General features: G+C 38.9%; 11 protein-coding genes, 1 long non-coding RNA gene and 1 pseudogene across 19 annotated transcripts in view; 3 read left to right on the top strand and 10 right to left on the bottom strand.

The window, feature by feature from the left end:
* Positions 1 to 30846: 30846 nt before the first annotated feature.
* Positions 30847 to 40829, top strand: LOC108953642 (uncharacterized). 2 transcript variants are annotated; one of them, XR_010475982.1, is made up of 7 exons: positions 30847 to 31055; positions 31124 to 34452; positions 34539 to 34907; positions 34989 to 37868; positions 38762 to 39417; positions 40085 to 40303; positions 40388 to 40829. It is a non-coding gene; the product is annotated as an uncharacterized LOC108953642 (long non-coding RNA). The 2 variants fall into 2 exon arrangements; XR_010475983.1 differs by having other exon boundaries at positions 30847 to 31281; positions 31377 to 34452.
* Positions 33814 to 38162, bottom strand: LOC103994678 (LRR receptor-like serine/threonine-protein kinase GSO1). Its single transcript, XM_009415081.3, has 2 exons — positions 34544 to 38162; positions 33814 to 34463 (listed from the first exon to the last, which is right to left on the bottom strand). Exons 1-2 carry the CDS (start codon positions 37878 to 37880, stop codon positions 34093 to 34095), a joined length of 3708 nt encoding a protein of 1235 aa, XP_009413356.2. The 5' UTR covers positions 37881 to 38162; the 3' UTR covers positions 33814 to 34092.
* Positions 40830 to 41114: 285 nt separating the features above from the next.
* On the bottom strand, positions 41115 to 56761 carry LOC135587845 (protein BLISTER-like). Its single transcript, XM_065079655.1, has 13 exons — positions 56380 to 56761; positions 53697 to 54372; positions 53039 to 53589; positions 52553 to 52672; positions 52398 to 52463; positions 51730 to 51840; positions 48831 to 48907; positions 47389 to 47456; positions 45884 to 45997; positions 45048 to 45262; positions 44839 to 44907; positions 41874 to 42029; positions 41115 to 41550 (listed from the first exon to the last, which is right to left on the bottom strand). Exons 1-13 carry the CDS (start codon positions 56455 to 56457, stop codon positions 41473 to 41475), a joined length of 2379 nt encoding a protein of 792 aa, XP_064935727.1. The 5' UTR covers positions 56458 to 56761; the 3' UTR covers positions 41115 to 41472.
* Positions 56762 to 67013: 10252 nt separating this feature from the next.
* On the bottom strand, positions 67014 to 69945 carry LOC135587840 (protein RICE SALT SENSITIVE 3-like). The gene is made up of 7 exons (XM_065079651.1): positions 69517 to 69945; positions 69344 to 69394; positions 69083 to 69199; positions 68634 to 68739; positions 68444 to 68485; positions 68274 to 68330; positions 67014 to 68167 (listed from the first exon to the last, which is right to left on the bottom strand). The coding sequence occupies exons 1-7, from the start codon at positions 69651 to 69653 to the stop codon at positions 67373 to 67375; spliced, it is 1305 nt and encodes a 434-aa protein (XP_064935723.1). The 5' UTR covers positions 69654 to 69945; the 3' UTR covers positions 67014 to 67372.
* A 3620-nt stretch (positions 69946 to 73565) lies between these two features.
* On the top strand, positions 73566 to 75333 carry LOC135587842 (protein C2-DOMAIN ABA-RELATED 3-like). Of its 2 annotated transcripts, XM_065079653.1 has the most exons (3): positions 73638 to 73862; positions 74319 to 74414; positions 74979 to 75333. In XM_065079653.1, the coding sequence occupies exons 1-3, from the start codon at positions 73752 to 73754 to the stop codon at positions 75267 to 75269; spliced, it is 498 nt and encodes a 165-aa protein (XP_064935725.1). In that variant the 5' UTR covers positions 73638 to 73751; the 3' UTR covers positions 75270 to 75333. The 2 variants fall into 2 exon arrangements, with proteins under 2 accessions (XP_064935726.1, XP_064935725.1); XM_065079654.1 differs by lacking the exon at positions 74319 to 74414 and having other exon boundaries at positions 73566 to 73862.
* A 477-nt stretch (positions 75334 to 75810) lies between these two features.
* On the bottom strand, positions 75811 to 79770 carry LOC135587844 (elongation factor 1-gamma 1-like; annotated as a pseudogene).
* A 148-nt stretch (positions 79771 to 79918) lies between these two features.
* Positions 79919 to 88280, bottom strand: LOC103994683 (glutamate--glyoxylate aminotransferase 2). The gene is made up of 14 exons (XM_009415086.3): positions 88121 to 88280; positions 87856 to 88001; positions 87396 to 87461; positions 87007 to 87124; positions 85730 to 85811; positions 85542 to 85629; positions 85234 to 85392; positions 84299 to 84472; positions 84075 to 84206; positions 83225 to 83290; positions 83066 to 83130; positions 81206 to 81297; positions 80973 to 81129; positions 79919 to 80289 (listed from the first exon to the last, which is right to left on the bottom strand). The coding sequence occupies exons 2-14, from the start codon at positions 87970 to 87972 to the stop codon at positions 80160 to 80162; spliced, it is 1446 nt and encodes a 481-aa protein (XP_009413361.2). The 5' UTR covers positions 87973 to 88001; positions 88121 to 88280; the 3' UTR covers positions 79919 to 80159.
* A 1710-nt stretch (positions 88281 to 89990) lies between these two features.
* Positions 89991 to 91056, top strand: LOC135587841 (ethylene-responsive transcription factor 12-like). Its single transcript, XM_065079652.1, has one exon. It carries the CDS (start codon positions 90448 to 90450, stop codon positions 90955 to 90957), a length of 510 nt encoding a protein of 169 aa, XP_064935724.1. The 5' UTR covers positions 89991 to 90447; the 3' UTR covers positions 90958 to 91056.
* A 2799-nt stretch (positions 91057 to 93855) lies between these two features.
* LOC135587839 (ethylene-responsive transcription factor 4-like) lies at positions 93856 to 94781 on the bottom strand. Its single transcript, XM_065079650.1, has one exon. The coding sequence runs from the start codon at positions 94689 to 94691 to the stop codon at positions 94008 to 94010; it is 684 nt and encodes a 227-aa protein (XP_064935722.1). The 5' UTR covers positions 94692 to 94781; the 3' UTR covers positions 93856 to 94007.
* A 1776-nt stretch (positions 94782 to 96557) lies between these two features.
* LOC135587838 (probable protein phosphatase 2C 62) lies at positions 96558 to 102703 on the bottom strand. Its single transcript, XM_065079649.1, has 5 exons — positions 102519 to 102703; positions 101875 to 102123; positions 101462 to 101738; positions 97420 to 97574; positions 96558 to 96896 (listed from the first exon to the last, which is right to left on the bottom strand). The coding sequence occupies exons 1-5, from the start codon at positions 102549 to 102551 to the stop codon at positions 96759 to 96761; spliced, it is 852 nt and encodes a 283-aa protein (XP_064935721.1). The 5' UTR covers positions 102552 to 102703; the 3' UTR covers positions 96558 to 96758.
* Positions 102704 to 103665: 962 nt separating this feature from the next.
* On the bottom strand, positions 103666 to 110183 carry LOC135587837 (protein TPX2-like). 2 transcript variants are annotated; one of them, XM_065079647.1, is made up of 23 exons: positions 109835 to 110183; positions 109346 to 109428; positions 109176 to 109237; positions 108933 to 109020; positions 108786 to 108835; positions 108603 to 108697; positions 108246 to 108504; positions 108061 to 108163; positions 107849 to 107965; positions 107634 to 107729; positions 106447 to 106623; positions 106304 to 106366; positions 106144 to 106227; positions 105979 to 106055; positions 105813 to 105891; positions 105595 to 105726; positions 105427 to 105513; positions 105223 to 105342; positions 104964 to 105130; positions 104773 to 104881; positions 104165 to 104224; positions 103993 to 104087; positions 103666 to 103907 (listed from the first exon to the last, which is right to left on the bottom strand). In XM_065079647.1, exons 1-23 carry the CDS (start codon positions 109983 to 109985, stop codon positions 103820 to 103822), a joined length of 2442 nt encoding a protein of 813 aa, XP_064935719.1. In that variant the 5' UTR covers positions 109986 to 110183; the 3' UTR covers positions 103666 to 103819. The 2 variants fall into 2 exon arrangements, with proteins under 2 accessions (XP_064935719.1, XP_064935720.1); XM_065079648.1 differs by having other exon boundaries at positions 108603 to 108685.
* A 23648-nt stretch (positions 110184 to 133831) lies between these two features.
* On the bottom strand, positions 133832 to 136889 carry LOC135587836 (dof zinc finger protein DOF1.4-like). Of its 3 annotated transcripts, none has more exons than XM_065079644.1 (3): positions 136290 to 136889; positions 136067 to 136148; positions 133832 to 135804 (listed from the first exon to the last, which is right to left on the bottom strand). In XM_065079644.1, exons 2-3 carry the CDS (start codon positions 136118 to 136120, stop codon positions 134710 to 134712), a joined length of 1149 nt encoding a protein of 382 aa, XP_064935716.1. In that variant the 5' UTR covers positions 136121 to 136148; positions 136290 to 136889; the 3' UTR covers positions 133832 to 134709. The 3 variants fall into 3 exon arrangements, with proteins under 3 accessions (XP_064935716.1, XP_064935718.1, XP_064935717.1); XM_065079646.1 differs by having other exon boundaries at positions 136063 to 136148; positions 136290 to 136887; XM_065079645.1 differs by having other exon boundaries at positions 136063 to 136887.
* A 4628-nt stretch (positions 136890 to 141517) lies between these two features.
* Positions 141518 to 142746, bottom strand: part of LOC103994689 (potassium transporter 7) — an 8579-nt gene continuing 7350 nt past the window's right edge. The window contains exons 10-11 of one of the 3 annotated variants that reach the window (XM_018830800.2): positions 142465 to 142609; positions 142195 to 142375 (exon numbers count right to left, since the gene is read on the bottom strand). In XM_018830800.2, the coding sequence (XP_018686345.2) occupies positions 142346 to 142375; positions 142465 to 142609 (175 nt within the window). In that variant the 3' untranslated portion in view covers positions 142195 to 142345. Of the gene's footprint in view, positions 142610 to 142746 lie in introns of all 3 variants that reach the window. The other 2 variants (XM_065079642.1, XM_009415097.3) reach the window with 2 other exon arrangements.

Below are 142746 nucleotides of genomic sequence, written 5' to 3'. Positions count from 1 at the left end.
TTTCTATTGTATAATTCTCCGTTAGGTTAGACAAAGTATCTCTTGGTAGAATATGTTGAGTTTGCAATTGCATCTTAGATGTAAATGACAAAGAGAAAGCTACTAGTTTTGTGACTGCTTTCTATTGTATAATTCTCCGATAGGTTAGACAAAGTATCTCTCGGTTGAATATGTTGAGTTTGCAATTGCATCTTAGATGTCAAGGACAAAGAGAAAGCTACTAGTTTTGTGACTGTTTTCTATTGTATAATTCTCCGATAAGTTAGACAAAGTATCTCTCGGTAGAATATATTGAGTTTGCAATTGCATCTTAGATGTAAAGGACAAAGAGAAAGCTACTAGTTTTGTGACTGCTTTCTATTGTATAATTCTCCGATAGGTTAGACGAAGTATCTCTCGGTAGAATATGTTGAGTTTGCAATTGCATCTTAGATGTAAAGAACAAAGATAAAGCTACTAGTTTTGTGACTGCTTTCTATTGTATAATTCTCCGATAGGTTAGACAAAGTATCTTTCGGTAGAATATGTTGAGTTTGCAATTGCATCTTAGATGTCAATGACAAAGAGAATGCTACTAGTTTTGTGACTTCTTTCGATTGTATAATTCTCCGATAGGTTAGATAAAGTATCTCTCGGTAGAATATTTTGAGTTTGCAATAGCATCTTAGATGTCAAGGACAAAGAGAAAGCTACTAGTTTTGTGACTGCTTTCTATTGTATAATTCTCCGATAGGTTAGACAAAGTATCTCTCGGTAGAATATGTTGAGTTTGCAATTGCATCTTAGATGTCAAGGACAAAGAGAAAGCTACTAGTTTTGTGACTGTTTTCTATTGTATAATTCTCCGATAGGTTAGACAAAGTATCTCTCGGTAGAATATGTTAAGTTTGCAATTGCTTCTTAGATGTCAAGGACAAAGAGAAAGCTACTAGTTTTGTGACTGCTTTCTATTTGTATAATTCTCCGATATGTTAGACAAAGCATCTCTCGGTAGAATATATTGAGTTTGCAATTGCATCTTAGATGTCAAGGACAAAGAGAAAGCAACTAGTTTTGTGACTGTTTTCTATTGTATAATTCTCCGATATGTTAGACAAAGTATCTCTCGGTAGAATATGTTGAGTTTGCAATTGCATCTTAGATGTCAAGGACAAAGAGAATGCTACTAGTTTTGTGACTGCTTTCTATTGTATAATTTTCCGTTAGGTTAGACAAAGTATCTCTTGGTAGAATATGTTGAGTTTGCAATTGCATCTTAGATGTAAATGACAAAGAGAAAGCTACTAGTTTTGTGACTGCTTTCTATTGTATAATTCTCCGATAGGTTAGACAAAGTATCTCTCGGTAGAATATGTTGAGTTAGCAATTGCATCTTAGATGTAAAGAACACAGATAAAGCTACTAGTTTTGTGACTGCTTTCTATTGTATAATTCTCCGATAGGTTAGACAAAGTATCTTTCGGTAGAATATGTTGAGTTTGCAATTGCATCTTAGATGTCAAGGACAAAGAGAATGCTACTAGTTTTGTGACTTCTCTCTATTGTATAATTCTCCGATAGGTTAGACAAAGCATCTCTCGGTAGAATATTTTGAGTTTGCAATAGCATCTTAGATGTCAAGGACAAAGAGAAAGCTACTAGTTTTGTGACTGCTTTCTATTGTATAATTCTCCGATGGGTTAGACAAAGTATCTCTCGGTAGAATATGTTGAGTTTGCAATTGCATCTTAGATGTCAAGGACAAAGAGAAGGCTACTAGTTTTGTGACTGCTTTCTATTATATAATTCTCCGATAGGTTAGACATAGTATCTCTCGGTAGAATATGTTAAGTTTGCAATTGCATCTTAGATGTCAAGGACAAAGAGAAAGCTACTAGTTTTGTGACTGTTTTCTATTGTATAATTCTCCGATAGGTTAGACAAAGTATCTCTCGGTAGAATATGTTAAGTTTGCAATTGCATCTTAGATGTCAAGGACAAAGAGAAAGCTACTAGTTTTGTGACTGCTTTCTATTGTATAATTCTCCGATAAGTTAGACATAGCATCTATCGGTAGAATATGTTTAGTTTGCAATTGCATCTTAGATGTCAAGGACAAAGAGAAAGCTACTAGTTTTGTGACGGTTTTCTATTGTATAATTCTCTGATAGGTTAGACAAAGTATCTCTCGGTAGAATATATTAAGTTTGCAATTGCATCTTAGATGTCAAGGACAAAGAGAAAGCTACTAGTTTTGTGACTGCTTTCTATTGTATAATTCTCCGATAGGTTAGACAAAGAATCTCTCGGTAGAATATATTGAGTTTGCAATTGCATCTTAGATGTAAAGGACAAAGAAAAAGCTACTAGTTTTGTGACTGCTTTCTATTGTATAATTCTCCGATAGGTTAGACAAAGTATCTCTCGGAAGAATATGTTAAGTTTGCAATTGCATCTTAGATGTAAAGAACAAAGATAAAGCTACTAGTTTTGTGACTGCTTTCTATTGTATAATTCTCCGATAGGTTAGACAAAGTATCTTTCGGTAGAATATGTTGAGTTTGCAATTGCATCTTAGATGTCAAGGACAAAGAGAATGCTACTAGTTTTGTGACTTCTTTCGATTGTATAATTCTCCAATAGGTTAGACAAAGCATCTCTCGGTAGAATATTTTTAGTTTGCAATTGCATCTTAGAGGTCAAGGACAAAGAGAAAGCTACTAGTTTTGTGACTGCTTTCTATTGTATAATTCTCCGATATGTTAGACAAAGCATCTCTCGGTAGAATATGTTGAGTTTGCAATTGCATCTTAGATGTCAAGGACAAAGAGAAAGCTACTAGTTTTGTGACTACTTTCTATTGTATAATTTTCCGATAGGTTAGACAAAGTATCTCTCGGTAGAATATGTTGAGTTTGCAATTGCATCTTAGATGTCAAGGACAAAGAGAAAGCTACTAGTTTTGTGACTGCTTTCTATTGTATAATTCTCCGATATGTTAGACAAAGCATCTCTCGGTAGAATATGTTGAGTTTGCAATTGCATCTTAGATGTCAAGGACAAAGAGAAAGTTACTAGTTTTGTGACTACTTTCTATTGTATAATTCTCCGATAGGTTAGACAAAGTATCTCTCGGTAGAATATATTAAGTTTGCAATTGCATCTTAGATGTCAAGGACAAAGAGAAAGCTACTAGTTTTGTGACTGCTTTCTATTGTATAATTCTCCGATAGGTTAGACAAAGAATCTCTCGGTAGAATATATTAAGTTTGCAATTGCATCTTAGATGTCAAGGACAAAGAGAAAGCTACTAGTTTTGTGACTACTTTCTATTGTATAATTCTCCGATAGGTTAGACAAAGTATCTCTCGGTAGAATATGTTGAGTTTGCAATTGCTTCTTAGATATCAAGGACAAAGAGAAAGCTACTAGTTTTGTGACTGCTTTCTATTGTATAATTCTCCGATAGGTTAGACAAAGTATCTCTCGGTAGAATATATTAAGTTTACAATTGCATCTTAGATGTCAAGGACAAAGAGAAAGCTACTAGTTTTGTGACTGCTTTCTATTGTATAATTCTCCGATAGGTTAGACAAAGTATCTCTCGGTAGAATATATTGAGTTTGCAATTGCATCTTAGATGTAAAGGACAAAGAGAAAGCTACTAGTTTTGTGACTGCTTTCTATTGTATAATTCTCCGATAGGTTAGACAAAGTATCTCTCGGTAGAATATGTTGAGTTTGCAATTGCATCTTAGATGTAAAGAACAAAGATAAAGCTACTAGTTTTGTGACTGCTTTCTATTGTATAATTCTCCGATAGGTTAGACAAAGTATCTTTCGGTAGAATATGTTGAGTTTGCAATTGCATCTTAGATGTCAAGGACTAAGAGAATGCTACTAGTTTTGTGACTTCTTTCGATTGTATAATTCTCCGATAGGTTAGACAAAGCATCTCTCGGTAGAATATTTTGAGTTTGCAATAGCATCTTAGATGTCAAGGACAAAGAGAAAGCTACTAGTTTTGTGACTGCTTTCTATTTATATAATTCTCCGATATGTTAGACAAAGCATCTCTCGGTAGAATATGTTGAGTTTGCAATTGCATCTTAGATGTCAAGGACAAAGAGAAAGCTACTAGTTTTGTGACTGTTTTCTATTGTATAATTCTCCGATAGGTTAGACAAAGTATCTCTCGGTAGAATATGTTGAGTTTGCAATTGCATCTTAGATGTCAAGGACAAAGAGAAAGCTACTAGTTTTGTGACTGTTTTCTATTGTATAATTCTCTGATAGGTTAGACAAAGTATCTCTCGGTAGAATATGTTGAGTTTGCAATTGCATCTTAGATGTAAAGAACACAGATAAAGCTACTAGTTTTGTGACTGCTTTCTATTGTATAATTCTCCGATAGGTTAGACAAAGTATCTTTCGGTAGAATATGTTGAGTTTGCAATTGCATCTTAGATGTCAAGGACAAAGAGAATGCTACTAGTTTTGTGACTTCTCTCTATTGTATAATTCTCCGATAGGTTAGACAAAGCATCTCTCGGTAGAATATTTTGAGTTTGCAATAGCATCTTAGATGTCAAGGACAAAGAGAAAGCTACTAGTTTTGTGACTGCTTTCTATTGTATAATTCTCCGATGGGTTAGACAAAGTATCTCTCGGTAGAATATGTTGAGTTTGCAATTGCATCTTAGATGTCAAGGACAAAGAGAAGGCTACTAGTTTTGTGACTGCTTTCTATTATATAATTCTCCGATAGGTTAGACATAGTATCTCTCGGTAGAATATGTTAAGTTTGCAATTGCATCTTAGATGTCAAGGACAAAGAGAAAGCTACTAGTTTTGTGACTGCTTTCTATTGTATAATTCTCCGATAGGTTAGACAAAGAATCTCTCGGTAGAATATATTAAGTTTGCAATTGCATCTTAGATGTCAAGGACAAAGAGAAAGCTACTAGTTTTGTGACTACTTTCTATTGTATAATTCTCCGATAGGTTAGACAAAGTATCTCTCGGTAGAATATGTTGAGTTTGCAATTGCTTCTTAGATATCAAGGACAAAGAGAAAGCTACTAGTTTTGTGACTGCTTTCTATTGTATAATTCTCCGATATGTTAGACAAAGAATCTCTCGGAAGAATATGTTGAGTTTGCAATTGGATCTTAGATGTCAAGGACAAAGAGAAAGCTACTAGTTTTGTGACTGCTTTCTATTGTATAATTCTCCGAAAGGTTAGACAAAGTTTCTCTCGGTAGAATATGTTGAGTTTGCAATTGCATCTTAGATGTCAAGGACAAAGAGAAAGCTACTAGTTTTGTGACTGCTTTCTATTGTATAATTCTCCGATAGGTTAGACAAAGTATCTCTCGGTAGAATATGTTGAGTTTGTAATTACATCTTAGATGTCAAGGACAAAGAAAAAGCTACTAGTTTTGTGACTGTTTTCTATTGTATAATTCTCCGATAGGTTAGACAAAGTATCTCTCGGTAGAATATATTGAGTTTGCAATTGCATCTTAGATGTCAAAGACAAAGAGAAAGCTACTAGTTTTGTGACTGCTTTCTATTGTATAATTCTCCGAAAGGTTAGACAAAGTTTCTCTCGGTAGAATATGTTGAGTTTGCAATTGCATCTTAGATGTCAAGGACAAAGAGAAAGCTACTAGTTTTGTGACTGCTTTCTATTGTATAATTCTCCGATATGTTAGACAAAGAATCTCTCGGAAGAATATGTTGAGTTTGCAATTGGATCTTAGATGTCAAGGACAAAGAGAAAGCTACTAGTTTTGTGACTGCTTTCTATTGTATAATTCTCCGAAAGGTTAGACAAAGTTTCTCTCGGTAGAATATGTTGAGTTTGCAATTGCATCTTAGATGTCAAGGACAAAGAGAAAGCTACTAGTTTTGTGACTGCTTTCTATTGTATAATTCTCCGATAGGTTAGACAAAGTATCTCTCGGTAGAATATGTTGAGTTTGTAATTACATCTTAGATGTCAAGGACAAAGAAAAAGCTACTAGTTTTGTGACTGTTTTCTATTGTATAATTCTCCGATAGGTTAGACAAAGTATCTCTCGGTAGAATATATTGAGTTTGCAATTGCATCTTAGATGTCAAGGACAAAGAGAAAGCTACTAGTTTTGTGACTGCTTTCTATTTTATAAATCTCCGATAGGTTAGACAAAGTATCTCTCGGTAGAATATGTTGAGTTTGCAATTGTATCTTGGATGTCAAGGACAAAGAGAAAGCTACTAGTTTTGTGACTGTTTTCTATTGTATAATTCTCCGATAGGTTAGACAAAGTATCTCTCGGTAGAATATGTTAAGATTGCAATTGCATCTTAGATGTCAAGGACAAAGAGAAAGCTACTAGTTTTGTGACTGCTTTCTATTGTATAATTCTCCGATATGTTAGACAAAGTATCTCTCGGTAGAATTTGTTGAGTTTGCAATTGCATCTTAGATGACAAGGACAAAGAGAAAGCTATTAGTTTTGTGACTTCTTTCTATTGTATAATTCTCCGATAGGTTAGACAAAGCATCTCTCGGTAGAATATGTTGAGTTTGCAATTGCATCTTAGATGTCAAGGACAAAGAGAAATCTACTAATGTTAGACAAAGTATCTCTCGGTAGAATATGTTAAGTTTGCAATTGCATCTTAGATGTCAAGGACAAAGAGAAAGCTACTAGTTTTGTGACTGCTTTCTATTGTATATTTCTCCGTTAGGTTAGACAAAGTATCTTTCGGTAGAATATGTTGAGTTTGCAATTGCATCTTAGATGTAAAGGACAAAGAGAAAGCTACTTGTTTTGTGACTGCTTTCTATTGTATAATTCTCCGATAGGATAGACAAAGTATCTCTCGGTAGAATATGTTGAGTTTGCAATTGCATCTTAGATGTAAAGAACACAGATAAAGCTACTAGTTTTGTGACTGCTTTCTATTGTATAATTCTCCGATAGGTTAGACAAAGTATCTTTCGGTAGAATATGTTGAGTTTGCAATTGCATCTTAGATGTAAAGAACACAGATAAAGCTACTAGTTTTGTGACTGCTTTCTATTGTATAATTCTCCGATAGGTTAGACATAGTATCTCTCGGTAGAATATGTTAAGTTTGCAATTGCATCTTAGATGTCAAGGACAAAGAGAAAGCTACTAGTTTTGTGACAGTTTTCTATTGTATAATTCTCCGATAGGTTAGACAAAGTATCTCTTGGTAGAATATGTTATGTTTGCAATTGCATCCTAGATGTCAAGGACAATGAGAAAGCTACTAGTTTTGTGACTGCTTTCTATTGTATAATTCTCCGATAAGTTAGACAAAGCATCTCTCGGTAGAATATGTTTAGTTTGCAATTGCATCTTAGATGTCAAGGACAAAGAGAAAGCTACTAGTTTTGTGACTGTTTTCTATTGGATAATTCTCCGATAGGTTTGACAAAGTATCTCTCGGTAGAATATATTAAGTTTGCAATTGTATCTTAGATGTCAAGGACAAAGAGAAAGCTACTAGTTTTGTGACTGCTTTCTATTGTATAATTCTCCGATAGGTTAGACAAAGTATCTCTCGGTAGAATATATTGAGTTTGCAATTACATCTTAGATGTAAAGGACAAAGAGAAAGCTACTAGTTTTGTGACTGCTTTCTATTGTATAATTCTCCGATAGGTTAGACAAAGTATCTCTCGGTAGAATATTTTGAGTTTGCAATTGCATCTTAGATGTAAAGAACAAAAATAAAGCTACTAGTTTTGTGACTGCTTTTTATTGTATAATTCTCCGATAGGTTAGACAAAGTATCTTTCGGTAGAATATGTTGAGTTTGCAATTGAATCTTATATGTCAAGGACAAAGAGAATGCTACTAGTTTTGTGACTTCTTTCGATTGTATAATTCTCCGATAGGTTAGACAAAGCATCTCTCGGTAGAATATTTTGAGTTTGCAATAGCATCTTAGATGTCAAGGACAAAGAGAAAGCTACTATTTTTGTGACTGCTTTCTATTGTATAATTCTCCGATATGTTAGACAAAGTATCTCTCGGTAGAAAATGTTGAGTTTGCAATTGCATCTTAGATGTCAAGGACAAAGAGAAATCTACTAGTTTTGTGACTGCTTTCTATTGTATAATTCTCCGATAGGTTAGACAAAGCATCTCTCGATAGAATATGTTAAGTTTGCAATTGCATCTTAGATGTCAAGGACAAAGAGAAAGCTACTAGTTTTGTGAATGCTTTCTATTGTATAATTCTCCGATAGGTTAGACAAAGTATCTTTCGGTAGAATATGTTGAGTTTGCAATTGAATCTTAGATGTCAAGGACAAAGAGAATGCTACTAGTTTTGTGACTTCTTTCGATTGTATAATTCTCCGATAGGTTAGACAAAGCATCTCTCGGTAGAATATTTTGAGTTTGCAATAGCATCTTAGATGTCAAGGACAAAGAGAAAGCTACTAGTTTTGTGACTGCTTTCTATTGTATAATTCTCCGATATGTTAGACAAAGCATCTCTCGGTAGAATATGTTGAGTTTGCAATTGCATCTCAAATGTCGAGGACAAAAGAAAGCTACTAGTTTTGTGACTGCTTTCTATTATATAATTCTCCGATAGGTTAGACAAAGTATCTCTCGGTAGAATATGTTGAGTTTGCAATTGTATCTTGGATGTCAAGGACAAAGAGAAAGCTACTAGTTTTGTGACTGTTTTCTATTGTATAATTCTCCGATAGGTTAGACAAAGTATCTCTCGGAAGAATATGTTAAGTTTGCAATTGCATCTTAGATGTCAAGGACAAAGAGAAAGCTACTAGTTTTGTCACTGCTTTCTATTGTATAATTCTCCGATATGTTAGACAAAGTATCTCTCGGTAGAATATGTTGAGTTTGCAATTGCATCTTAGATGACAAGGACAAAGAGAAAGCTATTAGTTTTGGGACTTCTTTCTATTGTATAATTCTCCGATAGGTTAGATAAAGCATCTCTCGGTAGAATATGTTGAGTTTGCAATTGCATCTTAGATGTTAAGGACAAAGAGAAATCTACTAGTGTTAGACAAAGTATCTCTCGGTAGAATATCTTAAGTTTGCAATTGCATCTTAGATGTCAAGGACAAAGAGAAAGCTACTAGTTTTGTGACAGCTTTCTATTGTATAATTCTCCGATAAGTTAGACAAAGTATCTCTCGGTAGAATATGTTGAGTTTGCAATTGTATCTTGGATGTCAGGGACAAAGAGAAAGCTACTAGTTTTGTGACTGCTTTCTATTGTATAATTCTCCGATAGGTTAGACAAAGTATCTCTCGGTAGAAAATGTTGAGTTTGCAATTGCATCTTAGATGTCAAGGACAAAGAGAAATCTACTAGTTTTGTGACTGCTTTCTATTGTATAAATCTTCGATAGGTTAGACAAAGCATCTCTCGATAGAATCTGTTAAGTTTGCAATTGCATCTTAGATGTCAAGGACAAAGAGAAAGCTACTAGTTTTGTGACTACTTTCTATTGTATAATTCTCCGATAGGTTAGACAAAGTATCTCTCGGTAGAATATGTTGAGTTTGCAATTGCATCTTAGATGTCAAGGACAATGAGAAAGCTACTGGTTTTGTGACTGCTTTCTATTGTATAATTCTCCGATAGGTTAGACAAAGTATCTCTCGGTAGAATATGTTGAGTTTGCAATTGCATCTTAGATGTCAAGGACAAAGAGAAAGCTACTAGTTTTGTGACTGCTTTCTATTGTATAATTCTCCGATAGGTTAGACAAAGTATCTCTCGGTAGAATATGTTGAGTTTGCAATTGCATCTTAGATGTCAAGGACAAAGAGAAAGCTGCTAGTTTTGTGACTGCTTTCTATTGTATAATTCTCCGAAATGTTAGACAAAGAATCTCTCGGAAGAATATGTTGAGTTTGCAATTGGATCTTAGATGTCAAGGACAAAGAGAAAGCTACTAGTTTTGTGACTGCTTTCTATTGTATAATTCTCCGAAAGGTTAGACAAAGTTTCTCTCGGTAGAATATGTTGAGTTTGCAATTGCATCTTAGATGTCAAGGACAAAGGGAAAGCTACTAGTTTTGTGACTGCTTTCTATTGTATAATTCTCCGATAGGTTAGACAAAGTATCTCTCGGTAGAATATGTTGAGTTTGTAATTACATCTTAGATGTCAAGGACAAAGAAAAAGCTACTAGTTTTGTGACTGTTTTCTATTGTATAATTCTCCGATAGGTTAGACAAAGTATCTCTCGGTAGAATATATTGAGTTTGCAATTGCATCTTAGATGTCAAGGACAAAGAGAAAGCTACTAGTTTTGTGACTGCTTTCTATTTTATAAATCTCCGATAGGTTAGACAAAGTATCTCTCGGTAGAATATGTTGAGTTTGCAATTGTATCTTGGATGTCAAGGATAAAGAGAAAGCTACTAGTTTTGTAACTGTTTTCTATTGTATAATTCTCCGATAGGTTAGACAAAGTATCTCTCGGTAGAATATGTTAAGATTGCAATTGCATCTTAGATGTCAAGGACAAAGAGAAAGCTACTAGTTTTGTGACTGCTTTCTATTGTATAATTCTCCGATATGTTAGACAAAGTATCTCTCGGTAGAATATGTTGAGTTTGCAATTGCATCTTAGATGACAAGGACAAAGAGAAAGCTATTAGTTTTGTGACTTCTTTCTATTGTATAATTCTCCGATAGGTTAGACAAAGCATCTCTCGGTAGAATATGTTGAGTTTGCAATTGCATCTTAGATGTCAAGGACAAAGAGAAATCTACTAGTTTTGTGACTGTTTTCTATTGTATAATTCTCCGATAGGTTAGACAAAGTATCTCTCGGTAGAATATGTTGAGTTTGCAATTGTATCTTGGATGTCAAGGACAAAGAGAAAGCTACTAGTTTTGTGACTGCTTTCTATTGTATAATTCTCCGATAGGTTAGACAAAGTATCTCTCGGTAGAAAATGTTGAGTTTGCAATTGCATCTTAGATGTCAAGGACAAAGAGAAATCTACTAGTTTTGTGACTGCTTTCTATTGTATAATTCTCCGATAGGTTAGACAAAGCATCTCTCGATAGAATATGTTGAGTTTGCAATTGCATCTTAGATGTCAAGGACAAAGAGAAAGCTACTAGTTTTGTGACTACTTTCTATTGTATAATTCTACGATAGGTTAGACAAAGTATCACTCGGTAGAATATGATGAGTTTGCAATTGCATCTTAGATGTTAAGGACAAAGAGAAAGCTACTAGTTTTGTGACTGTTTTCTATTGTATAATTCTCCGATAGGTTAGACAAAGTATCTCTCGGTAGAATATGTTGAGTTTGCAATTGCATCTTAGATGTCAAGGACAAAGAGAAAGCTACTAGTTTTGTGACTGTTTTCTATTGTATAATTCTCCGATAGGTTAGACAAAGTATCTCTTAGTAGAATATGTTAAGTTTGCAATTGCATCTTAGATGTCAAGGACAAAGAGAAAGCTACTAGTTTTGTGACTGCTTTCTATTGTATAATTCTCCGATAAGTTAGACAAAGCATCTCTTGGTAGAATATGTTTAGTTTGCAATTGCATCTTAGATATCAAGGACAAAGAGAAAGCTACTAGTTTTGTGACTGTTTTCTATTGTATAATTCTCCGATAGGTTAGACAAAGTATCTCTCGGTAGAATATATTAAGTTTGCAATTGCATCTTAGATGTCAAGGACAAAGAGAAAGCTACTAGTTTTGTGACTGCTTTCTATTGTATAATTCTCCGATAGTTTAGACAAAGTATCTCTCGGTAGAATATATTGAGTTTGCAATTGCATCTTAGATGTAAAGGACAAAGAGAAAGCTACTAGTTTTGTGACTGCTTTCTATTGTATAATTCTTCGATAGGTTAGACAAAGTATCTCTCGGTAGAATATGTTGAGTTTGCAATTGCATCTTAGATGTAAAGAACAAAGATAAAGCTACTAGTTTTGTGACTTCTTTCTATTGTATAATTCTCCGATAGGTTAGACAAAGCATCTCTCGGTAGAATATGTTGAGTTTGCAATTGCATCTTAGATGTAAAGAACACAGATAAAGCTACTAGTTTTGTGACTGCTTTCTATTGTATAATTCTCCGATAGGTTAGACAAAGTATCTTTCGGTAGAATATGTTGAGTTTGCAATTGCATCTTAGATGTAAAGAACACAGATAAAGCTACTAGTTTTGTGACTGCTTTCTATTGTATAATTCTCCGATAGGTTAGACATAGTATCTCTCGGTAGAATATGTTAAGTTTGCAATTGCATCTTAGATGTCAAGGACAAAGAGAAAGCTACTAGTTTTGTGACTGTTTTCTATTGTATAATTCTCCGATAGGTTAGACAAAGCATCTCTCGGTAGAATATGTTGAGTTTGCAATTGCATCTTAGATGTAAAGAACACAGATAAAGCTACTAGTTTTGTGACTGCTTTCTATTGTATAATTCTCCGATAGGTTAGACAAAGTATCTTTCGGTAGAATATGTTGAGTTTGCAATTGCATCTTAGATGTAAAGAACACAGATAAAGCTACTAGTTTTGTGACTGCTTTCTATTGTATAATTCTCCGATAGGTTAGACATAGTATCTCTCGGTAGAATATGTTAAGTTTGCAATTGCATCTTAGATGTCAAGGACAAAGAGAAAGCTACTAGTTTTGTGACTGTTTTCTATTGTATAATTCTCCGATAGGTTAGACAAAGAATCTCTTGGTAGAATATGTTATGTTTGCAATTGCATCCTAGATGTCAAGGACAAAGAGAAAGCTACTAGTTTTGTGACTGCTTTCTATTGTATAATTCTCCGAAAGGTTAGACAAAGTTTCTCTCGGTAGAATATGTTGAGTTTGCAATTGCATCTTAGATGTCAAGGACAAAGAGAAAGCTACTAGTTTTGTGACTGCTTTCTATTGTATAATTCTCCGATAGGTTAGACAAAGTATCTCTCGGTAGAATATGTTGAGTTTGTAATTACATCTTAGATGTCAAGGACAAAGAAAAAGCTACTAGTTTTGTGACTGTTTTCTATTGTATAATTCTCCGATAGGTTAGACAAAGTATCTCTCGGTAGAATATATTGAGTTTGCAATTGCATCTTAGATGTCAAGGACAAAGAGAAAGCTACTAGTTTTGTGACTGCTTTCTATTTTATAAATCTCCGATAGGTTAGACAAAGTATCTCTCGGTAGAATATGTTGAGTTTGCAATTGTATCTTGGATGTCAAGGATAAAGAGAAAGCTACTAGTTTTGTGACTGTTTTCTATTGTATAATTCTCCGATAGGTTAGACAAAGTATCTCTCGGTAGAATATGTTAAGATTGCAATTGCATCTTAGATGTCAAGGACAAAGAGAAAGCTACTAGTTTTGTGACTGCTTTCTATTGTATAATTCTCCGATATGTTAGACAAAGTATCTCTCGGTAGAATATGTTGAGTTTGCAATTGCATCTTAGATGACAAGGACAAAGAGAAAGCTATTAGTTTTGTGACTTCTTTCTATTGTATAATTCTCCGATAGGTTAGACAAAGCATCTCTCGGTAGAATATGTTGAGTTTGCAATTGCATCTTAGATGTCAAGGACAAAGAGAAATCTACTAGTTTTGTGACTGTTTTCTATTGTATAATTCTCCGATAGGTTAGACAAAGTATCTCTCGGTAGAATATGTTGAGTTTGCAATTGTATCTTGGATGTCAAGGACAAAGAGAAAGCTACTAGTTTTGTGACTGCTTTCTATTGTATAATTCTCCGATAGGTTAGACAAAGTATCTCTCGGTAGAAAATGTTGAGTTTGCAATTGCATCTTAGATGTCAAGGACAAAGAGAAATCTACTAGTTTTGTGACTGCTTTCTATTGTATAATTCTCCGATAGGTTAGACAAAGCATCTCTCGATAGAATATGTTGAGTTTGCAATTGCATCTTAGATGTCAAGGACAAAGAGAAAGCTACTAGTTTTGTGACTACTTTCTATTGTATAATTCTACGATAGGTTAGACAAAGTATCACTCGGTAGAATATGATGAGTTTGCAATTGCATCTTAGATGTTAAGGACAAAGAGAAAGCTACTAGTTTTGTGACTGTTTTCTATTGTATAATTCTCCGATAGGTTAGACAAAGTATCTCTCGGTAGAATATGTTGAGTTTGCAATTGCATCTTAGATGTCAAGGACAAAGAGAAAGCTACTAGTTTTGTGACTGTTTTCTATTGTATAATTCTCCGATAGGTTAGACAAAGTATCTCTTAGTAGAATATGTTAAGTTTGCAATTGCATCTTAGATGTCAAGGACAAAGAGAAAGCTACTAGTTTTGTGACTGCTTTCTATTGTATAATTCTCCGATAAGTTAGACAAAGCATCTCTTGGTAGAATATGTTTAGTTTGCAATTGCATCTTAGATATCAAGGACAAAGAGAAAGCTACTAGTTTTGTGACTGTTTTCTATTGTATAATTCTCCGATAGGTTAGACAAAGTATCTCTCGGTAGAATATATTAAGTTTGCAATTGCATCTTAGATGTCAAGGACAAAGAGAAAGCTACTAGTTTTGTGACTGCTTTCTATTGTATAATTCTCCGATAGTTTAGACAAAGTATCTCTCGGTAGAATATATTGAGTTTGCAATTGCATCTTAGATGTAAAGGACAAAGAGAAAGCTACTAGTTTTGTGACTGCTTTCTATTGTATAATTCTTCGATAGGTTAGACAAAGTATCTCTCGGTAGAATATGTTGAGTTTGCAATTGCATCTTAGATGTAAAGAACAAAGATAAAGCTACTAGTTTTGTGACTTCTTTCTATTGTATAATTCTCCGATAGGTTAGACAAAGCATCTCTCGGTAGAATATGTTGAGTTTGCAATTGCATCTTAGATGTAAAGAACACAGATAAAGCTACTAGTTTTGTGACTGCTTTCTATTGTATAATTCTCCGATAGGTTAGACAAAGTATCTTTCGGTAGAATATGTTGAGTTTGCAATTGCATCTTAGATGTAAAGAACACAGATAAAGCTACTAGTTTTGTGACTGCTTTCTATTGTATAATTCTCCGATAGGTTAGACATAGTATCTCTCGGTAGAATATGTTAAGTTTGCAATTGCATCTTAGATGTCAAGGACAAAGAGAAAGCTACTAGTTTTGTGACTGTTTTCTATTGTATAATTCTCCGATAGGTTAGACAAAGCATCTCTCGGTAGAATATGTTGAGTTTGCAATTGCATCTTAGATGTAAAGAACACAGATAAAGCTACTAGTTTTGTGACTGCTTTCTATTGTATAATTCTCCGATAGGTTAGACAAAGTATCTTTCGGTAGAATATGTTGAGTTTGCAATTGCATCTTAGATGTAAAGAACACAGATAAAGCTACTAGTTTTGTGACTGCTTTCTATTGTATAATTCTCCGATAGGTTAGACATAGTATCTCTCGGTAGAATATGTTAAGTTTGCAATTGCATCTTAGATGTCAAGGACAAAGAGAAAGCTACTAGTTTTGTGACTGTTTTCTATTGTATAATTCTCCGATAGGTTAGACAAAGAATCTCTTGGTAGAATATGTTATGTTTGCAATTGCATCCTAGATGTCAAGGACAATGAGAAAGCTACTAGTTTTGTGACTGCTTTCTATTGTATAATTCTCCGATAAGTTAGACAAAGCCTCTCTCGGTAGAATATGTTTAGTTTGCAATTGCATCTTACATGTCAAGGACAAAGAGAAAGCTACTAGTTTTGTGACTGTTTTCTATTGGATAATTCTCCGATAGGTTAGACAAAGTATCTCTCGGTAGAATATATTAAGTTTGCAATTGTATCTTAGATGTCAAGGACAAAGAGAAAGCTACTAGTTTTGTGACTGCTTTCTATTGTATAATTCTCCGATAGGTTAGACAAAGTATCTCTCGGTAGAATATATTGAGTTTGCAATTGCATCTTAGATGTAAAGGACAAAGAGAAAGCTACTAGTTTTGTGACTGCTTTCTATTGTATAATTCTCCGATAGGTTAGACAAAGTATCTCTCGGTAGAATATTTTGAGTTTGCAATTGCATCTTAGATGTAAAGAACAAAAATAAAGCTACTAGTTTTGTGACTGCTTTCTATTGTATAATTCTCCGATAGGTTAGACAAAGTATCTTTCGGTAGAATATGTTGAGTTTGCAATTGAATCTTAGATGTCAAGGACAAAGAGAATGCTACTAGTTTTGTGACTTCTTTCGATTGTATAATTCTCCGATAGGTTAGACAAAGCATCTCTCGGTAGAATATTTTGAGTTTGCAATAGCATCTTAGATGTCAAGGACAAAGAGAAAGCTACTAGTTTTGTGACTGCTTTCTATTGTATAATTCTCCGATATGTTAGACAAAGCATCTCTCGGTAGAATATGTTGAGTTTGCAATTGCATCTTAGATGTCAAGGACAAAGAGAAAGCTACTAGTTTTGTGACTGCTTTCTATTGTATAATTCTCCGTTAGGTTGGACAAATTATCTCTCGGTAGAATATGTTGAGTTTGCAATTGCATCTTAGATGTCAAGGACAAAGAGAAAGCTACTAGTTTTGTGACTACTTTCTATTGTATAATTCTCCGATAGGTTAGACAAAGCATCTCTCGGTAGAATATGATGCGTTTGCAATTACATCTTAGATGTCAAGGACAAAGAGAAAGCTACTAGTTTTGTGACTGTTTTCTATTGTATAATTCTCCGATAGGTTAGACAAAGTATCTCTCGGTAGAATATGTTAAGTTTGCAATTGCTTCTTAGATGTCAAGGATAAAGAGAAAGCTACTAGTTTTGTGACTACTTTCTATTTGTATAATTCTCCGATATGTTAGACAAAGCATCTCTCGGTAGAATATGTTGAGTTTGCAATTGCATCTTAGATGTCAAGGACAAAGAGAAAGCTACTAGTTTTGTGACTGCTTTCTATTGTATAATTCTCCAATAGGTTAGACAAAGTATCTCTCGGTAGAATATGTTGAGTTTGCAATTGCATCTTAGATGTCAAGGACAAAGAGAAAGCTACTAGTTTTGTGACTGTTTTCTATTGTATAATTCTCCGATAGGTTAGACAAAGTATCTCTCGGTAGAATATGTTGAGTTTGCAATTGTATCTTGGATGTCAAGGACAAAGAGAAAGCTACTAGTTTTGTGACTGCTTTCTATTGTATAATTCTCCGATAGGGTAGACAAAGTATCTCTCGGTAGAAAATGTTGAGTTTGCAATTGCATTTTAGATGTCAAGGACAAAGAGAAATCTACTAGTTTTGTGACTGCTTTCTATTGTATAATTCTCCGATAGGTTAGACAAAGCATCTCTCGATAGAATATGTTGAGTTTGCTATAGCATCTTAGATGTCAAGGACAAAGAGAAAGCTACTAGTTTTGTGACTACTTTCTATTGTATAATTCTCCGATAGGTTAGACAAAGTATCTCTCGGTAGAATATGATGAGTTTGCAATTGCATCTTAGATGTTAAGGACAAAGAGAAAGCTACTAGTTTTGTGACTGTTTTCTATTGTATAATTCTCCGATAGGTTAGACAAAGTATCTCTCGGTAGAATATGTTAAGTTTGCAATTGCTTCTTAGATGTCAAGGACAAAGGGAAAGCTACTAGTTTTGTGACTGCTTTCTATTTGTATAATTCTCCGATATGTTAGACAAAGCATCTCTCGGTAGAATATGTTGAGTTTGCAATTGCATCTTAGATGTCAAGGACAAAGAGAAAGCTACTAGTTTTGTGACTGCTTTCTATTGTATAATTCTCCGATAGGTTAGACAAAGTATCTCTCGGTAGAATATGTTGAGTTTGCAATTGCATCTTAGATGTCAAGGACAAAGAGAAAGCTACTAGTTTTGTGACTATTTTCTATTGTATAATTCTCCGATAGGTTAGACAAAGTATCTCTCGGTAGAATATGTTGAGTTTGCAATTGCATCTTAGATGTCAAGAACAAAGAGAAAGCTACTAGTTTTGTGAGTGCTTTCTATTGTATAATTCTCCGATAGGTTAGACAAAGCATCTCTCGATAGAATATGTTGAGTTTGCAATTGCATCTTAGATGTCAAGGACAAAGAGAAAGCTACTAGTTTTGTGACTGCTTTCTATTGTATAATTCTCCGATAGGTTAGACAAAGTATCTCTCGGTAGAATATATTGAGTTTGCAATTGCATCTTAGATGTCAAGGACAAAGAGAAAGCTACTAGTTTTGTGACTGCTTTCTATTTGTATAATTCTCTGATATGTTAGACAAAACATCTCTCGGTAGAATATGTTGAGTTTGCAATTGTATCTTAGATATCAAGGACAAAGAGAAAGCTACTAGTTTTATGACTGCTTTCTATTGTATAATTCTCCGATAGGTTAGACAAAGTATCTCTCGGGAGAATATGTTGAGTTTGCAATTGTATCTTGGATGTCAAGGACAAAGAGAAAGCTACTAGTTTTGTGACTGTTTTCTATTGTATAATTCTCCGATAGGTTAGACAAAGTATCTCTCGGTAGAATATGTTAAGTTTGCAATTGAATCTTAGATGTCAAGGACAAAGAGAAAGCTACTAGTTTTGTGACTGCTTTCTTTTGTATAATTCTCTGATATGTTAGACAAAGTATCTCTCGGTAGAATATGTTGAGTTTGCAATTGCATCTTAGATGACAAGGACAAAGAGAAAGCTATTAGTTTTGTTACTTCTTTCTATTGTATAATTCTCCGATAGGTTAGACAAAGCATCTCTCGGTAGAATATGTTGAGTTTGCAATTGCATCTTAGATGTCAAGGACAAAGAGAAATCTACTAGTGTTAGACAAAGTATCTCTCGGTAGAATATGTTAAGTTTGCAATTGCATTTTAGATGTCAAGGACAAAGAGAAAGCTACTAGTTTTGTGACTGCTTTCTATTGTATAATTCTCCGTTAGGTTAGACAAAGTATCTCTCAGTAGAATATGTTGAGTTTGCAATTGCATCTTAGATGTAAAGGACAAAGAGAAAGCTACTAGTTTTGTGACTGCTTTCTATTGTATAATTCTCCGATAGATTAGACAAAGTATCTTTCGGTAGAATATGTTGAGTTTGCAATTGCATATTAGATGTAAAGAACACAGATAAAGCTACTAGTTTTATGACTGCTTTCTATTGTATAATTCTCCGATAGGTTAGACAAAGTATCTTTCGGTAGAATATGTTGAGTTTGAATTGCATCTTAGATGTCAAGGACAAAGAGAAAGCTACTAGTTTTGTGACTGCTTTCTATTGTTTAATTCTCCGTTAGGTTAGACAAATTACCTCTCGGTAGAATATGTTGAGTTTGCAATTGCATCTTAGATGTCAAGGACAAAGAGAAAGCTACTAGTTTTGTGACTACTTTCTATTGTATAATTCTCCGATCGGTTAGACAAAGTATCTCTCGGTAGAATATGATGCGTTTGCAATTGCATCTTAGATGTCAAGGACAAAGAGAAAGCTACTAGTTTTGTGACTGTTTTCTATTGTATAATTCTCCGATAGGTTAGACAAAGTATCTCTCGGTAGAATATGTTAAGTTTGCAATTGCTTCTTAGATGTCAAGGACAAAGAGAAAGCTACTAGTTTTGTGACTACTTTCTATTTGTATAATTCTCCGATATGTTAGACAAAGCATCTCTCGGTAGAATATGTTGAGTTTGCAATTGCATCTTAGATGTCAAGGACAAAGTGAAAGCTACAAGTTTTGTGACTGCTTTCTATTGTATAATTCTCCGATAGGTTAGACAAAGTATCTCTCGGTAGAATATGTTGAGTTTGCAATTGCATCTTAGATGTCAAGGACAAAGAGAAAGCTACTAGTTTTGTGACTGTTTTCTATTGTATAATTCTCCGATAGGTTAGACAAAGTATCTCTCGGTAGAATATGTTGAGTTTGCAATTGTATCTTGGATGTCAAGGACAAAGAGAAAGCTACTAGTTTTGTGACTGCTTTCTATTGTATAATTCTCCGATAGGTTAGACAAAGTATCTCTCGGTAGAAAATGTTGAGTTTGCAATTGCATCTTAGATGTCAAGGACAAAGAGAAATCTACTAGTTTTGTGACTGCTTTCTATTGTATAATTCTCCGATAGGTTAGACAAAGCATCTCTCGATAGAATATGTTGAGTTTGCAATTGCATCTTAGATGTCAAGGACAAAGAGAAAGCTACTAGTTTTGTGACTACTTTCTATTGTATAATTCTACGATAGGTTAGACAAAGTATCACTCGGTAGAATATGATGAGTTTGCAATTGCATCTTAGATGTTAAGGACAAAGAGAAAGCTACTAGTTTTGTGACTGTTTTCTATTGTATAATTCTCCGATAGGTTAGACAAAGTATCTCTCGGTAGAATATGTTGAGTTTGCAATTGCATCTTAGATGTCAAGGACAAAGAGAAAGCTACTAGTTTTGTGACTGTTTTCTATTGTATAATTCTCCGATAGGTTAGACAAAGTATCTCTTAGTAGAATATGTTAAGTTTGCAATTGCATCTTAGATGTCAAGGACAAAGAGAAAGCTACTAGTTTTGTGACTGCTTTCTATTGTATAATTCTCCGATAAGTTAGACAAAGCATCTCTTGGTAGAATATGTTTAGTTTGCAATTGCATCTTAGATATCAAGGACAAAGAGAAAGCTACTAGTTTTGTGACTGTTTTCTATTGTATAATTCTCCGATAGGTTAGACAAAGTATCTCTCGGTAGAATATATTAAGTTTGCAATTGCATCTTAGATGTCAAGGACAAAGAGAAAGCTACTAGTTTTGTGACTGCTTTCTATTGTATAATTCTCCGATAGTTTAGACAAAGTATCTCTCGGTAGAATATATTGAGTTTGCAATTGCATCTTAGATGTAAAGGACAAAGAGAAAGCTACTAGTTTTGTGACTGCTTTCTATTGTATAATTCTTCGATAGGTTAGACAAAGTATCTCTCGGTAGAATATGTTGAGTTTGCAATTGCATCTTAGATGTAAAGAACAAAGATAAAGCTACTAGTTTTGTGATTGCTTTCTATTGTATAATTCTCCGATAGGTTAGACAAAGTATCTTTCGGTAGAATATGTTGAGTTTGCAATTGCATCTTAGATGTCAAGGACAAAGAGAATGCTACTAGTTTTGTGACTTCTTTCGATTGTATAATTCTCCGATAGGTTAGACAAAGCATCTCTCGTTGGAATATTTTGAGTTTGCAATAGCATCTTAGATGTCAAGGACAAAGAGAAAGCTACTAGTTTTGTGACTGCTTTCTATTTATATAATTCTCCGATAGGTTAGACAAAGTATCTCTCGGTAGAATATGTTGAGTTTGCAATTGCATCTTAGATTTCAAGGACAAAGAGAAGGCTACTAGTTTTGTGACTGCTTTCTATTGTATAATTCTCCGATAGGTTACACATAGTATCTCTCGGTAGAATATGTTAAGTTTGCAATTGCATCTTAGATGTCAAGGATAAAGAGAAAGCTACTAGTTTTGTGACTGTTTTCTATTGTATAATTCTCCGATAGGTTAGACAAAGTATCTCTCGGTAGAATATGTTAAGTTTGCAATTGCATCCTAGATATCAAGGACAAAGAGAAAGCTACTAGTTTTGTGACTGCTTTCTATTGTATAATTCTCCGATAAGTTAGACAAAGCATCTCTCGGTAGAATATGTTTAGTTTGCAATTGCATCTTAGATGTCAAGGACAAAGAGAAAGCTACTAGTTTTGTGACTGCTTTCTATTGTATAATTCTCCGATAGGTTAGACAAAGTATCTCTCGGTAGAATATGTTGAGTTTGCAATTGCATCTTAGATGTCAAGGACAAAGAGAAAGCTACTAGTTTTGTGACTGCTTTCTATTGTATAATTCTCCGATATGTTAGACAAAGAATCTCTCGGAAGAATATGTTGAGTTTGCAATTGGATCTTAGATGTCAAGGACAAAGAGAAAGCTACTAGTTTTGTGACTGCTTTCTATTGTATAATTCTCCGATAGGTTAGACAAAGTATCTCTCGGTAGAATATGTTGAGTATGCAATTGCATCTTAGATGTCAAGGACAAAGAGAAAGCTACTAGTTTTGTGACTGCTTTCTATTGTATAATTCTCCGATAGGTTAGACAAAGTATCTCTCGGTAGAATATGTTGAGTTTGCAATTGCATCTTAGATGTCAAGGACAAAGAGAAAGCTACTAGTTTTGTGACTGCTTTCTATTGTATAATTCTCCGATATGTTAGACAAAGAATCTCTCGGAAGAATATGTTGAGTTTGCAATTGGATCTTAGATGTCAAGGACAAAGAGAAAGCTACTAGTTTTGTGACTGCTTTCTATTGTATAATTCTCCGATAGGTTAGACAAAGTTTCTCTCGGTAGAATATGTTGAGTTTGCAATTGCATCTTAGATGTCAAGGACAAAGAAAAAGCTACTAGTTTTGTGACTGCTTTCTATTGTATAATTCTCCGATAGGTTAGACAAAGTATCTCTCGGTAGAATATGTTGAGTTTGTAATTACATCTTAGATGTCAAGGACAAAGAAAAAGCTACTAGTTTTGTGACTGTTTTCTATTGTATAATTCTCCGATAGGTTAGACAAAGTATCTCTCGGTAGAATATATTGAGTTTGCAATTGCATCTTAGATGTCAAGGACAAAGAGAAAGCTACTAGTTTTGTGACTGCTTTCTATTTTATAATTCTCCGATAGGTTAGACAAAGTATCTCTCGGTAGAATATGTTGAGTTTGCAATTGTATCTTGGATGTCAAGGACAAAGAGAAAGCTACTAGTTTTGTGACTGTTTTCTATTGTATAATTCTCCGATAGGTTAGACAAAGTATCTCTCGGTAGAATATGTTAAGATTGCAATTGCATCTTAGATGTCAAGGACAAAGAGAAAGCTACTAGTTTTGTGACTGCTTTCTATTGTATAATTCTCCGATATGTTAGACAAAGTATCTCTCGGTAGAATATGTTGAGTTTGCAATTGCATCTTAGATGACAAGGACAAAGAGAAAGCTATTAGTTTTGTGACTTCTTTCTATTGTATAATTCTCCGATAGGTTAGACAAAGCATCTCTCGGTAGAATATGTTGAGTTTGCAATTGCATCTTAGATGTCAAGGACAAAGAGAAATCTACTAATGTTAGACAAAGTATCTCTCGGTAGAATATGTTAAGTTTGCAATTGCATCTTAGATGTCAAGGATAAAGAGAAAGCTACTAGTTTTGTGACTGCTTTCTATTGTATATTTCTCCGTTAGGTTAGACAAAGTATCTCTCGGTAGAATATGTTGAGTTTGCAATTGCATCTTAGATGTAAAGGACAAAGAGAAAGCTACTTGTTTTGTGACTGCTTTCTATTGTATAATTCTCCGATAGGATAGACAAAGTATCTCTCGGTAGAATATGTTGAGTTTGCAATTGCATCTTAGATGTAAAGAACACAGATAAAGCTACTAGTTTTGTGAATGCTTTCTATTGTATAATTCTCCGATAGGTTAGACAAAGTATCTTTCGGTAGAATATGTTGAGTTTGCAATTGCATCTTAGATGTAAAGAACACAGATAAAGCTACTAGTTTTGTGACTGCTTTCTATTGTATAATTCTCCGATAGGTTAGACATAGTATCTCTCGGTAGAATATGTTAAGTTTGCAATTGCATCTTAGATGTCAAGGAAAAAGAGAAAGCTACTAGTTTTGTGATGGTTTTCTATTGTATAATTCTCCGATAGGTTAGACAAAGTATCTCTTGGTAGAATATGTTATGTTTGCAATTGCATCCTAGATGTCAAGGACAATGAGAAAGCTACTAGTTTTGTGACTGCTTTCTATTGTATAATTCTCCGATAAGTTAGACAAAGCATCTCTCGGTAGAATATGTTTAGTTTGCAATTGCATCTTAGATGTCAAGGACAAAGAGAAAGCTACTAGTTTTGTGACTGTTTTCTATTGGATAATTCTCCGATAGGTTAGACAAAGTATCTCTCGGTAGAATATATTAAGTTTGCAATTGTATCTTAGATGTCAAGGACAAAGAGAAAGCTACTAGTTTTGTGACTGCTTTCTATTGTATAATTCTCCGATAGGTTAGACAAAGTATCTCTCGGTAGAATATATTGAGTTTGCAATTGCATCTTAGATGTAAAGGACAAAGAGAAAGCTACTAGTTTTGTGACTGCTTTCTATTGTATAATTCTCCGATAGGTTAGACAAAGTATCTCTCGGTAGAATATTTTGAGTTTGCAATTGCATCTTAGATGTAAAGAACAAAAATAAAGCTACTAGTTTTGTGACTGCTTTCTATTGTATAATTCTCCGATAGGTTAGACAAAGTATCTTTCGGTAGAATATGTTGAGTTTGCAATTGAATCTTAGATGTCAAGGACAAAGAGAATGCTACTAGTTTTGTGACTTCTTTCGATTGTATAATTCTCCGATAGGTTAGACAAAGCATCTCTCGGTAGAATATTTTGAGTTTGAAATAGCATCTTAGATGTCAAGGACAAAGAGAAAGCTACTAGTTTTGTGACTGCTTTCTATTGTATAATTCTCCGATATGTTAGACAAAGCATCTCTCGGTAGAATATGTTGAGTTTGCAATTGCATATTAGATGTCAAGGATAAAGAGAAAGCTACTAGTTTTGTGACTGCTTTCTATTGTATAATTCTCCGTTAGGTTGGACAAATTATCTCTCGGTAGAATATGTTGAGTTTGCAATTGCATCTTAGATGTCAAGGACAAAGAGAAAGCTACTAGTTTTGTGACTACTTTCTATTGTATAATTCTCCGATAGGTTAGACAAAGTATCTCTCGGTAGAATATGATGCGTTTGCAATTGCATCTTAGATGTCAAGGACAAAGAGAAAGCTACTAGTTTTGTGACTGTTTTCTATTGTATAATTCTCCGATAGGTTAGACAAAGTATCTCTCGGTAGAATATGTTAAGTTTGCAATTGCTTCTTAGATGTCAAGGATAAAGAGAAAGCTACTAGTTTTGTGACTACTTTCTATTTGTATAATTCTCCGATATGTTAGACAAAGCATCTCTCGGTAGAATATGTTGAGTTTGCAATTGCATCTTAGATGTCAAGGACAAAGAGAAAGCTACTAGTTTTGTGACTGCTTTCTATTGTATAATTCTCCAATAGGTTAGACAAAGTATCTCTCGGTAGAATATGTTGAGTTTGCAATTGCATCTTAGATGTCAAGGACAAAGAGAAAGCTACTAGTTTTGTGACTGTTTTCTATTGTATAATTCTCCGATAGGTTAGACAAAGTATCTCTCGGTAGAATATGTTGAGTTTGCAATTGTATCTTGGATGTCAAGGACAAAGAGAAAGCTACTAGTTTTGTGACTGCTTTCTATTGTATAATTCTCCGATAGGTTAGACAAAGTATCTCTCGGTAGAAAATGTTGAGTTTGCAATTGCATTTTAGATGTCAAGGACAAAGAGAAATCTACTAGTTTTGTGACTGTTTTCTATTGTATAATTCTCCGATAGGTTAGACAAAGCATCTCTCGATAGAATATGTTGAGTTTGCTATAGCATCTTAGATGTCAAGGACAAAGAGAAAGCTACTAGTTTTGTGACTACTTTCTATTGTATAATTCTCCGATAGGTTAGACAAAGTATCTCTCGGTAGAATATGATGAGTTTGCAATTGCATCTTAGATGTTAAGGACAAAGAGAAAGCTACTAGTTTTGTGACTGTTTTCTATTGTATAATTCTCCGATAGGTTAGACAAAGTATCTCTCGGTAGAATATGTTAAGTTTGCAATTGCTTCTTAGATGTCAAGGACAAAGAGAACGCTACTAGTTTTGTGACTGCTTTCTATTTGTATAATTCTCCGATATGTTAGACAAAGCATCTCTCGGTAGAATATGTTGAGTTTGCAATTGCATCTTAGATGTCATGGACAAAGAGAAAGCTACTAGTTTTGTGACTGCTTTTTATTGTATAATTCTCCGATAGGTTAGACAAAGTATCTCTCGGTAGAATATGTTGAGTTTGCAATTGCATCTTAGATGACAAGGACAAAGAGAAAGCTACTAGTTTTGTGACTGTTTTCTATTGTATAATTCTCCGATAGGTTAGACAAAGTATCTCTCGGTAGAATATGTTGAGTTTGCAATTGCATCTTAGATGTCAAGGACAAAGAGAAAGCTACTAGTTTTGTGAGTGCTTTCTATTGTATAATTCTCCGATAGGTTAGACAAAGCATCTCTCGATAGAATATGTTGAGTTTGCAATTGCATCTTAGATGTCAAGGACAAAGAGAAAGCTACTAGTTTTGTGACTGCTTTCTATTGTATAATTCTCCGATAGGTTAGACAAAGTATCTCTCGGTAGAATATATTGAGTTTGCAATTGCATCTTAGATGTCAAGGACAAAGAGAAAGCTACTAGTTTTGTGACTGCTTTCTATTTGTATAATTCTCTGATATGTTAGACAAAACATCTCTCGGTAGAATATGTTGAGTTTGCAATTGTATCTTAGATATCAAGGACAAAGAGAAAGCTACTAGTTTTGTGACTGCTTTCTATTGTATAATTCTCCGATAGGTTAGACAAAGTATCTCTCGGGAGAATATGTTGAGTTTGCAATTGTATCTTGGATGTCAAGGACAAAGAGAAAGCTACTAGTTTTGTGACTGTTTTCTATTGTATAATTCTCCGATAGGTTAGACAAAGTATCTCTCGGTAGAATATGTTAAGTTTGCAATTGAATCTTAGATGTCAAGGACAAAGAGAAAGCTACTAGTTTTGTGACTGCTTTCTTTTGTATAATTCTCTGATATGTTAGACAAAGTATCTCTCGGTAGAATATGTTGAGTTTACAATTGCATCTTAGATGACAAGGACAAAGAGAAAGCTATTAGTTTTGTTACTTCTTTCTATTGTATAATTCTCCGATAGGTTAGACAAAGCATCTCTCGGTAGAATAAGTTGAGTTTGCAATTGCATCTTAGATGTCAAGGACAAAGAGAAATCTACTAGTGTTAGACAAAGTATCTCTCGGTAGAATATGTTAAGTTTGCAATTGCATTTTAGATGTCAAGGACAAAGAGAAAGCTACTAGTTTTGTGACTGCTTTCTATTGTATAATTCTCCGTTAGGTTAGACAAAGTATCTCTCAGTAGAATATGTTGAGTTTGCAATTGCATCTTAGATTTAAAGGACAAAGAGAAAGCTACTAGTTTTGTGACTGCTTTCTATTGTATAATTCTCCGATAGATTAGACAAAGTATCTTTCGGTAGAATATGTTGAGTTTGCAATTGCATCTTAGATGTAAAGAACACAGATAAAGCTACTAGTTTTATGACTGCTTTCTATTGTATAATTCTCCGATAGGTTAGACAAAGTATCTTTCGGTAGAATATGTTGAGTTTGCAATTGCATCTTAGATGTCAAGGACAAAGAGAAAGCTACTAGTTTTGTGACTGCTTTCTATTGTATAATTCTCCGTTAGGTTAGACAAATTATCTCTCGGTAGAATATGTTTAGTTTGCAATTGCATCTTAGATGTCAAGGACAAAGAGAAAGCTACTAGTTTTGTGACTACTTTCTATTGTATAATTCTCCGATCGGTTAGACAAAGTATCTCTCGGTAGAATATGATGCGTTTGCAATTGCATCTTAGATGTCAAGGACAAAGAGAAAGCTACTAGTTTTGTGACTGTTTTCTATTGTATAATTCTCCGATAGGTTAGACAAAGTATCTCTCGGTAGAATATGTTAAGTTTGCAATTGCTTCTTAGATGTCAAGGACAAAGAGAAAGCTACTAGTTTTGTGACTACTTTCTATTTGTATAATTCTCCGATATGTTAGACAAAGCATCTCTCGGTAGAATATGTTGAGTTTGCAATTGCATCTTAGATGTCAAGGACAAAGTGAAAGCTACTAGTTTTGTGACTGCTTTCTATTGTATAATTCTCCGATAGGTTAGACAAAGTATCTCTCGGTAGAATATGTTGAGTTTGCAATTGCATCTTAGATGTCAAGGACAAAGAGAAAGCTACTAGTTTTGTGACTGTTTTCTATTGTATAATTCTCCGATAGGTTAGACAAAGTATCTCTCGGTAGAATATGTTAAGTTTGCAATTGCTTCTTAGATGTCAAGGACAAAGGGAAAGCTACTAGTTTTGTGACTGCTTTCTATTTGTATAATTCTCCGATATGTTAGACAAAGCATCTCTCGGTAGAATATGTTGAGTTTGCAATTGCATCTTAGATGTCAAGGACAAAGAGAAAGCTACTAGTTTTGTGACTGCTTTCTATTGTATAATTCTCCGATAGGTTAGACAAAGTATCTCTCGGTAGAATATGTTAAGTTTGCAATTGCATCCTAGATGTCAAGGACAAAGAGAAAGCTACTAGTTTTGTGACTGCTTTCTATTGTATAATTCTCCGATAAGTTAGACAAAGCATCTCTCGGTAGAATATGTTTAGTTTGCAATTGCATCTTAGATGTCAAGGACAAAGAGAAAGCTACTAGTTTTGTGACTGCTTTCTATTGGATAATTCTCCGATAGGTTAGACAAAGTATCTCTCTGTAGAATATATTAAGTTTGCAATTGTATCTTAGATGTCAAGGACAAAGAGAAAGCTACTAGTTTTGTGAATGCTTTCTATTGTATAATTCTCCGATAGGTTAGACAAAGTATCTCTCGGTAGAATATATTGAGTTTGCAATTGCATCTTAGATGTAAAGGACAAAGAGAAAGCTACTAGTTTTGTGACTGCTTTCTATTGTATAATTCTCCGATAGGTTAGACAAAGTATCTCTCGGTAGAATATTTTGAATTTGCAATTGCATCTTAGATGTAAAGAACAAAGATAAAGCTACTAGTTTTGTGACTGCTTTCTATTGTATTATTCTCCGATAGGTTAGACAAAGTATCTTTCGGTAGAATATGTTGAGTTTGCAATTGAATCTTAGATGTCAAGGACAAAGAGAATGCTACTAGTTTTGTGACTTCTTTCGATTTTATAATTCTCCGATAGGTTAGACAAAGCATCTCTCGGTAGAATATTTTGAGTTTGCAATTGCATCTTAGATGTCAAGGACAAAGAGAAAGCTACTAGTTTTGTGACTACTTTCTATTGTATAATTCTCCGATAGGTTAGACAAAGTATCTCTCGGTGTAATATGATGAGTTTGCAATTGCATCTTAGATGTCAAGGACAAAGAGAAAGCTACTAGTTTTGTGACTGCTTTCTATTGTATAATTCTCCGATAGGTTAGACAAAGCATCTCTCGGTCGAATATGTTGAGTTTGCAATTGGATCTTAGATGTCAAGGACAAAGAGAAAGCTGCTAGTTTTGTGACTGTTTTCTATTGTATAATTCTCCGATAGGTTAGACAAAGTATCTCTCGGTAGAATATGTTAAGTTTGCAATTGCATCTTAGATATCAAGGATAAAGAGAAAGCTACTAGTTTTATGACTGCTTTCTATTGTATAATTCTCCGATATGTTAGACAAAGCATCTCTCGGTAGAATATGTTGAGTTTGCAATTACATCTTAGATGTCAATGAAAAAGAGAAAGTTACTAGTTTTGTGACTGTTTTCTATTGTATAATTCTCCGATAGGTTAGACAAAGTATCTCTCGATAGAATATGTTCTCGCTAACTTGGGCATTGCTCTACAGGGTTCTTCGCTATCAAGACCTTCTTTTGAGGTTTTGATAGAGGGTTAGGAAGATGTAGAAGCCTTTGGCCTGCACGGATTGGCAACCCGAAATAGGAATGCTGGTGGCTTGATTATGGGCAATAGTGCTTCCTTAGCTTTCTCCTTTGGTTCTCTCGAAAGAGTTGACTCTAGATCTACTAGTGGTTAAGGGATCTTGCGAGGAAGGATCCTTGGTGGTTGGAAAGTAACTCTCTAGAATTCTTTTATTGCAGGGCATTGATGGAAGGAAGATTGTCAGTTTCTCCTTTAAATCTAGCTTCTATGGGTTGACTTTTTTTTTTTCTATCCCTAGAAGATAATGATCTTCTTAAAGATAGAAAGAGAAAAGTATTATTTTATTATATCAAATGTAAATCAATTCGTTTTGTATCAATTGGTGGTTGGAAACGAGTCTAATTCGTTTTGTATATTAATATCATTGTGATTTTCGAATCCGACAACAATGCCCTTATATATCAAATAAATTTTTTTTAAATAACATCGAAAGATAAGTATCATTTTATTATTATTTAATTTTAATTGTGACATTAAATTTGTTTGGTTGGGGCACATCTAAAGAGTACGAATGTGTGGATTGGAAAACTACGCCGAGCATATCACACACATAAAGATTTGTTGAACATAGAGAGTCGTGTTACTTGCGAAGGGCATATTGTGCATGCCACACTTGACTCGGTTGTTGTAGCTCATCCTGCACGAGGAGTTGGGCCACAACGTAGTCTTGTAATTTCTATTTGGTGAAGTCATCAAGAACAGTGCATAGAAATTGGGATCATGAATGCTAACAACAGAGAGAACCTAAAATGTAATTAGTCTCAGATATGAGGGCTTGTATGCAAATAACCCTCTCATGTAGTGTATTGTCCAACTTACAATACAATTAATCCCAAAAACTAGGGCTTATGTGCAAAAAAGTACTCACAAAGCCCGCATTGTCCCACGTACGTATGGTAAGGAAAAAAGAACTATAATGCGATTAGTCTCAAGGAGAAGGGCCTACGTGAAAATAACTACCACAGATGAGAGGAGTAGCAGCTAGTATATAATTAGCCCAGAAGTCGAGGGCTTAAAAGAAAATACCATGTCAATCAAGAAGAGATTAATTTTGTTTAGCTACAATGACGATTACGAACCAATGGTGTTATGGCCCAAAGCCCAAGTGTAAACCCGTCACAGAGATCAAAACCAAGAAACAAACGGGGCTCTCACGTGAATCCATTACCCTCGGAGAGAATAAAGGAGATGCTGCCGGGGCCGACGCCGACGCCGACGCTGACGCTGACGCTGACGCTGGTGGGAACCCTGTTTGGGCCGGGCATCTTAGATGCACTCCGTTGCCCTCTGCAAGCTCCTCTATATCCGGCGTACGCAACTGCCCCTTCCTTCCTCCGGCACCCCAAACCCTAATCTTCTTTGATATCTTCTTCTTTAGTGTTGGATGGGTGGGATCGATCGGTTCTATGTTACCTTGCGTGCTGGGATGAGGCTGAGGGTCGTCTTCATGAATCATTTCGTAGGACGACGACCTCAAGGCGGCGGTTGACAAGATGCTGCACAAGGCAATGGCCGTCAACCAGTACAGAAACTTCTGTCCGTCTTTTTATTTTGCCTGCCCCTTCTTGATTTCTTTATCCTGTTCGATTTGATCACCAGTTGGTGTTCTGAATCTGAAAACCTAATTTTAGGTGTTCAAGAAGCATTCTTTCTGATCCCTCGCGTTGAAGGTTTGCGAGAAATGAGAGTTTGTGGAAGAATTGAGGGGAGAGGATGCCAAGTATCCACATGAGGTGGTACTGTTAGGGACCACTGAAAGATTGAGATGGTCGCGCTATGTAATTGAAGATTGTGGATGTATTTTGATGTTCGAAGGATTCGATAACAAAATAGATATTGCACACCTAAAAATTTGTAACAATGAGCACAGACAGAGAAAATTAAAAGGAAATAACAATGACAATTAGGGAAGGAAGGAAGGATATATACTATATGAAAGAAAAGAATACTGAAATATCCTACATAATTTCCTTTCTCTTTTGTTATTGTATGCCTAAGTTTCAGACAAAATTGTTTTTCACATTGTCTGACTCGGCACAGTTCAATATGGTAATGATTTAGAACTTGTTCGTTTGATTCATAATGCTCATGGGACTTCCTATTTTCTTGGTGGATGCTTGTGTAGCAAACTTGATAGATGCTGATAATGGATAAACAAAATTGGATGCCTGCGCTCATCTTTTTGGTAAATGCTGATAAATCTTGCCAATCAACTTCTATCTTTATGTGTAAGCTTATCCATGTATACTTGCTTCAGTTCTTAAGGAGTCAAATTAATCAACTGTCATGCTCAATCGATACAGATTCAGCATATTAGTCGATCAAGGTCTTCTTAGTCTGTAGTTCTTGCAATTTTCTGGTTCATGTGGGAAACATACTAATAGAACATATTCTTAAGTTGTTTTGGCATACTGGATCTGCAAAATTTTCATTACTTGTTAATCCATGCACCTTCTCCATCACATGGAATAGAAAAATCATCATTATAAAAGGGAAAAAAGATCAATCTGGATCGTGAATAGGGCTCAGTAATTGTTATTTCTGTAGGTTTATTCCATCATGAACTCTCAAGATTAATTGACATCTCTAGTACTTCTAATAAATCATGTTGGTGCCATCTCTTTTCCTTTGTGATAGGACTGAAGTATCTTATAAGAGTACACTGATGATTATTTTGAGCTTTGTAACACTAGCTAATGTTATATACCATCTAAAAAATATATGCAGGTCCCAGACGCTTTTAGTGACATGACATGTGATAATCTAAGATAATGTATACCAAGTTTAAACTAAGCAGAGACAAACACAAAGGGGTATTTCCATTTGGAAAGAAAAAAAAAAAGGATGCACCCAATTTCTGGAAACCTGTGACTATTTTGGGCAGTTATATTAAAATGAATTGTATCTTGCGAATATGCTTATAAATCCAATTTGGGACAACCGTCTTTTACTGGAACTGAAAACTCTTTTTTCCCTTTCTTCTTTATCACCAGCTGAAAATCACCATCATCATTATCCTTTCCCTTAAAAACAGTTGAATGGATGAAGCTGTCAAGTAGGTGTGTACAGTTATGATGATGTTGGTAGCTTTCATATTTTTAATTGAAATTACCTGTATATTGAGGTATTGCATGAAGGGAAGAAATTACCCTGTTTCTGCTCCATAAACTTGTCTTAAAAATATGATTTGCATTGTGAAAAATTCAGCTTCCCTATGTCTATACAGTAATTAACAAAGTTTAGCATCATTCAGAAAATGCTTGTATGCCCCTTCGTAGAACTTTGGTGCATGAAATTGTTCACTAATATGGACTGTCATTGATTATAAAACTGAATAACTCTAAATTTTCCCTCATTTGTCATAGAAAATGGTGGATGGCACTGATATCAACTTTAGAGAAGTATATATGTGAATATACCTATACAGACCACCAGCTAACAAATTATGTGAGATTGTTTGCTTTGTATGGCCTTTTGCCATTATGTTGTAATCCAAAGACAGGCATGTCTCTCAGCGACAGTTGTGCTGCAGGCAGAGTGCAATCTTCATGAAATACTATTTAGATCAAGTAAACTCATCCACTGATTCTTGTAAATATCTTGATTGGTTGGTTTTTGTGAATGAGTTGGTGGTTGTTAATCTGTCTACTTCTGTGCACCATCAACTGCAGATTGGCTTGTAAACATGCTACTTGCCCTTAGGATACAGGGAAACAATGTAATGTTTTACTTAGCTAAATTCAAAGATTTCATAGGTGAAGCAATATTTAATGTGCTTGTAAATTAATGATGTTTTGCTGTTCGACAAGAAGTTTTTCTCATTAGACAAACTTCTATCATTGCTCATTGAGCTTCTCTATTCTTGTTGCTCTTTTTTTATCATGTTGCAGATGATGAAGTTTTGAGTAATACATCAGGTGCTTCATTGGTAATTTTTTGAGCCTTTTATAGGAGTTTATCTTTCCTACAAATTCATGATCACTAGTACCCTAAATTTTTATGCCTACAATCATGAAGAGACGTTATCTTTAACCAGGTGCAGTTCTGCATCATCTTCAGACATTATAATTGGATAGTAAACCTGCAAGGTGAATGTCTGTTCTTAGAAATTTGACTCTTTGAATATAGGACATGTTTTCTCCCAACATGACTCTGCTTTCATGTTAGCATTTGAAAGAACATCTCTTCCATTCTTCACCTCCACTAGACCTGCTACATGGACACGACTGTACTATTATTATCCTTGGTGATAATGTTCTCTGAGCTACCAATTGTGCCTAATGGTGGTTTTGTTCAAGTCAACCAACCAAACTAAGGCTTTGACACAACTAATCTGCCAGAATATGCTTATACTGCAACTTTCTTTCCGGTGCTTACTCTCTGAATCTTCAGGGAAACGTGGAGCAGCATATCAGAGACCTGGCGCGAACTAGGCCGCTCGGAAGGAGCCATCCTGGTGCATTGCAAGGCCACATTGAGCACTTCAAACAGAGAGGACTCCTCACGCGGTGCCACCGGCTTCAGAGCAGGATCCAGCAACTCCTCCCGCTCTGTCACCGTCATCGTCGTCGCAGTCCGAGACTGCACCCAGGTCACCATATTCATGTCTCCTCCGAACCTCCGATCTGTGGGCATTAACCCGCTAACGAGCTCCATGAGAACAATGCCCATGCTGTAGACGTCGCTCTTCTCCGTCGCCTTTGGGGAGTAAGCATATTCTGATAATGTTGCAGCGCTATAAGTTTATTTGATATGACAGTGAACAAACCACGGGTTTGATTACTTGTATGCAGCGTACCTGGAGCCATGTAGCCATAGGATCCGGCGAAGCAGGAGCCAGTCTCCGTGTACCGTGCCGAACCGTCCGGGTAATTCTCGGCGGCGACTGCCTTTGCCAGTCCAAAGTCGCCCAAATGTGCCTCCATGTCACCGTCGAGCAGCACATTGCTCGACTTGATATCCCTGTGAACTATCATTGGCACGCAGTCGTGGTGCAGGTACTCCACTCCTTTGGCAAGGCCGATCGCGATCTTCAACCTGGCCTCCCAGCTCAGCTCTCGCTTCCTCTTCTGGCTCACTGCAGGCTCGTGCAGCCAATTCCACAGGCTTCCATTCTCCATGTACTCGTATACCAGCAGATGCTCCCCCTGATTTCTGCTAAGGTAACCCAGTAGCTTGACCAAATGCCGGTGCCTGATCCGGCCAAGAATTTTCACCTCTCTCACGAAGCTCTTGTCTTGCAGCAAGGATTCCCTTTTGTCATGCAGAATCTTCTTCACGGCCACTGTCTCACCGGACGGCATTTCAACTCTGTAGACGGTGCCCGACCCGCCAGAACCGATGACGAACTCGTCGCTCAGGTTGCACGTCGCTTCCATGATAGCTTCCCATTTGAGTTCTCGCCTCGTGGATCCCTTCACGATCAGTTCTCGATGAATCTTGGAAGAGGAACCCTTGAAGGAGTATGCGCAATTGACCTCGCTTGATCTCTCTGCGCACCGCCTTCTGATCCATAACACAGCGGCTATCAGCAGGAGAATGATCACCAGCGTCACGGTGGCAGAGATCACGGCTACAGCAGCTGAGCTTAAGGTGGAACCTTCGCGGGCGGGCCTGATAATGTTGCACGGCTGGAGGGGACTCCCGCAGAGACCAAGGTTCGCAGCGAAAGACTGCGGTGGCCAGCGGGCGAATCGGCCGTCCAATTGCCCCTCCAAATCGTTGCTCGAGAGATCGAGCACCACCAAGCTACTCATTTCACCTATTTGTCGCGGGACATCTCCGGTCAGAAAATTGTGCGAGAGGTTCAGATATTCGAGCTTCGCAAGCGACGCAAGCGATGACGGAATCTCGCCGCTGAGGTTGTTGAAGCTGAGGTCTAACGCACTCTGTAGTTCCTGCAGTCGTCCAAGCTCGACCAGGACCGGCCCGGTGAACAGATTCCTCGACAACCGGAGCTCATAAAGCTTGCTTAGCTGCGCTATGGAGGCAGGGATTGCTCCAGAAAACTGATTGTGGGCTAAGTCCAGGACATTGACGGATGCAAGTTTGCCAATTTCAGGAGGGAGTGAGCCACTGAGTGAGTTATCTGCGAGAGAGACCTTCAGTAGATTAGAGCAATTGAAGAGCTCAACAGGAAGAGGCCCAAAGAATCTGTTAGAAGAGAGTTTGAGCTCCCCCAGCTGCGGTATGCTCCCAAGCCACGTCGGGACGACTCCAGTTAGCCGATTATTGTTCAGAACAATGTGGGTGAGATTCTTGCATGCCGCCAGTTCCTTCGGTATTACTCCGGTCAGCAAGTTGCTCGACAAGTCCAGAAGCGAGAGAGCCCCGATTTCTCCGAGCATCGGCGGTATCTTGCCGGTCAGACGATTGTTCCCCAGCCGGATCCGCTCGAGCGCCGGTGAGTTTCCGAGTTGCGCTGGAATCTCCAGGTTGAAGGAATTGTTGGTGAGATCGAACGACAGAAGCGAGGTCGAGCCGCACAGCGGAAGGATGCTCCCGTTGAACCGGTTGTTGGACAGGTTCACTCTCGTGATGTTCCGGCAATCAAACATCTCATCGGGGATGCTTCCTTCGAGCGAGTTGTTGTACAGCATGAGCTGTTGGAGCGATTTCAGGAGCCCAAAAGTCGCCGGAATCCCGCCAGGGAGCCGGTTGTCGGCCAAGTCGAGGATCGTGAGCTGCCGGCAATTGCCCAGCGACGCGGGGATCTTGCTGGAGAGGTCGTTCTGCCTCAGATGCAGGAAACTGAGCTGCTCCAGCCTGCCGATAGTCGCCGGAATGCCGCCAGAGAACTGGTTCCCGTAGAAATCGATCATTTTCAAGCTTGAACAGTTCCCGATGGCCGAGGGGATCTCGCCGGACAACTGGTTTTCATAGAGATAAAGGATCTGCAGCTGCTGCAACCTGCCAATCTCCTCCGGCAGCTGCCCTCGCAGCTCATTGTGATAGAGCGTCAGTATCTGAAGATTGCTGAGGTTGCCGAATTCGCGAAGAATCGAACCCGACAAGCTGTTATTGTTGAGCAGGAGATCAGTAAGGTCGACGAGCTCACCGAGTTCGACCGGGATTGCGCCAGTGAAGCTGTTGTTTGCCAAATCCAATTGCGTCAAGGACAGGCATTGGACCAAGCCGGCCGGAATTTGACCGGAGAACCTGTTGGTGGACAGGAACAAGTGCTGCAACCTAGTCGCATTTTGGCAGAGGTCCTCCGGCAGGCCGCCGGAGAGTTTGTTGTTGGACAAGACTAGATAATTGAGTTCACTCAGTTGGCCGAGCTCGGCGGGGAACTCGCCTTCGAGCTCGTTCATCGACAAGTCCAGATTTTGAAGGCCGACGAGCTTGCAGAGAGATCTCGGAATGGTCCCTTCAAGCCGGTTGGACATCATGTTGAGGTAGGTTAATTGGCTCAGCTTGCCGAGTTGACTCGGTATTTCTCCCTGCAGCAAGTTGTTGGCAAGGTTTAGGATCCGGAGATCAGCCAGATTGCCGAGCTCCGAGGGGATATGACCGTCGAGCTGGTTCTGTTGGAGGACTAAGTTCTGGAGATGTGTCAGCCGGCCGAGTCGACGCGGAATGGAGCCGGAGAGGTTGCAGAGGGCCAAGGCGAGAGTGGTCAGGTTCCGGAGGTCGCCGAACGAGTCCGGGATCGGTCCCGACAGGCCTGGGTTGTCGCCCAGCCGGATGACTCGAAGGCTGGAGAGCGAGCCGAGCGAAGAGGGAATCGTTCCCGAGAGACGGTTGGAGTAGAGGAAGAGAGTGGTCAGAGCGGAGAGCCCGGCGAGCTGGCTCGGGATTGTACCCGTGAGCCGGTTGGAGGAGACATCGAGGGTGGCGAGTCGACTCAGCCGGCCGAGGGAGCGGGAGAGGGAGCCAGCCAGGGACGAGGAGGAGAGATTGAGAGCCACCACCGCCGAGTCCAGATCGCAGGTGACTCCATTCCAAGAGCAGTAGTCGGGGTTATCCTTTCTCCAGTCGTCGAGCACTCCTCGGGGGTCCTCCGTGAAAGATTTCCTCACCTCAAAAAGAACTTCCATGTACACCGAGTCCAAGTAGCGACAGAGAGCCGAAGGAGGCAGGAAAGAGATCACCACCAGTAGAACAACCAGCGTGATCCTCCGGTACGTATCCATCTCTGTACTTTATCTGGTGTTGTCTGAAAAGAGGAAGGAGGAGAAGAACAGGATGAAGAGTCGGGTAGAGACGCCTGTTGGTTGCACTAATGCATGCATGGATGTATGAGAGCAGGGCTTTGGGCTGTGTGTGACTTGGGGAAATGGAGGGTTTAAAGAGAGAGAGAGAGAGAGAGAGAGAGAGAAGGGTCTTGTCAGGCAATCTCAGAAACCGCCATTAAATGATACAGCCTCCAGTGCCCTTCTGGGACTTCTCACGAGGGTTGGCAAGCCGGAAGAGAGAGAGAGAGAGAGAGAGAGAGGGAAGATTTGGAGTGATTGCAGGGTATCAGGGCAGATGGGGTTTGGGAGGAGAGGGGATGGTGTCATCAAATCAAAGAGTGTGGGTTGGTTTGGGAAAAGGTTAGCGGTTGGGGCCCCACATTCCCATTCAATTATGGGTGTTAGTTTTGTCCTTGTATGCATGCACCCCTTTTTTGTTTCAGTGACAAGCATCAGAGCGCCCCATCCCAATATCTTTCTCGGCTTCTTCTGGGGCTCACTCACAAGCATGACTTGTATGGGCCCACCACCAGCTGGGGTGGTTTCCACATGGAATGACACAAAAACTCCATCCCCTTCAGCTTTTCAAAGAAACACCTTCATATTGACCCAATCGAATCGAGGCTTTAATATCGCGCACTATAAGAGCGGTTTAGGTTTGGACTTTGAGAGGCCAAAATCATATAATTTCCAAGTGGATAGCATTTATTAGTCAAGTGAGATGGTCATCTATGTGCTGTGAGCATCTTCGAGTAACCTGTAACAGTGCCAAGCCTTCAATCTCGTCATTTCTATCCGTTTTTACTGATAGAAATGTTTCTTCCCTATTGCCTCTACAGGTTGCATTCACAACCCCCCTTCCTTGCGCCACCTGCTTTTCTGGGACAGAAGAGAAAATTGGAGGATGAGAGGGAGAAAGAAAGGGGTGAAAACACCTGCATGTTGACGACATATTTGAGCTTCTATTCTGCATCAAAAGTTTTATCTGTCATCTTCTGTGGAAGTAAATCTTTATGGTAGGAATCCTTCCAATGAGATTACTTGTTCGACAATGGTCAAAGCATGGTCCTACAGAATATGGGCAGCATATCAGAACTGTCTCCATTACTTAATAGCAGCTGTTTCTTCAATTCAACATAAAGGAATTTAGAGTCACGGGTAGATCAAACGACTCACTCCCTCGACTATTCCAACGCATAAAACAAGCTTCCACCAACTTGCTCTTTTGCGTTGCTGTTGTTCTATTGCATGTCTTCTTCTCTTTGTTTTCCTCTCTCACAACATATTTTTTTCTCGTGCAAACTGATAGGCTCTGTGATGAAGGTGAGAGTCACCGAACCCAGCTGTCTTCAAGTGCTATTTCTTTTTGGCAGTGGGGAAGGAGAAGACTGCAGCGAGCGAGACTCGATTGGTGATTTCTGCACATAATATGGAGATGGTTTGTTCTTGATTGCAATAGGATACCCCTCCTCACCATTCTTCAGATGAAATGGAGGTTTGAATTCTTCTTCCGAATGTGCTACACAGCTTTTGAGTTCACTAAGCATACGATTTGGTAAACCACCCCTCTTTGGGTCTCCCTAAATTATATTGACCCACCTCTGTGTTGTGTTCGACACTATCCGTGCACTTATCATGTAGGAATGGTTGAAATTGAAGCCTTGGGCAGAAAGCAAAATGCCTTCTGTGACATGATTAGAACAAGGAATATAGAGATAGGATCAATATGCGGACTAGGTCTTACCATCAGTTTCCATCACCAGCTAAATCCCAACAGTGACACATGGACCAACACTTTTTTTTTTTGTGTGTGTGTATGACATTTGACACCCAAACTGGTTGCATGTTTCTCACCTTGAGGATGAAGCTGCTGAGACTTAAAAGCTCGACACAATCGCATGACCAATCAATCATAGCAGGATGCAACACAAAGACTGAGCTCTGCATGCACAGGTTCAGAATTTGGAATTTTAGCTGATGCTGTAGGCTCACCAAAAAGAGTACCATGCATGTATTATTCATGACTTGCGATGACCAAATGCAGGCCAAGGTCAAAAGAGACCTCACCTTGGATGAGGTTGTTTTGACCAGAATTGCTCATCATTCGTTCCCACTTGGGCAAATTACTTGATGATCTGATAACTATTTATGTATGGAATTAGGTGGCCTCCCATCGGCAGATTTAGGCTAGCAAAGGACATCAAGAAGAGATTCCAGCGCACAAAGATGAAAGAAAGATTGATGTGGTCAATGAGAATTCAAGTGTTGGGATACAATCTGATGAGTGCTAATCTATGATGTGTTGGGCAAAAAAGACAAAACGGCTAAGAAGAAGCATAACCCAGCAGCATTTTGGCCTTACAAGTACTTGAATTGAAGATGTAAGTAGTTCTTGCTTTCCCACTCTGACATCCACATGGATCTGACTGTCAAATTCAGCAGCATTTTGTATGTCGACGCTGCAGGACAAGTGGAGACCAAACTTTTAGATTAAATGATGGCGTGAAAATGAGAAGTTGAGCTGTGTGTATATATACTCGAGCAGGAAGCAGGATTTGTGGTGGTATAATGTTGCCTTATCGGCTTTGGTATGAACACTGACTGACACAGCCTGGTCTCAGCCCCATTGCCAGTCACTCGAAAAGGGCAGGACAAAATCTTGACCTACAGACGCCAAGGTTGACTGTGTTGAAAGGGGACAAACACAAATTTTGGGGTGACTCGTTCCAGCCCCCTTCTCTGCAGAGGTCAGGCAGCAATGGCTTGAAAGATTACCCCCTCCCCCATTTATTTTTTGGCCTCTCTCACTGGTCAAGGTCAGAAACTTGACCTGGGGCTTTGGATCGTGTTAGTGGGAATTCTTCTAGGGTAATACCAGTTCTAGATGCAGAAGATATGACAGTATAATTAATTGTTATGAACAACTCGAGTAAGATTGCGTAGATTGATTCTTTTCATATTAATCCCTGCTGCATTGACGCAAGAACATTAGCAACATCACAAATATAACGTGCAAGTCTGCATCTAATCCGAACCAAAGATTTTAATCCACAACCTCAAAAAGCAAAGGATAACAGGGCGTGGAGGACCAGGCGTTGTCCAGTTCCCACGAATTCTCTTGATGTACAAGTTAATTTCTTATAGTATCAGATACACTAACAATGCAGCCTCGGTTGTGGGTCAAAAGAAGACTCGCCTCAAAACAAAATTCAGAAATTGGAAGAAGATGGAACGACAGCTAATACAACAGTTTCTTCTTACATATATCACCCCCCTCCCAACTCTCAACCACCAAAGAGAGCCCAAACAGAATGCCGAAAAAGAATGTGGGGGGCTTCTACTGTTTATTCTCTCCGTCGACCAATGCACTTTTCCATGCATATAATCTACAGAAGAAGAAACACCTATTTCCTATTTTCTGTGCAAAAAACAGAATGGCTACAACTAACGGCCCATGTACATTTTTGGAGACCTCAATATATAACCAGAAGTAACGTCAGTTTGGAGAGCCAAAAAGACGGTCTTGCAATTTTGCTGTCCTCCCTCCCCATCACAGAAGCTTGCTGTTGCGTCGCTTCGGCCCAGCAGGGAAGAGCTTCATTATCCAACCCAATACTTTTTCAACCACCTGAAAGAACGACAACAATATAAGATATAAAATGTTAACAGAAATAGGGAAGACATAGTTTAGGTTTTAAAGTCACTAAACATCAATTATCAATGAGAAAAGCAATTAGCATGAAATCAAACTGTAATTTATCGAACAATTTGATTTCGATTTGATGTTTATTGACTATATGTTGCCAGCAGATATTAGATTGAGCTTGAAGAGCTACCTTAATAGTTAATAAAGCATGATGGTCATCTTTACCATTAAACTGATGCTAGCACAAACTTCTATATTCTATGAAACCGCTGCATGAAGGAAACAACATCAGGTAACTGTCATACCTCATCACCCTCATCAGCATATTCTGTTGTATCATGCGTGCTACAAGTATCAATTGGTCTTGCCACAACATTCTCATCTGCCATTCTCTGGGTGGTCAAGAGCTCTAACCTCTGGGTTTGACCCTCAAGTTTCTGGGACAAATCTTTGTTCAAATCCTTGAGTAGTCAGGCAAAGAAAGAAGAGAAGTAACATTAATCATTGGAAAGCAAGAAAAAGGGCAACTATTTCATATCAGACTCTCCACATAGTCAATGATGAAATTCATCTTTTCATGATGAATGCAGCTAATCAATAATGCAAGTTTAGAAAATTTTGAAGTTATAGAAGCTTGACAAAGCTGTTCTGGTAGAAATTAACAGAAACAAAAGATCACCGAAGAGGAAACAATAATTGATAGTTATACTCAGATTAGGAAACAAAGCAGACATTGTTGTCTCTCTCAATTTGAGATTGAAAACCATTTTAATTTCTCAAGAGTAAATAATACAACAACAACAACAAAATTGAAGTCCCAACTATTTGAGGTCGGCTACATGAATCTTTTATCGTCATTGAGTTACGTAAAAAACCATATGTTTAGTTAAATACAGAGTATTTAAATCTTTACCTATAGTTTCTATTAAAGTCTTTTTAGGTCTTTCACTACCTCTCATTGTACCATTAATATTAATCATTTCACCTCTTTTGAATACTGCATCCGGAAGTCTCCTAAGCACGAGCTCATACCATCTTGAACAATTTTCTCTCATCTTATCCCCTATCGAAACAATACCTAGTTATTTATGAATAAAAATATTTTTTTCTATCTTTCCTAGAAACTCCACACATCCATCTCAACAGTCTCATCTCGACAACACAAACTTATTGTATATGTAATTTCTTCACTACCCAACACTCAGATCCACAAATTATTATTGGTCTCACAACTGTTTTATTAAAGTTTTCTTTAATATCAAAAATATCCGATGATGATCACATAAGACTCCTAATGCCCCTCACCATTGTAAGCATCCTATTTTTACTCTATGAATAATATATTCATCGATCTCTCTATCTTGCTGAAAAGTTGACCCAAGATACATAAAGCTTTTACTTAAAGGAACTTTTTGTCCATCTAATTTAACTATATTCTTCTATTTATTTCTATAATCACTAAAATTGTATTTTATATATTCTCCTGTCTGGTTTTAGTCCTTAATCTAAAACCTTTAATTTCTAAGGCTTGCCTCCATAGCTCAAGTTTTCAATTAATTCCACGTAGGCTTTCATTTGCTAAATAATATACATCAAGAAAACGTATCATGCAAGTAACTAGTAAGTTCATTCATTATCAATTTAAAAAGGTAGGGACTTAATGCAGATCCTTGATGTAATCGTATGCTAATAAGAAACTCACTAAGCATACTCCTTATAGTTTCAACACTAGTAGCTATAGTACCATGTATCTTTGATAATATCGATATAATTAGTGGATATACTTTTCTTTTCTAAAACCCACCATAATAAATCTCTAGATTTCCTATCATAGGCTTTCTCTAAGTCAATAAAAATTATATAAGTCTTTCTTTTTCCCCTTATACTTTTTCATTAATTGTCTTAATAAATAAATAACATTTATGATTGATCTTCCAGGTATAAAATCAAATTGATTTTTAGAGATATTTGTTTTAAGCCTTATCTTACTTTCGATGACTCTTTCCAAAGTTATATACTATGACCCATGAATTTAATTCCTTTCTAATTTAAAAAATTTTACATATCACCCTTATTTTTATAAATTGATATAAAAAACTCTCATAATTTTGCTAAATAAACTAGTTAAATAAGCTACTCCCTTGTCCCCTAAATTTTTCTAAATCTCAATAGGGATACCATCAGGCCCTATACTCTTAGTTATTTCCTTCTTCTTTAATGTATCTGTTACTTCATTGGCTCTAATTTTACAAACAAATCTATGATTATTAAATCTATCACTATTATTTATCATTAAATCTAAGTCTTGTGTGGAATATTCATTAAATAATTTATAAAAATAAATTTTTTTATCTTTCCTTAATCTTGTTTAACAAGGTTTACCATGCAGCACTTTCTTCCAAAGGCATATGTCTCAAACAACCGCTGACATAAAAGGTGGACAAACTTCAGAAATTCCTTAAAAAGCAAATGTTCCAATTTACAATCCGAAAGCAACTGTCCTGATTTCACCCTATCCAATAAGGCTTTCTTTCTACACTGGTTTCATAAACAGATTATTTAGGGTTAAACAAATTCTCATTTATATTACAGTCTAGTGAATCTGGCAATGATCATCTGGAATTAAGACATCTACAAGCAGTTTTTAGAGATTCTTTTTTTTGAAAATTTAATTTTCATATGAAAAAGATGTCTTAGGTATCCCAAAGAATATAACCATGAATGGATAGATAGGAACAGATTGATATCACTGAGCTAGAAAAATACAAGAAAAGTTACAATCCTAGTAAATGCATTCATTCTTAACCAGCATATCACTTTAAGTTAAACACAAAATAACAATCATCAGTTAACATGTAATGCTGGAAACAAAGGCTTCATATATAACCAACTAAATGCAAACAAGCATGATCAGAATAATCAGATAGTCCAAGGGTTGATGCTTGCTCAAGGAATTATGCTCCTTCCACCAAATGAGTGATCTCCACTGAAAGCCATAAGATAGGATCATTTTGCATGCAGGACCTATCTTCCCACCATTTTCTCATAGCCACCATCATTAGGACCATAGACAAATAGCAATCCAAATACATTTGCATGAGCATGCTTCTAAAGTTCCACGAACAATCACAGCAGCATTGTGAGAATATAAGTTGACAATATTTGTTGTCATACTCAAAACATGCTACCGTACTGTTTCAGTTCAGTACCTTATTGCAAAACTAACTACATTTGTCGTGAATTTTACAAGTCAGAAGTAGTTATCAGTACCTTCAGCTTGGAACAATTAGATGACTCAATTCTCAGTGCTTGTACCAACTCTTCTTTCTCCACTGATAACTGTAATTTTACAATGAACACCACTTAGTATATAAGATAAGAGAATGTTTTGAAGATTACACAGATTTGGGTTTTCACCATTTGCAGTGATTTAAAAACAAAAGTAGAAGGCTTAAGAAGAATAATTTAAAAAGTGCAACCTCAGATATCAAAGCCTTAATGTTCTCAATCATTCTGAGCTGGTCTTCTGGAAGATCACCGTAAGCATCTGGAAGATCCACTCTTCTATCACTAAGAACGAAAGAGGATTGAGATGTGCAATTGGATAGAGCTACAGATGGTCTGACATCTTGCACTGAATTTATGCCACTACGAAGCGCAGTTCCTTCTGCGCTGGTCTCTCCATCTTTGACATCTGGAGGACAAAATCGGATGCTGATGAAGAACATCTATGTGCAACTTATGTGACTGAAAAGCAGAACATAAGTTCATAAAATATCGTAATCAGATCTTGTTTTAGTTTAACACTTCTGATAAGCCACAAAGACTAATTTCACAGGTCATTTCGTTTACTTCACTATATCGAAAATCTGCTTCCAGCATCTGCCACATACACACAAAAAAACCCTTAAACATAATATCTGTGGTTTAAGCATCTTCATGAGAACAGCATATAGCTAGTCCACCTTGAGAAGCAGAGTCATTAAAGTTGTGAAGGTAAAATATGAAAGTCAGAATCAAGTTTGTAAGAAGTAAAAACATATCCATAAATTACACACTGTACTTATTTATTGCTTTGTCATCCTTTAATCAAACATATCCATATCCAATGTAGGAGTATCTACATTTAATCAAAAATTATCCCAGCTAGTTGATTACTGGATTTTACGTTAGATTGAATAGTTCACTGGTCATCCAAGAAACCGAGACGTATTGAGAGCCACACATGTTTTCATGAGACAGATTATATCCCAAGAAATAACCCAATATTTAACCATAGGCAATGGACGACATGGAGAAAGCACAATATACATACCTAAATCATCTGTGGATGTAGATGCATCTTGTTTAATGGAAGAATTTTCTATTACACCCTTGGTTCTTCCATCAGTTGATGTTTTTCGTAGCTTAGACTGCAATGCTTTCTTCTCTGTTTAATGCAAGTAAAATAATAGTAAGATTTCATTTAACATAATGAGTTTGAGTAAGAGATTGCATGAAAACAAGCTACGTAAATTAACAAAACAGCAATAATATAGGCAAAGATCAAAATTAAGGATAACATAAATATGTAACTAATACAATATCTAAAAAAATATGTGGCAACAGACAAGAACCAAATCTCTATATCAACTGTCAAAGAAGGCCCAACTTTTTATATCCTATATTAAGCATGAAGCGATGCACAAGAATAAGACCATGAGAAGCCCAATATTGAATATTAATAATGAAAAAATATATATTAATAATGAAGGTTCATGTTGAAGGGTGAAGATTTGGTGCATAATTTGTTTATTCTTTTATTTATTATGTAACTCCACCATCAAGAGCAACACTGATCAAGAAATGTAAAACCAATCAGTTTGATACGATTCGGCTGGTATTTACTGGTCCAACCACCAAATGGGATGCCCCTGTTTCAGTGGTCCAGTTCGAATATTTATTTTCAATAAAACATAGGGTTTAGGGCTTGCAAGCAGTCACAAGCCCTGCTTGCAAGCCCGTACTGTCACTCGATCAGGTCATCCACACACTACCGCCGCCTGACAGTACCCCGCAGATCATCTTGGATAGGCTACAGTGCATACAGAAAAGGACAGTGATCTCAATGATTTGATTAAAATTCAGATGGGCTACAGTGCATAGAGCAAAGGATAGGGGAGTCAAAGGGCCGATCGAGTTGACATGCAATGGTCGGTAACCATAAGCTGAACCAAACCTAAACTGACCTGCTAATAGGTTGACCCAGACCTCTGACAACAGTAGGGCAGTTAAGGTTGAAAAGGTTAGGTCAGATTGGTTTTACAAGTAAAGACATATTTTATACATCCAAGTTGGTAGGGTCAGTTCAGGTTGAACCTTATTATCAAGAATTCAAGATAACATATGCTTGACCAAACCCAACCCACAGATGGTTTAAAATCCTTGACCATAACCTATCTCATGTACCCGACAGATCATCTTAGATAGGTCAATACAGGCTGGATCAGTCTAGACCATCTGTCTGAATGAACATTGACACCACTAGAAATGAAGGAACTATCCAAAGAAAGTCAGCAGTAAAGCTTCAGACTTATATAGATCAAGGAAATCATACCTTCAAGATAACATATGCTTGACCAAACCCAACCCACAGATGGTTTAAAATCCTTGACCATAACCTATCTCATGTACCCGACAGATCATCTTAGATAGGTAAATACAGGCTGGATCAGTCAAGACCCATCTGTCTGAATGAACATTGACACCACTAGAAATGAAGGAACTATCCAAAGAAAGTCAGCAGTAAACTTCAGACTATATAGATGAAGGAAATCATACCTTCTTGTAGGGCATCAACAGTAGACTGGAAATCTTGGCGCTCTTTCTCTAGAATCGATACTTTACGCCTGTGTAGATTAATGAATACTCAAAAGCCACAAATTGCACCAATATGGTCATGAAAAGTCAATATATCAGGCAGATTCAGAAGTTAAATTAGAAACAATCTTCAATCATCAGTCTTTTTTCTTCTCCTTTTTGGGGAGAAATGTAGCTCATAGTGTCCTGATGTGAAACCAAATGTCCCGATTAACAAGCCAAAAAATTTTGGTTGCTCTTTCATAGATTTAACACACCAAATGCATTAAGAAAAGTATATTATAACTTACATAACTTTCATGCATTCTGCAGAAACACCTTTGACATCTTTTGATTACAGACAAAAGAAATAATGAGTCTTTTATTCAACAATCCTATAAGTTAATAACTTAATATTATGCAAAAGTCCCAAATTAAGTCCAGGGATCAAAGATACAAAAACAAGCACCTAATTTTCTTACATGTGAAACAACTACAAAAAAATACAAGTGCAAACATCAATATATTCATATTGTTTGATGAAATATGTTTTACAATATAGTGAAAAAAAAATTAATTAGCAATCCCAAATTGAAGGTTTAAAAAGAAAATGAAAGATCAAAACTAACACCTCTAAACAGTGCATGAATATCTCCTGTGACTGATTAACTACATTAATTTTATATGAAGGTTGCCCTAAAGTGCTATTAATTATGGTCACAACCAGAATATTGTCAATCTAATATACAAAAACAATTCATGATTTAATTTATTGTTTTACAGATCTTGACTTTGGAATATTAACCATAAGCAAGTTGCTAAACAACGAGTGTTAGTTAATGGAACAAGTGATTTAGCCGTAATTTTGTGAAAACAAATGTTCAGAAAAAATCTTGCAGAAATATTTTATCCAAAATAGTAAAAATTCAAACTAAACAATAATCATTACACAGACTGTACAAAATATGGAAATGACAAAAAAATCAAATAAAATCAATAACACAAAATTCATAGTAGGGGGAAAGATGAACATGAGTTACCATAATTATTGAGCACAACTATAGTGTAAAACAAATGAATATCCATAAACAAGACATGAATTAACTAGTTGCCATAGTAGACCATAATATTTAATTGTCACCTTGCAATGACTATCACTTGAAATGTTTTTAAAGTAGGTATATATTGTGAAGCAACATGTTTGAACAGAAATCACACACCAAATTTTAGATGTCAGGAACCTAATTACACTTGTCCAAACTCATACTTGATTTAGAGGAACACAAGAGATTTAAGCATCAGGAATATAAATATGCCTTTGTAAACTGATTTTTCACATCTATTCCAAGATACTAGTGAATCAAAATTTGATTATGAAATCAATAATCAGCAATAATAAAAAAATAAAAAAATGCTGAACTTACTTATATGATGTCATCTCAGAATTCAGCTTCTCTAGTTGCTTTTCTAGCTTTAGCTCATTTGACCTCAATCGCAGTGCCTGTTTAATGTTTATGTTGATGTAATGAGTTGACATCAATGACTGATAAGTGGAACAAAAGATAAATGGATAAATACCAAAATAATTGTAAGAGAAAAAGGAAAATAGATGACATGGGAAGTTGTGTTAGAATATGAACACTAGGGACAATGGATGTAAAATTTCACAGAAACCAATGTTATAAAACTTTTACATTTGTTCATTAGGAATTGCATCATTCTTGACTAGAGGATGCACAGTTGTGTAATGCCTGTTAAACCCTTTAAAGCTAATTTGTGCAACAAAATTGAATATTTTTAATTTCACCAATGTACAACATACTAGAAATCAAAGCAAATGTAAGTCACTAGGTCATTGATTTTCTAGACTTAAAGCTAAAGAAATATGGTGGAAACCTTAAGCCCATAAATTATAATTGATATGGCTTATTCATGGGACACACATAAAACTAGAAAAAAGTTTTAAAATGTTAGAAGCACATCCTCTCTGTTCCTGCAACAACACAACAGCAGAGAAATGGTGTGTGCTTCTTTCACGCAATAATATATGGCAGAGGAGAAGTAACATGAACTTTATTCCTTTGTGCGACAATGCAGATGTGAAAATTGCACAAATTTATTCCTTTCACATAACAATTGTCATCATAAAAATAAAAGATTTGACTTCTATCAACAACTAATTGATCGAAGTCAAACCAAAATGTAAATTCTAATCTTTAACTTGATTGTTCACTTAACCCTATAGAGCATGAAGTTCACTGTCCAAAAATGTTATCCCCTGTAGACTACCATTACACATGCCTCCTTGAAGGAAGATAGAGAAGACAAGGGTAAAGAAAAGAAACAAAGATGGGAAAAGACGGAGGCATCCTAGTATGAACAAACACCACAAGGAACATGGTTGGCAAGGATGCCATGAGTCCTAATATGTTAGCTCCTTGGATTTGTGAGCAAAGGCCACCAAAAATCCTGCAGGCAAGGAATGTTGTATTAATCGTACAAAAGTCTACTGCATCATGTATGTATCAACAAAAGGTCTCATGCCATGATAAGGGAGTAACAACACACTTGAAAAAATGATTAGCCAAGGTCGATCATCATTGGGCCAATGACATACTGTATTAATTACTATGGACCAAAATGGCTAGAGATTGGTATACTCATGTTTTACTAACCACAGAAACCCCATGTAACAAAGTCATTTTAAGACTTTCTTTCAACCAAGGTTCGTCGTACCGAGGTGTACCACCCAATACGAGCGATATGTACTGATCCGATAAGGGACCTATATGTGGATCGCCCTATACCGGGCGATACATGTAACATGACCCCATATCGAGCAATAGGGGATCTATGTCGATCGATAACAATCAAAATCCAATCATTACCAATCAAGGGCTGAGATTATCCTATTTCAAATGATCAATTTGACTGTTTGAGCCATAAGAAAGGAACTAAAGAGACCCAACCGTCATAGTCGTCTACCTAGCGTGCAAAGGCAAAGGCAAATGGGAAGGCAACCTTGTCGAGTGTTAATTTGCTTAAAAGAGCTGCATAATAACTGCATGTTTCTCTTTATATCCAAATAGCAACATTTCCACAATCAGTGGAGTGAACTTACAACATCATGGATACTCACAAGGGAAAAAGAAAAAATCTATATCATTCCTGACCAATGTTCTAAACTACAGTCAAATACGGCCATACATGCAGCTACATGAACGTATGTCATCATATGATTTATATCGGGCATTTTGCAATCTCAATATTGACATATGCAGGGACATCCATATATATAACAACAACAACAAAACCGTAAAATCCCATTTACTTGGGTCAAAAGTAATCGGCTATATTATGTATCTTTTGCCACCATTTAGGTTTGTAAGAAAACCATATGTAAAGAGTATTTAAATATTTATTTATCGTTTCTATTACAGTCTTTTCAATCTTCCTCTATCTCTCTTCATAATACATGAGAATGCAACCACATATACCAAAGGGAGCACATGTGCAGTTTGCATAGCATGAAATTAAGATCACAAATATGGTTTATGGTTCCTTCTTATTGTTCATGTTTCTACCATTATGTTGTCCTAAATGTACAAAACGTAGTCAATGACAATTTAATGTTGACCTTATAACTTATCACTTAAATAACTTCATAATTAATATAAATACCATGCAATTGGTTTTTTACTTGACTGCATATATTATCTTTTTATCTTTATTTTGTTTGATTTTTGTAATTATACCTTAATATGCCATGCATATTGCACTCCTACATGTCACAAATCCCTTCAAGAAAATTGTTCCTAACAACCACTAAACTAACATTTTGACATTTGTTAACAAAAAATTATATAACCTACAAAAAAAGAAGCACCATATCCTGTTCATGTTAAAAGTTGTTTGAAATTCTTATGATCTTTATTCTTTAGAGCTCTTGTGGAACCTAGTCCAACAAAAAAATCCAAATTACATAGAGGATGTTGATGAATGGATTGTACAGCACCATACATCATATTTTTTAAAAAAATATAGAAAAGAATTCACGTTAGATAAACTAATAGACAAATATACTCAACCATGTCAGTTTGACTCAAAGCAATTACAATCATATATAAATTATATAACCACAATCGCAGCCTACCTTATTTTATTAGGAAAAAAGTTAAAAAGAAACAACTGTAGAAACATAATACACAATAAGACAAGTTACTTTTTCCTGCAAAGATCTAAACAATGTTGTCTTGATTAAGAACTCTCAGATTAATACCATGAACTCTTAAATCATAAATAATGAAGTTAAAAATTAACTACCTTCTCTTCTAAGCTTATCACTTCAGATGCAAGTATTTTGGCTCTTTCATCGGCAGCATTGCAGTTTAGCTGAGCATTTGCATACTCCAACTTAACAGATTCAAGTGCAAGCTGTTAACATTCAAGTAGATAATCATGTGAATGAATAACACATCATAGAACCCATGAAATAGTAAGCAGTCACATGAATGGTTTTTATCAGTGCAGACAACCAAAAATTGGAAATATTGAAATATATACTTATATTTCCAACAGATAGTTCATTTCATGTCATTTATTACCAATATCCCAGTTCCCAAATAATTACATGCTATGCAAAGGTTTGTCACATATTAATAGATGAACTAAAATGTATCCTGTTCACAGCTAGGTTCATTATGGCATCTGGAACTGCAAATAGGTCCAATCTCTCTCAACTCAAACTCATAATTAGGGAGATATACATAAAATGTCTACTCAATTATTCACAATATAACTGACTCTGAGAACAGCCCACTCAAAATCAACTCTTAAATCTAAATCCAAGAAGTTTGTTTAAACTACTAAAAATAAATTGTTTGTCAACAGTAAAAGTATCACATAAGAAATCCACTTGTTAACACTATGCTGAAATGGAAAAGAAAAGGATGCAGCACAGACTTACACCATAGGCCAAAAAAGGAACTAACCATTTGAGCCTTAATCTCCTCCTGCAATCTTTCCATGTCAGATTTTAACTGATTAATAACTTTCCCCTGAGAAAACAAGTGACAGACTTGCAACGATAAATGTCATTTGCATTACATTATCATATAAAGATATTATTCACAGTCAAAGATCACACCTGTTGATTAAAGCTGTCTGTTATTGATGAATTCTCAGAAGCTAAGGACCCTGCTAGACCTTGGGCTGTCTCTAAAGCATGTTGCAATGAAAACTTTTCTGTAGTCAAATCCTCAATATGCTGAAAATTTGACAATACAACTGTTCAGAAAGTGACCCTTAGACAAACTACGAACAGAGAAGTGAAGAAAAATAAATTTCATGATGGTGGCAATTCATCTGTAAATACTAGTAAAAATTTCAAAAGAAAAATAACAGAAGGATCTTAACTGGAAAATCTGCAAGCAACTTGAGTCAGTTAATAAGCCATCACATTGCAAAAGATAAAGTAAGAAGCAGGTAAGGTACACCACAAAAAAATTATTATGTTCAAGTATTACTGCATATGATGAGTTTAAGACCTGCAAAATGTTACTCCAACATGGTACAAAGAAAGCAATAGCAAACATAGTATATCAATTTAAATGAAAAACAAATAACAAATAACCTGCTCCAGAGCAGCAAAATCTGCATCTTTATTCAAATATGGAAACTCATGGTCCCTTGGCATATCTTGTTCTCTTGCTCCCTGCTTCAGATGTTGTTCCTCATTCAAAGAAGCCGAAGTGTTGAGAGATAATTGATTTTCTTTAAAGGAATCAAGAGTTGTTAAGCTGAGAGACTGTTCCGTGAAGCTATCTGCAGATGGCTGCAGCAGAGAAGATGCCAACTGAACCTCTGTTTTCTGGAACTTCGAACTGTCATATGGCACTGGTGTAACAGTGCTATCAGGCTCGCCATGCAGAATGTTAGAAGGAACTCTGGGAAGACCAAGTGAATCAAGAAAAAATGGATGGGATCGACTAAAAGTAGTCTTATAACCTGTAAAATCACTAGAAGAATTTCCAAAACCAGAACTAAAGCCTGCAGACGAAGGTTCTGGTGCAATCCAGGTTGAATTTTCAACATTAAGGTGACGATTAATGGCATCAGCTATCCTCCCTCCCACACCAACGGTACCATGATTTTCTACATTACTGCTTTGAAAAGGTTGCTTCACTGCATGAACAGACACTTGTTTTGTTAAGAACTTAACTCTTGTATATTAAATTCATTAGTAGCAAAATGCTAGTTTAAAAAGCTTGACAGAAGTTGGAAGCTGTTACCATCATATATGTTGGTTGATTTGCTAAGACGACCCAATGTTTTCCTTGCAGAATGACTTTCTGATTTCTCAGGAATAGTTCCCATATTATAAGCACTTGGCACATCCATAATTTGCATGTGACTTCTGGAAGAATTTTTGTTATTGTTGTGCAATTGTAAACCTGAATTGCTGACGTTCCCATCAATACATGGCTTTGTGATATCTGGAACAAAAGCAATATGCTGATCTATACTAAAACCAGCAGCTGATCCAACCTTTGGTTCCTCATTACCACTATGCTCAATTTTCTCTCCCCAGTGATTATGATAACCATTAGCTAATTCTGAAAAAGTTGAGCTTTCGTTTGAGTTGGAGACTCTGCTCTTAAGGGCTTCATGAATTGAATTTTCATGTGACGAATGATTGTCATAGTTCCAGGCAGTTGAGGTAACAGACATCCCAGTTGAGGAATCAACATCACTGTCTTGGGATGAACCACCTTCTTTACCTTCATAGGGCATCATGATCCCGGAAGTTGTTGCAACATCTGTGCCATCTCCACCTGAAGAATACTCATCTCCCTTAAGCTGATTATTTTTAGAAGGATTTTCATATTGGCCTATATCAGATGACTGCTGCAATTGGCCAGCAGATACGACTTGCTTAGCAGCTTTTTTCTTCCGAAACTCCTCTAACTGATAAAAGCAAACCAATGATTCACATGAAACAGTTACTACCATACCCACCCCAACCAAGAAATAGAAAACGAAAAAGACACATCAGAAGAGTAAAACCATATATTCTTAGTGTTCTTAGAAAAATCCAAAGTTTCATATAACAAATTTGTCTTCATGAAGAAACACAATAAAAGATTAATTTCAAATAATGCATAAAATGGCACATGCAATGTTTGTATACATTCAGAAAGATGGTATGTCTGCTAAGCATCAAGTTGTTTGGATATTCATATCTGCAAATGTATAGAAAAAGTTCAGATGAAAAATCCAGGTTCTGAGTTTCCATCTAGTCTAGTCCAGTTAATAGATTTCAATTAACATTCCAATTAATAGATTTCCCATGAGATTCAGTATCACCAGTGATTTAAAAAACGCTAGGCGCCAAAAGGCGCCAAGGTCCACAAACGCCCGAGGCGCTAGGCGCTCGCCCAGGCGCTCGCCCGAGCAAAGCGAGGCGCTAAATTATAAAAATATATAATATAATTATAAAAATATATAATATAATTATTTAAAATTATCTAAATTATAAAAATATATAATATAATTATAACAATAATTTCAAATAAATAAAATAACAAAATTAAAATCAAAATAATATATTATTAATCTATTAACAGAAAATTAATCATTTCAAAATTCAAATAAACTTAATATTAAGAGTATACTGAGCCTGATGGAGAAACGAGGAAGCGAGAGGCGGCGGCGACGGCAGCAGCAACGAGCGGCGGCAGTGGCAGAGGGAAAGGGAGCGGAAGGCGCGAGCAGCGGGAGGCACGAGCAACGGGAAGGCTCGTGGGAGGGCTCGCGGGAGGCGAGAGGGCTCGCGGGAGGCGAGAGGGCTCGCGGGAGGCGCGAGCAGCGAGAGGGCTCGCAGGAGGCGTGAGCAGCGGGAGGGCTCGAGGGAGGCGCGAGCAGCGGGAAGGCTCGCGGGAGGGCTCACGAGAGGCACGAGCAGTGACAGCGACGAGCAACGGGAGCAGCGGCAGCGAGCGACGAGATCGCGATCGCGATCGGGATCGGGATCGGGATCGAGAGCGGCAGCAGGTTAGTGTTAGGTTAGGGTTAGGGTTATATAGGTTAGCGCCTGTTTGAAGCACGCCGCCTGGGACATTAGCGAGGCGCTCGGGCCTCGCCTCGCCTCGCCCGAGCGCCTAGGCGAGCGTCCGAGCGCCTTTTGCAATCACTGAGTATCACTTCTCATGTTATAAGCATTTGACCATCTAACCTAGTCCCCTACGTTAACAATAGGAAATTTAATATACTTGATCTAATAAAAACAAACATCAATAGACAATTGTGGTTAGACTGAGACAAATTAAAAGACGGTCGATGATCACACAGCTGAAAGTTTCACATAATAACAGCAAAGGAATACAACATCATTTTAAATCATTCACTCGTTTACCTATTAGCTACCTCTATTCCACACCTTTGCTCTCAGGGAATTTGATATTACAATATCAAAATGATGCACAATGACATGCATAATTTGCGAGAACATTCAACACATTTAGCAATTATCAAAACAAGCCAAGAGAAATTGACCTCAATCAAGCAAATGACCCCAGTTATCTGCACGGAGTCGTAAGCGAATAACTCATGCTTCCTATCCTTAGCCAAGAAAGGTGCTGTGGTTCTGGAGGGCAACACTGTAGGCCTTATGTTTCTTCCACTAAATCAAAAAGAGTGATCTCGCAAATGAACTTTGAGCCAGCACGGACATGACAATATACTATTCGAAACACCAACTCAGGAAATTAAATTTGCCAAAGTTATCAAGAAAGCCCTAATTTTAATTTAAATACAGAAATTCGGAGGTTTCTTGATACTTAATCATCAAAAAGACCTAAATTATAATACGAATACATCCATTTGGAGGTTTCATGATTGCGGATCTCAAGAATGCCACAAAGAAACACCCAAGACATCGACCGGAAGCTAAAAAAAGATAGATCGAAACCCTACTTTCTTCTTCCCCAATTCGAGGTGCCCTTTCTTGCGCGACGAAGCGACCGAACTGGGCATGACCTTCGCCGAAGCCATAGCGAAAACCCTATCCCCTTCCGGTCCCCTTTAAAATCCCCGACGTCCGCGTCCGCCGCGACCCTTAGGATCCCCGGACCTTGGAGTTCGGGGACCGAAGGAAGGAGCGAGGAGCTTTGGATGAATGGATCTCCAAGAAACCAAACGAATCGAAGAAATGAAATCTTGCAATCGTGGAAGGATCGTAACGGCGGCGAGATCTCCGCGACTGAGAGATGAGAACGGAGGAAAAGAGGCCTTGATCAGGGGAGGGATTTCGGAGGGCGTTTGCAGGTTTCTCCTATCCCCCGTCCCTCTCTCTCTCTCTCCCGCCCTGTTTACTCTTTTATTTCCTCCTTCGTTGTCGGGTTGATGGTCGGGTCCGGAATGGAACACGGTTCGGGACCGACTGGTGCGGCCCGGTTCGGCTTGGATCGCCCTCGGTCCGGTTCGATTGGACCATCTTTTGCGGATCGACTCGGTTAATTTCAGTGGCGAAAAAACACGTACGAGCATGTATCGGAAGGTGAGTGACGTATAAATAAATATTTATACACAGGCATGCATGCATGCATGCAACCGTTGATTTCTGCAGAATGTTGGAAGCACGACGGTGGAAAGTGTTTCCGCATGTTCTCTCTGCTCGATAAGCTGAGCTCCGTCGGTGTTGCAGAGAACAAGATTCAACCATCACCTCCATAGGTTATCTAATACCTCAATTAAAATGGAGCAGGATCCAAAGATTGTGTAGATCTTATACGTATATCGATAGACGAGTAAAGGAAACGGGAGGATCTCATGTTCATGTTGCATTGATGAACACACTGACCAACTATGTTCATAGGATGATAGAATATAAATAATCTTATAGCGTTATTCATTGTTGGTAATTTAACACAATAAATATGGATCAAACATGTTATATGAACCTAAAATTAAATTTTATTTTTTATAAAACTTATTAAATCCACAATAATATAGATGAAATTCTACGATAATTACGAAACATATTAATATGAAAATATACTCGATGAATTGAATTGATTTTCCAATTACAGAGTATCTTTAAGATTTTTTTGATTTCTCTTTAACAAGTAAAAAAGAATCTAAATTTAATTCTACGGATCATAACCCTATTTATATTTATAACTATATCTATAGTTATGCCCTAAGATGTTTAATATTTCTAACTTATCTCGTCACCAAGTTAAAAATATTACTGATGTTATCAACATAATTAATTTTTATAATAATTATGTCCCTTAATCAAATAAATTTATTTTAATTAGATTATTTTTGACTAATTATAATAATAATTTAACATATTTAATTATACATAATGTGACCCTAAAAATTCTAACAATCTCTCCTTGGGTCACATATGTATTCTTATAAATATTTTATACTTTATGAGCTCAAAATTCTAACAATCTCTCATTCGTCACATAGCTATTAAAGTTATTCTTATAAATTCTAACAATCTCTCCATTAGCTATATTAGTATAGGACTAAAGCGATCTTTGTTATATTAATTATAGCTAAACACATCAATGATTACTAATATTAACATAACCAAATGACATAGATCAATTATGAAATATGTAGCATAAAAATTACATAAATGTGATATGTATATATCAATTTTCAATTGATCCAACTTTATCTTTATGAAATCATTAATAACTTTAATAGCTATAATGTATAAAGTATAATAAACTGAAGTTTATTTCCCATCAGAAAATATCTATACAAATATAAAATCCGACATAGAACATACAACAAATATATGATAAACTCCTACTAAACTGAAATTTTCTCAAATTCTAATACACATATGAGCAATATACTCATGAAAGACTTAGGCGGTATACCTTTTGTAGGAGGATCTACTAATATAAAGTTTGTCCCTAAGTGTTCTATGAAAATTTGTTAACTTTACACCATTTCTTTCACAACTAGGAACTTAATGTCAATGTGCTTTGACTTAATCGAGCTCGTTGAAGTATAAAATAGTTAATTTATTGTCATAATATATCTTTAGCGATCTTTCAACCCCTTATATTATTTGCAGCCCTATAACAAATTCCTTAGTCAAATTTCATGATTAGATGCATCAAAATATGCTATAAATTTTGTTGCCATGATGAAAGAATTAATAAGAGATTTCTTAACACTACGCTAAGAAATCGGTCCATCAGCCAACATATAATTGTAGCCTAATAATTTTCTACTATCTTGGCATCCAATAAAATCAGAGTTAGAATGCTCAATGATCTCCAAATGATATGATCTCCTATATGTGAGCATATGACATTTTATTCTCTTTAAATATCTCATGACTCTTTTTGGCTGCCTTCCAAATCTATTCTAAGATTGTTTAAATATCTGTCTAATACTTCAACAATATACACTATATCCAGACACATGTAAACCTGTACATACATTAAACTCACTACAACTGATGCATAGGGAATCTTTTACATTTCTTGAGTTTCTATATTTCCTTTAGAGCACTGATTGAGACTGAATTTGTCTCCCGTTACGATAGAGGTGTCTCCTAATTTATAATCCTGCATGCTAAACATTTTGAGTACCTTATCGATATAGCTCTTTTGTGATAATCCTAGAATACCCGAGATTTATTTCAATGTATTTGGATTCCTAATACAAAAAAATGTTACCAATATCTTTCATTTCAAAATTTCTTGATAGAAATCTCTTAGTTTTATACAATATACTTATATCATTTGTGACAACCGGAATGTTATCCACATACAATATCAGAAAAATGAATTTGCTCTCACTGAACTTGTGATACACATAATCATCAACAGCATTCATCTCAAAACCAAATTAGAGAATTACTTGATGAAATTTGTGATACCATTGATGAGATACCTATTTTAGCCCATAGATGGATTTTGTAAATTTACAAATTATTTTCTTTAGGTCTCCTAACACAAAGTGTTTTATTATATCATATAAATTGTTTCACCAATGTTTCCATTGAGAAATACTGTTTTTACATGTATCTGATGAAACTTCAAATCAAAATGTACAGCTAAAGTCATAATTGTCGTAAAAGTGTCATTCGTTGAAACCGGAGAGAATGTCTCTTTAAAGTCAAATGTCTCTTTAAAGTCAATCTTTTTTTTTTAGTATAACACTTTGCCACAAGACGTATCTTATACCTCTCCACATTACCATTAGAATCCCTATTGATTTTAGAAATCTATTTACAAGTAATGAGTTTCACACCTTCTGGTAATATGATAAGTTCAAACTTTATTATCATGCATAGACTTATACTCCTGATTAATTGCTTCAATCTACTTATCCGAATTGGAATCCTCCATAGCTTCATGAAAGTTGATTGGATCATCTTCCATCATACCACTACTTTCTTCATGTTTTTAGAGAAATACCATATAATCATCTGAAATGACACTCCTCCTTTCTCTAGTGGATCTTCATAAAGGTGCTAACTCTTGTGGCATGGGTTCTTGTGGATGTTGAGTTTGTTCTTCATGAACAATTTTCTTATACTATATGGGAGTTGAAATAACTATATCCTTTTGAGGTACTAAATTTACTACATCAATACCAACTATATGAATTAGATTAGAATGAACCAATTCTTCCTCAAAGGTAAAGTCTTTAACCTTATTTCTCCCCCCAAACTTAATATCCTCAAAGAATGTAATAATTCTCATCTCAAAAATATTTTTTGATTTGAGATCATAAAATTTACACCCCTTAGATCAGTCAGAATAATTAGTAAAGTAACTACTCACTGTTTGGGGTTTCAATTTCTTTTCATTAGGCCTGTAAGGCCTTGCCTCAACTGAATAACCCTATACGTGAAAGTGCCTTCGACTAGGCTTTCTCCCAGTCCAAAACTCATAAGGTGTTTTTGTAGTTGCTTTAGCTGGTACTCTATTAAGAATGTAAGCTGTAATATTTATTGCTTCTCCTTAGAGTAACTCTGGTAAATTAGATAGAGGAATCATACTTCTTACCATATCCTTAAGTGTGTGGTTTCATCTTTCAGTTATACTATTCATGCTAAGTGGCCCTAACATTATATACAGAAGGACAATTCCACACTCCTCTAAGTATAGAGCAAATAGTCTTGGAAGTTGTTTACTTGAGCTATCATTTCTATCGTAATATTCCCCTCCACAGTCAGATCTAATGCTTTTTATCCTTTTGCTGAGTTGGTTTTCAACTTCATCTTTAAATAATTTGAACACATCTAAAGACCGGGACTTTTCATATATTAGATACAAGTATCCACATCTAGAGTAATCGTCTATAAATGATATAAAGTATTGTTGACCATTCTATGAAGGTATAGGAAATGACTCACAAATATCAGTATGTATCAATTCTAAAACATTTGTAGCTCTATATGCACCTGATCTCTTAGGTTTGATTTGTTTACCTTTTATGCATTTAACACAAACATCTAAATATGATAAGTCAATGGGATCAAGATTCCCTTCTGACATAAGTCTTTCAACTCTATATCTAGATATGTGACCTAAACGTTTACGTTATAATACACTCAAATTTTTAATTTTACGTTTAGTACCTCGTAATTCTGCATTCATAGATTCATGATAGAATGCTATAGTATCAAGTAAATATAGATTGTCATAAGTCATAAGTAAACCAATTCTAATCATATTGACAAAGTAAGCTAATTGTTTCCAAATAAATAAGAATAATCAGATTTGTCCAAATAAGAAATAAAAATTAAATTTCATCTAAATGATGGTACAATAAAATTATCTTTTAAATCCAAATAGTATCCAATATACAATAACAATCTAAATGTATCTATAGCTTCCATATTCATCGATTTTTCATCCCCACATAAATGCATCTCTTAACATCATTGGATCTTCGGCAGTTTAGGCAACCCTGCATTGAAACACTAATGTTAGTAGTTGCACCGGAGTCTAACCACCAAGTGTTTCTAGGTACTAAAGTTAAATTGACTTCAGAATAAACCAAAATAAAGAACATATCCTTTTTAGCATGCCAAGCGTGATATTTGACATAGTCCTTCTTCAAATGCCTAGATCTCTTACAGAAGAAACAAGTATCCGCCTTATTTTATTTTTTTTATGTTGGACCCTTATCAGCCTTATTCTTTCAATACTTGTATTTTCTTTTCTTGCCCTTATCTTTTCAGGTGCTAGCCAAGTTAGCACCTTCAATCTCTTCTTGCTTCAACCTTTCCTATTCTTGCACACAATATAAAATGAGCTCATTAAGAGATCATTTGTCATTTTGACAATTATAACTGACCATAAACTAACTAAATTATGCAAGGAGAGATATAAGAATTAAATGGACAAGTAAGTCCTATGATAAGTCAAGCTTTAATGCTTTGAAGCAATATTAAACATCTTCAATGTACTCCTTTATATTTCCTTTGTCATTGTACCTTATGGAAATCAAGCTCTAAAGCATAGTGCTTATTTTCGTCTTATCGTCTTTAAGAAAATATTTTTTTATTTAGGCAAGAAAATCTTTGACCTTGATAATCCCTTTGGATATTGTACTCCTAAAGGCCATCGAAATGTCATGCTTAATGATCATGATACTCATGCGATTAGACCTGTCCCACTTCTTATATAGTCTCCTTTCAACAAGAGTACTAGTTTTCGTAAGAGAAGCGGGTTGGTCTTCCTTTAGTGCAAGGTCCAGATCCATGTAGCCTAGAACAATCAAAATGTTTTCTTTCTAATCCTTAAAGTTGGTTCTATTTCGGTACTAAACTGAGGTTAGCAGATATTATAGCAAGAGAACCTAAACAAAAGAATAATATACAACCATAAATTATACTTAAGTAGATTCAAATAATGATATAACCCATCTCAAAATACCAAGTGCAATATTTATATCTTATCTTTGGACTTCAATATTAATTGCTAGTAATAGTCTTATTATAATGATCAAATATTGATAATAAGACATATCAAATGATAAACCCATCTTTGGATTGATTTATCATTCACATGTATAATTTTATAATTGTTACGTGTTTACCATTACAAGTGTGTATAAAATCTTGTCGGTCATTAATCTTCTTTTGCATCGAGTAATTAGTGCACAAATATAAATCCACACTACATTTAATATATTTTCATGAGAAATGTCACTCATGAGAGGTCACTTTGGTGAATTCATGCATCAAATTACTCAATCTAACATTAAATAACTATATAATCACTAATTGAATTGGAACCATATTAGTCAAATTAGTTTGACCTTAATTTATTGACTCAAACATTTAGTGTATATATACTATTCAATTTATGTCAACAAATAACTTTATAGAACCAATTATTATTAATTAAATTTGTATGAATTTAATTAATGATACAAAATCCAAAGGCGTTGCAGCGAGCAATGTTTTCAGGCGCTGAAGAAACATTTAAAAAAATAAACTAGATGATACACTACAACAAGAAGGTTTATGCATTATAGTGCAAGGCACGATAGACTGTGAAGCACATTGCAATGTAATTACATAAAATCGTCATCTTCCTCGACGATGATAAAACTAAATCATACTAAAATACTACCCAACACCATGAAAATATGTGAAAAATAAGCCTAGATGTTCAGTAATTATTGTAGGATAGCTTTGATACCAATATTATGTTATTCATTGTTGGTAATTTAACACAACAAATATAGATCAAACATACTTTATAGATTCAAAACTGAATTTTAGAATATTTTCATAAAACTTATTAAATCCATAATAATATATATGAAATCCTATAATAATTATGAAACACATTAATACAGAAGCATATTTGATGAATCTATCGAAGTATTTACTGAATTAACCAGTGAATTGGCCTTCTAATTGTAGAATATCCTTAATAACCTTTTAGTTTCTCTTTGACCGGTGAAGAGAATTTGAATTTAATATTACAACTGAGGACCATAACCCTATTTATATGCATAACTGTATCTATAATTATGCCCTAGGATGTTTAATATTTCTAACTTGTCTCATCACTAAGCTAGAAATATTATTGATGGTATCTACACATTTAATTTTTATGATAATTATGCCTCAATCAAATAACTTTATTTTAATTAGATCACTTTATTTTTAGCTAATCAAAATAATAACTTAACACATTTAATTATATATGTATGATCCTAAAAATTCTAACAAATCTAATTAAAGATTAAGTAAGTAAGAAAATAAGCCAAATTTAATGATCTAAAGCCCCCATAAGAGATCATGATAGACTTGTGTGACAACTTCCCTAGCAAATAGAGTGAAAACTCTCTTCTTTATTGAGAGCAAAAACTAACCAAACAATTCTTTCTTGAAAACTCAAGAGTGCCGAATATATAGCATATGCTTAAGACATCAAAGAAATATAAACCTTGTCAACTTGGCAAAATATAATACAGGGGTAGTTATATATTATCCCTTATAGTTAACTATGATTAGCATCTTAATCCATATACTTTGAAAAATAGTATTAGGGTCCCTTACACTTATGAAAGTGAAACATTTAATTCTAATTATTCTTTTGTCATTCACTTCATCAATAGAAAAAGGTGCACATCATGCAAAAGGGGCACGAATGGAAAGAATAAAAAATATAATTTTACTATTTTTACATTATTAATTTTATATAATCTTCCCTACATGGTTATGATCATGAGTTATAGAGTTACAATTATCTATCATAATGATTAAAACCATGAATTAATAAGAGCAAGTATATCCCAATTTAAGGTTTTGATGCTCCCAAAAAAACCTCCAAGAGTGGTGCACTTGAGGCTGTTAATCATAGGTGCTCTGCAAGTCAATTACATGAATGATAGCACGTGTGATATGATACACTCTTTTTTATCATTATTATTATGATATTTTCTCACTTTAAATTATTTTTTGTATATACATATATATATATATATATACATATACATATATATGTATATATATATACATATATATACATATATATGTATATGTATATATATATATATATATATACATATATATGTATATATATACATATATATGTATATATATACATATATATGTAATATACATATGTATATATATATACATATATATACATATATATGTATATATATACATATACATATGTATATATACATATACATATGTATATATACATATACATATGTATATATACATATATAGTGTTATCAATGGATCTATGCAATAGGAATCAGATCATGATGAGATCATGATAATGAGACCGATTCACCTTTAAACATAGACCCTAAAGAATCTCGATTATAAGTTACTTGAGAGGGACATCGAAAATAACTGAACAAATTGGTATACTATATACCCATCCATATGATGAAAGCAGTTAGTCGCATAGTTGGTCTCATTGGAGAATGAGTTCATTAATTGATCCACTCACAAAATGCTAAAAGGTTGATGATATCTCATTGTTAAATAATGATTCCGTCATCCCAATAGTGTATCTGGTCCTTAGACTTGAGACACTAAGGATGTCTTGTATGAGTACTCTACTGTTTGATACCGAACATATAAGTCTAGAAGTTTCAGATTTAGTACAATCGGTTATTGTGAGTGGTAGCCAATCTTACGAGGGTTATTGAGTGTCGATAGAGAATCATCCGCTCTCGGTGTCATGAGAGAAATATCCTATGTGTTCTTACTCAGACAAATCCCTAGTTAGGGTCATTCGGATTGAGAGAAAAAGAGTTCTCCGAGAGAATCCGACTAGAGCGAGACTCTAGTAGAAACCGTATAGGCCTGACAACACAATGCCCAATATACAATCTTTGGGATATTAGATGAATAAGGGACTATAGATATACGGTAACTGAGAACATATAAGTCAAATGGATTGAATTTCCTTATATCGTTTGGGGACTACGGCTTAGTGGCCTAGTATGTCGATGAGTCAAGTGAATTATTATGAAGATAATAATTTAGTGAGCCGGAAGGAATTCTGATAGATATGACTCACGACCTCCTTCATCCTCTCCCACCGATCTATAGGAATTCGGGAATATATGATCTCCCTAGGTAACATAACTATCTTATACGTGATTTTTAGTTCCGTGAGTTTTTGCGCACCAATCTTCGCATGACGATGAAACTTTTTTTATGAAAATCTGGGATTTTTCCTTTTGTTCTTCTGTTGCGCTTGTGATGTCGCCCATAAATTTTCCTATAGAGGCGAGGGGAGTTATCATTTCACCATAGTCAACACTCTTCGAGGCAGCACCTTGATCCAATCTTACAGATGATGAAGTAAAAGTGGAGAGAGGAGGAGGTGATGCTGATCTGGGGCACGCGACCTTGTTGTCGTCGCTATTAGGGGGTGCCCTCCTTGCTAGGCTTTATACGCGGGAGAAGAAGTTATAATCAATCACGGATTGAGTGAACACTACCCACCACCTTCGCGACCCTCGTGGCCTTCCCCTTCTGCTGGTCTTGACGGGATGTCTTCATCAAGATCCACAACATGCGATACCAGTTCCTTCACATCAAGCGCAAGCTCCTCACCCACCTCCACCCCGACCATGCCCTCTACCTTTGGCCAAACTTCCTCCTCTACAAATAGATCATCTTGACCCTCACCTCCACCCATCCTCCAAAACTCTTGCTTCCGACAGTTATCATGAGGATGATGAGAGCCTCAACAAAAAGATTACAAATATGAAAATGATGAAGTTGAGGAGGACGAGGAGCAATTGGTCATCGGTCTCTTTGCCTTCGATCAAGAAGTAGCGAACGATAACAAAAGGAGGCATGACGGGCGAGCAAGATTAACAGTAGGTACGACGAGTGACGGGCAAGGAGGGGAAGAGAAAATTGATCATGACGAGAAATTTATATAAAATTAATAATTTAAAATATAATAAAATTATGTTTTTATCAATTTTCATTCGTATCCTTTTTGCATGTGATAACATATACGTTTTTTTCTGTCGATAAAATTACGACGTAAGAAGAATTGAGGTTAAATGATTTATTTTCATAAGCATAGGAACCCTAATATAACTTTTTAAAATATAGGGATCGGAATACTAATCATAGTTAACTATAGAAAACAATATGTAATTACCCATATAATACATCATATACTGCTCACAGCAAATGCCTATTAAAACAGACAAAATATGCAACCTAGCATAGAGAATTGTGAAAGCCAATTATCTAAGCACCAGCTGACAGATTCTAAACTAAGTCCATTGATGAATCCTCAAAGATCTGGTCAATATTAGTTGTGGACCAAGCTGTACATCATACATTACACAGCAAATGAACTTGAATAAATAGTCATAGCAAAAAAGACTAACATGCATAAACCAATCTTCTAAGCACTTGTTAGACATAGCAAAACTCACTATACTTGTGATCTTTGCAAAAGGGGTGTTTACTTCAACATCCTTTTATATTCTCCAACAAGAGCAAAGATGTCAGAAGCAAAAGAAGTTGCATGTATGGTGGCCATCATCTGTCATCTAATTCAGTATGAGCCTTCTGCTTCTTGTTTGCAGTTAAATCATGGAAATATGAAAGAGGAGGACTCAGCTGCTTTATTTTCCAAACAAAAAGAGCAAGACAACATACTCCTGCTAATTAACTAGACACATTTCTCATTCTCACCAAGAAACCGAGCACAACATTAGCAGAGTTATATTTGCAATCCAATCCTAAAGTCCATCTAAATCACTCTAAAACTACTGCAAACAAAATCCTTCAGAAGATCATCCGCAGCATATCGATACAGGTGAACAAGCAGTTGAAGGCAGACCGGTAGGAGCAAGGATGGAGTAGAGCCAGCCACTGAGAGGAGAGTAAGCCACATGATCACTAGTTCAAACCCTTGTCTTACAACCTCCTCCCACAGACACTAGGCCTGATCTCGGATTAGTCCAAGAAGGTTTCCATGATGTCTTGGTAGATCCCGGCCTCCGAGCCCCTGTAATCCATGGGCTGTGGTGTTGATGCGTGATGATGGTCCAACGAAGACGACGAAGAAGAGGTAGTCATTCTTGCGGGTAATGTGAAGCTCCTCTTGAACTTACTGTTCTCCATCTTCCTAGCCTTGCCGGAATGGCTTTCCAAACTCAAGAGATCCTCGGTGTTACTGGCACTGAGTGCTGCGCCGCAATCGCCTATATTTCCCTGGCCCGGCAAGCCAGAAGCCTCGATGGCCTTCGACTCATCAGCATTGCCACAGATGCTGACCGGAGAGCTTGCAGTCAGATTCTTCCGATCCGTCATGAGAGGATGCTGATGAGGTGGTGGTTGGTGTCCCAACATCTCGGCACCAAACAGTAGCTTGGCATCATCTGTTCTTCCCGTTAAAGCAGTGAAGAAAGACAGTCCATTGGGCCATTTCAGGTCGGATTCCTGCTCCGGGATCATCTCATCCATCTGTGCTTCGGAGGAGGGAGGGAGGAGGTACAGCTGGGTGTCGTCTTTGTTGCTGGGTAGTCCCATTTGAGCCGAAGGGTGGTAAGCAGGGGAAGCGAGTGGAGGGTGGCTCCAGTTGAAGACCGGCGGCGGAGGCCGAGCTGGGATCTGCTTCACCGGGGCAGATGGTGATGGAGAGCTCTTCCTGGAAGAGGAAAACAGCTGGGAAAGGAAGAAGCCAGATTGGTAACCCAGTGACTCAAACATGTGTCTCATCCTCAACACAAAATGCAGGTCTTCAGGTATCTGATACACATCCATACAAACGGATGGAGGAGGAGCATGTCAATATGAAGCACTTGGGGACTGTTCATCTTGGTCCACAAACAGAAAGAAGAACACTGCCACTCACAATGTTGCAGGAACCCAGCTGTAGCAGCCCATGGCCAGCTTGAATCACAGCTATAGTCTGTGCACAGAACATCAATACATCAGAACACAGAATCACTCACCTCAGCACCAGCAACGGAAGGTGAATAAAACAGGATTAAAAAAGAGTGGAAATGGGAGTGTGGGTTTTGCCTGAATGCCAGAAGCAAACTGATCATTCCATTCAGGAGGAAGCTGCAATGACCAGAAAACAACATGAACAGAGAAGCTAGCATATGAATCCACTACTAGTGTTACAGGACCTCTTTCTTTCACTCGCTCAACAAAAGGAAGGAAGAAAACAAAAAAGCAAAACAGTGGCACAGGGGCAAGGGGTACATACAGCATCAAAGGAGCTCTGCCAGTAGTTGGCGATGTTGGGTTCGCATTCAGAAGGTTCCTTGAAGACCCATTTGTGACACTTATCAGAAGCAACCTTACCCATCAGCCTGTTCGAATCAAATCAATCAAACCATATTAAGGTTGAAGCCTGAGCTAGAGCTAGAGAAAAGATGAAGAAGAAGAAGAAGAAGAAGAAGAAGAAGTGAAAAAAAGCAAAAGTTGCAAAACAACTCCCCTCTTTCCCGTCCTAATTTCCCTTTGCTCCTCCTGCTCTTTACCTTTTCCAGACCAATGACAACAAAATAGAGGACACAAAGACTAGCACTAACTTGTACTGGCTAAAGAAACAAATTTGGGCAAAGGATTACACCACAGGCAAAATGAAGAGAAAGATAATAATTATAGTGTCCCTTTCTGTGAAAATAATAACAACACCTACCCAGTACCCACCCTTCTCCATAATTATACAGCTGAATGGACATCTTGCTGAAGGCCTTTCTCACTTGGTCTTCTCCATCGATATCATCCACTCTTGTCCTACAGAACCCATCCTCCCACATCAACATCCTGCAGGCCAAAGGAAGCAATCAAATAGAAGGGAATCAGACATAAACAAAAAATAAATAAATAAAAAATTAAATTAAATTATTTATTCCATCTGCCGAGCAAAAGAGCAACACGAGGTGGTGTGGAGTGAAGAACACGACTCACAGGTTGCCATTGTCGTCCCCAACCTTGCAGCCATTTCCTCCTCTACACCTCCTGCAGCAGCAAGCCACACATCACAAAGAGTTCAAGAAATAGGAGTCGGGGGAAGGAGGAGCCAAGAGATGATGATGATGATGATGAATCGAAGAAGATGGGACAGAGAGCGGAGGGGATACGGGCGAGGTCGGATGGTCCAGAAGACGGAGTAAGTCCAATCCGAGTTGAGGCAGACGTTCCTGAGGGCCTCGTGGAGAGCCAACATGCCCACGGCCTCCTTGCTTCTACTATCTCCTCCCACTCCTGAGCCCACCATCTCTTTCTTCCTTCTATCTCTATCTCTATCTCACTCTTTGTTTGATATATACTTATTTTTCCCTTTCACCCTCCTTGAACTTGCTCCGATGATGCTATCACACCTTCGATCAACAGTGCAACCAAACCCCACACCGAGGTTGGGTAAGTAAAGAGGAGTGGCAGGGCCCCTCGGCTTTCTTTCTCTCTGGTCTCTCTCCAACTCTCTCTTTGCAGCAGGAGGTCTCACATCCCCACCTCAGCTTTCCTACCTTTCTCAGTGGCCTGACCAAGTTTGTTAACAAAAGAGCAGAGAGTGAGAGAGAGAGAGAGAGAGTGAGGGATTTTGGAGCTGTTGGTGTCTGGCTATTACTTTTGGGAGGAGTAGAAAACAGTTCGACATGAGGAGGATACGGGTGAGCTTCTTTCCCTTGCTGCTTTGTCATGTGGCATGCTGGTCCTGTCTCTTTTAACCTCGGGTTACTTTTTAACTCCTATTACAGACCTACCCTCGAGCGCAGTTGACAACACTGTTGCTTGTTCAGGTGACGAGATGAGAGAGGGATGCCAACAGTTGCCCAGCTCACGCTCGCCATGAACCTGCATGCATGGTTCGTTCCCGCTCCACTTGGTCCACAAACCATGGCCATCCCGCAATCCAAGGAAACATGGATGGCGGACGGATCAAACTTCCACCGCCGCAGAGAATTCCAGCAGAACAGCTCGAATTACCCTGGTCATACAATCCGATACCAGATTCAGCCACCACAAATGATCAGATCTCCACCTTACAGCGCACGTGAGTAGACAGTAAAGAGGCAACAGGGAGACCATTGAATAGTCTCTCGGTAGCATCTTCAAACAAGAAATGCTGCCCACATTTTGCATTCTGCCAAACAATATGTCGACTGGTTGGCACATTTCCTCAAGGATCAAGGTGACTGCAGCTGGCAGAACCCCCCTCCCCCCGGTTAATCTTGTCGTCAGTCTCCTCTGCAAGAGGAAGCAAAAGAAAAGAAATCTGCAAAAAAGAAGAGAGAGAACAAAATTGGCACTACCTAAGCAACCTTGGCTGTTGCAGCCTGCAGATGTCAGCTGTTACATTGAGCTCTGTTTCGGTGGTGGGGGGGGAGGATGGTGTTAGTACGCGAAAGCAGGGGCAAATGTGCAGCTCAGCGTCGGCATCCACGGCGAGCCCCTGGCCGCAGGGAAGTATAATATCAGGGGGACTCACGTGCGCACGTGCTGTGGCAGTGGGGCGGTGCCTCGTGAGGCATAAAGAAAGCAAAAGGGAGCAGAGAGAGAGAGGCTTAAGCTCTCATCACTCGCAGAAACAACACACAGTGGCCACCAAACTCTGGTGTGCGTGGCTCAAACCGAGACGGAGCAGTCAACCAAGGAAGAAGAAAGGGGAAGAGGGACGAAGGGAAAGCGAGGGCGCACGAATCGCGGGGCGCTGCGCCCTCTACACGCGACATCCTCAACCTAAACAACCCTCCTCGCTCCACCCCCCGCATTGACCGCCCACCTCTCTCTCTCTCTCTCTCTTCTTCCCTCTGCCCACGCTGATTCCGACTTCTTGTCCCTGTCTCTGGGCCCGGTCCCGGGCCCCACCTAATTATTGTTGACTGGCGGTCCGAATCCGATCCCCGTCAGATTCGCCGGGTTGGGTACGTATCCCGCATAGCTGGTACCCAGAAAAATACCCGTGAGCAAGGAGGAATCTTTTTTTTGCCCCTTTCTTTAGTACTTCAGTTTATTTGTAATTTTAATGATATAATAACTTGACACAATTCTTTCTGTATTTTTCTCAGCCAAAGTTTAGTAATCTGTCAGCATAAATGAATTAACACCATCATTTTATGCTGTTCATTCTGACACACTGGAGTGTAGAGTTAAGATAGTGTATGAGGTGAGGAGGACCATGAGAGACATGAGCTGAGAGATCAGATTTGGACCACTATATTCTTTTTTGTTTGTGATTCAAGCTGGATCATTAATTTTCATTGAAATGTATAATTTACCCATTTTTTCCCTCTTTCTTCCTTGCCTCCAAATAGGCTGTTTACAGAGGAGATGGACTTGATTTGTTCCTGTCAGGCTGGGAGAGGGGAGTCAGCAAGTCCTCTGCTACCAATCTACCAACAACACTCACCCAGTTGGCACTCCACACAAGCCTATATAAATGCTGAGATATGCTATCAAAGATATGCCAATCTCATAAATGCTAGGACAGGAGGGAGGATCCTAACATCATGGTAAAATCATTCTTTTATGGCCTTAAAAAAAGGATAATTTTTCTCTTTACTCAAAATAATCTCTATGCTTGATAAGACTATAAGACATTCCTTGTATGTTACTAAATATATTCTTGAACACTTTGCAAAAGGAGATGATGCTAATATGATACATACAAACAATTGGTTGTGACCTATCAATGCATGCCACATATATATAATCGAGGAACATTAACTATGTAATACAAGTGACTTGGGATCAGCTTGAATAAAACTACTGGTTTTGCATAAACAGACCAATTCCAAAGCTATACTCTGCATTATGGTATATTAAGCCATGCATGTCCACAAGTTGAGGTACTTGTGTTGGGCTGTGTTTTTTTTGCTTCAACCTATTAACCTAACATAATTGCATAAATACATAATACCTAAACATTATAAAGATTGGTTTTGTATTGTAAAAAAGAGTGATGAAGAGGGCCTTTCATGGGCATCAAAGACTGGTGTAGCTCCTTAAAAGTGGAGCCTGTCCATCATGCATGCTTTGTGAAGACCATGTGCCTAAACAAATGAGTTACCACTCGACCAATGCCACCATGAAAGCATAGTGATAATTAATGGTGAAAGAAGAAGATCCCTCAAGAGCTAAAGAACAGTTCAATGCACATAATAATGGCAGCCACTGTCACCTCTCCCACAGCTAGACTCCTCTAACTCAGCTTTTCAGAGATGTCCATTGTTTTCTACTCGTGACTTTTGGTTCAAAGAGAGATTGGAATCTTGTGCGTGTACTATGGTTGATATAGCTGTATTGCTGTCATTTGAGAGGAGATCAAATTGGATATTTGAGCTAGTAGTAAGCACTATGGCACTTGTATTTATTTTAATTTGATTTTTCATGTCTGTGTTGGTTGTGGAGATCCATTCATTGTTGGCATGGCCACTGGGAAAGGCAATTGGAGATGAATTAGGTAATGGGGTGCTTAAAAAGACAGCCATCATCACCCTCTTCATGCAATTAAGTCATTGTGGATTAAACATGCTACACACATAAAACATGTATGCTTTTCGGTATCTACCAGGAGTGCATTAATGGATAAGCCGAAAACTCAATTGGAATGTTACTTGGATCCGAAATAATTAATATTTTCTAACCTGATATATATTCCCGAGTGTATACGTTCAATTCTGAGATGTTGGCAAATAACATGAATTGCAATCCAAAAACAAGATTTAGATTCCACGTGGATCCTACACCAAACCACAAATGTAGTTAAAACAAGGAATATATATACAGAAATTACAGATTAAATTTGATTTGTAAATTTGCTTGTTTGTTACTATTCGGAGATAGATGCATATAAAATATAGTTTTTAGTTGTCTCTACATCTTAATTGCTACACAAAAAAAGCCAAAACGAAACCTAAATTTTCTTATTACTCAATAAATATATAAATGTACAGAAGAAATTAACCTCGTTGCATGATTCCGGGGAGATCGAACGGACCGCATTGTCTTTGACCGGGTGCAAACCAAGTCAACGTCGGCATCGGCTATTAACAAAACCAGGCCGGATATGCAGGCATGCAAACCCTACGCATACAAGTCTTTCAGTATTCCCTCCATCACCGGCCATCCATTCCCTCCTATGATCCCAGCCACTCATCGGTGTCCGAGTCAGACGGACGGACGGTCATTCATGCATAGAATCCGCGTTCAAATTCTAACGAGGGCCCCATAAAAAGAGGCGGAGTCGTCGACTCTTCCTCGGAAGACTTTTGTTTTTCTTTGGTGGGGGTGGTGGTACGCGATCCATCTCCTCCTCCGACGCTTCGTCTTCTTCTTCTTGAAAGAGAAAAGAGAGAGAGAGAGAGAGAGAGAGATGGAGCATATGATGGGGCTTCTCAGGGTGCGGGTGGTGAGAGGGGTGAACCTTGCGTACCGCGATGCCCGAGGCAGCGACCCATACGTGGTCATGCGCATGGGCGGCCAGGTCTATCAGAACCCTTCTCCCCATGCCTGTCATCCCTGTGTTACATTCATTCCTTCATCTCAGATATCTCCGTAAGCTTTGGATGTTTCAGGACTAATATTCCTCCTATTGTCGAGGGCTTATTCCTAGAATTCCTTCTTTAGTTGCATGTCTAATTTTCTGTGATATGATGCACACCAGATAGCATTAGAATCGGTACTAGTTTTCAAATACATGGTAGAATCATGAACAAGACTTTTCATTGGACAAGATAATAATGGCCTCTTCATCTACATCCAACCTGATTTATACAATGTTAGAGATAAGTTTTTGATGGTGGGAAGTTTAGGGCCCCTATGTTCCATTTTTATAACGTTAGCTAAATTTATTGTCCACATATTGATATTTAATCTCACATTATTCAATGATTTCTTGCTTTACCAAATGGTTATTTTTATCTATCATTTTGTTGGGCAGAAACTGAAGACCAGTGTAAAGAAACACAATGTTAATCCAGTTTGGAATGAGGATCTCACTCTTTCTGTTTCGGAGCCTCTCCGACCAATTAAACTTGTATGCGCCTGTCTTTGCTTATATAATCTTTCTACTCTGCTAGCTAAACTCTATAGAGGACATGAAGAGTTTGCTTGCTATGAACAGATTAGGACAAAAAAAAAATAATCCTAACATGTGTCTGCTTTAATGGATACACAAACAAAAACATAACCTACACATAATAAGATGCCATTTATTAATATAAATCTAGTGCTCAATGTTGCTTTGGACAAACATTTTGCTAATATACAGACAGCTAAAAAGAAGCATGAAGGTTGATCGACTATTATCGATATCGGCTATGAGAAAATGGTAATCTTGATGAACTGCTTCTCATGATAATGCACTGAACAAGAAGCATGAACTCGAGTTTGAAAAAGTAGCAGCAAATTGACTACAATGAAATAATGCAATATAAAGTGTTAGCTACTATGATCAACTTCTTAAAGTAGTGCAAGAAACTAGTTAATGGCAAGAAGATGGCTTGTCTAGTCCTATTGCATAAATTAGATCAAAGTCAAAGAGCAAACCTTGAGATAATATCTGTGCCTTGTTGTAACTGCTGTTGATATGATCTTGTAGCAAGTTTATGACAAGGACACATTCAGCAGAGATGATAAGATGGGTGATGCCGAGATCGATATCCAGCCATTTGTGGAGGCAGTCAAAATGAACTTCTCTGGCCTCCCAAATGGTACCATAATCAAAACTTTGACTCCCAACAGGCAGAACTGCTTGGCTGAGGAGAGTGCCATTGTTTGGAAGGATGACATGATTGTGCAAGATGTTGTTCTCAGGCTCAGAAATGTGGAGAGCGGTGAACTGGAGCTGCAACTTAACTGGATTAACATACCTGGTGCATTAGGCTTGTAGGCTTTTATTTGTATACCCAGCAAGATGTGCAATTTACTCATGAAACCTCATATGCACACTGCACTTTAACTCCATTTCCTACAGTTTTGTACCACTTAATACTGTTGCTGGAATGTAGCCTTATCAACATGCAGACTTGCCAAAGTGATAAATATGATGATCTCATGTATAATGAAAAATATTGACACCCAACTATCCATCAGGCAATGATTTCGTGTGCCCACAGAAGTCACCAGATGTGTAACACAGCTGCAATCCAAGAAATTACTGTGTAGACATGGGGATCTATAACCAACTTCATCCACCAGTAATTTCCTGATCTGAGGTAGCCATAATAGCCTTGATAAAATACAGGTTAGTCTCAAAGAGAGCTTCCATGCAAATGATAACTGATACGCTTAGTGAAACTCTAGATGAACATGGTGTTATCACTAATATACACTGTCCAACAGAAAAACCCATAAATCATCAGTGTTTCCAACAAAATTTCATCACTAAGTCGAGATATCTGATGAATTAATGCAGACTCTTCCAAAAATATTTACTTGAAGCGTCTAGCATCTAGTAGGGCCTCACTTTCAAATGACTCCTGGTCCTCAATCATGGCATTCAACCTCTCTTTCTGTGCTTCATCAGAAATGTCAACCTTGGTCCAGTCATACAACTCCATATCGTAGACCTTATCAAGCACAAACTTTGGAATCTCCAGTCCATGGAAAAAAAGCCACAGCCCCTTCGCCTTGAAGGGTGGGTCAGAACCAATCACGAGCATCTTTCCAAATGCATATTTGCGAGCCAAGTCCATGTGCTGCAGGAAGCCGCTGACCTTGTTCAGGGTCACGAATTACACAGTGTTCTCGTCATTGTACCTTGTAGTCACAGAACCAAAGAGTGTAACCCTCAGGATCATACATATCCCAGAAACCTGGAGTCATGCTCCATAATAAAAGGAGTCAGTAAAGCTACCCGAAATATAATCCAAAAACAAAAAGTTTTTTACTGCATTACAAGATAAAGCTAGAACATGGAATATGGTTCATACAACTATTAGAAATAGAATCAATAGAAAAGGTCATTGATTCGCCTACCATTTATTAAATGTACAGAAAAAAAAAACTTATTGCCACCCTTGAATAAAAAACAGTCATCACTGTTTATTATTTCTTATAAAGTCTTCTTAGGCTTCTTCTATCACTTTGCACCGCATTAATTCTTATCCATTATCAATTCTCACTAGAATCTACACCTCCGTTCTTAAATCCTCTACAAATGTTCTGTCATAAGTGCTACCTATATCACAAATAGGTTAAAAAGTACACTATTATAGACTTGTTAAAACCAAAATCCATCATATATTTAAGCATGTCTTGTTTCAAGAATTGCAATGAATTAGGTTTAGCAGATATTGCTACCTATATCATAAAAATAAATGAACAGTGAATTACCAATTAAGTAGCTAAAGACATCATACACATTAAAAAAATCAAAATCTATCATCAGTGATCATACTATCTAGTTCTCCTTCATTGTCAAATTCAATCAGCAACCCAATTCAATCACAACTTAACGATCATCAGAAAAACAAATTCAATCAGGATCCAAAGCTAGAAGAGATACCTTTGATGGCAAGCTCACGAAAGTTAGCTTTTGTATTCGAATAGAGCCTCTTCCACTCATCCAATATCATCTTACTAGGTGGCAATAGGTCTAGAGGATTTTTCGGATTGGGCTTGGGAGCCTCCTCTTCCTCTTCCACAACCTCCTGTACTTTGGGTTTCACAGCCTCCTGATTTGGTTCTTTCTTGACTTCCTTTGGCTTAACTGCCTCTTTAGTTTGAGACTTCTTTTGTGATGGAACAGATGGAACTGAGTCTGCCTGCTTGACCACACCTCACCTTTCTGAAGTTTGGTTGATTAACCATAGTCCAGAAATACCTTTCCACATGAGGGAACTCCGAGGTAAAACTCTTAAGCATGATCAGACTGAACCCGAGGTATAAATTGCATGTCATGATAATATCAACTAAAGTAACAGAATGGCCAACAAGAAATGTGTTCACGGCAAGATGAGGGTTCAGAACATGAAGTTTCCTCTTCAGACAAGATATTGCAGATTCCTCAGCCTAAAAGACAATTTCTACAACTTATATAATGCAATTACAAGTGTCACGCTCACAACAGCAAGGTAAGGCATATGGCCAAGCCATGGATAAAGCCAGCGGGAAGTATTTGCATCAACTTCCATCGAGGCAAAGTCAATTATCTGTTCAATGTGGGCCTGACAACAACATGAATTAACAATTAGGTAAACTGTAAGAGGAGGCCAAAAAAGATAAAGACAGCAAATAACTTACATAATCCATACGTGAACTGCCATAAAGAGGGTTATCAGCCTTCAAGTGAGTAACTGAAGAGACCAAAAGAGCAAAGAAGTACACATCACCTTTGTTATTGGTCAAATGGAAATTTGCACTTTTTAGTGGCATCAGTCATGTGAAAAACAAATCACAATTCTAGTGCATTAAAACTATTTAAATATGAATATTTAATGGAAGAATAATGTGTATGAAATACTCATAATCACTGATGGTGAACAAACCATAATAAATTAAAAACTTGAAAATAAAGTGGTTCTTTCATACCATAACGAGCTACAGCATTGCTCTAAAATATGGGACCATCAGGTGTTTCCAGTACAGGCACCTGAAACTAAAAGTAATTCCAGATTTTACAAAAGATATACAACTTACACAAGCTTGTACTATGGTATGAAAATAAAATAAACATTTGCATATAGAAACATTACCTACCTTTCCTATACGGTTCGTCTTGAGAAACTCGAAGTTTTATTCGAAACACCCATTTCAAAGTTCTTGGTTAACTCAACTTGGACCCCGCTGTAGTCTGCTGCAATGAGTGTCTTAAATGCATTCTTGTTTGTGTTGCTAGCATGCAGAACCTGAGGAACAAAAATCTGAAACATCATGCAGCTGTAAAACCAAAAGATTTTACCAAAGAAGATGAATCTCTTTGGAGAGTTGTGCCAAAACATGGAAAAGTGCACAGTCTGCAGACTCACGAACTGATAAGAACTATACAAAGAGAAAAAAAATAGAAACTTTATTTCACACTAAGACAACCAGGGCCCAAACAATCTAGGAAAATAGAAGGAAGCCACACGAGACGTCAAAAGTAGAGGTTAATAGGGAAGTTGCTTCTAGGCTCCAAGAGATCTTTGTATTTGAATCTCAATATGCCTCGAGCCATTAATAGCTTTGATTGCTATTGGTGTTGCATAATCTAGCTGCAGATATCAAGGCGACAAGAAAACCACATAACATTAAATTCTCTTAAGTTTTACCAGTTACTTATACTTAAAATAGCAGGAAAAAAGTTTGCTGATTAGCAATTTTTCTGAAAACCCTTTTTTCATGGCTCCCAACTGCATGGCCGAGGCCACTATTACCAACTAACATCAGCTTCCTGAACTATCATATAGACTAGCAACGCTTACCCAGTCCACCCGACCACTTGAGCACCGAGTTCTCACACCTTTCTTTCTTGGCTTAATGATAAAAAACAGCAAACCCTTAATCCCAACTATATACGGAGTCAACACGAATCCCCGACTACCCCTGTGAAACTACTATAGTTGAGCCAAACTCTTAAAAAGTCAAACAACAATTGACCCAAGCAAATGGTAATTTGTCACTATCTAATGTCATTTAAGTCGATTAATACTGTTATCCATTAACATACAGCATAAATGGCAAAAGTCAGCAAGCCTTAGTGGTTAGAACAACCAGAGGAGAAGCGACATGAGTGGATTTCTACAAGATCAACCGGACCCCCACAGGTACGGAAAAGGGATAGAATGTAGAAAAAAATGTCCAGCGAGAACGACATTATAACTGCAAATAGAAGCAGGAGCATGTGGATCCAACAGCTAAATCTCTTTTTTGACCTAAATTGATATCATAACATAGATCCATTTGTTGCAAGCACATGTTAGATTACAATTACACAAGGATGGGAGCATATCAAAAGACAGCATGTTCCGATAAAGATCCAACAAAACCAACACGGCCGAAAACCCAAAGATGATTTCTTATGTTCCGAACCCCAGATAACAATTGCGGACAAATCAAAACAAAAGTGACAGCATGACTGGTAATCCAATCACACTTTCAAATGAATAAAGAGACCTAACTCTCGGACGAAGAGGGCCGATCAATAAAAGAAATACAACTACAGGAACAAAAATGGTTACATCGTTCCAAAAACTCACCAGCGCCATCGCATCCGTGACCCGCGACCGCCTCGATGCCGGATCTAATCGACACGAGATAATCAAGTCAAATCAATAATAAATCAGCGAATAGATCAAGAAAGAATGGGGAATCTGTCGTTGGAGAGTACACCAAGAGGGGGAAGAGAGGGCGAGAGCGGACGGGTGGCGTCGAGAAGCGAGTGAGGATTAACCGAGACCCGAAGTAACGGCAGCCCAAACGCTCTGTTTCTTGAATCCTACGGCTCAGATTATACCGTTCGGGCCTCAGTCCGTAGGATTAACCGAGAGCGATAAGGGGTCGGGTTCGGGTCATCTGGTTCGGGTTCGGTCAGCTTCCTCCAAAACAAGCTTTTTAATGTACATAACAAAAGTCATTGATTCACGTAATATTTCTATGCTCCAAGTCATTCAGCCGACTCTTAATCAATTACATGAAACAGGTTTTCCTTGATGAATTTTCCTTGGAACAATTACAAGGTGGACTGAAATATTCTGTAAGGGTTCATGCTGATATGACACAGCAAAGCAACTTCCATAATCAGAGAGAATTCTTCCTTTTCCTTGCGGTTTCAGTATGCTTCAACTTCCATTTAATCGATCTACATCCGGGAGTAACCTCTGTAATCTTCATATTGTTCCATGAACTCATCATTGAATTTCTTGAAACTGTCCATGATTGCTGGCATTTCTTCTTCTGCTGGCAAGATGGTTGTCCTTAGATGGAAAACCCTGTCAAGAACCAAAGGCTTGATTATTATAAGCTTCTTTGAGGTTTTGAGACCTTTGTTTCAGACAGGCTTTGCCTGTCTCAACTTCCACAAGAAAAAAGGAAATCAAATTCCTATTCCATCACATTCAAAGGTTAGCAAAATCTCAAACTTAAAAATTCAATGAAAAGAACTTCTATATTTCAATAGAACTGCAAGACATTTAAGCTGAACTTGATTGAAGAAATTGTCAGTCATTTTAAGTAGAGCTTCTAAAGATCAACTCCTAGCTTTGCCGAGTAGCAGCAAATTTTGTCTCAAGTTTTTCATGTAACCCAAAACAAAAGCGATAATCAGGGCCCATTATTTCTTCCTCGAGAAATATCTATGCTCTATAAACTCAGGTCTTAATCCTTAATGATCATGATTCCTTTGCATAAACTTTCTAAATCAAAATTATTATCAAATTATGTATGTATTGCTCGAAATAACCAATTTACATAGCACAATTAGGACAATGGAATTTTTCTTGCGTCAAAAAACCAGAATGAATGGATTTCCTTAAATTGTTGCATACCCATTTATGTGAATCATACTTCATTTATAGATCATTATATACTTCAATCTCGAGAACTTAGATTCGAGAAACCTGATAAGATGAATTAAAAAAATCTAAAAGCAGTTTACAGAATAACTCATAAGTACCCTTCTTTTTGGCCGAAACCTGAGCCTGGTACTGTTGAAATTCCTGTAGCTTCCACAAGCTTGAGGCAATAGAAAACATCAGGAGCCTTGCCAGCCCTTTTAGCAGCTTCAATTGCTTTTGGTGGTAAGCGTATTTGTGGAAATGAATACATGGCACCTAAAACCAGCCTCAACTTTAGTAGCCAATAATTCGTGCTGACTAATGTTGACACAATATGATTCACATGTATTACCTTCTGTAAAGTTGCAGACAACATTTCTGCAACTATTAAACCCATCAGTCATTATATGGGCTCTTCTCTTCAAGGACTCGAGGATTGCATTACTGCACCATAATTTAACAGCATGACATATTATTATACGCCTAGGTCCAGTTAACTAAAAACGATGTGCATTCAGTATTTGTAATACAGAATTATATAAATAATTATGACATTAAAAACATTTATTTTTAATTAAAATAGATAAAATTAATCCCATAAAAAATTGATTACACAAATCAACTGGCAAGGTGTTGCAAACCAAACAGGTGGGTCAGGCAGTGATTTGAGCATCAATTCTATATCACATCAAATGACATATGACAGATTCACATGATATAAATTCCAATTGCAAAGCATCAACCTGTGTGATAATGAAAAACTGCAATTGATATATTTAAATCCAAATTGACCCAGTCATTCCAATCAATTACTCCAAAACATGTCATTTTCTTTAGTCTATCTGCCTAAACTGTTAGGTTATTCTTTTCTATACTTTCTTATTGATGTAATGCAAACTAGTTGATGTTGGATTATACATGGGAATTCATAGACAGTGAATGTGTAAATCAAGTGTTTAACCTGTTTGTCTAGGATCATGATCTTTGATGTTCCAAAAAATCCTATTTTCCATATTAGGAGGTCATACAGCTTGATCTAGTTATAGTGGTATGGTAGCAAATCTGATGGTTTTCAGTAAAAAGTTGCAAACTTCGATTTTTCCATGTTTAGTCTAACTAAATTATAGGGAAGTTAGTCCACATAATTGACATAAGCAAGATTTAAAAAATCAGTATAAATAATGGTCAACACTATCATAAATGATTTTTCTTCACATTTGGAAAGCTATAATGTCAAACTTGATACAGGGGACCAAGTTTGCTACTAGGATTTTCCAATGCAAGTACAGATATTCGGGCTGCTACAGCATTCATTGTTGTTCTTATACCATTTGTACAAGACAATGTACATAACATTATACAACAGAAACTAAATGAAGACTTCATAGTACATAGGCATTTAGACAAGACAAGTGATAGGTTTCATCAATAATTTTAGGTAACATTGGAAAACATTAATTTGCATCATGAAGATAACATAATCAATGATGTCACATGCATTTTTACCAAAAGAGCTACATATATAAAGCTTGTATGGACTAGGTTAAATATGATACACATCATCAATTCTTGATTGGTACATGTTGATGCATTTGAAAATACGATGACGACGATAACAACAAAGTCATAAGTCCCAACTATTTGGAGTCGGTTATATGAATATTTTAACCCATTGAAATATGTAAAAAATCATATATTTAGTTAAGCTTAGAGTACTTTAATTTTTATTTATGATTTTTATTAGGGTCTTTTTAGGTTTTCTTTTATCTTTCTTCGTATAATTAATCATTTCATCTCTTTTAACTACTGCATCCATAGGTATCCTAAATATATGTTCATACCATCTCAAACAATTTTCTTTCAACGTATACCTAATAACTTTACACATCCATCTTAATATTTTTATCTCGGTAACACAAACTTTTTGTATATTTTGTTTCTTAAATGCCCAATACTCAGATCCATAAAATATTATTGGTCTCACAACTATCTTATAAAATTTTTCTTTTAATCTCAAAGGTATCCGATGATTACACAAAACTCCTAACACCCCTCGCTATTTTAATCATCTTGTTTTCACAGAAGGTAACTGGTGATCACTTTTTGTATACGTTGATGTATTTGAAAACGAGATCTTAAAATGCATATCTCATACTAAAATCTGGAAAAGGAAAGACACTGATCCTGGAAGTTGCTTACTAATTATTCGTACCTCTCTGCGGCAAACCTCAAGTAAGAGATATCTCCTGGTTTGGGGGGGTTAACCATCAGCCCTAACTGAAAAGTAAATCACCTTTTTCATATTATGATATAACAAGCAGTTACAGTTAAAGAGCAACCTGAACCAAGTTAACAAGAAAAATAAACTTACAAAGATCTGTCCAGGAACATTAGGACTGAGTGACACTGATGCAACTTTGTAGATCTCATCTACAGTCTGTAAAAGAATTAAATGTTACGCATAATATTAAAAATCAAGCAGTATCATTAGAATAGGGCATCTGGTTATGAGGAAAGCACTGTAGGACTGCTTTATGATATTGTTGGTTGCATTAACCTTGATAGCTCCAAATACCATAATCTGGTTCCTTTATGAGATCCCTAAAAATTCACTTGTAAACTTAAGGAATATAAATCAATCCTTTGCACAATTTGTTAACAAGTTTTTTTAATTAATTCTAGAGTTGGTGGTAGATGTATCTCATCCCATCTTAACAAATTAATAATTTGCTTTACTATCTAGTTGCTTTATGGACAAACTTGCATTCGTTTATGAAAATTTGAACATTGGCATATCTGATTCCTCTGTGATGCACCAAAAAGAATTACCCATGATCGGATAAAAGCCTTAATCATGTCAAGTGTTATTAATGAAAACATGCTGATAAAACTATTCTGATAATTCTGGAACTGATTAGCATAGAGATATCATCTTATTTTTAGCGCAGACATAAATTTGTCAACATCTAGTTGGTATAGGACATCATTCAGGTACTGATCATATTCAAATTTCCATCAGACATTTATAGGCACGGATGAGCAGATCACATCAAGCACTAGGACAAACGATTTTTCTTTGGACTTTGTAAAAATGTACAAAAGGTATTTTATTTCATGCATCTTCTAGTGTTCGGTGATCATAACAGAAGGATAAACATGCAATGCATCACTAAGATGTAATAGAGTATAAAACACCAGTTAAAAAATTTGAAAAAATGCACCTTAGCAGGTAGGTTAGTCATTTCAAAGTATCCTCCACGCTGACCACATTCTCCCCAATATCCTTTTGACACAGTGTGGAAAGACACAAGTTGGACCTCCGTACTAATAGGTGGCCCCATGTCCAACAATATCTGGAAGTATTGAGTAGATTCTAGATCAAAATACCAGTCATGACAAATCATACAAGAATTTTAGCAATGAAAACACATTTCCACTTCCTTACTTTTCTTGCACTTATGAAGGGTCGTTCATCCTGATATATGTTTTGTTGATAAACTTCATCAGCAAGTAGGACTATGTTTTCTTGAAAACAAAATTTCAACAATTCTCTTAAATTGGCCTCACTCAGACATTGGCCAGTGGGATTTCCTGGGTTTATGATAACTAGAGCTCGAACCTGTGTCCACAACAACATTATTTGTTATGCTAGCTAAGGTGCAGAGCCTCCAGCTGAAGTCGATAAAAATAAAACACAAAATATGTTTTTAATTGTAATCAAGGAAAAGCAAGCACCATAACAGATAGGATATTGATGAGAACTTCTCCAAAGCCAAAAACATATATATACAGACAAAAAATTTCAACTTTTGTCGTTTGATTCAAGCCTAGTGGGACTTGGGAGGAAAGTACATAGTTTAACTGTACTTGATTAATATAAAATACTAGGAATTGGATAGCGATGGCGTACATGGTTATGCCGCACAGAGAATTTTGAGAAGCTAAAAATTTTCATATTTATATCTTTTTAGAATGGTTAAACACTTGATTGCTTTAAAGGTGCAATGAAGATGCATGGAAGGGTCACAATGTTGCTATTTCCATACAGATAACATGCAAGTTGTTATCTGATTATAGTACAAATGACATAAAAGAGTGAAGAGTAATATCATATGAAGAAATTAATTCAGAGGCTGGAATGTTATTAACTGCAATAAAACATAAATGAAAAGTTGAACAGTGACCAAGAATTTGTTTTTTAAACAATACTATAACAACATATTGATACTTGTAGATGTTAGTAGTAAAAGATGCAATGCTGACAAGTAGTGGGAAGTTGGAACTTTGATTTGGTTGTCACCAACATCAACAAAAAGCTAGGTTCTTGAAAATTACTTCAAGAAAAACATAAATGTAAAATTGAAAACAACACTAGCTTACACAAATTCCTTTCATCCGAGCAGCTGCTACAGATTGGCGAATGTGATTGATATCAAGACCCCAATTGGCCTCTTCTTCTAAATAATATGGAACAAGAGATCCACCATACAAGGATATTGTAGCTGAATAAAGAGGGTATTGTGGAACTGGAACCAAAATCTGTCAAGTTACAAGTGTTTAATCCCGACAATCTTAGAAGAAGAAAACTGCAAATTAGAGAAATCAATAATGGCTAACATTATGTATCATGGTTTCTTTCCTTTGAGTTTTGTTTGGGTATATGTTTATATTCTCAAGAAAAATCTTACACCATCGTTCTCATTTCTGATTATAGTATTTAAAATCTGCATCACACCTTTGCTAGCTCCATCAGTGAGATATATTAGCTCTGGGTCACTGCAATTAGTGAGATACAAGATTAATATCCTTACTAAAATTTAGTTACTATGTTCCTTTGTTAGAATATAATCAGTCAGCTTGGTCATAATCTTGTTACCTAGGGTACCCATCACGCCGTCCAATAAACTCAGCAATTTCTTTCCTGATTCCAGGAAGACCTCGGGAATCACTATAGGCACCTGATAGCTCAAAGAAAATTGATGATTCTTGTCAAGAAAACCAAAGCATATCATTCTCTTGGATTTATTGCATAATAATAGCTAATAAAAGAATCAAATCTAAGAAATGAAACTGAAAGATTATGAACACCAAACACTGCACTTGAGAATTAAAAATTTTGATTAACCTGGTAAAATACAAAAAAAATGTTGCAACATTGCATCATCACATTTTACATGAGCTTGGAATAGGCCTAGTATACTAGCATGAACTATAAATATGGGGACTCTGGGTCGTAGGATTAACAATTTTCCTTTCTGACATATGATTAAGATCAGATAATCTGGTAAAACAAATATAGCTTCATTGCTGGTTTATTTGGAAAAAAAATATTAAATGACCAAAATCACATCATATCGTATGTGTCTAATTATATAGTTTTCTAGATCTAATGTTTAATGGATCTTGAAGTGCGTGGACACTGAAGAATAATTACGGGTTATATATCCGAAGGCAAATTTGTCCTGAACTGCTGCACCATTGGGAACAATATGCATCCTAAAATGGTGCAACACATTGAAAACATCAGGTTTCATTTTGTTAAATGCCAGTATGATGTATTTATATGCTAATGCAGCCAATCCAGTCATTATGTAACTCCAAATTATATGCCCCACATTTGGATACCAAAACCTAATCGTAGATTAACTGAAATGGGAAAAAGCAACAAGTAGATGCAACACTTGAGTGATTATGGAGCCATACTTCCACAGGCAAAAAAGATAAGCAAACAGAAACACATGGAAAAGATATTAATAAAGTAACACTGAAACAGTTAGGAATAAGAAATACATAGAATAGAGACAATCAAGATTTATCATTAAAAGTAAAAGACCAAAGTGGGTCTTCGAATGAATTGATATTATCAATTTAAAGTCATATGTGATAAAACTAGACAAAAACAAAGATGGACTATTGGTTGAACCAGAAGTAGCAGACTTTGCACTTATTATTGATCAATGTCTCAAAAGCCCATTAATGAAAAGCATGAACAAGTATGGAGAGATATTTCATCTAATTGCCATCTTAAGGTCAACCGCCAGTGAACAAAAGTGAAAATTTAAGATCTCCAAGCCTGATAAATGAGAAGCATGAACTCTACAGAAAACAGGTTTGACCAAGTTGCCATCTTGAAGCAGGTGACCAATAGAGTACCTAAACCACCCGAGGTCAACGAAAGATAATGTTTAGCTCTATCAATGGCATCTGCTGGGAAGAGAAGCCCAACATTAGGATCATCCAACAAAAATGGAGCCTGGCATAATGCTATCACCTGCAAAAGAATGTACCACATAATGTCAAAATTACACAACCAGAAGCGATATCTAAAAAAAAAAAAAGAAGCTTCATGAAGTCCGAGCAGGAAAATTTGCTCCATATTGAAACAAATATGTCACCTAACGAGACCTATGAACTTTACACTGTCTATAAGTTTCTCAAACAAATATAAAAGTAGAATAAAACATTAAAGAAGAAAGAAATTGATAATGATGCATCAACTAGTTTATTGAAAAAGGATAGTGAAGACAGGGAAGACAAATAACCTGACGGGGGAATGTTAGTGGCTTCTGTCCTAGAGCATGGGGATTCCCAACATTTGTAAAAATAATCTGCAAAAAACAGAAAAATTCAAATTCATAACAAAATTATGTAAACAAGATTCTCATGCATATCAATTTTTACCGGTTAAAGACTTTCCAAGAAGACTAACCCCAAATTGCAACATACTTTTTGAGAGTAAATTGCAACTTGATTTTTTTTTTCATTATAAATCTTGATCTTACACAGGATACGCCAAAGAAATAATAAGAACCTAAAGCAGTAAAATTCTTCAATACTGACATCAATTCTAAAACTAGATATGTTCAATATCAAGGCATTCGACAACACAAGGATCATTCTCTCTTTCCGAAACACGATTCTTAATAAAAGCACAATCAGCAATGTACAACCGAAACCCTGATGCCGCAAAATCAAACATGGTGAAGCGGAAGAAAACAAAACCTTCTTCCCTTCCTTTTGCAGCTCCGAAGCGCGCAGATAAAGCTCGCCTCTCACAGCATACGCGACCTTCTTCACGTTCTCGTTCAGCGACTCGTAATCCAACGGCTTCGGTGCCATTCCCGATGGAGATCCCTCACCTCCTATCCCTGAAATCCAGTCGAAAAAGCCAACTCTTACCCCCAAAACAAAAACCGATTTAATGAGATAAGCCATCCGAAAACGATAAAGAAAAGTTGGATTGCGTCCGATCCGATCGGATTACCACCTGAAAATCTCAAGTGTCAGAGGAGGAGAACAGAGTGAGAGTGCAGACGGAGCCGTTTTAGTGGGTTTCTGACGGCAGAGTTCAAAGCCACTGCACCAACAAAATAAGAAACAAGAAAGGGGGCCGGCAAATAAGAATCTTTGCTCGTCATCGTTTCACGAATATATATATATATATATATATATATATATACCTTAGAAAAATATGTGTTTTTTTTTTTGGATCATTCGTCAGGAGATAATGTACAGAGCAGTCTGTCCTCTCCTTTTATTATTTGTTTATTACTATTTTTATAACACAGAATTTGGGATTGAATCAACGCCACAGAAACTGACAGAAATATATATATTTATTATATATATATATATAATTAATGAATGAGAGAGAGAGAGAGAGAGAGAGAGAGAGAGAGAGAGAGAGAAACTCTGATTGATAGAAAAGAAGAGATAACAAACAGATCTGTAATTGAGGCAAGGCCACAGAAAGAAGAGAGAGAGAGAGAGAGAGAGAGACTGCCAATCCAAAGAGTGCGGTGGGGGATGAATACGAAACTCTTGGTGGAAAAACTTGGAAGAATTGAGAGCTGCAACAAAGGATTCATCAGGATTTTATGCAGAGACTTTACAGAGCTTGTGATTGTGATCTTGAGGAGAATTATTTCAGATTCGGAAACAAAACAATCGCCACTTGAGGAGAATTAATTGATTCGTATAATTTATGCACATTATAATGTATTTTAGTTCTCGTGTTATCATTCATTTAATATAAATCATTGATCAAAATACTTACATAAAATTGATAATAATATATTTACCAAAGACTTCATCCTACTTAAGTATCAAATATAATAATTCGATTTGATTAATTAATTAACTCATCAATTTTATTTGATTTAAATCACTAATTAAAATATTTAGATTAAAATTAATAATAAATATTTTTTATAATTAATTTTAATTATATTTATTTTTAATATGAGACAAATCGAAATATTAGAATTATGCCTAACCACCCTCTATAAAATATTGAACACATGTGATAGTTTCCCATTGTTATGATCCTTAGGATAATAATGATTTTGATGGCTGTCACAATAGATTAAAGAAAAAACCCTTACAATACTTCCCCACCCCCTAATTTACGGATTTGGTGAACTCGAAAGTCCAAACGACCAATTTTCTATCACCTCTCTCTAGTCCACTCCGTCATTTCATTGCATTTCAAACGAAGAACCGAAGGAAGAGCAACACCATGCCTCCGTTTCTCTTCTTCCATCGGCTCCCCCACTCCCAACATAAGCGGCTTACGTTCTCAATCGTCATAGTACGAACAGGAGGCTCTCGGTGTCCTCCGTTCCCGAGGCTCAGCTGCCTAAACTAGCTTGTCGGTGGTGGCGAGCATGCCCATCTTTTCTTCGCCTTTGGGTTTGTTTGATGCGAGCATGCATTTAATGTGGCCCTGTCGGTCCCCAACCACTCGCCAAAGTCGTTCTACCTAGCAGTCCGATCATAATGTTTACATAAAGGCAGTGGAGGCTGAATGAAGTAGGTTTCTTCCCCGTAACAGAGCTCGAGATTCCTGTGGGAATGGTGATCATGTGACGCGTTCAAATACGTTGTTATACTAACCCTAGACGGTAATGTTGTACCGAGGTAAAAGCATTTATAAAGATCCAAGTGGCCGCTCTACCTCTTCATGCAACTCCTCTGAAAACGTTGTACGCAGGACGTAGCTGTTCCCCGTCCCAAGACAGCCCGACGCTGTTCTCTTTCCTCGCCGCAGCCACCCACAGGGAGCTTTTTACCCTTCTTCCTGGACCTCTCTCTCGCTCTCTCTATGTCTATTTGTCTCGTTCTCTTTGGGAAGCCTATTTGCAAAGGAAGCAATACGTGCAGCTACGTAGAAGAAACGAAAAAGTAATTAAGGATGCTGGCAGGCGCCGCTCCGCTCCTCAGTCCGTACGGTCAGTGGGGGACGAGACAGCGAGAGATGGAAGAGCGAGTAGCGCAAGGGGGTGAGAGACCGCACGCCTGTACCCGCTTCTCAAGATGTGGTAGGGCTGACGCGAGGCTCACATGAGGTCACTGCGACACGTCAAATCATGCGGCGGCTCACCTCTCTCTTCCCCTTCCCCTCTTATTGAGTTGTACCTGTCTCTTCGAAGACAGCAGCAGCAGCGGTGTGGGTGAGCAGGAAACATCGGTGGCCAAAACCCATACACATACACGCATCTCTCTGTCGCTCTCTCGGTCGCTGTTTCCTTCTTCTGTTCATGAGGATTGTAGAGGAGTAACGTTGCGGTGGGAACCTGTGAGACGGCAAGGAGAATGGAGGGGACGAGGTCAGGAGGAGAAAGGAAGCAGCAGCAGCAGCAGCACTACAGGGGGGTGAGAAAGAGACCGTGGGGGCGATACGCGGCGGAGATACGGGACCCGTGGAGGAAGGCGCGGGTGTGGCTCGGCACCTTCGACACCCCCGTGGAGGCCGCCCTCGCCTACGACCGCGCGGCTCGGTCTCTGCGGGGAATCAAGGCCAAGACCAACTTCCCCCACCAGTTCGCGCCAGCCCCCCCGCCTCCGCCAAACCCTCCGCCCTCCTTCGCAGCCGCTCTCGACCTCAACCACCCATCCTTGCACCTCTGGCTCGGCCCAACCCCACCCTCGCCATCGCCACGTTCTCCACCGCCGTCAACCAAGCTGGCCTTGGGAGGGTTCGTGCCTCGAGAGCCTCCGGCTGCTGCCACCTCGTTCTACGCCGTCTCTGCCGGGGGCTTACCGTTGGATCTCAACGAGCCACCGCCGCAGCTGGCGCCTGCCTTATCGCCACTCTTCAATTGAGCAGCCTTCCTCTGATATGCTAGCATTAATATGCTCTGCTGATCTGATCCGTGCATGTGATATCTTTCTCTTGTTATTTACGCTTTCTTTCTTCTTCTACTCGTTTTAAGATTCTTGACGTAGGTTTCGGAGAAGAACAGTAGGGAAAGTAGCAAGCATGCCCCTAAAAAATCCATCCAGCTGTATATACTTGATGTTTAAGTGCGTCTTCTCGAATCCTTTTCCTTCAAGGATAGTTTTATGTGGTCGATCCGCACATGTTCTTCTTTGTATTACCATCCTATTCTCCCTCCTTAGTTCCAAGTCCTTCATGCGGACCTTCAGGAAGTCGATCCTTCTGTATATCCTCATATGTTTACAAACCTTCAGCGCATGCATGCTCATGCTTTTCTGTATGCATCATCGAGTTCGGTGGTGGTTCCCACAAAGTTAGGCTTTTTCTTCGTCGTGTTGTGGGATTCATAGGACCATTGTGGCCGTGGATAAAAAAGAAAAAGGAGACAAAGGAGCGGCGGCCGCAGCGCGGTGCACGCACATCTTTTATTTAATGCAGCGACGAGTCCTTGGGCTTTGCTTTTGGACGAAGAATAGTGGCCGAGTCACGTGTCGCCAAAGCAAGAGCGGAAAGCAATGATCTTGCGCTTGGGCAGCTGACGTCGACCCGATTTCATGTTGTCAAGGGAAATTACGGAGGGCGGAACAACCACTGTTTCTGTGGAATAAAGCCATTTCATGTTGGTCTTTAGTAATCGTTGTTTCACATAATCGAATGAACTAGTACGATCATCACCTGTCGAAAGTGGCGACGAATAATATTTGATGAAGAAGGTGCATTGCAAAGCCCAAAATCTGAGTCCCAACCAAATTTGATGAGAGAAGAATCAGGAGCGAAAGAAAGTAGAGATGTAAATTAAGAAGTGAGAATTGCGGCAAACGAAAAAGGAGGACAAAAAGAATAAGAATCATACGTCTGCAACTTGGCATAAGATCGGATAACATCCATGTCTCTATCTATGATTTGGTGACCTCAGGTTGACCCCAGAGTCTTCGCTGGAAACTGTTACTCGGCCGCACCGCTTCCACTATCAGAAGCGGCATCGTGAAAGACTCAGCCAGATAATGCGGTTGTTGGGTGATCTTTTGGTAGCGATCTTCCGTGTTCTGTCGCCATGGATCTGAACCTGTGAAGGTACGAACTTTCCATCAACTTCATCACTGTGGCTGTTGCTGCACAGCAACCAAAGGGGCAGGCGGCCTGGACGGTGGTGCGGAAACGGTTGAGATCGCACCGTTCGCGCTCTAAGATGAGCAGATAGGTGGGGCCGGATTGTGATGGGTGGGGGTCCAGCCGGTGGAGATTGGTCAGTAAGCGTGTACACGTTAAGCATCGAAGCCAACATTTATGGCGTCTTCAAAGCAACGTTGCGTGGTTTTTGCATCGCTGTCACAGATTTCCCCCACCTCTCTCCCTCCTGTTCTGGCCGCCGGTAAATCCAACAACAAAAGAATAAGAGAAAAAAATATTTCGATACCCACCTCACATACCGTCAGGTTGTCCTGCGTGGGCCCACACACTCGAACATATCAACACACAGAATGGACGGACCGGTAAACATTTGGGTGGAGGAAAGCATATCCGAAAGCAAAAGGAGCGCTTGCGGGCCCCCCTTGCTCCCTCCGCGCGTGTTAAAGGGGCGGGATTAGATGCGTTTTAAGTACGGGGCGGCCGCCAGGCAGGTAGACAGCCAAGCGGCACGTGGCTCTAAGCGGCACAGTCCACGTGCGGGGCCCTTCGCTCAACCACCGAACCACGACGCGTCATGCGACGAGAGCGGCTCGACGATGGCAACTAATGACACCATCTGCTGACGTTTCATGTTATCGTTGGCTGGGAATCGGCGGAGCCCTTCGATCAACGAGGAGATTTACGATCCTTCTGGCGAATAGAAGCCCGCCACGTCGTCCAAGGTATTTGTATGCTGTCCGCTAAAGGACAGCCGTGCCCGGCCACCCGCCGCGACCGCCGTTCCTCCTCCTTAACGTCACCCTCTCCCACACGCTTCCCCCTCACTGCCTCCGCTGGGTCCGAGACGTGCCCTCCTCGACCGGACCACTCGAACCCCTCCGTGCGGCCATGCTTAACAACCCACCCCCCCCACCCCCGAAAACAAGAAAACCACACCGCCCTCGAACGAAGGCTCTCCATTTTACCCCCTTCATCATTGGCGAAAAGAATGTGGGGCCCCAGTCCAGAGGTGCGATTAGCGACGCGGGTAACGAATCGCAGGTGGGGAAACAATCGGTGTGATACGAGAGAGCAAGCTTCTGCATAGAACTCGATCACGACCGCGACGGGGGTCCATGTAAAAGCTGCCGCCCCTCCCCGCGCCACCCCACATCCCCAACCACCGCGCCGGACCATTCACGTGCCCGAAACTTCCGCAAGAATATTCTAACCCGAGGAAGGGCCGGTTTCCCCTCGCCGTCAACGAAACCGCTCTAAACCCACCGTTTCTGCAGACGACAGGATCCGTGGGGCCCAGCCGGCCCCCGACAGAGAGAGCTAAAAGTGTGGCGTAGATTTAAACCGGCACACATCAGGCGCGCACACGTGTCCCACCCTGTCCCCTACACCGCGAGTCCGGCTGCCGTCAACACGCTTCTACCCACGCCCAAATAGCACTCGTGATTCGCTCTCTCAGGTCTCATCGATCGCCACGCGTCGACCGGTTCGATCCAGCACCTATTTTAAAGCAATCGTGAGAGAGGAAACACTATCATCATGATGAAAATTAATAATATATTCTGAAAGATAAGAGCACTGAGAGTACACCTCATCTCGGAGCCGACTACATGAGTTCCTTCCCGGAAGGCAAAAGGAAAAAAGGCGAAATAACAGAAGAAAAGCTAAATATTTACAAAATTTGCTTCCTTTTTTCGAACATCGCTTGCATAAGCGGAAAAAGAAGGAAATAAAGAGGATTTTTTTTTTTCTTTTGTTGATGTCAGAGGAGTGGAAGAGTTTGGGGGACGGTCTGACGGTTTCCGAGTCACACGATCTCCTCCGGCGGAGGGAGGTTGAGGTCGAAAGCGAAAGGGAACGTCTTCGCCTGCGGCGGAGGAGAGCGATAGTCCGGGTGGAGATCTACGACGGAGGAGGAGTCGGAGTCGCTCTGCACGGCGACGGCGGGCGGCGGCTGGAAGCAGGCGACGATCATCGGCGGGCAAAGGGCCAGCTGGCGGTTATTCGTGGCCGACTTTGCGTCCAGGAAAAAGAACTGCTGGGCCGACGGGGCGACGGTTGGGTATGACTGAAAGGGGAAGCGACCGCCGGTTCCGCCGCGGTAGAGGAGGCCCAGATCGAGGGAGGGTGGGAGCGGAACAGCGAGTGGAGGCACCGCCGCCGCAGCCACCTCGCGGCCTGAGGATTCCACGGTGCTGCTCTGACTACTGGGGCTGCCAGTGGCAGCCGGGACGGCGCTGGGGCTGCTGCAGGCGTCTGAGAAGGCGAAGTTGGTCTTGGCCTTGGCGCCGCGGAAATCGCGGGCGGCGTTGTCGTAGGCTCTGGCGGCCTCCTCTGCGGTGTCGAAGGTGCCGAGCCAGACTCGGGTCTTCTTGCTGGGGTCGCGTATCTCGGCGGCGTACCGGCCCCACGGCCGCTTCCTCACCCCTCGGAAACGCATCTCCTTCCCTTCACCGTCGGCGACGGTGCTGAGCTTCCCCCTTGGAGCCATGGAAAAGGAACCCAAACTCACGCCTTTCTTTCGACTGTTCGATCCTCTCCCTCTGTTTCGGTTTCCGCGGTGCCTCTGCAGACGACGCAGGGCATTATATATATAGTGGGAGGGGGGTGAGCGGCTTGGATTAGTGTATTAAATAACGATTAGGCTCAGTCAACGAGTGCTTTGACTGTCTCGCCTCGCCCCCCTCGGTGCCGAGCGTGGTCGCATTTAATCGTCCTCTCCGTCCATGCACTTGCTTCGGGAACCCTTTCGGCCACCCTGTAGTGGTACACTAGTGGGCGCCACCCAACGTCCTTACCCAGCCGGCTTCTAGGGGCCCGAAAGAGTTTTGGTTTACCCACCGCGTACGTGGCCGGAAGCAGTCGTGACACGCCCTTCGGGGGCGGCTCCGCTTTTTTGGACATGACGCCGTCACTTGGCGGGCGGGCGGGCGGGCGTCAAGATACGTGGACGCGACGGCTGTTCCACCGGGTCGAGTAAACAGGCACTTCCGTGGCGGAGGGCGTCTGCCGCCTCACCGCTTGCGTGACGCGCGTAGGATTCTTCGAGTGGGCTTAGGCAGTCGGGGGGGTAAACGGCGTGACTCGCGGCGCCTCCGGGTGGCGATGGGGCCCGCACCGCCTGTCGGCATCGCGCCGCGAGTAACTCGGATCACGGATGGGCCACTCGGCACGGAAATCGAAGCGGCTGCGAACCAACGCGTGTCCTCGTTGATTCTGCGCCGGCCTTGTGGGCGGAGGGCTCCCCGCGTGGGTGGGGCGACACGATTGGATGGACTCAGTCACGGGAGGTGGGGCGGGGCGGAGGGCATCGGACGGCTTTGATGGCTCCTCACGGAAACGAACGGCTAGGATGAAACGGTGGAGACTATAATGGACCGACGCTAACGCGGCAGGGTGTCGGCACTGGTACGGGACTCTCCGTACGAGTCGCGTCCACGTGCCGCCTATACTTTTTTCGTGTCGCAAAATGGAATTCCTGCTGTTGTTTACCCCCTCATCGTCGCCATGGGTAATGCTTTAGGGCGACAATCCTATTTCAGAAAAAAAAAATAAAAAGAAGGTTATATTCACAAATAATTTTGATTATACAATGAGAAGAATTTATGAAAAAGAAAAAAAAAAGATTTCCCAATCGGAACCAATTAAATCCGATCTCATTTAAGATTATCATTCTTGATTGCAGCATATATTTCTTTCGTGTGGTTTTTGGTATATAGCTTGGCAGATCCATGATCCTTCTCTCTTCTCGGCTTGACGTGTGACGACGTAACATGTGATGCCGTGGCTTGCCGACATTTGCCTCTGCGTCATGTTACGCTGAGTTGACTTCGTCACCGTCGTTGATTTCGTCTTGATGCTCTGTGCCATGCAATCTACAAAGAGGGTGAGAGTGAAAGAGTTAGATCGAGTAGGTTACATGGAGCACCTGCCTGTAGTCCCATGGATTTGCGTCGGAAGCAACTCTTAACATAAGAGTCTCTCCCCAACAACGATAGGGCTGACTGTGAGAGTATTTATTATCCATATTCACCCGATTTATTTAATTAAAAATTGGAAAAATTAGAAACATCAAGAACGTTACAATTCACTAGTATATCCATCGTGGGTTTCATTTATTCCTCCAATCTAACATGACATTGTCATTCTAGTCACACCTGATGAAGAAACAAAAAGGCCATGAAATCCATCTCAGTATCAAATAATCTGGATTTTATTTTTCATTCTTTTTTTTTTCTTTCTTTTTATCAATATCAGGTTCCGATAAGGATATCAAAAGGATATAATTGCACAAGATAAAATGACCCACCCTCTGAAACCAATGCAACAAAAGTAAAACTACAATATGCTTCTACACTTGCACGAACCAATGGGGAGTTTCATAAAGGAGATAGGAAGACGAACACAATTTTATGGAGACTGCACTTGGAATGTTCATCTACAGTATTCTACACTGCATTATGTATATCCCTTTTAACTTATTTCGAACAATATCAAACCACACTTGGTAGCCAATATAAACTGGTGCTAGGAGTTACGGTAAACTTAAACATCTTACCTAGGTAAACTTAACTACTATGCAAGAAATATCATCTTTGCTCTTCCTTGCAACAGCCTCCTCTGTCAGATGCTTGGCAGCTGCTTGAGGATCTCTCGAATCCTTGATGAGATCCACTGCCTCTTCGTTTGACATTACCTGGTCAAAAACGTAAAGAGAAAAAATATTCTTAGATAAAAGAAAGGAAATGCTTCAATAAATAAGAGCTGTCCGATCTCTTTTAATCTCCTCTTGTGAAGGACATATGATGTACTTGGTTGCAGGAGCATGCAACATTCTCTACACAACAATACAAGTAAACTTCTATTCTACTTTATACTACATTTGTTGGTCATTGCATGTATGCTATGGCAACCAAAATTTTCCTCACAGTCCTGCTTAAGGCTGAGAAATGGTCTCGGTCTTTCTCACCCAGTTAATTTTAACATTTAAGTCTTATGAGAAAATGCTAATCTCAGGAAAGCAAAGGACTACCACGAATCTACATGAATGCGCCTTCTGACATAGGTACACATCCAATGGAAGGAAGCCCCCAGATTAATGGGCAAAATGCATTTCATGTGGTTTGTAATTTCATCACCAAGAATAAGTCAATGAATTTTCAATCTGTAATCAAATTGTTCCATGTGATGATGCTTGCCCTTTTCAATAGAGAGTTTACCTTCCATAATCCATCACTTGCTAGGATCAGTGACTCTGTGTCATCATCGATGACATCATCGGCCACATCAGGTTCAGAACTGAGGTGTGCCTTTAAGCTGCAATCTCCGAATGCCCTTGTCACAGCCAGCTGCCCATCCACACGTGGTACATCTCCTGAAACAAGATATTGCTAATCAGTTTTTAAGGCTCATGCTCAACAGTAAACTCTCAAATTCCAGAATTGCAAATCACATATATAGGTAGCAACAGAATTATTTATCTTGTCTGCTGACACATCCCAAGCATCAGTTGCTTCAAAATGTAACCTGAATAGCAAGCAATTTTGCCTACGTGCAAGGATTTTTACAATGTGATCGATAGACAACCAACCCAAGGCCAATCGTATCTGTAGTCGCAATGGCATTCCAGTTTAAGGTGGACCACACAAATCTTGACGGCACACAAATAAGATAGGAAAACAAAGAAATAGTCGTCATAGTTATTAACTACAAATTACGATTGTCAAAAAAGGCCGCCACCTATCTTGGAGTACCACAATAGAGTTAAATAATTTTTATTGATATTTCAGATGAATTATTGTTGTTACCCTGTTCATCTAACCAATGGTTGACAGTTTTATCTAGGTCAAACCGGTAAATATCAGTCAGCAGACTATGACATGGTCCATGTTGACCGATGCGAGCCAAATCACAATACCAAGGATGTTAAATATATTTTCTGCTTGACACGAAACTCCTGATTAGCATCTTGGTAGTCCAATGGTCCCATTGCTTTAGCAATCCATGGTGCTATGATGCCCCACTTGAGATTTGGTTTTATTTAGAGTAGATAATAGGTCATGAGGATATGAGATTGGGGAATCTTGGAGGTTATGTTATATATAATTTTGTGAAGAGTAATGCAACTGCTAAAATGGAAAGATTCATAATTATGTAAAAGATCTACATAGATTATGGCATCATGTTACCTATGCTACTTTATTACATAAACTATACATAATGACAAGTGTATTATATCAACCTCTAGAGAATGACAAGTATCATATATCCATATCAATTTTATCCACATGTTTAAATAAAATAAATCACACTTCTCATGAGCCAATATAACTTTTAGAAAATCGACTAGATTTGCTATTTGGTTGTTTACCATCTGTGTCACACACCTTCAAAAATATTCACATACACCAACTGCACAACTTTTACCCATAGCCAAGTCGTTTATCACAAACTGCTTTGTTCAGAAGACGTCACGTCCCAACTATTTAAGATAAGCTACATGAATTTTCCACTCTACTAAGCTCTGTCCAAAGGAATATACCGCACTAGTCAAATTAAGAGTCACCAAATCTCTATATTACTGTTTCTAAAATTGTCTTTCTTCCTCTACTATCCTCACATCACTAGTTTTGATTGATCCATATCATCTAACCAAGTGCATCTATAGGTGGACAAGTGCATTTCATCTTAAACATATCACCTTAAATATTTTTTGCTCACCTCGAAATTTTGTACTCACTAGAAAAAATCTTATATATTTTTTTTTCTAGTTTCCCACATACTCATTTTAACATTATCATCTTAGTGACAGATACTAACTACTTTGTGTTGCTTCCTATCAGTACAGCATTTTTATCCATAAAATATAGCCGAACTTACAATGTCCTTAAGATCTTTTTACTTGCAATGATCACAAAACACTCCTAGAACCGCCTCTTTGCACATTAATTATCTCTTTTTAAATCTTGAACAATATCTTCATAAATATCTCTCTTCTGTTCTGATGAATAAGATATCAAACATATCTATAACTTTTACTTCTTCAAAAGGTTTCTTGACCATGTATGTTTACTGTACACCTTAATTCTTCCCTTGGTATTATTAGAATTGCACTTCATATTTCTCCCCAGTTTAGGACTTTCTTGTTATCATTTGTCTTTATAACACAAGCTCAAGATTAGTTATACCCTTGATTTCTCACTTGGTGATGCTCATAATTTTCCAGTAGAACTCTGGACGATTGGTGAGTTTGCAATAATTTCTTTTCAACATATACATTAACAATGAGGAATCAAGTGAGACATTAGGTTCCTTCTCTTATCTATTATCACAAGCAAAGTACTTGAGGTTTTTCTCGTTCAATAAAGTCTTGTAAAGAATACTTTGCTGATATTCCTTGAAATCTCTACCATGGCTTGTTAAATTAATCAGCAATCTTGGTTCACTGGAAACTTTTCTTACCTGATTGGAAACAAGAATTACAATTTTGAATTTGTTAAAATAGTTTGTGTTAAAGTTCAAGTCATAAAGACTAGTTTTAAAAGTAGCTATCTCTCTGTTTGCAAGATGCAAATGGTCCACATTAATTATGAAATTCATCATAAAGGTATAATGTTCTCTAGAGATTAGAGCATAACAAGAAAATTTCAGGATAAAATACAATGGAGAAGACAGGAAAAATGGATAGAGCTGATTTAGTGGAAAACTAAAGAACATCACATTCTAATAATAAAGAGGAGGTACAAGAAAACAGAAGAAATATGACAGGTATGAAGGAAGGATAATCAAAAGACGAGAGCAGAAAGACACTTGGAAGAGCCAGAGCCAGTAGACAAGAAAACCATCAATTTATTGCTCAAGATTATCACAATAACTCACACTTCTAGGCAATTGTACATTATGCTTATAATAATTTTGTTTCACTTTGTTGGACAAAGACTCAACAAGATCCATGAAGAAATAAATTAGTCAATTGGCACCTTATCTAAAGCAGGGTTCGTCGTACCGAGCTGTACCGCTCGATATGGGTGGTATGTATCGGTCCAATAGGGTATCAATAAGCGGACCACCTTATACTGGGTGGTACCCATTATATGATCCTGTATCAGGCGATACAAGGTCTGTACCAATCGATAACGATCGAAATTCAACCATTACCAATCAAGGGGTGAGATTGCCCTATTTCAAACAATCAATTTGACCGTCTGAACCATAGGAAAGGATTTTTCAAATCCTTTCCTCCCCTGTCTTTCAATCCATTTCTCTCACAATCTCTTTAACTCTTTCAAACTCTTTCTCACTCGTATCTCTCTCTCATCCAAGAGGATCCTTTACTTGATGAGGCAAGAGATCCTCCACGTCCTTCGTGTTTTATCGCCGAGGCAATAAAAGAAAAGAAAAGAAAACACATCCCCAATAGGAGGAAGATCCCCCTCAATCAGAGTGTGTTGTAAGAAGTCAGATACCATTGAGTCAGACTGCTCGAGGAACTAGAGATACCCAACCGTTACAATCATCCGCCTAACACGCAAAGGCAAAGGCAAAGGCAAAGGCAAAGGGAAGACTGGAGCATCAGCTACACGATTAGAAATAATCGAGTCGAGCAATGAGCCACCTTCTCAATCGCATTCAACAACCCGCTCAGTCCAAAGACATAATAGCGACGTGGATAGTAGTGCCTCGACCGTGGATGGCGATGACACCGGGGAGTCGATGGTCCCCTCTACACAATTTGAGAGTAGTGCATCGACCAAAGAGCAGTATTTTACACGTCACCCAAAATTCACTAAAACCATTCAGTTCCTTAAATAAGTAAGATAAACAAAAAAAAAGAAAAAAGAAAACTTGAGCAATCAAACCATATTTTCAGCCAAAACTTACCAAGACATGGATTGCAGTTGAGTTTGTTCTAAACCTATGTAATTCTAGCGATTCCCAATCATGCAAACAGTCTGCCCCTTTTATTATCTTACCAAGCTAGTAATTACCTTAAAATTTTGTCATTTAGCCATGCGTTGTATTAAATTCGTTTAAATCATTACCATAAATTTGACACGATGTTGTGAAATTTTTATGGCGATCCATCAAGTTTGATATTATAACTCTTCTCTGTTCTCCAGGTACTACATATATGGTATATACAGCACATCAACCACTTTCCATTCAGTTCCAACTTGTTGCCATTTTTGTTCATAGGTTAAATAAATTGGGAAGGGAGCCTCAACAACTTGAAGTAACAAAAATAAATAATTTATAAGGTACCTGGAATGTTTGACACAAATCCACCCTTTTCTTCAATCAAACGCTGCTCGGTGCTTGGTTCATGATCGACAGAAAGTTGTCTGGCTACACCATTCTTTGAAATTACAGCTCGTGAATCTCCAATATTAGCTACCACCAGCTTTACTCCATCTATTAAAATAGCTGTAACTGCAGTAGAACCTCCTCTTCCCAACTCAGCTGCTTTTTCCAGTATTTTCTGATCAGTGCGATCATATGCTTTCCTGATTGCACTTTCTATATCACTCCAAATTTCAGGCTGCAGGAATATGAAGGTTAGCAAAGTTTACATATTCAAGCATGTAATTAGTATTTGCATCATGAATGTTTGATGGTATGAGTAACAATCTTACAGAACGTCGCTAAAGCAAATGTTGAAAATGCAATTTGGTTACCTCTTTCAATATGTTCTCGAATAGATGAGATCGCAGATAATCAGCAACATCATGGCCCAAGTGGCCATCAAAAATCGCAAACAATCCCAATTCATGGTCGTCAACTTTCTTAAATTCCGCCACCAGATAGTCCTCCATTGGATGGCTGGATTTTCCCTTCACCAAGTGATAGCCATGTCGGATATTCCTGCCAGAGATCTTGCACCTGCCCTTTCCAGTCTCTGACGATGAAGCAAACCCCGCTTTTGCCTGCGAGGATAACATGATCCCACGTAAATCGCACTTGGAAACCGCATGATAGATTTGATTATAGAGAAAGATAAGAAAACTAGTGTATGAAGTCTACATATCAAGCTCAACAAAGATTCAAATGATGCTCAAAAGGCTTAAATTTTCCATCGCTGCTTTGTTCCGTGCCGCCGAATTTTCGAGTAGCATCGTGGAATTCCGCATCAACCTCAACAAAATTTATACTCATCGAAAGAAAGAAAGAAAGAAGCGACGAACAAGATCAGAGCAGAAATGATGTCACAAACCAAGCATCAAGATCAAGATCCGTACGGGTAAGGCAACGGATACTAGAAGCGAAACGAAAATTGAAAGACATGGAAACACAAGATTTGAGGCAGGTTGTGATGACGCACTTTCAACTTGTGCAGGATCTCCTTCCCCGTCATTCTTCAGATCTGCTCCGCTCGCGATCAACCGGCGCTCGAAACCTAACGATATCTTTTTGGCTAGAGAAGAGGAAAAGGGAGAGTGAAGGAAAAAAGACGTGCTGTGAGGATTAATAGATCAAAAAGGAAAGAAGCACTCTTTCTTCCTTCGACACGGGATCTTATGAACGGAGAAATCCAACTTGGGGGCGTTCGTTGTCGTTGTGCAGTCGGTCGGTGGCCTCATGGCGAAACCCTCCGCCCCTTCCGTTTCCCTCGGTACTCCTCCTCGAGCTTCTCCTGTCTTATCCACGACAGGGTCCGGGGCTTTGTCATCCTCTAAGAGAATGCGGGACGGGACGAGTGTCCATTTGGCCTCGTGGAGCCCACAGCTGCCAACAATTAATAAGCGAACAACAACCCATGACTCGGCCACCCTGAACCATGCTTGGCCTCGAACAGCTGAGCCACAGAACGTACTCTGAACGCGAAAGCATTTGTCTCTACAACAGGTCACAAGGGGTCCCAAGATGATCCGGTGAAGGGAGGCTTGTCTCGATCCTGATCTGATGATGGCCACGGTGGATGCGCGCGCTTCTCTCGCAGCCTTTGTTGACCAGGATCAAACCCAGTTGTTTAATGAACGGTGGTGATGCCGCGAGATATGGCTTCCGAGTCGTCTGTCATCCTGATGACACCGCCGTGGAAAGATCACCGACCAAAAACACGTGCGTCGAAAGAGACTCTCCCTGGCTTTTATGTGAAGTCATATACACGTCTCCAACCGCCGAGGTCTTTACCTCAGGAAGTAGTTGTAGGCGAATTATTGAGGAGCTTTTCCAGAATCATCCCCGTGACAATTCGAACTAGCATTTGTGCAACATCTAAATATTAAGACCCTCCTCCATACATCAACATAAAAACAAACCACTATGATCTAATCTAATGACCAATGTCTGCAAGTTTGGAATAAATCAAAATTTAGAGAGAGAAATACACAACAAATGGAGGCCCAAATAGTTGAGCATTTGTTTGATGGTTGACTTCCTGCAGCATTTGTTTAAGCTATCAATTTAATCAAGATACGCTTCGGGGACTCCTGACTCACAATGAATCGAAGCCAGCTAGCTGACAATTGCATCAAAAGAATTTGATTGTGTAGAATATACGACTGGCTACGGAGTACACACACTCGGTTCCTGAGTTGTTCCTCTTCCTTTCAGCAGAAAGATGTTACATATTGTGCAGACAGACTGGTTCAAACAGTCTTGAACGACTGCAGAAGCAAATCATCTCATGTGAAATGCCTGCCGCAGCTCGACTCTTTGATTCACACGCAAGTCTGGTGACTTTGGCTTTGTAGCTTCCTTCGTAGATCTGTAAACATATTATCGCAATCTAGTCAGAAATAAAGAAACAAGGAAGCAGAGGCTTCTATTGATTCTAGTATCAGTTTTCATACTTCTGAGGGACAAATGGATTGCTAAATTTTGGAAGGGGCTTTGCGTGAGGCACCATTGTTCTCCTCATCTGCTTCACTGCCTTCTCTTCTTCCATCTGGAGACAAGAATAAATTCATAATCATGAACCGACCGAAGGTAAACAAATCTAAATTGCAAATTTTCAGTGGTTACCATCTGTGCAAATTCCTGCTCTTCTCTTAATCTCTTGTATGTCAATTCTTTCTCCTTAATCTGCACATGGTATCGACAAACTCAAGATCACACCTTTATGATGTTGCTTCCGGAGGGGTTATTTCATACTACTCCTCACTCCTCTCTCTCAACAGTGAGACATAATAAACATGTGCAAGCAGAATGTGTCGGAGCAGAAACAGTTAAATGCAGGCAGACATAATTCTAGCAAGGGGACTTTGAGCTCTTCAATATTCTCTAACTTTTCACAGTAGAAAGTTAGAAAACAAATGATGTAAGGAGTTGTAAAGAAATTAAATGATGTACAGTCTTGTGAAGAAAACAAATGATGTACTACTACACACACAGCTGATCAGGAGCAGCAAACAAGTATTTATTTAAGACTGAGAAGGATGGAAGGGTACAAAACAGATTTGACAATAAGAATTCAGAAAAAAGGTAGTCAACTGTGGAATCAACGAGGCCAGATTTGACAATAAGAATTCAGAAAAACGGTAGTCAACTGTGAAATCAACAAAGCTGGCACAGCTTAATTACCAGATATGACAAAGAGATGCATGAAGAATGAATTAACAGTGAAGAGTAACCTTTTGATCAAATTCTGTTCTTTCGACAGCTCTATGATCCAAATGCAATACAAACTCCTTGATTTCAGTGAGAGGCTTTCTCTCCCTTTGTGGAAGTGGTAGAGGGTCACTGCCATAATGTCGCAAAATACTTTCAGTTTGTCTTCAACTAACACACTGAAATTGTGAATTATAAAAGTACTGGAACTTACTCGTTTAAAATGGGCTGTGCTCTAAAAATTCTTCGTTGTGCCTCCTCTTTTTCCATCCTCTCTTTCTCTTCTAACTTTCTCTGCATCTCCTCTTCGTGTCTTACAAGGCTTTCTAACTGAAAGGCTTCTGGCTTTGTACAATGCTTAGGCTCAGGTTTGGGAGGTATCTGCAAGCACGCGAAAATTGCGAAAATGCAATGAGAGCAAGGTATCGTTGTAATTGTGTTGTCATTGGTAATAAATAGATAGTGCTTCTTACCACCGGATAATCAGTAGTATACGGGTAAGGGTTTGCCTTTGGAATTCTAGCCCTTTCCTCTTCCAACTCTTTCTGTAAAATCTGTTCTGCAAGTTGCCTTTCTTTCTCAAACCCTCGCTCCTAAAACAAGGGGAGATCAGGAGAGTCTTAGATTATACCTGAAAAATGGAAAACCAGCATTTGCAAAGAACATAGTCCACACACCTCTGTATGAAGATGGAAAGGAGTTGGAATTGTGACTCTAGGAACTTCTTTCCTCTCATGATTAGAAGTTTCAGAATGCAGTGAAAGCTGAAAATTTTGAAATGCAATTATCAGTAAATTTCTCATACTTCTGCTTGATGTAAAACAAAAAAGCAATCTGATGCCTGCCTTATCGAAAAGTTGCACTACTGCTGCAGGAGGACCCAACCTCTCATTTGTTGCAAAGTGAAATTCCTCAGTAATAGTAATCTGGGGCTTTGGATTACAAAACAAGCCTATTTCCCCTTTGCTCTCAAGAATCTGGATATATCAGACAGAATTTGGTAAATGCATCAATCTATAAATGAGTGAGAAAAATATTGCATGGTTTGTTTGATTAAAGAGACCTTCTTATTGAGTGGCCTAGCCTTGAACTTCGGTATCTTTTCAAGATCCTCCAACTCTAATTCCTGAGTACTCTTGATCCTGTAAAAGACAGGTCTATCAGTAGCAGTGAAGCAACATAATAGTGCATGATGCAACGTTCTCTATGACATATAACTGAGATTATACATTGGTGGTCGAGCTCGGAGTGACGTTTCAAGATGAGGAGGCCTCGGTTCAGTAAGTCGGAAAGGTTTGTTCTGATTCTGTTAGATTGTGTGATCAATTTATTAGAAGCAATATTATATGAATGACATCCTCAACAATTAGCAAAGACGAAACAAGGAGAGGTACCTGAACGGAACCATCTATAGAGGAGACTACTGACGATGTTTCAGTATGTTGATTTGCTCTGTCCATTGTCTTAAGATGGAATTCCTTTGCAAATTAATAAAATAGGTAAGTCACAACTGCCAACTTCTTCATAGCTGATGGAAAATCAAGCAAATCCAACCTGGAAAATAGGTGGTTGTGGAACACTTTTGGGCAATGCAGGAAATGAAGGTGCTTCAAAAATCTGCAAAATTAAAAAAATATTGACATAAATATAGACCTCAAGTCTGACGGAAACAAAGGTTCTTGAGAGAAACAGGAAACCTTCTTATTTAACGGACGAGCTTTGAACTTGGGGATCTTTGCCAGCATCTCTTCTTCTAGCTCAGCAGAGCTCTTAATCCGGACTGCACGAACTCGGTGGGCTGTTTCAAATTCAGGATTTTTTGGCCTCGTCAAGGTAAGTTTAGGCCTCCTTTGTATTACTGAAGCTGTATCATCCTGAATAAAATATCATATGAGAAAATGAAGGCCTTCTAGAGATTGTCAAAAATCGGAAGCAAAGAGCAAAAACTTATTACACATCACAGGTAAAAAATTATATATTGAGAGCTATATATCTTTAAGATCTAGACATTTGTGAATATCTTGCAATGAGAATAACCAGGCACACTCCAATACCAAGATAATAAAATATGTAAGGCCGTGCTGGTGATCTCATTTGACTAATATGATTGCAATAAATCTTAAGTGAGCAATATAAGTTGAGCACTAGAAAGCAATCAACTAAGTCAACTCTTTACTTGCAAGGGAAAGCATGTCTAAGTGATCCATTTCAGTGTGACCAATGTGCAACTTCTCTGGTTTGAAGCTAGCTACATGTCTTTAAGCTAGTCTTGTCTTTGTCTTCTGCAGTTGAGTTTGATGTCAACACTAGTCTTGTAAAAGATAATAGACAAAACATAAAGATGCAGCTAAACATCGAAGTAATAGTTGTTATTAATAGGCATATTATGCACAAACAACACAAGTAATTCCCACTAATGCTCGTACCTACTACCAAAAAGTAATATATCTGCAACATAACGAAGTATGCAAAGTATACAAGTTCTTGGATCTACTCAAAATTCTTCCTTTGGAATGCTCTTAATGTTTTAGAATAAATAACAGAGAAAATGAAGATCAGGGAATCACCAAATTTCAAGCTGATTAAGAATGAAGCTCAAGAGGGCCACCTAAGATCAAGCTGATTCAAAACAAATCTCAAGAAAAACACCTAAGATCAAGGTGATCAGAAAAGCACTATGCATTCAGTTCTGAGTATGAAATCAGGCTGTTCTATAAAATGTGACCAGATTGCTAATTCGCTGATAAGAATCAGAGCCGACTTAAAAGAAATTAGCATAAGCTACTTGACTGAGCCTACACTTACAGAGTTCATTTACACATCAAGAAAAAAGATAGATAAATCACACTGTGGAGTGAGAGAAAAGTCTTAGATTCTAACTAACATTTGAAAGTGATCTATTCTGAGAGAGATCCAAGTCTCTAGTCCTTGAATGGAATTTATTAATCATCTCTGCAGCAGATATGAAGGGTGATATTTCCTGTTTCACAACACAAAACACAAGTTATTTTGTGTTAAAGAAACATAAAATATGGCTACTATATCAGAGAGTATTCTAACAGTCTTGCAAATTATCAGTAGTTCAAAAAGAATTTATACCTTTCGCGATGATTTCTCTTCCAGACAACCTTTAGCAGCAGAAGTAGACATACCAGTGCCACCAGTTAAACCTAATCTCGGCTTGTGGAGTAGAACTCTATTTTTGATATTGTGTATCTGAAAATGGTCATGTCAAAGTGGATTTGTATCAACATCTATTTGAACTAAAATTTCTGTACTTCTGAAGAAAAAAATTGCAAAGCTTAATAAACCTGTCTGGATCTTCCATCATCCAGCTTTTGTCGTTTTACTGCTTGATTCTCTTGTGCAATTTCAGCAGCCATGGAACTCTTTGTAGCAAGGCTACCAGGACGTCTATCACAGACAAATATGCCAATCTAGGTGATCCATTAAGTAAATAACTGCTAGATGATATTGTTGCAGACACAAAACGTACTTGATTATATTCTTTCCTTTGGTGCTTTTTGAAGATTGGATAGGTGACTTGGTTTTTGGCTTTAAAGCAGAAGGCTGTCGCATCATACTTGCATTTTTTCTAGTTGTTAAATGCTTTGAACTGCTCGGTGCTACTCCTTTTTCTGGAACTCTCTGCGCTCTAGGGGTGCAAGCTTCAACAGTCACATGGTTGTTCACGGTACTAGGTGCTACCAATTTTGTGCAACTCTTCTGTGCTTTGGCAGTACAAGCTGTTGATGCTATCAATACATTCAAGTAATACAAACAAAATCAATAAAAGGAATAATTTAACCAAACTACGGCAATGGAAATTTGTCCATGAATCAGTAGTATATACCCGCAGCCACTGGAGCACCACCTGGAGCAATATGGAACTCCAAACAAGGAGCTTCTTCCTTGCTCGATGCTAAGGAAGAAATGCTACATGGAAAACTGTCGTCAAAAGAATGTTTGAGCAATAAGCGAGTTGGGTTATGTTTCTAGTAAGAAAGCAGAATGGAAAAGGCTCTGAAATAAAAACCTCGTCTTGTGTTGTGGAAGAATGTTAGTCTGAGGCTTAACTTCGGACACCTAGACATACACACAGGTAAAAACATTTTAGAACTTGAGGACCGGGTATATATATCAATAGAGTATTGTGTTCCCAGACCAGCATCTTTTAACTTACAAACTCGAAAGAATTTTTCCTATCCTCTGCTTCTTGGCTTTGTTCAGGTTTAACCAAAGGCTTAGTTTCAAGCTCCTGCTGATAATTTCTGAATGCACGAACAAGAAACAATGTTTCAGGTCAGTTCTCGGCAATATAGCATGTATCCCTCCAACAGAGAAAAAAGAGGCATTTGCTCGATAAATTCAGGTCAGGTCTCAGCAAGTTAGCATATATTAAGGAGTCAATAGATAGATTTTCCACCTTGTGGTGTTCTCTGCTTCATTCAATGCATCAGTTTGGGTAACTTTGGTTGATACTTCCACCTGATATTGAAAGAGTGAAAAGAATAGACACAACTTAGCTAAAAGCTTCCGTTTCTACTCGACTAGCACAATAAAAAAAAAAAGAAGTTTGGTAACAGTAAAAATCACCTTTTGTTGTTGATCAACGTTTCCAAAGTCACAGAGACTGTCAATTTGAACAGATCTACCCTCTCTGATTCTGGGCATGAAAGCTAAAGCAACAAAAAGAAACATAATTGAGCCCTATTTTCCCACTCAAAGAAAAAAGAAACTCTCTCAAGGAAAGAAGGAAAAATCTAAAGAACCGACGGTATCCAGAGGGGAGAAATCTGGAACTTTGATATTAGAATCAAGAAACTCATTGCCCGACACAGAAGTAAAACACTTTCTTGATCGAACACAAACACAATCTTAGTATCAAATTCCAGTTCAAGGTACAAGAACCTAAAAAAAAGCCCTGATTCCCCACGATCTATACGAAATAACAGCAAACAAAACCCTAAACCCACCATCATCGACATCAAGAAAGCAACGAGTTCAAATACAACTCCTCTACCAACAATCAGGAACATCAATTGGAAGAACCAAATGCAAAATAAGGTAGAAAGAGAGGCGTACGAGACGGGGCGTAGCTGCGCGAGGTCTCAAACCAAAGCTCGGCCCTTTTGATGTCCTCCTCAGTCTCTTCGTTGACGAAATCGAAGAACCGAGGCGCGCGGAACTCGTACGCCTCGTCGATCTGTAGGACATCGACTCCACCGTTCGCCATCAGATTCGATCCCCTTCTCCTCGTCTCTTGCTGCGAAATCGATAAGAGGGGAACCACGAGAAGCGATAGATGGCAACGGAAAATGGGGTTGTTTAGTTCCTAATCCTGCAAAAGATTCGTTGATCTTCGCGATGGAAGGGCACGGCGTTTCTCTTTCTTGAGGCTCTCTCTCTCTCTCTCTCTCTCACTCCCTCTCTCTCCCCGCCTCTCACTCCCTCTCTCTCTCTCTCCTTCTTGATCGAGGAGTAATATTTCCTTGGAAGGGAGATGAATGAAATAAACGATTCGAGGTGTCAACGGTCGAATTTTTTGAAACAGTTGATCGGTCGGACCAACGGCTATTTTCTAGGCGCTTCGTGGGGTGTGGACCCGCCTCTGCACGTGTTACGCACGCCGATACTAGTCGTTACTAAAATCGTAGCGTCACCAATAGAAACACAAATATAACATTTTTAAATAATAATTACATCGAAATATTTTTCTCACATATTATAGGAAAAATAGATCCAACGCAATGTTTATGTTCGAGTGGCATTGCCATGAATCAATCATATGCAGATAATTCTCACTATTTTACAAATAAATTTAAAAATAATTATATAACTTCCACAGTCAATCAGTTGTGCTCCTAATCTAAAAGATCATTAAAATAATATATATATATATATATATATTAAATAGTGTATTTCAGAGTCCGATGTCACTATTTATCATATACAAAATCATAATTAATTTTTAAATAAATTAATTTAATTCAATTGAATCAAATTTGATTTAATTAATCGATTTGAACCAATTTAGTATCAAAAACTCAGTTGAATTTATATCTTTCAAATTAAAATCAATTTGATTTGGTTTGATTAATCAAACAAAAAAAGGCATCCTCAAACTATTAATAACATTTAAAATCGAATCCATCCAAATAAAAAAGATTTCAAATCAAACTAAATTGAGCATTATTTTTTCTTTTGATTTGAATACCCCTAATATACTATCATCATATATCATATTCGTTGACATGGCATGCAAGTTCTTTTAGATCGTAGTTGACAGTTAAAGTTGGGGTGGTCTCCTGTAGCCTCCGGAAACATGGCTTTGACTGACTTTTTGGTGCGAATGGGTCGGATGTGGTCTGGCTCAATTCAACCCGTTCCGTGGGTGCAAATAGCTACAGGCTCAATCAAGGCTATGGGCTGGGCTAATCATGTATAGTTCAAGCTGCGAGCTCAACTGGTTTCGACCTAATCTATGACTACGGTCTTTCCTTCTTTTTTTTTGTTTTGGGGGTTCTATTGTTTTTATATTTTTCTTTACAATTTTGATCAACTTTGCTATGTCCTGACATTTTTTTTTTCTTTTTCATTCTTGGATCAAAAGTTTTCTACAACAACTTCGAACGTTCAACGTGACCATAATTAAAAACTAGCATTATTAATCTCAAATTAGTTTGGTTTTGTAAATTAGAACTCCAATTTAAACACAAAATATCATTCCTTCTCCATCTATTTTTATCTGTATTGCAAGCATACTTAGGCCTTTATATTTTATATTATTATATAAATTATATTTAATACTATAATCGAAATTAAATAACAATATATCACTATCATAATTATGTATCTTAGGATGTCATTTAAAATATTTTAGAATTAGAGTTATCTTCTTATCTCTTCCGTATCCTTCACTCGCGAGATCATTATAACTGATATAATATGGACTAAGAATGAATTTTTAAGAATATATCTCATATCGTATATAGTCTTTAAGAGGTTTTATTTATTTATAAGAGTAGAGGATCTAGGATAAATAATTAGGAGAGTCTCTTTCAATAAAAAATCATCTCTTAATGAATCCTACTATAATTAATTTTTTTTATTGATTGATAACTATAATCAGAATCTAATCAGATCTCTAATATATCTTACTCAATTAAACATGATCAGATAATCTAATTTTTTTTTCTAATTATCCAATAATTATTAAGATATAAAATAAATTCAAAATTAAATAAATAAAATAAAAAATATATTAAAAAAATAATTTTACCTAATAGGATTTTAAAAGTTTTGAAAAGTATTTTATATCTTGCTTTGAATTTTAAAATAGGTTACTAAGTCTAATAAATATAATAATACTATATTAAGTCTAACTACCAATACGAATCATATTGGTTGTATATCATTAATATCGTACTCTCTTCTATATATATCATAACACTATTAGTATTTCTTAATATAGTTTAGAATGATCCTTACAATTTATCTTATCTGGACAATCATGTTATCATTGTTGAGTCCTGTATTTTGATAATAAAACTAATTGATGAGTTTATTAGACTAAATATGTTTTTGAGATAAGTGACATGTTGGAAACATTAATAAAGCATCACATATACAATGGAAGAATATAAAACAAAATTAGTTCTCAAAGCTTCAATATCAAATCATCGTGCGAAGATTGATGCATAAAAAATCGTAAAATTAAAAATCGTATATTACGTGTGAGATGATTTACCTAGGGGAGATCATATATTCCTAAAAATGCATATCCAACTGTTTGATGAAGGAGGTCAGATGCCCTCCTTTCTAGTGGTGATCCACACGGTAGATGAAGTGATGATGCTCCTCCTTTTATAGCCCAAATCCTCGTAGTCTTTACACACCACCTCATAGCAAAGATCAAGAAGGGCTGGCCCTTTGTTACTGTTCTCTTGCACCACCAAGAGGGTTGTCAACTCAAGAGGAGAGGGAGGAACGAGAATAGGAGGTGGTAGCTAAAAAGAGTCTAGCCTATGACCAATTTGGTTCCATCATATTTATATAGGTCCATGTCAACTTAGCCATAATAGATTTTGCCATATTAAGTATTGGATCTCTATCTAACTACCCAAACCTTTTGTATTAATTTATCTCTATCCAATAATACAGGAGCTTATTGGATATCCAATAAAACATGGGCTCGACGGATATCTCGTATCCAAATCTCTATCCGTCGTAACACCTATCATATATGTGTGACTCTTTAGGCCCAATACTGAGTTTGTCATGAGTCATATCTATCAGAACTCTTTCTGACTCAGTGAATTATTATTTGCATAACAATTCACTTGACTCATCGATTATCGACGTACTATGTCACTATGTCATAGTCCCTAGACGATACAGGGGGATCAAATCCATTAGACTTATCTGCTCTCAGTTACCATGTATCTATAATCCTTCATCCATCTAATATCCCAAAGATTGTATATTGGGTATAATGCTATCAAGCCCATACACAATCTACTCGAGCATCATTTTAATCAAATTCTCCTAGAGAACTCCTTTCTCTCTCAATCTGAATGACCCTGGCTATGGATTTACTTGAGTAAGAACACATGAGACATTCCTCTCTTGACATTTAGAGTAGATTATCCTCTATTGACACTCAATTACTCTCGTAAAGTTGTATACCACTCTTGATGATCAATTGTGCCAGATTTGAAACTTTCATATTTATAAGTCAAATATCAAATAGTTGAGTACTCATATAAGATATCCTTGGTGTCTCAAGCCTAAGGACCAAACACATAATTGAGATAACAAAATTGATGTCTAACGATGAGATATCATTAACCATCTAATATTTCGTGAGCGGATCATTCATAAACTTATTCTCCAATGAACACTAGAACTATACCCCTAGTGTCTCCACATGAGCAATTATGAGACCAATAACCTTCATCATATGGATGGACATACAACACATTGGTCTGTCCGACTATTTTAATATCTCTCTCGAGTAATTTATGATCGAAAATATTTATGGTCTATATTTATAGGCGAATTGGTCTTATTATCATGATCTCATTTTGATCTAATTCCTATTGCACATATTCAATGACATCATAATATATGCAATAGGTTATTAGGAAATCTAGAGTAACATCACATACATAATAGAAGAACAGAAAATAAAAAATTTAGATTTCTATATAAAATAGTTTCTTATCATCGTGCGAAGATTGATGCGTAAAAATCCATAAAATCGAAAAACTACACGTGTTAAGGGATATGTGTCACATAAGGAGATTGTATATCCCTAAAAACCAGTAGATCTGTAGGAGAGAATGAAGGAGGTCAACTATCCTCCTTTCTAATAGTGATTACATGGTAGGGGCTGTAAAGATGCTCCTCAAATCATTGCTCAAATCTCATTGTCACGTGCATCACGCAATCAAGAAGGGGTCGACCCTTCTTATTGTCCACATTGTTGAATCTCGTATGCTTCGATCAGGATGAGATAATTAAAGCAGGAAGAATCATGTTCGATCGAGGGAAAACATGTCAAAAGATTGGACATCGGACCGGAGGATCGGTCGACGTATCGACATAAGGCTTTGGGCCATGGATTCAGGTATCGGGCCAAGAAGAGCGGATATTATGCCAAGAATATCGGAGTTGTGGAGTCAACTTACCGATTGGGCAATAGGCCGCAAGAGAGGACGATGCGTCGAAGAATCGGACGAAGCGTCAATGGACCAATGACATGCCGGACAACATGATTCAAGCTTAGTAATAATTGTCTAGATCGAAGTGTATTTTTACATATGTAGGATTAACTACGATAGCAAGGCATAAAGCAAAATGAAGTCCCGGAGTCAATAACGCGATTTTGTTAGGAGTTCGAGAGTTCATCGGAAGTTCAGACGTTCGTCAAAAGTTCTGTAGGAACTAGTCAAGAAGTCTCAGAGCTTGCCAGAGAAGCTCATCGGAACTCACCAAGAAGATTCTTGTGAAATCCAGGAGCTTGCCGGGAGTCCACTAGAACATTGTCGAGAGATCATCGGAAGTTCGCTGGAAGATCGCCGGAAGCTCGCAGGAAGAAACTAGACTTATGGACTTGTTTAGCTTAGGAAATGTCTTAGAATTCATATTTAACACATAATTGGATTTGGATTTGGGCCAACCCAATTAGGGGCCAGTTGGGCCTATGTAAGGATTGTGTTAGGCTCAATGAAAGGCTCAAACAATAACCCAAGAAGTGGCACCGTAGTGGCACAGTCTTTGAGACTATATCAGGCGGTGGTACCGCCAGTCTGGGCGGTGGTACCGCCCATCGCAGTGTTAGTGTCAGACTGACACTGGCGGTGGTACCGCCCAGCACAGACGGTGGTACCGCTCGGACTCAGGAAACCCGGGATGAGATGTTTTTAGACTCTAAGTTTAAATCAACTTAAAGCTTATAAATACCCCTATCATCCCTAGTTAAAATACACAAGCACAAAGCATTTAAAAGTGAGAACACGCTGTTGCAATCACTAGAGAAATCCCCTCCTATAGTCTAAGTTTAGAATTCTATTTAGGAGTAGTGTGTGCTTGTAAGGGTTGTCTCCTAAACTCAGTAAAAGGAGAAGAAGGGTGTAAGAAGGAGATTGATCTTCACCTATTAAAGAAAGATCGATAGTGGATGTCGATGGCTTCGACGAAATAGGAATCGGCGAAGTGGATGTAAGTCACGACGATTGAACCACTCTAAAATCTGGTTTGCGTTTTACTTTGAGCAATTTATCTTTACTGCAAACCTCTTTAATAGCTTACTGCCTTCAATACATTTATAAACACGTGTTTTAAGTTAAGCATTTACGAGTTCGGCTTTTGTCATATGAAAAATTTTTGGAACTGACGTAATTTTTACCGCTGCACTAATTCACCCTCCCTCTTAGTGCCGACCCCTGTTCCTAACACACATACCCCAAATAGGGGCTGCTAGCTGAGGAGGAGAAGGGGAGAGGAGAATAAGATATGGTAGCCAAAAGGGATCTAGCTTATGGCTCTTTAATTCTCTCATATTTATAGAGGCCTCATATTAACTAAACCCTAATGGATCTTGCTCTATTGAATATTGGATCTCCATCCAACTATCCAAGCTTCTTAGATTAATGGATCTCTATCCAATAATCTCATATTGGTTCTTATTGGATCTTATCCATAAGATCCAATAATTTATGGGCTTTATTGGATATCCAATAAGATAGAGGTTCTAACGGATATCTCATATTCAAACCTTTACTTGTCGTGACACCTACCATATGTGTGTGACCTTCTAGGCCCAATATCAAGTTGGCCGTAAGTTATACCTGTCAGAACTCTTTTTGGCTCAGTAAATTATTATATGCATAATAATTCACTCGATTTATCGATTACAGACGTACTAGGCCACTACACCACAGTCTCCAAACGATACAGGGGAATCCAATTCATTGGACTTGTCTGTTCTTAGTTTCTATATATCTATAGTCCCTCATCTATCTAATATCTTAAAGAACGTATACTAAGTATGGTGCTGTCAGGCCCATACGATTTCTACTCGAGTCTCGCTATAATCGGATTCTCCTAGAGAACTCTTTCTCTCTCAATCTGAATGACATTGTCTAGGGATTTGCCTAAGCAAGAACACATGAGATATTTCTCTCATGATACTGAGAGTGAATGATCCTCTATCGACACCCAATAGCCCTCGTAAGGTTGGTTTTCACTCTCGATGACCGATTATGCTAGATTTGTAACTTCCAAGCCTATAAGTCTAATATCGAAAAGTAGAATACTCATATAGAACATCCTTGGTATCTCAAGTCTAAGGACCAGATATACCATTAGGATGATAGAATTATTGTCTAACAATGAGGTATCATCAATCATCCAATACTTCGTGAGCGGATCAATTAGTGAACTCATTCTCTAATGCGCACTTGCGTGGTATCTCTAGTGTCCTCACATGGGAAACTATGAGACTAGCCGCATCCATTATATGGATAGGTGTATAACATATCAGTCTATCCGGTCATCTCAATTTCCCTCTCAAGTGATCTATGACCAAGATTATTTAGTGTTTATATTTAAAAGTGAATCGATCTTATTATCATGATCTTATCATGATCTGATTCCCATTACACAGATCTATGAATATCACAATACATGTAATAGGTAATATAGAGTGAGAAAATTGTAAAATAAATAACCTTGAGGGACTCAAGAAAAATGCCAAATAAATCACGCTTAGCGATTCTCTAGTGGGGATCAAGATCCAATCGGTGTCTCAACGTAACCTCGAGGGACTCGACCAATTAGGCTAAGCCCAAAAAGGTAGGCAACTCTTGTCGATCATAACTCTTTATGATTCACATCCTATTCGGCCTTCAAATCACCATGGTCTCGAGGGACTCGACCAATCATGATGTTCGATTAAGTTATTACTATTGTTATAAGATGAGTTTGAATCGATAATATGCCCTCGAGAGACTCGACTAGCATATTATGTCCTCAGGTTACTAGTAACATTTCTATTTCGCAGGTAAGATACCGAATTGCGATATAAGTGAGTCTTGAGGGACCCGACCAACTCAACCTACATTGGGAATCGATTTTTCCTTATAACAATGGAAGGCCACATGGGTTAATCTAATTGTCTCACCTTTACCGACTTAATATTATTGATAGAGGATATTTTAATATATTCGTTGACGTGTCACACATATACATATTTAATATATATCTATATCACATGCATATATATATACATATCTAGTGAGTGTATAAGCAGTTATACATTACATTAGCAATCACACAAGATAATCATGGACCAATCACACAAGATAATCATGGACCATGACCTAATATGATCAAGCTTGAGCTAATGGACCCAATCACTCACATCATGATCTATGTGTGCATCGGCACATCTCCATGCTTTGTGATCATCCATCTCGTCCTCGTCGATTTTGTCAATGTTTCGGTGCATCTCCATACATTGCAATCATCTGTCTTAGCCTTGTGGGTCTCGCTATCGCCTCCATGCTTTCGCTATGCCTCTTTATATAATTACAACATAATCACAAGCATATAGACTTGACAATAAACGAGAAAAAGTAGAGGCGTAGACCCCAATAATAATAATAATAATAATAATAATCATAATACTGTTATGATCAAGAGCGGCACTAAGAGGGGGGGTGAATTAGTGCAGTGGAAAACTTTTCGAATTTAAAAGACTTTTGTTTTGATTAAAACTGATTCAGACGAAAATGATTTCGATTCAATCCGTTTTGGAGAGATTATGAACTTGAAAGCTTTCGTAAAAGTGCAATAAAGAATTAAGGAGATTTGCAGTAATGTAAATTGCTCAAATGAAAAACAAACCATGATTTAGAGTGGTTCGGTCAATGTGACCTAATCCACTTTCGGATTCCTCCTCCGACGAGGTCTCCGGCGTCCACTAAAGGCCTTCCTTCAATATGTGAAGACCAACCACCTCTTTTACAACGCTTTCTCCTTTTCATGGGTTTAGGAGAGAACCCTTACAAGTCTCACACCTCTCTTGAATGGTCCCAAAACTTAGAAAGGGAGGAGGAGAACTCTAGCACTTGTTTATAACACTTTTACACCCCAATAACTCAAGATTATCTCAATGTTTTCGTGCCCTTTCATACAGAAAAGGGTGGAGTTTTTATAGGCCCCAACAACTTTAAAAATGGAGCCAAAAAATGTCTAATCCCGGATTTTCGGGGTCCTAGCGGTACCACCGCTATTACTGGGTGGTGCCACCGCTTGACACCTGACACTGGGTGGTACTACCACTCAGTTTGGGCAGTACTATCGCCTAACAGAGCTCGGAGACTGAGCTTTAGCAATATCACCGCCTAACAGGGGCGGTACCACCATTGGCAGCAATAATTATCGACAGTACCACCGCCTAGTCTGGGCGGTACCACCGCCTAGATTTCCTAGGGCATTGCTTTTCAGGCGGTGCCACCGTCGACCAAGAATTCAAGGGCTAAATTGGGTACTTAATTCGGCCCAATTCAGCCATGTTAAGGGCCCAATTAGCCTCTAATTAAGTTAGTGAGATTACCTCACAATCCTAACTTAATTTATGCCTAACTATGGTAATTAAGACATGTTTACTGTACTTCTTGTTCTGGTTCGTCAATTGCTCTTCCGGCGAACATCCGACGAACTCTCGACAATGCTCCGGCAGACTCCCGGCAAGCTCCTGGACTTTACGATGATCTTCTTGGCAAATTCTGATGAGCTTCTTTGGCAAGCTCTTGGACTTCTCGGTTGGTTCCGACAGAACTTCTGACGAACTGTCACGACCTTAGCTGGTTTTGCCTAAGGCGTACGGCACCCTCGCGCGTCCGTCCGCAAAGGTCAGCCTCCCCGAAGCCTCCCATTGTCCCTTAGGACCAACAAAAGAGAGAACGGGTTAAAGAGAACGCCTCAATCGGGATCCACAAGCAAACATGTCCGGAAAACACTTCATAGACAATGCAAATTACAAACAGACTTTACAAGCTCTGAATAGTGGCACAACAAAGGGTAAAATGGTCCATTACAGACCGAAAAGCTCTCGCACGTGTCCACATAACACAACCTTTATTTACAAGCCTAAAGAGGCCACCAACCCAACTAACATGGGACTATCTAGCCTTCGGCCGCCCCTCTACTTGCTGTACAAGGCATGAACATGCCAAAAGACAACGGACAGACATAAGCATTACATCCAATATCTTGTTTAGAAGTTTGTCCGTTACATTCTCCCCCACTTATCCCTTCGACGTCCTCGTTGAAGCCTTTGTGAACACTGCAACTCTTCGCCTTTGCTGAGTCTTCAATCTTCCGCTCCAGCTGCAATGCGCCTCCTGGCTCCCAGCTGCTCTCCGCTGCTGTTTCTGAGTAGTCGAACCTTTGATCCGCCATGCTGCTTCAACTCGCCAGTGACTCTGACTCTGGTGTGGGGTTGGCTGAGTTGTGTTGATCCTCGTTGATTCCTGCGGATCCACCAAATGAAGGAAAAGACCATTCTTACTGCGCCAGTTTCTCAAAACTTCAACATGCTGCTTGAACTGGGTGGATGCTTGTTGGAGCTTTAACGAGCATCGCCTCGCAAACTTCTGAAGTTTTGGGTCCTTCCTCCACAAAATCTGCTCATTGACTCTTCTTTCAGTTAGTTGTCACATCCAAGTAGGTTCGCCTCACTTCCGCTTTCGATTGGCATTTCGTTGGGAAATGAAGTGGACAATCTACTCTCAGTAGCACTGATCACCGTTGGTGAGGATTTTGACAACTATTGTCTTCCATTATCTTCGAAGGGTCTTTGAACTTGTGCAGAGCTCCTCTGCTGGATAGATAAGAGAACTGGGGTACTCGGTTTCGCCCATTCTCTTAAGAGTTGAGAAGGCAAAGGTTACTTGACTTCGCCCGCCTCCTCGAGGTTGTACTTCATGCATCGAGCTGGTTACTAGCCTTCGCCTGCTCTTTGCTCACACTTCTGAAGCACTTGAAGTGTTTGCACTCCTTGCGTTGAGTTAGTTACTGTGATTCACCTTCTCAATGCCATTGAACTTCTGGAATGCAGGAAGTTTTCACCCCAACTTGGAGTAATTCTCTGATAGATGAGGTCACCTCTGGGATTGTACCGTCTTCTCCATCAACCCTGCCGCCTACTCCACTGAGTAGCAAAGGTACAGCACCGCGTACTGCCTGCTTCGTTCCTTGGTCGTGCACTCTTGCATGACCCGAAGTCCTTCACTTACGGCTATCTTGATGAGAAACTTGTTGACACCGGTCTTACGAAGTTTCTTGGCCTCTGCCCTTCAGCCTTGTCTCGGTACTTGGAGATTGCCTCTGCATGCTCCACCTCCTCGGCCCCTTTCACGACCAAGCGCTCTCCCTCCGTGAGAGCAAGGGATCAATGACTTGCACGGAAGTCCCGCCTCTGCGGTACCATGGCGCTGCCATGCCCATGGCCCTACTATCCGTCGCCTCGCCTCTGTATCCCTTTCCTTCACAATTAGTAGAGATGTCTCCGTGGCACTCCTCTGAGTCCACCTCCATTCTAACTGATGCTTGATTTTGGGTAGCTAAGTCCCTCTGGACTCGTCGTCGCTTCCTCGCCCCTTTCGACCCCCTGCTTCAACACCACTGTGTTCTTCCAAGCAGTCCGTTTGGTCGATGGAAAGACAGACTGCAACTCTCATCCATGGCCTCTGCCATCACGTTGTAGAGTTTGCACCGATTCTGTTCTCCTTAGCTTCCTTGGTAGCAACGTTCGCTTACTCGACCTTGTCCTCTGACTTGTCGGACTCCCTTAAGCGAATATGAGCTCTGGAGCAGTCCAACTCTCCAGCTGCTTCGATCATACCTCTGTATGATCAAGTCCCTCCCATGGAACTCACTGGTACTTGCATTCGAACTTTTCCCTTTGTGGAACCCAGCCCCCATATGCTGATGACCAAGGTTTTCATCTGATGCAAAATTTGGTGCACGCCCGGAAGACCCGCCTCTGCGGTACCATGGCCTTCACTCCTTGAATCCATAGCCCTTCCTGCCGTCGTGTTGTTCACCAAAGCGGAGCTCCCAGTAGCTCCCGATCATACCTCCATATGATCTCATCCCTCACGGGACTATGTCGTGTGTGTCGCATTGCCACGAACTGTTCCACCACGATCCGCTGCACCATGTCGCCTCCTGGTGACATCTCCATTGTATTCTGATCCTTGTGGAATAAACTCGAATTGTGAACCCTCCATGTGTGGCCTCTGCCAATACATCGCAGGGTCTCCTCCACCTTCGATTTTGTTCGCTCCTTTGGCAATCGACCTTCATCCACCCACTCTTGGGTCACACCTAGATGAAGCACCGCTCTAGGACAGTCCGTCGCCTAGTAACTCCCGAAGTCCACCGACTTCGCTGTAATTTGTGCACCATTGCCTGGATCCTGGGCCTCTGCCCCTACTAGCACAATCTCCGCTGCGCACTGCTTCCTTCATGGCAACTTGAATGATAACACTGTGGCATATTCTTCAAGAGTACCCGCCTCTGCGTCCTCTTGCCCCGTGCTAAGGCCTTCTGAACTCAACTTCGCCTCTGCAAATTGAGTCGCCTTAGTTCCTCCATCAAATGCTCCTCCGAGATAAGGTGCATGTGCCCCGAAGCTCCCTTCGTCTTTGGCACCATGCAAGATGAGTCCGCTCTGTCAAAATGAAGGACCCATGGAACAGCATGATTCTACTCCTGCCTCTGCAAGAGTTCATGTCCTTGACCTCTGTCTAGGGAAAGCACTGTGCCTCTGCTCCATGTTCCAACTTCTATGCTGGCTCCCTTCATGCGGCTTGGGTACTTCGCCAAGTTATACCCAAGTTGCTCCGCTCCTCGTTTTTGCATTGAGTCGATGGTGGCCCTCGCGCCCACCATTCCATGGGTCAGCCCTCCCTTGAGTCCGATCTCCATATCGACTCCAAGTGTGCCTCCATTTGAGTTGCGTTGGGTCGCTCCCCCACTTGATCTTGTAATGCATCCACCCATGCATTCTCTCGAGTGAGATCATGTGACAACTCCTCGCTGCTTGCTCGGTCCATTGAGCTTCGTGGAGTTGTTGTTTGTGAGGTACTCCTCCTCAACATATGAAGTCCGTCTCACATGATTCTCCCTCTGGAGAGCTGAGACTTATCCCTCCTGGATAACTATCCCGTTGGAGCAACATCTCTCTTCGTTTCGGAGACCACCATCCCCTTGGACTACTCCGATCTGCTGAACAAACTGTGCATTGTTCTGCCTCTTGCAAACGCACTTGCTAGATTGCGCCTCCACGTCAATACAACCACCACTGCACCCCTCAAGGCCTAGCAACATGCTGAACTCGTTGCACACTTCAGCCTCCTCCGGACGTATCCTTCGCATGTCGAAGAGAAAGTTTCAATGCTCCATGGCGCCGAGTCTCGACCGCCTTGGGATGGCCACGAACAATCCATCGTCCGCATACAAGCCCATGCATGAGTACCGAATTCTTCGAGTTAGCAATTCCCCTCACCTCTGTGAGCTTTGCACAACTCTTTCGGTCACTGAGCAACTCATTCCACTTTGCATGGTCTCGTCCTTTGCCAAGCGCCTCGCTTGCCTTGAGCACCATCAAGTAAAGTTGTCAACGTTGAGCCGTAGCTCAAACTCAGCCATCCCAACCTTTGTGCGCTCCAAATTCTTCCAAGCTTGCCTGTTCTCGTGGTGCCTCTTGCGCGAAGGGTTGGCCATTCCTCTGAATACCAATCTCAGATGCCCGCTCCTCTGAGCGACTCTTTTCCCTACATCTCCATGCCCATTTTCCCTTAAACGGTCGCGCGTGTGCTGACTGCCCTCAACGCAGCCCCGCTAGGTCCCCCACGTTTGCATGTCAAGTGTTTCTATGAGTGCTTGTCCCGCTCTGATACCATAATGTCACGACCTTAGCTGGTTTTGCCTAAGGCGTGCGGCACCCTCGCGCGTCCGTCCGCAAAGGTCAGCCTCCCCGAAGCCTCCCATTGTCCCTTAGGACCAACAAAAGAGAGAACGGGTTAAAGAGAACGCCTCAATCGGGATCCACAAGCAAACATGTCCGAAAAACACTTCATAGACAATGCAAATTACAAACAGACTTTACAAGCTCTGAATAGTGGCACAACAAATGGTAAAATGGTCCATTACAGACCGAAAAGCTCTCGCACGTGTCCACATGACACAACCTTTATTTACAAGCCTAAAGAGGCCACCAACCCAACTAACATGGGACTATCTAGCCTTCGGCCGCCCCTCTACCTGCTGTACAAGGCATGAACATGCCAAAAGACAACGGACAGACATAAGCATTACATCCAACATCTTGTTTAGAAGTTTGTCCGTTACAGAACGTCTGGACTTCCGATGAACTCTCAAACTCCCAACGTGATCTCAATTTTGACTCAAGTTTTCAGTCTGATGTCGATGATAGCAAGTCGAATTCAGGGTATGTGTACACCTTGAATGGAGGAGTAGTGTGCTGGAAGAGTTCCAAGCAAGATACTACTATTGACTCGACCACAGAGGCGGAGTACATTGTCGCCTCCTAACGTGATCTCAATTTTGACTCAAGTTTTCAGTCTGATGTCGATGATAGCAAGTCGAATTCAGGGTATATGTACACCTTGAATGGAGGAGTAGTGTGCTGGAAGAGTTCCAAGCAAGATACTACTATTGACTCGACCACAGAGGCGGAGTACTATTGACTCGATCATACCTCCATATGATCTCATCCCTCACGGGACTATGTCGTGTGTGTCGCATTGCCACGAACTGTTCCACCACGATCCGCTGCACCATGTCGCCTCCTGGTGACATCTCCATTGTATTCTGATCCTTGTGGAATAAACTCGAATTGTGAACCCTCCATGTGTGGCCTCTGCCAATACATCGCAGGGTCTCCTCCACCTTCGATTTTGTTCGCTCCTTTGGCAATCGACCTTCATCCACCCACTCTTGGGTCACACCTAGATGAAGCACCGCTCTAGGACAGTCCGTCGCCTAGTAACTCCCGAAGTCCACCGACTTCGCTGTAATTTGTGCACCATTGCCTGGATCCTGGGCCTCTGCCCCTACTAGCACAATCTCCGCTGCGCACTGCTTCCTTCATGGCAACTTGAATGACAACACTGTGGCATATTCTTCAAGAGTACCCGCCTCTGCGTCCTCTTGCCCCGTGCTAAGGCCTTCTGAACTCAACTTCGCCTCTGCAAATTGAGTCGCCTTAGTTCCTCCATCAAATGCTCCTCCGAGATAAGGTGCATGTGCCCCGAAGCTCCCTTCGTCTTTGGCACCATGCAAGATGAGTCCGCTCTGTCAAAATGAAGGACCCATGGAACAGCATGATTCTACTCCTGCCTCTGCAAGAGTTCATGTCCTTGACCTCTGTCTAGGGAAAGCACTGTGCCTCTGCTCCATGTTCCAACTTCTATGCTGGCTCCCTTCATGCGGCTTGGGTACTTCGCCAAGTTATACCCAAGTTGCTCCGCTCCTCGTTTTTGCATTGAGTCGATGGTGGCCCTCGCGCCCACCATTCCATGGGTCAGCCCTCCCTTGAGTCCGATCTCCATATCGACTCCAAGTGTGCCTCCATTTGAGTTGCGTTGGGTCGCTCCCCCACTTGATCTCGTAATGCATCCACCCATGCATTCTCTCGAGTGAGATCATGTGACAACTCCTCGCTGCTTGCTCGGTCCATTGAGCTTCGTGGAGTTGTTGTTTGTGAGGTACTCCTCCTCAACATATGAAGTCCGTCTCACATGATTCTCCCTCTGGAGAGCTGAGACTTATCCCTCCTGGATAACTATCCCGTTGGAGCAACATCTCTCTTCGTTTCGGAGACCACCATCCCCTTGGACTACTCCGATCTGCTGAACAAACTGTGCATTGTTCTGCCTCTTGCAAACGCACTTGCTAGATTGCGCCTCCACGTCAATACAACCACCGCTGCACCCCTCAAGGCCTAGCAACATGCTGAACTCGTTGCACACTTCAGCCTCCTCCGGACGTATCCTTCGCATGTCGAAGAGAAAGTTTCAATGCTCCATGGCGCCGAGTCTCGACCGCCTTGGGATGGCCACGAACAATCCATCGTCCGCATACAAGCCCATGCATGAGTACCGAATTCTTCGAGTTAGCAATTCCCCTCACCTCTGTGAGCTTTGCACAACTCTTTCGGTCGCTGAGCAACTCATTCCACTTTGCATGGTCTCGTCCTTTGCCAAGCGCCTCGCTTGCCTTGAGCACCATCAAGTAAAGTTGTCAACGTTGAGCCGTAGCTCAAACTCAGCCATCCCAACCTTTGTGCGCTCCAAATTCTTCCAAGCTTGCCTGTTCTCGTGGTGCCTCTTGCGCGAAGGGTTGGCCATTCCTCTGAATACCAATCTCAGATGCCCGCTCCTCTGAGCGACTCTTTTCCCTACATCTCCATGCCCATTTTCCCTTAAACGGTCGCGCGTGTGCTGACTGCCCTCAACGCAGCCCCGCTAGGTCCCCCACGTTTGCATGTCAAGTGTTTCTATGAGTGCTTGTCCCGCTTTGATACCATAATGTCACGACCTTAGCTGGTTTTGCCTAAGGCGTGCGGCACCCTCGCGCGTCCATCCGCAAAGGTCAGCCTCCCCGAAGCCTCCCATTGTCCCTTAGGACCAACAAAAGAGAGAACGGGTTAAAGAGAACGCCTCAATCGGGATCCACAAGCAAACATGTCCGAAAAACACTTCATAGACAATGCAAATTACAAACAGACTTTACAAGCTCTGAATAGTGGCACAACAAATGGTAAAATGGTCCATTACAGACCGAAAAGCTCTCGCACGTGTCCACATGACACAACCTTTATTTACAAGCCTAAAGAGGCCACCAACCCAACTAACATGGGACTATCTAGCCTTCGGCCGCCCCTCTACCTGCTGTACAAGGCATGAACATGCCAAAAGACAACGGACAGACATAAGCATTACATCCAACATCTTGTTTAGAAGTTTGTCCGTTACAGAACGTCTGGACTTCCGATGAACTCTCAAACTCCCAACGTGATCTCAATTTTGACTCAAGTTTTCAGTCTGATGTCGATGATAGCAAGTCGAATTCAGGGTATGTGTACACCTTGAATGGAGGAGTAGTGTGCTGGAAGAGTTCCAAGCAAGATACTACTATTGACTCGACCACAGAGGCGGAGTACATTGTTGCATCAAATGCAGCAAAGGAGGGAGTTTGGTTGAAGAAGTTCATCACAGATTTGGGAGTTGTGCCGGATAGCGAGAAGCCAACTTCCTTATATTGCGATAACCCGAGTCTCATCAGAAGTGTTCTGAGGAGGTTCTAGCTTATCAAAGAGATCGTAACCCGAGAAGATGTAGTAGTGGAAAGTGTTCCATCCGAAGATAACATTGCAGATCCACTAACAAAGTTGTTGTCTCAGATTATCTTTGAGCGTCACAGGGGTCTGATGGGGATCAGACACATAGGTGATTGGCTTTAGGTCAAGTGGGAGATTGCTAGTCATAGGTGCCTAACAAGCCAATCACGTGAGTGATGGCACGTGTGGCTTAATACAGAATCTTTTTGCTTATTATATTTTGGTATATATCACTTTATAACTATTGCATATATATATATATATATATATATATATATATATATTGTGATGTCCTTGGATTTGTGCAATGGGAATCAGATCGTAATGAGATCACGATAATGAGATCGATTCACCTTTAAACACAAATCCTAAATAATCCCGGTCATAGGTTACTCGAGAGGGACATCGTGATAACCGGACAGATTGGTGTGCTATATACCCCTCCATATGATGGATACAGCTGGTCTCATAGCTGCTTGTGTAGGGACACTAGGGATACAGTACAGGTGCTCATTGGAGAATGAGTTCACTGATTGGTCCGCTTACGGAATGCTGGATGGTTGATGATGCCTTATTGTCAGACAGTGATTCCGTAGTCCTAGTGGTGTATCTGGTCCTTAGACTTGAGATACCAAGGATGTCCTGTATGAGTGCTCCACTCTTTGATACCATACTTATAGGTTTGGCTGTCCCAGATCTAGTACAACTAGTTATTGGGAGTAGTAGTCGACCTTACGAGGGCTATTGAGTGTCGATAGAGGATCATCCACTCTCGGCGTCATGAGAGGAATATCCCATGTGTTCTTGCTCAGACAAATCCCTGGCCAGGTGTTGGGAAATCTTGGGGGGCGACATCACATGCGCAGTGGAAGAACAAGAAAACAAAATCCCCGATTCCCAAAGAGATGTTCGTCATCGTGCGAAAATTGGTGGGCAAAATCCACGAAACTTAAAACTATGTATAGAGTAGATTGTGTTACCTAGGGAGATCGTATATCCCTGTTTCCTTACAGATCTTTAGGAGAGGGTGAAGGAGGTCAAGCGTCCTCCTCTCTAGTAGTGATCCACATAGTAGGGCTGCGACGACGCTCCTCAAAACTCCAAGCCTGCTCTGAGATGGAGAAGGGGAGGAGAATATGAAAGACAAGCAAAGGCTCTAGCCTATGAGGCTCTGAATCCCTCCTATTTATAGAGGTCCCCTGTCAAACCCTAATGGGTCCTCCCCTAGTGAGTATTGGATTTGCATCCAATAAGACAAGGGCTCCGTCGGATATCTCATATCCGAACCTCTACTCATCGCAATGCCTACCATATGTGTGTGACCCTCTAGGCCCAATATCGAGCTGGCCGTGAGTCATACCTGTCAGAACTCCTTCTAACTCAGTGAATTATTATCTTTGTAATAATTCACTTGACTCATCGACTACGGACGTACTAGGCCACTACACCGTAGTCCCCAGACGATACAGGGGAATCCAATCCATTGGACCTGTCTGTTCTCAGTTACCGTGTACTTATAGTCCCTCATCCATCTAATATCCCAGAGACCGTATATCGAGCATGGTGCTGTCAGACCCATACGATTTCTACTCGAGTCTCGCTCTAATCGGATCTCCCGGAGAACTCTTTCTCTCTCAACCCGAATGACCCTGGCTAGGGTTTTGTCTGAGTAAGAATACATGGGATATTCCTCTTATGACGCCGAGAGTGGATGATCCTCTATTGACACTCAATAGCTCTCGTAAGGTCGACTACCACTCTCAATGACCAGTTATACTAGATCTGGGATAGCCAAACCTATAAGTCTGGTATCAAAGAGTGGAGCACTCATACAGGACATCCTTGGTGACTCAAGTCTAAGGACCAGATGCACCACTAGGACTATGGAATCGCTGTCTGACAATAAGGCATCATCAACCATCCAGCATTCCGTAAGCGGATCAATCAGTGAACTCATTCTCTAATGAGCACCTGTATTATATCCCTAGTGTCCCTATACGAGTAGCTATGAGATCAACTGCATCCATCATATGGACGCATATACATCACACCAGTATGTCCGGTTATCACGATGTCCCTCTCGAGTAACTTATGACCAGGATGTTTAGGATCTGTGTTTAAAGGTGAATCGATCTCATTATCGTGATCTCATCACGATCCGATTCCCATTGCACAAATCCAAGGACATCACAATATATATGCATATATGCAATAGTTATAAAGTGATATATGCCAAAATATAATAAGCAAAAAGATTATGTATCAAGTCACATGTGCCATCACTCACGTGATTGGCTTGTTGGGCACCTATGACTAGCACCAGGGTCATTTGGGTTGAGAGAAAAAGAGTTCTCCGGGAGAATCCGATTAGAGCGAGACTCGAGTAGAAACCGTATGGGTCTGACAGCACCATGCTCGATATACGGTCTTTGGGATATTAGATGGATGAGGGATTATAGGTACACGGTAACTGAGGACAGACAAGTCCAATGGATTGGATTCCCTTGTATCGTTTGGGGACTACGGCGTAGTGGCCTAGTACGTCCGTAGTCGATGAGTCAAGTGAATTATTACAGAGATAATAATTCACTGAGTTAGAAGGAGTTCTGACAAGTATGACTTACAGCCAGCTCGATATTGGGCCTAGAGGGTTACACACATATGGTAAGTATTGCGATGAGTAGAGGTTCAGATGAGATATCCGACGGAGCCCTTGTCTTATTGATTATCCAATAAGCCCATGAATTATTGGATCCCATGGACGAGATCCAATAAGAACCCATAAGAGATTATTGGATAGAGATCTACTAATCTAAAAAAGGCTTGGGGTTATTGGATGTAGATCCAATACCCATTAGGCGAGGATCCATTAGGGTTTGATAGGGGGCCTTTATAAATTGGAGGGATTCAGAGCCTCATAGGCTAGAGCCTTTACTTGCCTCTCTTATTCTCCTCCACCTCTCCACCTCAAAGCAGGCCTGGAGTTTTGAGGAGCGTCGTCGCAACCCTACTGTGTGGATCACTGCTAGAGAGGAGGACGCTTGACCTCCTTCACCCTCTCCTAAAGATCTGCAAGGAAACAGGGATATACGAACTCCCTAGGTAACACAATCTACTCTATACGCAGTTTTAAGTTTCGCGGATTTTGCGCACCAATCTTCGCACGACGACGAACATCTCTTTGGGAATCGGGGATTTTGTTTTCTTGTTCTTCCACTGCGCATGTGATGTCGCCCTCAAGATTTCCCAACACAATGTTTGCTCTTCTAGGCTAGATGCCCAAACTCATGGCACGAAGCCTTTTGTCGATACGTCGACCGATCCTCAACTCGATGTCCAATTTTCTAACATATTTCACTCTGGCCCAACATTGATTCTTCCTAGTTTAACTATCTCTTCATGATCAAAACTAGTCCTGTGTTACTAAAAAATATAGATTATTTCATAAACTCTATCAATTTGTTTCATCATCAAAATCTGAGATTCAATAATACCAACTAGTGTTAGGCAGTGGTACCACTAGATTGGGCAGTGGTGCTGCCCAGTGTTAGAGTACCAACGATGGTACTGCCTAGCATAGGTAGTGGTACCGTTAGTACCCCGAAATCTTATGGATTTGAATTTTGGCTCAAAATTTTAAAGTCATTTGGGGTCTATAAATATCCTAATCTTTCTTGCTTAATGTAGCAAGAAAGTAAAATAAAACTCTATTATTCTAAAGCTCGTTAAAAGGAGAAAAGAGTTGTAAGAAGGTAGTTGGTCTTCATCCATTGAAGGAAAACCAATAGTGAATACCGGTGGCCTCAACGGAGGAGGAATAGATAGTGAACATAGGTCACGATGACCGAACTATTAAATATCCGGTGTGCTCTTTTCTTTTGCTATTTACCTTTATTGCTTATTAATTTTATTGCTTATTAATTTTATTGCTCATTACATTCTATAAACATTTTCAAGTTAAGTATCTTTTCGATACGGGATTTATTCAACGATAATTTTTTAAATCGTCATTTTTAACAAAGTACTAATTCAACCCCCCCCCCACCCACCTCACAGATTTTATAATTATGGAGGACTGATATTATCCTTGTGAAATTGTATTGTCATCTTTGGTCCTGAACTACAAAAATATTAAAAATAATATCATCCTATTTCATCATATATTCCTTTGAGACTATCTAAATCTTCTAATTATATATGCTATTATAAATATTATTTTTCTTAATATTATTTAAGACTAATCCTTAATATAATTTTATAAATTTATTAATATAGATAATTTTGATGGCTATAAAACTAATATAATAAAATATATTTTAAATATCATATCAATGATAAAATATTTATTATAATTCATTTCTCATAAGTCCATCAACCTATGTCACTTTAGTGATTACAAATTAAATAAAAATTAGGAAAAAATTTATAAATATTATTTACTATTTTTTAAATATAATTCATTCAAAATAGTTTAATAATTATTATAATAATTATTGAACTTTTTTTAGTATAAAAAACTCATATGATAATTGTAATCATAATAAAACATAAATAATACCTTTATATGAATAATAAATATTATTTTATTTTTTAATATAGATATGAATAATCATATAAATATTCAAAAGTAATAATTTGAATTTAAGTACCATAAATAAATAAAAATACCAATATTATATATATAAATAATGAAAATTCATAATTTTTAATTTTTAATTCTATACGGAACCTTAAATTAGGGCAACTACTTAATTAGAAAATTCAAAAATTAGGTGGGTCAAATATTAACCCAATTAATTAAGTTGCACAAAATTAAAATTAACCAAGGTCAAATAAAGTTGATTAATTCAAAAAACTTCAATTTTGATCAAATTATGCTATTACATGAAATATTTTTAATACCAAAATCAAATTCAAACAATGATATATTAAGAATGAAATTGTGTACTTTCAATGCAATGCAGAATACCTTTCTTCTAATCTACAAACACATCGTCATTGAATTCAAAGGAAGCAGCAATGTTAATTTATAAAGAGAACTAAACTCGTCTTCTCCTCTCTTCCTATTTTTTAACTATAAGTGATGGACTATAGATTGAGAATATATCTTCAGTTTATTTATAGGCAATAGGCGAGAGTAAAGGGTCTAAGATAAGTAATTAGAAGAATCATTCCCATCAAGATTATCTTCTAAAAAATTCTACTATAATTAAACATTCTTTCAATTGGCCTATAAACATAATCAGAATCTAATTAGATCTCTAATATATCTTATCTAATTAGATATGATCACATAATCTAACAAAAAAAAATCAAATATCAAATATCTTAATTAAAAAATAAAAAATTCAAATATATATCAATTAAAAAAATTATGGAAAAGACATATATAGAAACCATGTTTGAAGTAAGAATTTATAGAAAACATATCAACGTGGGAATATCATATAAACTATTACAAATATGTATTAATACATATGAACCAAATATATTAATTTTCAAGGCTTCATAGGTAGCTGGTTTTTCTCTTAAGTTGGCACATTTTTCTCATGTTAGAATAAATTGTTTTCAAATCTCAGTTGATTTGTTCATTCAATATTTATGAGTTAAGCTGAAATCTCATCATTAATTATATCATATACTTTGTCATATCTCATGTTAACAGCCTCCATAAATTGATAGACAAATCATTTTACATTTACTTTAGCAAGCTCTTGTAATATATTATAAATCATGTTATCCATGAAAACTGTTTTCTAGGATTTTTCAAGAACAAATCTTTGCAGGTTCCTTAGCTTACATAATCCTCACTAAGTCTGTATTAGTAAGGCTTCAATTATCATGTCAATATGAATATAAGCAGCTCCAAATTTAAAATTATCTATAACTGAAATCGAATATTTTTACAAGTATAGAATGAAAAATCATATACTGTAAAGTTTTTTTTGGTAATTAAAAGGACAAAACATCAAAATTTTTGAAACCCTGATTAAAATAACTAATCTTCAAATGACTTCTTTAAAACCATATGTTTTCTTTAAAGTAGAAATAATTTTATTATGGCAATGATTTTCTACCACTAATTACTTTGTACAAGTCAAACTGTGGCACAATTTCATATAGCCATAGCTTTAACTTATATACTCTTCATAACTTGGCATCAGCTCTGTGATAGTTCAACTTAACCTGGATTTCTCCATATGATATTTAGGTTACATATATGCTTCTTAGATTACAGCACAATCAATGACCCAAAACTATAAGTTACATATATTTATTTTCAATGCCATAAGCAAGGGAGGGAGGGAGGGAGGGTTTGTCTTTTTCACCATCGAAACTATCTTATGAACAAATGACAATGCCTGTTTTCTAGCCATGGCTAAGAAGAAGACCAGCATACCATTCTAATCAAAACAAGTCTACCATTCCCAAGAGTAAGGATACTTTCTTTTTCCTGGTAGGTTCTCTGCATCTTGTGTTCTATAAGTTAGTGCCATTCACTGAAGAAATAGATAAGCAGCAACTCGAAGAACATGAGAACAGAATCTAGTCTCTCTTTCTTGTTGTTCCCCCTTCTATCTACAAGCATAAAATCTGAGTGTTTACAGTGGTTACATGATCTTCTCCTGATCTTGTTTCACATAGAAACTTAATCATCACAGACACCACAACAATTGCAAACTTCTCCTGATGATACTCAAATATTATAGCTGGTAGATTACTACACAATTACTGACATCTAAGCAGGTTGTTCTAATGCTATCATCCAATAATAAGTTTCTAACGCATCAAAGGGAAAAGGTCAAAGAGGAAAGTGATGAACAATGGCAGTCAAGGCGATTCTAATAGCTCCAAGTGCTACGTTACATGTAGGAAAAAGTTAGGGTTTTTGGTGCCCCCACTATGTGGGTTATACCTTTTTATCCTTTACCTGATGATGAAGAGTTGTCCATGAAATCCAAGAAGACAAACCTGTACAAAAGCCGAAACACATGACTGTCAAACTGATGCGTCTCTACCAGCATGTACGAAACACATGCAAGCCATGCCTGCACAAATGCATTTCTTCCCTACCAAAGATTCAACTGACATGATAACCATGAAGGCAAGGAAAGCTCCACCCAGAAGAACACAAACTCTAGCTAGAATACTGCTGAGAAAGACAGTCATTGCACTTCTGAACATAATCATCAGAACAAATAAAACCACTCAGTCCATTGTCAATACAGTCAAGGAGAGAGAGAGAGAGAGAGAGAGAGAGAGAGAGAGAGAGAGAGATTCGCAAAGGTTATCGATACACCTGTTACAATGGAAGAAAGCCCAAAAAAGGCAAACCCTAAAAACCACTCATAAAAGTGAAATAAAGACCCACTCCAGAAGATTATTGTACTAAATCTTTTCTGCAAGTACACCAAAGAAAAGAGAAAAGAGAAAACAGTAGAAGAAGAAGAAGAAAATGAAGAAGAAGAAGAAGAAGAAAAGGACTTGATTGTTAATTGGCTTCTGCACCAACTGAGATCACATTTACTGATGAAGAAGAAGAAGAAGAAGAAGAAGAAGACGAAGAAGAAGAAGAAGCTATGATGAAAGACCAACCACTCAGTAACCAGTACATTAGAAGAAGATGGTATGCCATGCCTGCCATGTAGACACATGCAAAACCAGCTCACTCCTCCAGCACCTCTACAGAAGTCTTCTTCCTCTTCCTTCCCAATTCACAAGGATAAACATCATCCGAGTACGATCGGAGATGGATAATGCATGTTACCGATTAAGCCGAATGGATCCGAGGTTCCTCTCGGAGCAAACGGTCTTCTTGATGCCACAATGACTGAAAAAACACAAGGGGCTTGAGACGTTTGCGTCCGACAGGAACTCTCCGATCCGCATTCCCTCCGGTGATCCGCTCGCGTTGCCCCCATCACGACGAACATGAAATATAGTTATAGCCCACTACTACTACTGGTAATTGAGAGAAGCAGCAAGTATGAACGATGAGCAAAGTTGAGAGACGGTACTAATTATCCATTCGGACTAGATCAGAGGTGTGACCGACGACCCACCCGCAGTTTGTGCCGTCTGGCCAACCGGCGCCGCCGCTGATGGCAGCATTCCAGTACACTGCTGCAGCTGGACCGTAATCATCCAAAGAATTCTCCGGTGGAATCTGCCAATCTATGCAGCTGTTGATGTTGTCGTTCACCATGTGATTGGTCTGCCCTTCTAATTTCACTTCCTTCATCATCCCATTAATGCTCTCGCTCATCCCGCCAGAGGTTTGCAGTTCATCAAGCGGCAACAAGACTTGATGGTCCTCCACTTGCTTGGGCCGTTTAATGCCCGATACTAGAAGCGATGCAGATGACAGAGATGAACCAAAGATTGGATAGTCGTTCAAGAGTGAAATCGCGGCTGAGCTCATCGGCGCTAATGGCTGAAGCTCCCCGAGATGGTACTCGTTTTCGAGCAGCGGGTCGGACGACAGCCCGAGACCAAGTGCGCCGAGATGAGGCTGCAGATCGAAGGCAGAAGCGCAAGACGGGAAGTGGATGCTGTTCGCGATAATTGGCAACGTGAGGCTCATGTCCGAAGATGAAGCCGCCGCTTGCAGGGCGTAAATCGCGGCGGCGTCGAGTTGGGAAGAGGAAGATCTCTGCGCCGACAAACAAGCGATCGGATCCGGCGGAAAAAGGGGGCGGGGGTGCGGATTACCCGGCGGCACCATGGGAGCGGCTGCCGGCTTCTTGGCGCGCTTGTTTTTGCGGCACCCGCCGCCGACGGGGACGTTCCGGAGCGTGCCGCCGCGGGTCCAGTATCGCTTGCACGCCTTGCAGAAGTGCCTCGGCTGAGACAGGCTATAATTGTTGTAGTAACAGAACTTGGTGTTGGAGGAGTCACATCGGGGGCATCTCAGGGCCGCCTGTGGATGATCTTGCGCTGACGGCTTGTCCATAACCCTAGCAGCACCGGGAGTCGTAGAATTGACATGGACCATATCGTTGTTGTCGGTGTTAGTGATGGTACTGCTACCATTGTTGTTGTTGGTGATGGTGGTTGTAGTGGTGATACTATTGCAGCTCTTAGCAGTGGTCATAGGTCTTTCACCCATCATCTGCAGAGAAAATTGAACAGAGGAGTTCAGAGAAGATCTGACAAGGGGGGAGAGAGAGAAAGAAAGCTAGGCTCGGAGGGGTATGAATGATGAAAACCAGAGAAGGTTCCCTGACAAAAGCTAGCCAACAAAAACAAGCATGCAGTACCATTGACTGATGGCGATAGGAAGAGAGAGATAGAAAGAGAAAGAGAGGCTAACGAGGAGGAACAGATGCCACATGTGGACTAGCGGAAGAAGGGAAAAATCGGTGCCAACCTACCTGTGGCCGTTCCTTGCCTGAGCTGATGCCCAACTTCTCTCCATTGCAGAGCATCTTCCTTCCTCACTGCCAACCGCAACTCCTGATACCGATGATATCTCGATAGAAGTTCAAGGCAACAGAAGCAAGAGAGAGAGAGAGAGAGAAGAAGAAGAAGAAGCGAGAAGGGTGTGCTTATGATCAAAGCAACACTAACTCAAAGAGTAGGGTGAGCAAAATTTACCCAAGAAACAGAGCATATAAGTAGTAGTGGTGGTAGTAGGAAGAGGAAGGGAGCAGGAATCCCGATGCAGGAGTAAGCGAGAGAAACGAGGCAACCGAGGGGCAGGAGAAGAATCCTTGCGACTGCCACTCGCCTCTCTTTTCTTTACTTTGCCTTTAGTTTTTTGTTTGTGCCCGCTGTGCCTCTCCCAACTGTTCAAAGCAGCCTCCCTCCTCTACCTCAAAAGAAAGGAACTCCCACAGGAAAGCGACAACGCTCACCATGTGATCTCATGAGTAAAAGAGAAGAAAGAGAGAGCGAGAGAGAGAGAGAGAGAGAGAGAAAGAGACTGTGGGTTTTAGGTCTCGTTGCTGCTCTTCTCTGTTGCGAGTTCCCGTTAGGCCCAGGCGTGCCACTGCTTTAATAGGACAGCAGATGGGCTCACCCATGTGATCGAGCAGCTCACAACTCCCTCCTCCTCGTCCTCCTCCTCTCTCTCTCCCCCCTCCATCTGTAAGAAAGAAGAAGGCATTCATCTATTCACGTTCCAGGGAGAGGAACAAACGACAACGGGATTTTGTAGTGTCCCGAGGGATCTCCACTACACCCCACCATTATTCTCCCCTAAACCGACACTCTATCTTCTGTGTCATAGCCACACAAGACGATTGTTAAGCTACATCTCATTCCTGTAAACCCAAGCTCAAAAGGAGCAGCAACAACACTTGTTACTCGGTCTTTCGAAGGTCCTGTTGGCGTGCACAAAAAGAGCAAGAACCACAAGCAATACCGAGCCCTGGAACATGGTGGTGTTTCATGCATGCTGCAGTGAAGATAGACAGTAGCACTGCTTGGTCCTTTGAACGTTTGGTAGCACTACCAATCATTCAAACCTGGTGTTGTTTTGTGCTGCAGCGGGGGTAAGCACTGGCAGTACTTGTTGTTCTTGTATTGTCTTCTGAAGGGTTTGTTGATTCAAAGATGGCGTTGAAGGTCTGTACATGTAACAGTGAGGAGACATGGAGGAGAAGGCAAGCTGGGTAAAGGCTTCGGGTCAAACACATGAATGGGGGAAGTGGGTGGCGGGGCCCTCCTGGGGGCCCCACCCACTACTACCACGGATTCCCATGCATTGCATGATGATCATAGAAGGACAATGTCCCATAACGAGCGTTAAGTGATCCCCGTTTGGCACGGTAAAGAATGTTTTGATGATCGAAAGAGAGCTTAACGTGTGACTGACAAGTGAGCGGCGTAAGAGAGAGAAAGGGAGTGAGAGAAGAATCCTCAGTATACCACGACGACAAAGATCTTAGTTCCGATTAGGCTGTACTATTCTAACCTATGACATTCTCATGAGTAAACTATTCATGAATATGATATTAGGTTCTCTCTCTCTCTCTCTCTCTGTCTATCCATCTATCTATACATATATAAAATAGACTGATAAAGGGATGTTTATAGTGCTAAAATTAGAGCATTACAAACTACAAAAATTGTGCTTTTAATGCAGGCAACAATTAAGGTTATTGACTGTCTTCTGACTAATTTTGCTAATGTTTTTTAGGATCAGTATGTGAGGAATGATATTGATATCAATCCCATTCGGTATTAAAGTAATAATTATTGTTTTTCGATGATACTATACCATATTTTAAACATTGAATAAAAAAAAAAATCACCATTTTCCTTTTGATAATGTTCTAAAAAGTGCTTACGACAAGAATAATACAAGTATTTCATCTGATTATTTTTTATCGATTACGACGAGCGAGTATAATACATTACGAAAACTATCAGCTTCATTAATTTTATATCAGGCCACCTATCATCATCATCTGATTCAAAATTCCATTTTGTTATTTTTTTTTGTGTGACAATAATGATTGCAATAAAGAAATAATGGGTTATGGTGGTAGTCAATTTCATCTTCGTTGATATTTATGTGAGATTAAGTTCCTACAAATTTACAATTGAAGTTATAACTAGTGACTTTTTTCTCAAAGTAGTAATGGCTAATGGAGGCATCTATCTTGAAAACCTCAACACCATCAAAGTGGTCGACCAAAACTCGAATCAATTGACACAGGTACTAATAATTTCGAAAGTGAATGACCAGAAGAACAACAATGCACATGAGAAATGCATGAGACTCATGAAATCTTGTCAGGTCCAAGTGCACTAAATGGTGTTCCAATCATAGCATATTGGCAAGCCTGTCAAAAGATCACACTGTCCAACTGATCATTGTGGAGACTTGATGTGGTTTTATTGAATATGTGAATCTTATCTTATGTTCCATAATTTGATGCGAAAACCAAACCCAGTCTTATCTTAAATTAATATTATTACTTCACAAAAATATGGATTGCATACACATGAACACATGACAAATGTCTTCCATGTACTAATATTTTCCTTAATTCCCTGATCCATCTGATGAACAACATATCAAAATCATAGTATATGTACTAAAGAAAACCTCTTGTGAATTCAATGTACCTTCCATGGTCGATCAATTTCGATGCTGTAGCAAAGTTGAACTTGTGTGAGAATATCTCATGAAGTAATCTTGGTGGTTTTGACCCTAAGAACACAGGACAACAGTTCCTTTCATGTTTTAGGTGTATTGTGTTGACAATCCCACTCGATGAGATGGATACATGGTGGAGAGAAATGCATTGCCAAAGTGGATTTGACAACTCCATCAAGTCAACACCCAATAAAAAAAAATGGAAATAGAAAGAGAACTACAGGTTTAATCTAATCATTATTCCATGGAAATGAATATGTAGAAATACATTTGCAAAAAAATTACATCTACTCCTAATGTCATGCATGATGTCCCTATAAATACATTTAGAGAGAAAAAAAAACATATTCACAAGCTAATTATGGCAGCATACTATTCAATTCCTTTGTGTCTGTGTGTCTTCTGATCATTTTGTTGCCTATATATATATATATATATATATATATATATATATATATATCACAGTCACAGCCTCAAAAGCATCATTTCGAGGGTGACAGATTGATGCGACACACCACAAGGAATCGATTACAGTCATTATCCTCATATATTGGCGGCCAATGCCAGCTTGCTCAACTAGTGGAATCTAAGATCTCCCGAGTGTGTCCATGGCCATGCCACTCCCCTTCCTTCTCCCTCATGGCAATGTTTAACATCAGATCATGCTCATCCACACAATCTCATGGTCCTATGGACCGTTAGGATCTCGTTACTAGCTCATCATAAGACTTGAGTCGCATAAAGAAAGGGGGAAGGTGGCCGACTACACTGGAGCAGATGCATCTTCCTTGTTTGCACCACCTGCTCTTTGTACTACGTTTTGGTGTTTGCTTCTGTGACACTCGCTTCCCTTGTTTTTATTGATGTTTTATTTGTCGTTGATCAGGTGCAGAGAACCTGAAGCTTGTTGTCTAGGAATTTGGTGAGACTTTTGTGCAGCTTACGCGTGCTTTAGAGTCAAAGATTGGTCCCAAACACTGTGATTTTTCCTTCAGAAAGCATTACTCCTTCCACTGTGTTGTAGATCTTCTCCAGATATGACTCAGCTTTCTTTTGACCTTTGATCTCCGGAACAGAGAAAGAAAGCGATGGAATCTAACAGTGATGAATCCTGTTGTGCAAGCTTAATTCATGGATCTCACTGGTTGGCAAAGATCAAATCAATCCAACATAAATCCACGTATATGAACACAGAGAGGGAGCAACCTGGTCTGAGATGGAACATTGGAAGAAACAAACGCCTTCGCAAAGTATGGCCTCATCGCATGGAAAACAGTAAAGAAGAGGAATAACTCTGGCAGGAATCCCCAGTTTACTTTTCCCAGATTTGATGGTAGACAAACAGCATCATCCCTTTCTTGCTAGAGAAGGATCCTCGTCCTCCTCTTTCAAGTTGATCTGCTCTTTTTCTTAATCCCAGCCATTCTCACCAGCTTCGGGTCTCGGGTTTTGGAATTGCATGCCTGGAATTCCGGGAAAGGGAATGTTTCGGGTGGCTCAGGTTGACACAGGTGGCATGGAGATTAATTTAGTCTTAATCCAAGCTCCACTTGGTCCCACTAAGATCGCTTGTTGGATCTTGTTAAGAGTAATTGGATCGAGCATGTCTTTTTAGCATGTTCTTGAGGCTCCTCTGTGCTATATGCCATGATGATGAGCATTACTCTACGTGCAGTTCCCCACCAAGGTGGCAAATAAGTCTCCATAAACCAGCAGCTGACGTCGTGTGATCATGAGCATAATAATATATATATGCCTAATGGAAGCTCATTTGCCTCAGAACGATTCAAAAGCTTAAGCATCATTCATTCGTAGGCCTCATACATCGTAATTGTCTCATTCCAATCATCGAGACGAGCTTTAAGTTGAGGAAGACATCTCCAGTTGTCGTGTTTCAGAACAAAGGAAGGGTTCTCAGCAAGATGACAGGAGTCTCAAGCCACTCCTCCATGGTTAACTCATTCCGACGGTGCTGTCACTGAACTTTTAGGTGGTCAGAGACCTACAGCAGAGGAATCTGCAATCCACGAGGGAGGAGGAGGGGAAACAGAAGGCCGAGCTACCTTGCAAAGCTACGTTTAGCATCAAATGATGCTTCCCACAACATTGGGATGTGAAACTGCACATATTTTTAGGAGCTCCACTGTGCCCAATACGTGATCTCACGCAGCAAGAACAAGATCGAATGAGTGTTGTTTCAAGTTCCTCCTATTTGGATTTGCAGGTCATTCTTTGAAGCATTGGGTTTCTTCCAACATATCTAGGGAGTCTAGTCTACTTCTTGTGTCTATATGGTCTTTCCTGGCTGGCCCTTTAGCTAAAGATGATGAATTATATTAAAAGATTAGTGCAAAAGCAGTGCCTTGTATCCATGCATATATATACAATCTTATAGGATCCCATGTCATTCCATTGCCTTTGGGTGAAGATGAAGAGTTAATTGGGTTCATTGGCAGAGTCCTATAAAAAGAAAAGCACGCTTATTCGATCACTCATACACTAGAAAGGGAAAAAGAAGACAAAATTGAGAACACAAATTGAAACGGATCAGTTTGCCAACTTATATCCATGGACGAAGATAAAAACAATGCAAGATAAAGACGACAGAATTGCTGCATAAATGAAGTATCAGAATACACGGAAACTCCAAACTGTAGGAAAAATCATAATAAAATGGCATAATAGACAACTCTAAGATAACATAGAATGGCCAAAATTGATCACGAAAGATAATTCGATTTATTTTAAAATCATCTGCACGATTTCCTGATATGGATTGAACACAAAGCACGACCCACAATCAAAGATCTACATAAGGTTGCCAATACAAATCACAAGTAACCAAAGAACATCTCTGCAGTCGTGAATATACTCACGTTTCAAGGCAAGCTAAACTGTTCTGAAGGTTGAGCAAACGTATCTAATACCGAATGCATTGCATATACAATGTACACTAGACTGAAAAAGGGTGACCCCAGAATATATCGGTCTGCTGCATGTGCATTGAACTCTAATCATCAAGATGTCATTATTAGATGCAATCTTCTACCACAACAAAAAGGGAGAGAAGTTGCATCGAGAAACAAGTGAACGATTTCCTCCCTATCAAAGTGAATGGGCAATCAGTTCTCTACAAACAACTCTTTCGATAATATCTTTGTTAGCATTTAAAGATCCAGGGTCAGCTGAATCTACAAATTAGACCACCTTTCAAACAGTTCCAAACATATGGGAACCAACTATTTGTAAACCCAACTTGAAGAAAAAGCAGCAACCAGGAAATCAGACCATGTAAGTCATGCCCACCTGCATCAGGTTTGTATGGGGAACGCTTAGTGATGCAATACCTCTTCTGCAGTTCCTTCTCAAGAAAGCATAGAAGTAGTTTATAACCAGCTTCTTAATGAACCAAGATTCCTTCCTAGCCCTAATGTCACCATGTCCAAGAAGATAAACTACGCCCGACTCTTTTGCCTTGTGTATGAATGAGAGCTCCCGCTCAAGGCTTTGTCGTGCATCGGTCACAGTTTCATCACGTGGCTCATCAAAGGAAGTGCTTGCTTCTGAGATTGTCCTATCAATACCGCTATAACCAGCCATAAGTGGGACACCAAGAGAATAAACGCTGCCATTAGGAGCTACAAGAATGTTTGAACAAGAAACCTCATTTTCAGAGTCTGTGTCACGATCCTCGTCGCTCTCCAGTGAACGTTCTTGGGCTTCTCTGCGTATGAACTTCTCAAGGCTTTCAATCAAAAGTTGTTCAAATATCAGGTGATGCTCTTTACGCACATCCTTGTAGCCATACCTGCATCAAATAACTAAAACTAAGCACACTAGCAGACAAATTAGTGGAGGTGTTGAACAACTGCACTGTGATAGATGGTACAAGTCATCGACTCCTTGTAAGCATAGCATCCATAGGACAGCAGTGTGGTGCATATC

Source organism: Musa acuminata, chromosome BXJ1-8, assembly GCF_036884655.1.
Source record: "Musa acuminata AAA Group cultivar baxijiao chromosome BXJ1-8, Cavendish_Baxijiao_AAA, whole genome shotgun sequence".
Taxonomy (NCBI): Eukaryota; Viridiplantae; Streptophyta; class Magnoliopsida; order Zingiberales; family Musaceae; genus Musa; species Musa acuminata.
Note: the sequence above shows the minus strand (reverse complement) of the source record. Positions and strands in the feature narration are given on the sequence as shown.

Bases quoted from the DNA above. Each gene is read 5' to 3' on its own strand.
- LOC103994678 (XM_009415081.3), bottom strand. From the start codon at position 37,880: ATGGATACGTACCGGAGGATCACGCTGGTTGTTCTACTGGTGGTGATC. The intron at 34,464-34,543 runs GTACGCTGCATA...CAACATTATCAG, and splicing joins CTATGGCTACATGGCTCCAG to AATATGCTTACTCCCCAAAG.
- LOC135587840 (XM_065079651.1), bottom strand. From the start codon at position 69,653: ATGGTGGGCTCAGGAGTGGGAGGAGATAGTAGAAGCAAGGAGGCCGTG. The intron at 69,200-69,343 runs GTGAGTCGTGTT...TTTGGCCTGCAG, and splicing joins GGGGACGACAATGGCAACCT to GATGTTGATGTGGGAGGATG. The intron at 68,486-68,633 runs GTATGTACCCCT...TGGTCATTGCAG, and splicing joins GGCAGAGCTCCTTTGATGCT to CTTCCTCCTGAATGGAATGA.
- LOC135587845 (XM_065079655.1), bottom strand. From the start codon at position 56,457: ATGGCTTCGGCGAAGGTCATGCCCAGTTCGGTCGCTTCGTCGCGCAAG. The intron at 52,464-52,552 runs GTGTGATCTTTG...TTGTTTTCTCAG, and splicing joins CAGACAGCTTTAATCAACAG to GGGAAAGTTATTAATCAGTT. The intron at 45,998-47,388 runs GTATGATTTCCT...TGCATTAAACAG, and splicing joins TGTTGATGCCCTACAAGAAG to AGAAGAAAGCATTGCAGTCT.
- LOC135587842 (XM_065079653.1), top strand. From the start codon at position 73,752: ATGGAGCATATGATGGGGCTTCTCAGGGTGCGGGTGGTGAGAGGGGTG. The intron at 73,863-74,318 runs GTCTATCAGAAC...TTTGTTGGGCAG, and splicing joins TCATGCGCATGGGCGGCCAG to AAACTGAAGACCAGTGTAAA. The intron at 74,415-74,978 runs GTATGCGCCTGT...ATGATCTTGTAG, and splicing joins CTCTCCGACCAATTAAACTT to CAAGTTTATGACAAGGACAC.
- LOC103994683 (XM_009415086.3), bottom strand. From the start codon at position 87,972: ATGGCACCGAAGCCGTTGGATTACGAGTCGCTGAACGAGAACGTGAAG. The intron at 85,630-85,729 runs GTAACAAGATTA...CACTAATTGCAG, and splicing joins CGGCGTGATGGGTACCCTAG to TGACCCAGAGCTAATATATC. The intron at 81,130-81,205 runs GTAATACATGTG...GGCTGGTTTTAG, and splicing joins TGTCTGCAACTTTACAGAAG to GTGCCATGTATTCATTTCCA.
- LOC135587837 (XM_065079647.1), bottom strand. From the start codon at position 109,985: ATGGCGAACGGTGGAGTCGATGTCCTACAGATCGACGAGGCGTACGAG. The intron at 108,836-108,932 runs GTAAGTTAAAAG...GTGTATGTCTAG, and splicing joins GGAAAAATTCTTTCGAGTTT to GTGTCCGAAGTTAAGCCTCA. The intron at 107,730-107,848 runs GTATAAATTCTT...GTTGTGAAACAG, and splicing joins AAGAGAAATCATCGCGAAAG to GAAATATCACCCTTCATATC.
- LOC135587838 (XM_065079649.1), bottom strand. From the start codon at position 102,551: ATGACGGGGAAGGAGATCCTGCACAAGTTGAAA. The intron at 102,124-102,518 runs GTGCGTCATCAC...TTATCCTCGCAG, and splicing joins AGATCCTGCACAAGTTGAAA to GCAAAAGCGGGGTTTGCTTC. The intron at 101,739-101,874 runs GTAACCAAATTG...ATATTCCTGCAG, and splicing joins TCGAGAACATATTGAAAGAG to CCTGAAATTTGGAGTGATAT.
- LOC135587839 (XM_065079650.1), bottom strand. From the start codon at position 94,691: ATGGCTCCAAGGGGGAAGCTCAGCACCGTCGCCGACGGTGAAGGGAAG.
- LOC135587836 (XM_065079644.1), bottom strand. From the start codon at position 136,120: ATGCTCTGCAATGGAGAGAAGTTGGGCATCAGCTCAGGCAAGGAACGG. The intron at 135,805-136,066 runs GTAGGTTGGCAC...TTTTCTCTGCAG, and splicing joins CAGGCAAGGAACGGCCACAG to ATGATGGGTGAAAGACCTAT.
- LOC135587841 (XM_065079652.1), top strand. From the start codon at position 90,448: ATGGAGGGGACGAGGTCAGGAGGAGAAAGGAAGCAGCAGCAGCAGCAG.